Source organism: Halichoeres trimaculatus, unplaced genomic scaffold (genome assembly GCF_033239565.1).
Source record: "Halichoeres trimaculatus isolate MK-OKI-2021-1 unplaced genomic scaffold, fHalTri1.1 fHalTri1_scaffold_8, whole genome shotgun sequence".
In the NCBI taxonomy this organism is placed as follows: Eukaryota; Metazoa; Chordata; class Actinopteri; order Labriformes; family Labridae; genus Halichoeres; species Halichoeres trimaculatus.
Genome location: NW_027437186.1, coordinates 24,579,366 through 24,723,544, shown reverse-complemented (window position 1 = coordinate 24,723,544; position 144,179 = coordinate 24,579,366). Strand labels below are relative to the sequence as shown.

The 144,179-nt window shown below is 42.1% G+C and overlaps 6 protein-coding genes across 14 annotated transcripts in view; 3 read left to right on the top strand and 3 right to left on the bottom strand.

Annotated features, from left to right (window-relative positions):
- smndc1 (survival motor neuron domain containing 1) overlaps positions 1-2,177 on the bottom strand; it is a 4,425-nt gene extending 2,248 nt beyond the window's left edge. Inside the window, exons 1-4 of the mRNA XM_074675926.1 lie at positions 2,018-2,177; positions 1,553-1,672; positions 972-1,114; positions 1-124 (exon numbers count right to left, since the gene is read on the bottom strand). The exon at positions 1-124 is cut by the window's left edge and continues 38 nt beyond it. Of these exons, the coding sequence (XP_074532027.1) occupies positions 1-124; positions 972-1,114; positions 1,553-1,672 (387 nt within the window). The 5' untranslated portion in view covers positions 2,018-2,177. The remainder of the gene's footprint in view (positions 125-971; positions 1,115-1,552; positions 1,673-2,017) is intronic.
- A 1,000-nt stretch (positions 2,178-3,177) lies between these two features.
- LOC141795317 (alpha-2A adrenergic receptor-like) lies at positions 3,178-4,844 on the top strand. Its single transcript, XM_074676151.1, has 2 exons — positions 3,178-3,252; positions 3,432-4,844. The coding sequence occupies exon 2, from the start codon at positions 3,593-3,595 to the stop codon at positions 4,751-4,753; it is 1,161 nt and encodes a 386-aa protein (XP_074532252.1). The 5' UTR covers positions 3,178-3,252; positions 3,432-3,592; the 3' UTR covers positions 4,754-4,844.
- Positions 4,845-12,256: 7,412 nt separating this feature from the next.
- Positions 12,257-15,139, top strand: bnip4 (BCL2 interacting protein 4). Its single transcript, XM_074675587.1, has 6 exons — positions 12,257-12,424; positions 12,773-12,944; positions 13,060-13,120; positions 13,278-13,384; positions 13,767-13,916; positions 14,546-15,139. The coding sequence occupies exons 1-6, from the start codon at positions 12,382-12,384 to the stop codon at positions 14,586-14,588; spliced, it is 576 nt and encodes a 191-aa protein (XP_074531688.1). The 5' UTR covers positions 12,257-12,381; the 3' UTR covers positions 14,589-15,139.
- A 45-nt stretch (positions 15,140-15,184) lies between these two features.
- On the bottom strand, positions 15,185-20,273 carry LOC141794932 (serine/threonine-protein phosphatase 2A 55 kDa regulatory subunit B delta isoform). Its single transcript, XM_074675586.1, has 10 exons — positions 20,092-20,273; positions 19,816-19,890; positions 19,272-19,369; positions 18,986-19,151; positions 18,753-18,865; positions 18,461-18,638; positions 18,173-18,337; positions 17,659-17,828; positions 17,010-17,101; positions 15,185-16,861 (listed from the first exon to the last, which is right to left on the bottom strand). The coding sequence occupies exons 1-10, from the start codon at positions 20,096-20,098 to the stop codon at positions 16,582-16,584; spliced, it is 1,344 nt and encodes a 447-aa protein (XP_074531687.1). The 5' UTR covers positions 20,099-20,273; the 3' UTR covers positions 15,185-16,581.
- A 12,152-nt stretch (positions 20,274-32,425) lies between these two features.
- LOC141794916 (transcription factor COE3) lies at positions 32,426-101,186 on the top strand. 6 transcript variants are annotated; one of them, XM_074675549.1, is made up of 16 exons: positions 32,426-33,151; positions 33,444-33,600; positions 33,875-33,938; positions 34,207-34,262; positions 36,139-36,212; positions 38,003-38,071; positions 71,888-71,969; positions 74,111-74,228; positions 78,830-78,960; positions 79,748-79,874; positions 90,905-90,993; positions 95,971-96,036; positions 96,251-96,422; positions 96,795-96,980; positions 97,424-97,591; positions 98,887-101,186. In XM_074675549.1, the coding sequence occupies exons 1-16, from the start codon at positions 33,021-33,023 to the stop codon at positions 98,916-98,918; spliced, it is 1,722 nt and encodes a 573-aa protein (XP_074531650.1). In that variant the 5' UTR covers positions 32,426-33,020; the 3' UTR covers positions 98,919-101,186. The 6 variants fall into 6 exon arrangements, with proteins under 6 accessions (XP_074531650.1, XP_074531649.1, XP_074531648.1 ...); XM_074675548.1 differs by having other exon boundaries at positions 78,827-78,960; XM_074675547.1 differs by having other exon boundaries at positions 74,111-74,252; positions 78,827-78,960.
- Positions 101,187-108,756: 7,570 nt separating this feature from the next.
- On the bottom strand, positions 108,757-128,394 carry LOC141794694 (methylated-DNA--protein-cysteine methyltransferase-like). 4 transcript variants are annotated; one of them, XM_074675111.1, is made up of 5 exons: positions 128,337-128,394; positions 125,652-125,800; positions 116,833-116,993; positions 112,380-112,519; positions 108,757-109,595 (listed from the first exon to the last, which is right to left on the bottom strand). In XM_074675111.1, exons 2-5 carry the CDS (start codon positions 125,786-125,788, stop codon positions 109,467-109,469), a joined length of 567 nt encoding a protein of 188 aa, XP_074531212.1. In that variant the 5' UTR covers positions 125,789-125,800; positions 128,337-128,394; the 3' UTR covers positions 108,757-109,466. The 4 variants fall into 4 exon arrangements, with proteins under 4 accessions (XP_074531212.1, XP_074531213.1, XP_074531215.1 ...); XM_074675112.1 differs by having other exon boundaries at positions 125,652-125,797; positions 128,337-128,386; XM_074675114.1 differs by lacking the exon at positions 128,337-128,394 and adding an exon at positions 128,195-128,330 and having other exon boundaries at positions 125,652-125,797.
- Positions 128,395-144,179: the final 15,785 nt, after the last annotated feature.

Sequence of the window (144,179 nt, the reverse complement as noted above, 5' to 3'; positions counted from 1 at the left end):
CCTCCCCTCTTCCACTGCTTTGAGATTCTGAAGAGGAATCACTTCAGCATTCCCATATTCAGCGAAGGTAACAGCTGCGGTGCCATTCTCCCGGTCTATCTCTTCAATCTCGGCCTCATACACCCTGCCAAAGAATCACGTCTGTAAGCAGGTGAGTATGAGCCAAAGACTCAAGCTCTACAAAGCTCTAATACCAAAACAAACTTCTGTTGTTCTTAAGGTAAAAGCATACATTAAACAGATGATACTGGCTTGTCTGTCCAAGGTCAAAACACACAAATTAACCTTCTAGATGAACACACAAGTGCATATCAAAAATAAAACATCCTTGAAAAGTTAGTTTCCAGACTCTGACTTCTGGAGTCAACACAGGCATTATAGAGAGGTTTTAAGAGCACTTCATGCTTTCTTCTGCTGACAAGCTTATGTGGATGCTAGTGTCATTTTCCAGCAGGACTTGAACCCTGTCTACGCTGCCAAAGTACCAAAGGCTGGTTAAAGACTATGAGATTTCTGTGTTTGACTGGCCAGCAAACTCATTGACCCTGAACTCCATAGAGGTATTTACAAAGCGAGATGAAAGACTCCAGACCCAGTAACACAAATGAGCTGCAGGCTGCTATTAAAGTTGCCTGGGCTTCTGCAACACCTAAGCAGTGTCACAGAAGAAGGCACAGGTTTGAAATATCTCACTCTGTGTGTACTGAATCGGAATAATAAATGGGCTTCACTTTTAGAATTGAAGGACTGACGTTAACTGTTGCGGGATATTGTAATTTATTTAGATGCATCCATTTACTTTTCAGAAAATGCTTTTTACGAAGTGACATATCTTGTTTTTTTTCTTAGGGAACTGGAGTCAATTGTGAAAAAAACACCAGAAACTTAATGTAATTTTAGCAAATTCTGAATACAGAGCTCAACTTGCATTAAATAACATCTTTTGAGGACAAGAGGCTGATGATACTCACTGTCCATCATGACTCCAGGCTGCCATACACCTGTCTCCCACTTTCCAGCCATGCTTTACAGGAACGGGCTCTGTGCCATTAGTGCTGGAAGTACTTTCAGTGGGTTGATTGGTCAGGAGATCTTTTGTTAAGTCTATAACTTCCTATAAAAGAAACACAGTGAAGAGGAATGCCACCATGAAACATGTCTATGAAGCAGTGTGTTACAGTTAAAAGAGAAAGACTGGAATGTTTTGTCTCTGGAAATAAAATCAAACATATGTGTATTAGTGGGACAACAAAATGTATCCATTTTCTCAGAAGTGACATATCCTAAAAAGTCACTACACGAACTATTTCAAATCAAAGTTGCCAGTTCCTTTAAACGGGCAAACACCTCAGTGTTAACTGGTTTTAAGTGTCTCAAAAACAAATGATGGAAGATATGGATCCTAAATCGTGTTCACATCAAACACATCTAATGATGCATCGTATCAAGACCAGAATCAGCTTTACTGGGTACACATACAGGAAGCTTTACTCTTGTTAACCTCTTATATCTTCGTACCAAGATGAAAAGGAGTTCACATAGAGGCACAAACCTGTAAATCTTTTTGGAGTTTGAGTAGATCTTCATTGTCCGGGTCAGTAGACAAAGCAACTTCAACTTGCTGTAGTTGGGCTTTGTAGTTGCTCAACTGTTTGACCAAGTCGTCCGACATCTGTGGGTTTTCGATAAAGAACACATCAAAGTTGGCTAGCTGAATTATAACGTTAGCTAAGCTAACAGTTAACATCTTGCATCATTTAAGTAACTTGGATATGAATAGTCTCGTTAAAAATACCCAAGCTGCGTCCAAGCTTATATCTGATATAACCGAAGCCGTGTCTGCTCGAAATGAAATGAAAAACATTGGATGTGCAACAACATTCATATTAGCTTCGGCTAGCATAGTTAGCAAGGCCCTCCTGCGTCGACGTTAATGTAACAGTCAACGCGTAGGGGCGACTATTATCCATAAATGGCTGAAAGAAAAGCCAGAAGAAAACGTTGCTGTTGATCTTACCTTCGTATAAATGTTCTTTCTCAACAAATACCGTCAGAAAAAATGACTAAATTTGACGAAATGACTGACCGAAAGAACAACGGTGCGCTTCCCTGCCTCGAGTACACAAACAGTACACCGGAAGCCACTTGATGACTTTCTCGCGAGAACTCACAGAAACTGCGAAGTACGGCGAGGAGCTGCTCGTGAGATGTGAATTTGTCTTTCTTCCTGTTATTTAGCTTGTAAATTCAACACATAACAATATAATGAATTCAGCATTTTGAAATATGTGTTTTAAGTAACAAAAATACATTATTTCAGCACAGGAATGGTTAAAAAAAAGAGGTAGCAAACAATTTAATTAAGAGGGAATAGAATAGAATAGAATAGAATAGAAAAGACTTTATTTATCCCCGAGGGGAAATTCAGGAGTCACCGCAGCATTTAAGAAAACAAAAGTAAGAAAGAGTATAGAAAGTGCAAAAAGGTCCATAAGAAATTAGATGACGACATCCCGTCCACCACTCGTCCACCAGTCGTCCACCAGTCTCCAGCCCAGCCAGTCTCCACCTCCACATAATACTCATCAATTAAGCATTTTTCCAGGCATGCTGTCAGCAGCATCACACACAACCAAAGTGAAAATTGTGTTATCTGTATCACACCGAGTTTTCTCCATTCATATGATAAGCATTGCTTAATAATGTAATCGAGCAACATGTGGAGAGTGGTAGCAGACTACAGTGTTATTTCAGAAAGCCAAGGTAATATCAAACAGAGTTAGTGGTCTAGTGGAAATTTTTATTCCTCAAAATAAAATGCTTTCACTGTGTCCTTGCACTATGACTGATTCATCTCACCAGTAGCAGGCTTAGATTTTCTGTACATCCAGACGTTATTTCAAGCAATTAGTCTTTCAGGATGTACTGAACATCAGGCTCATAAAGAGGAGCAGAAAAAAACATATAGAGTGTACTTGTAATTCATTGTAATTGAATAAAACTACCACTGATATTACTTCAATAAATCTAGAGATATTGTTAAAGTCATAATCAGACAATGGTCTCAGGAACTGGGAGGAACAGAAAATGCTTTTAATCCGCAGCAGCAGATGAACTCCGCCCATTCCCATTCTCACTGAAGTGAAGCCAGCATCACAGACCCTCAGCGTCAGATCAAGCTCATATAAAAAGACACAGCCTCTAGTTCAGCCACAACAGTTGACAAGATCTGCTACCAGGACTGTCAGCAATGTAAGTCTGTTTTGTGAAATGTCTTTAAAGGGAGTTAACTGTAAGTTGTTACTTTTTTAAAAATCTTTATGGATGAAGAATACTTTCAGAACGAACAGACCTCTTTTCCATTTCCTGTGTTGTGAAGTATGGGGCAAAATCTTTGTCATTTATTTCTGTTTTTAACATTTTCACATCAGGAGAGATTTTTCACCTTTTTCTGAGTTGATGCTTGTCTTCTGACTGACAGTAAGTATTCCAGTGAACAATGGAGAAGCTGATTCCTCTGATGCAGGGGTCTTGAATGGATATTTTTGACTGAACACATCAGCTGGCATAACGGACACCACAGCTCATCCTGATGGGTTGTCTGAACTTCACTAGCAGAAATGAGACTTTGCATGGCTGGCATCCTTATACTGTGCAGATTTCGGTGCTTGTAACAATCCTTGTGGCTATCCTCTTCTTCTGCATTATATTTGGAAACGTCATGGTGGTGAATGCTGTTATGACAAGCAGAGCCCTGAGAGCACCTCAGAACTTGTTTTTGGTGTCTCTGGCATGTGCAGATATCCTTGTGGCCACCTTAGTGATGCCATTCTCTTTGGCAAACGAACTACTGGGTTACTGGTACTTTGGGAAAGTGTGGTGTGAAATCTACCTGGCGCTGGATGTCCTTTTCTGCACCTCATCCATCGTTCACCTGTGTGCTATCAGCCTGGACAGATACTGGTCTGTCACTCAAGCTATTGAGTACAACCTGAGAAGGACGCCATGCCGGATTAAATGTAAGATTGTCATAGTTTGGGTGCTGGCAGCTATCATTTCATTCCCTCCACTGATCACGATGAAAAAAGACGAAGGTAGAAAGGAAAGCCCTGAATGCAAAATTAACGAGGAAAAGTGGTACATCATATTCTCCAGCACTGCCTCTTTCTTTGCACCTTGTGTCATCATGATTATGGTTTATGCCAGAATCTACCAGATTGCTAAAAGACGAACAAGAACCCTACCAGGTGAAAGATACAACAAATATGGCAACTCAGTCAACACGGAGAGAAAAGATGAAGAGGATGAGGTCAATGAGCAAGACGTGGAGGACGAACAATCCTCATCTGATGGCAATGAAACAATGCTATGTTCCATGAAGAAGAAGAAGGGAATCAGGACAACTAAAACGGCTCAGGTCAAGCCGGGACAAGCTTCTCCAAAGCCTGAGGCTCTACAGTGTGTGAAAAAAGCAAGCAAGTGGAAAGGGAGGCAGTACAGAGAGAGGCGCTTCACCTTTGTTCTGGCTGTGGTCATGGGAGTATTTGTTCTCTGCTGGTTCCCCTTTTTCTTCACATACACACTCATCGCTGTGTGTGACACCTGCTGTGTGCCAGAGACTCTCTTTAAAATGTTTTTCTGGTTTGGCTACTGCAATAGCTCACTAAACCCTGTAATATATACTGTGTTTAACAATGACTTCAGGAGGTCCTTTAAAAAGATACTCTGTAAAAGGGAAAGAAGAGTTAAATAAAAGAGGTTTAGCCGTATGTTTCCAAAAAGCATATTTAGTCATGTTTAGTGAGACCTTTATCAGTATAAATATTTATGTATGGGTATGAAAATGTGAATGTGTCTTTATGAAATTCGAAGAAAGAAAAAAAAAACAAATATAAAAATGTTTGTTTTACCACTGTGACTTAGTGCTTTTACACTGTGCAAGTATGGCAGCTTGGATAACTCAATTTCTAAGTGTATTTCTTTTGTAACTGTTTGATGTAACACATTCTGTCATTTACCTTTCAAATTAAGACTCCAGATTGTACCAGAGGAGTATTTCTCTTTTTGTTGAACATGCTTTACAAAGTGTTATCTGTTAAAATGTCAATAGATTTGGTTAACATGGCTGACAGTTATCTTGTGACTGAGTGATGATTCACATTGTAATGATTCATCATGATTCAAATCATGCAATCATAGCCTCTCTACAATTACCAACACGAAAAGATGAAAGCAAATTAAAATATATATATATATATATATATATATATATATATATATATATATATATATATATATATATATATATATATATATATGACAGTGAAAAGTAACAGCGAGGCCAAATGACAGGAAAACTGTCCTCAAAAAATATGTTAGTACACACAACAAACAATTTGCTTCTCTCATAACAGGCATGAGAACAAGACAATTATGTGGAAAGAAAATTACACCTGGGAGAAGCGGCAAGCACCACAATATTGAATGCAGTTTATCATGAATTATAGCCCTTCATATCAGGCTATCATTAAATCATCCCCTGGAGTCCAACAGAAATCATGCAGCGAGAGAAATATGAGTGTCTGCTCCAAATTACACTAGGGGGTTAATATCCACACAAGCTTTTCAATGAGATGTGTGCTTGTGTTTGTACGGATATGTCTGCCTCTGCTCCTTTAAAAGCACAATCACCTTCCTTTAGTTCAGCTTTCATCAAACAACAACACAACCATCCATCTGTGAACTGAAGTAAATACAACATCCATGCTGAAAACATGTCCACCAATCAGCTCTCTTATTTACACACCAGTTCATTTACAGTTCAGCAAAGTGTTTCCCATGACTTTGCTCTCTGGGACTGTGGTGTCTTGAAATTCCTGTGGTAAACATGTTTGGGTTTAAACCATGTATCGAAGTCTTAAAATATAACATCCCTCACTTACCGCAAATAGTACACTACAGAGCTACTGTATTACTGATTAAGTTCTCACGAGTGTACTGACATGAGAATTTTCGGATAAAACTGGTATGTGAGGAGTTAGAGGAATTTAAGTGAGACAAAGTATCAATATGTTTCAGCTGTACAGTAGCCTTTGACAGATCAGGACATGAAGAGCCACTGAGTATTAGTAAAAAGGTCCTAAAACATTTCCTCCAGGCTCAAATCCATGAAAAATCAATTTTAAGTGTGAAAGATTGCAGTGCAATCATTGAAATCTAAATGCTTTCTTTCATTAAAATGAAAACTAAAACTAAGTTTGGTGCTATGCTTGAGCAGCAGGATGCACATAGTGCATTTTAAAGCACACTTTCATCAACCTATATGGGATTTTTGGTATTATACGTACTGTCCAAAACATTAAAAATGACAAGATTTCAGCCAGAGTTGACCACAAACACATGGCTGACAAGCTGGGTTTATCTGTGCAAAGGATTTTTCAAAGCCTGTTATGTTTGAGTAAGATTTAGTTTTCTACTATGCCTCACTTCATCATGTCACAGTAAATTATAGTCGGTTACAAATTGTAAACAGTTGGTTGCTGCTGCTATTCTCAGTGTGCATGCACACACGTCCACTTTCGCTCTCTGCTGAGACAATGATTTATTTCGCCCCTCTAAATGCCACTTCAGACAGTCACGATTTATGCTCGTGACACCACGGCTGATAAAACTATGCCTTATAAACTGCTCCTGGCAGAAGTTCCCACAACTTTCACACAGCCCCCCAGTCACGTCTCTCCATTTCCGCTGAACTTCTCTGTCTATAGCTCCAAGACAGCTCTCTAAAGCTGCTGGTTGTGTATAACAAAGACCTTGTGGAACTTTGAGAGGCAATTAAAGACCCAAGTGAACAGACACACACACATGCCATAAAGGCAGGGGCACTCAGACATCCAGCACACACACACACAAACACACACCCCCGATAAATCAAAGGTTCATGATGAATAGAGTGATTTTAATTGAATGTTGGGTCATTCATTATGAATTGAGCAGAAAGCATCACACACTAGGACGTATGATACTTCCTCCCTCCTGAATTGATAAGGATGTGAGATAATCAAATTACATTCTGAGGGATGGAAACAGCAGGGAGAGACTGTTTAATTTGCCTCATACAGACTCTGATATGTTATCTACTCCTACTGCTTGCAAATACATCTCAGACATCTTTAATCAGCAACAGTCTGGTCTCAATTACAGAGAAATGTAACTTTTAACTCCTAATCTTTTATGCGATTGATGTATCAATAAAATCTTTGGCTATCTTAAGTGTGTATAGGAAATTTGTATTTTTCCAACACATTTTTACCAACCATTTCAGCTGGAAACATAAAACATTTGATTTTTAGAATGTCTTACAAAAGTTGATTTTTTTCATCCTGCCAAGACTGGGCTTAAAAGTGCCCGTTTTTATCTTCACTGCTTCAGAGAGGGATTCTTGTGATTAAAATTTCTTCATTTAATCTTCTGGTAAGCTTTCGAACTTTCTTTGCTTTGAAAAAAAAAAAAGCCACAACATACTGAGTTCAAGAAGGCCCGAGAGGAAGAAGAACCGCAGAGGGAATTGAAAAAGCCAAAACACATGGAGGATGTGGGATTCACTGAATTTAAGAAATGTATCAACAAATGGAAATTTATTCTCTGGGAAAGGCAGTGTTTGCTCCAAACAGTCATAAAAATAAAAGGACAGGAGTGTGTTTTACAATGCGTTTCTAAGCACTGGCCAAGCTTCATACTGTTTGAATGATAAAAATGATCATTCAGCAATACTTATATGACAATTTCCGCAAAAAAATAAAATTAAAATAAGGCAAAAAATACATTGGTAACAATCTTGCATTGCAACAATTCACATTTCCTAAGTGAAGGTTTACAATGTCGTTACTCTTTTTGTACTTCTTCAGTATCTTAAGCCACGAGTAACCAGTTTCAATTTGAAGCATATTAAAAAATAAAGTCTGATCATTTAATTAAGATATTAAGATATTCTGTTTTATTACATACTCTGAACTTATCTGACTTCTTCTTTACCCATGGCCTTAAAAACCAAAGTTAATGTTTGATGACAACATCAATATCAACAGTAGAGCTTCATCTACATCAGTCATTTCACCCCATTTCCAGCTACTAACAGCTTAATGCTCCCTCAGCTATCTTTTCCTGTCCATGCTATAGTAGGTATCCAATTACACTGTGACCCTGTTTCAACTTCATACACAAGTGTCTGCACATGATTTAAAATGACATCAGCTACACAAACAGACCTGGAGCAAATACTTACTCCAGATAAAGGTGACCATAATTACCTTTTATCTGTCCTCAGCAGCCAGATGCTGTGGATAACAATCGTATCTCATTATGCTGTTTGTTAAAACACACACTCAGGAAGGGAAGTCTCCAACACAACACAGCATTAGCAGCAATCTCCTCATGGTCTTTCCCTTTTCCTAGCCCCAATAAGACTCTTGACATCATTTTGTCTAACTATTTCGACACAATCACAAACACAGGGGACGAGGCCAAAAAATGACAAGCACAACATTTAGAAAATCGGGTGGTATCAATATCTAAAGTTATCAGTTATCAGTTATTGTTATTTTCAGTTGAATTCTTTTAAAGTGATGTAAGCTACAATTGCAAGTTGTCTTTTGTAATAACTATATAAAAGATGAGCAAAAATAACCACCCTTCATGTGCCTATTACCAATCCACTAAGGATACTATGCTTATGGTTTCACCTCCAGTATATATAACTAGTACAGTTCTGATGGGTATTGGACAGTTTTATAAGAGTGAAACATAACAGTTGTCTTCTGAATACACCAGTCTCTAACCATTTTTAAGATCATGATTATTATGAGCATTTTCATTTGTGAAATCACAGGGAGTAATTTGTTGCTCTTACCTGGTCAGCAGATGGCGTTTCATATGATCTTCATCTGGGTAATGTGAATTGAGTGGTTCCGCTTTCTGAAAATACAAAAAGCACATTTGAAGAACCTTTGTCTCCTTAAAAACAAACCCTTGTTTTGAAGTGTATTTGGCACCTTCGTTTGATAGTCTCCATGATCCAAACTGGTTTGAGTTTATTGAACTAAAACTTCGATGACTTGGCAGTTAGTAGTTGTTTTGATCAAGCACGCGGAGAACGTAAGTCTCACAGCGGAGCACAGTCTCGCGTTGTTGTGCCTTTACGTCAATGTTTTTAAGTGGCAGAACGCCGCCTAGTGGACAGAAAAAAAGTCGTAATGACTCCGATACTTGTAAAATAATTAATTAAATATGATAAGTACAAGAACCCAGTAAAAGATACCTACATTAAAGGAGTTGCCAGTCACTAACATTCAATAGCTCTGGCAAACATTAGCTTCTTTATATCCTAGCTCACATTAGCTACCTACGGTTAGAAAATATAGTAGCCGGAAGTGACATATCGCGTTTTTTTTTTTTGGTATGCGGATGCAAAAAAGAAGCGCGAAAGTATGGGGCGTTCACATGTAAATCAGTTTACCTTAGATGGTGTTTACTAGTTTTATACAGGTTTGGTTAATTACTGGGTTAACCCTGTTTTATACAGTCTATGGTGTTTACACGCAAAGCTGAAAGAGAAACAAGGGAGCAACAAACTTAAGAAATCAAGTTACTTAGGTTCATAAGTGACAAGTTTGAAAGAATATGGCAGTGCTTCCACCAGGGGCTGAACTATCTGGAACATTGAGTTAAAGGAACTGCAATGTGTCCAAGAAGGTAAGAAGAAGGTAAGTTTTGTGAAACAAGCTGTGGTTAATATTTAATGCCCAGTGAAAATGAACGTTCACGACTTTTACTGCACCTGTGCAACATTTTAATGTTACAATCGCTCTGCTCGTACTGAAGGCAATGTGTCACCTGAAAACAATTCCCATCGAGATATGATATGCACTGTAATATAACCTGTGTCCAGTATTTCCAAATGAAAGAGTAATACCTCAATTATGAGACAACCATTTAAATATGGTTCAATTTTCTAGTCATGGCTTGTATTTTATAGCACGAATCTCAAGCAAAGGGCTGTTGCTTTTTGTGCAAATGACTAGCAAAGTCCTCTGAAAAATGCTCTGCTCTTTAAGATGGAGTTTTCTTTTTGTTTGTGTTCTTGGTGGATCAAATGCAAAGAATGTCTTTGTATTGCTGTCCTTGATGTTTTCTATTTCATCTTAATTGCATTTAGTTTAAATGTTGAAGGGCAGAAAGAGACCCTTCTTTGTCTTTAGAGATTTTTGTTGTTGCTGGAAAGGTTACATCATCCCTAATTTCTCTTTATTGGATTGAATTGGATGGATACAGTTTCCCTTTAAATATGTTAGCTGCCTTTAGGACTGACTTTTTGCTCTTGAACTGACGTCTTGCTGACATTGCAGGATGTGAATGTTCTCTTCGTATCCATTTGAAGGATGTTTAAGGTTTGAACTCAGTGCTGCTAGCTAGGTCAGTAAAAGCAATGTTGTGTCTTTCTATTAATTAACTATTTCATTTATTTGCCTTTTACAAATACATCAGTTTAAATATTGTACTTTTAGTTTTAAACAAAAGAATGAAAAGCCGCACAGCTTTATCTTGCAGTGGAAGGTTCTAATAATACAGTGCTGTTCTATGCATCTGTTTTGATACATCTGCCATCTGTTGGGAGCATTTTTATTGTGAAGGCTGACAGAGGAAAGCAACACTCATAATACTTAACAAAATTACAGCCATTATTGCCTCCATCAGAAATTCTGACAGCACAACGGAGAAGTATGACATTTAATGTTATCCAAGTTATTACTAAGAAGGGTTCTTGGTTGCACATGCTCTCATAAATGTTTATTTGTTTTTTATTGAGCGCTATAGGTGTCTGTATTGTTTATTTAACAAGCACTGATATTTCATCATATTTTACAACACTGTAGTGTTGAAAACAGTATTCAACAATAATGCCATCAGAGAGATAGACAAACATAAACCACACTCTAGGATATACCTACAGCTTATGAAAAGTAGTTTAGAGAGAATAAGAATGAAAGAAAAAATGGTTGGATGAATGAATGATTAATTGCTGTATTTCATTTCTGTACAACAAAATTAGTAGTCCATGTTAACCGTGGTCTGCCAGGAAGCAGAACACACCCCAGAATAATAAGACCCCTCAATTGTAGAAATAATTGAATTATGACAAAGCAATCAGACAGGCAAATCTAAATGGAAGAAAAGATAATTACATTTGCCTGCCTCAAATCTGGAATCGCCTTTACAAGAAATCATAAACATAAAAACATGTTCCAGCTGTTGGGAGAATTAGATCAAAAAGAAGTCATGAGAAACTAAGTTTTTCTGTGGTAATATCCTATATCAAGTTCCAATTGAACTATGTAAAAAAAAAAGAATAGGCTATCTGATACACTCATTACACACTGTAGAGTTTCCCAGAAGAAAGCAGTAAGCTTCCGTTTGTTAAACCTTTCATAATGTCAGTGTGAAAAGGTGACTTGATGTTTTAAAATATATCTACACAATGTGCCTTTCTTTAAGCCATGTAACTTGTTTAACATACACTTTATTTTGAAATGTAGACTGGAATACATGTGTTATTAACAAAAAGAACAACTAAGAGATTTAGTGAATAAAAACAATTTATAAATTATTAAAAAAGTTTTTTCCAGTTCTCTGTCAGGCATCAGCTTTGTAATATGTGAAATATTATGATTTATATTAATATTAATATAACTTGACGTAAAATACTTGGTGCAATGCTGGTATATTATTAATATTATATCAGGAAGTTGTTTAATTATGTAATTTAAACTTGGGACTTTATGCAGGGTAGGATGTCCAGGCTCCACACACATTTGCTTAATTGTACAGCATTTACATTTCAAATTCAGTTTTTTAAACGAAATATTTTCACAATATTTGATATCAATACTGTATGGCTGTATTGCTTTGACATACGGTAAGTGAGTAGAGGCTGATTTATGATCTGTGACTGCCATCTGCAGACACTGGTTTGGAACTGCTTTAATAAAGAATAGGTAAGGCTCAGACAAAATATGGAACAGGTTGACAGAGAGGGAAGTTATCTTTTAGTAACAGAAGCAATGTCTTGACAAAGATCTGAGTCTTGGCACTCGTGTTTATTTGGGTATTTCAGGAAGCGAATGCGAGCATGCGCGTTCCTCAGTCCGCGCGAGGTGCGTGGTTGTGTCTCAGAGCCAATCACGTTTGAGGAAAACACAATGTTGCGTCATTGTTATTGTGGTAGTTGGAGCTCCAGCTGCACACTGTGATTTCGCCACCGTTTCGGCTATATTAAGGCCCCCAAAACAGTACTGACAAGTTTCCCCGCAAGACTCTACCTGCACAATGTCTCTTCAAAAGGAAGTTTCTTCGGACGAGAGTTTGCAAGGTAACGTATAAACAACAAAACCGCGAATAGCTCACAAATGTAAAGGCTTACATTAGCTGATGGTAATGTAAACATTGGAGAACTGACGTCACATTGCTAAACATTTAAAGCTCAGTCTGGAAAAGTCTTACAGCTTGCTTCACCGAACCACTGTCATGATGTTTTAGACGTGAGCAGGCCGTAAAGAGGACAGCTGCTCGACCTACTTTATGAGGCTCATTTACAGTGTTGCGAAATCAAAAGTCTCCCTTCCAAAATTGGTCTGACTGCTTATTGTAGTCCTTTTGTCCTATCACATATACTGGATCCCCGTCAGACCGTATATTTAAACTGTACATTTGATCCAAGGTTCCTGGGTCGAGCTGCACTTCAGTGGCACTAGCTCTCGAAATACCAGTCATCACGGAAGCCAGGAGCAGATCCCAACGACCAGTCAGGAGTGTGACGTGGAGAAAATGTTGCTAGAGGCACAGCGCGAGTCAGGAAGAAACAGCTCTAGAGGAAGCTCTCAGTGCAACAGGTTTGAGGAAGCTGTTCATGTGTTCATTGTGCTGTGGTGTAATACAGATTGTCAACAAGCTGGTTTCATCATAAGTCCCTTTCTGAAAGTCTCCCATGGGTGTTCTTTTCAATAGCCCACTACGATCACAGACCCCTCTTCTCCTGTGGAGAGGCTCAGAGGGAAACAGCTCACAGGTATGTATGTTTAAACCACTAAGTGACATTAAAATCAAAACCATATTCAGTTACACAGATGTTTAAAGATGCTTGTTTGGGTTTTAAGATGTCAGTGATGGTGGAGTTGTTGCTGGATACTTTCAGGAGAATATGATTCCAAAATTTCTGTGTTTAGTCAGATGAAGACTTCCAAGAAAGAAGACGAGAAGTTGAGAACATGATGAAGAAAAATGCTGACTGGATCTGGGACTGGTCTAGCCGACCTGAAAACAGTCCCCCAAAGTACGTTTTATATTAGAAAGCTCTCCCGTTGATAGCAATACTAGAAGTAATGGCAAAAAAGACCAAAACATGTTAATTCAAATAGGATTCATAATTGATCATTTTCGTATATCTTGCATTAGTTTTGAAATTAACTTAATATGACTTTATATGTGGGTTGTACCTCAATGATCCCTCAAGTATAAATAGATGAGTGAATGATTGAAGAAATCTCTACCAGTAGGGGAAAAAAGATAGCCTAATTTTATTTGTCCTGTTACTGAATTTGTACTGATCCTAATAATATAGCCTGTGTGAGTAGAAGTGTCAGTGTGACATTAAACAAGCACTCATTTGTTTTAATGTATTCACCACAGTGAAAAATTAATGTGCTCCTCTGTAGGGAGTTCCTGCTGAAGTACCCTAAGCGCACGACCTCTCTCAGCATCAGGAACACCAGCGTCATGAAGAAGGGGGGCGTTCTCTCTGCTGACTTTCTCAAGATTTTCCTTCCCTCGTTAATCATTTCTCACATACTCGCTGTTGGACTTGGGTAAGCAAAATCATCTCAATTCTCTCCAGCAAAAATGTAGTTCACAATCACAAATAATGAATGCAATACAACTCTTGAAAAATGTAAAAAACAACAACAACAACTTGTTTTTAATTACACACAGATGATGTTTGTAATTTTAAAGAAAAAGAATTTGACATAAAGAACAAAAGCATTTTGTCATTCTTAAACAGCCACAGAGGGAAAATGTGTTCTGATTTTCTTCTACTTCGTAATACCACTGGTGCAAACAGACCTTTAATTGCACCAACAAAGCATGAATAATTAAGTGGTTTTCTCTGTGTACTAGCCACCTGTCAATCAATTTGAGAAGGCTAGATTCCAGTCTTGTGTTCTAGTTCTGAGTGTTGGGACAACAGTTTACCCTTATATATATTATGTTTTTACTGTGCCTTTCATAAACATAAAGTTTATTTTCATAAATCTTTAGATGCAATTGAATACCATCTCAAAATACACTGTTCCTTACATCTTATCAAGTGTCTCAATGATATAATATATGTAGCAGTGTATACAAATTCAGAGCTTTGGTTTACTTTTTTATATGTTTTGAAGATTTTTATTTTACTTTGCTGACTTTATTTTTTCATTTCTCTCTCAACCTGTAGGATATACATTGGTAAGCGCCTAACCTCCCACAACACCTATTGATTGGAAGCAAGTATAACTCTACACCTAGCCACCATTGTGTGACCATCTCAGCATGCCTTAAAACGGGACCTTCTGCATATCACGGGAGAAGTGGCAATGTGACACTGTTTTATTTTGATTGCGTGCCCCACCCCGCCTACACCAGCTTGGACAGTTTAGGATCCGTCACAGCTGTTTCCCTCTGAACAGAAGAGTGACCTATCCTCTGCTCCTTGCTTTGTCCCCAGATGACTGTTTTGCTGCTTCCTGCTTAAATCTGCACATAAGGGAAATGATAAGCATACTGTTTGTTTTGAATTTTTGAAACGAATGATCACTTTTGATTTAAAATACTATGCTGTCATTTGTTTGTTTTTTTTAATAACAGCTATTGATAAGAAAACTGGTTGACTTTTTTCTTTTCCAAAAGGGATCACAAGCCTAGTAATTACCGTTTGTGTACATGCATATTGGCACTTTAAGAACATCTAATAGCTTGATAAGTACTGATATGGTCCATTTTGTTCATCAAACACAAAATAAAATGAAATAAAAAAAAGTATATAAAAATATTGTGGAACAATGGTTTTTAGAAAAAACATTCACATGCAGATGAACACAATTAAAATTTTATTGAACTTTGGTCAAAATAATAAACAAGTGATACATTGCCACCATGTTAGGGTTCAATGGACAAAGACAATGCATTATTATGTGTTTTAATGTCATCAGTATATTTTTGTGTAGTCCACCTTCATTTCTGCATTCACAACTACAGAGATAAGATCCACATTTGCATTACGCGGTTCAAATTGGGTTGAGATCCCTAACAAATGAATAAGGGCACATGTATGAGGCCTGTCTGAATTTCCTATTTATTACATTATTCGGAGGCACTCTATCACATAGACTGTATGGTGTGCAATTTTCCTCCTTAGTGATTTTCATAGACAGCCACATGTAGCAGCAGTATATGAGGACATAACTCTATAAAATAGGATTTACAAATAATGCACATGAGGTTTGTAAAACGTTTGGGGACATAACTTGTAGCTGTCACTGATAGAAGTAGGTATTAAGGCTGCAGATTCCCTTTGTCCTGGGCCCCATCTTGTGCCATGTAGTATCCAGCCTGCACCCTAAAACATGGTCAAAAACTTTGAAAGTAATCTCTTGACACAAACACATGGTCGGTTGTCTCCAACAGTGACTCTGACACTGGTAGCCCCAAATAGTATTTCCATAACAAGTTAGCTTGAGATCTGCTCAAAGACAGTGGTGTGACTGGACATTTTCCACCTCTCTACAACATAAAAACATGCAAAGCAATAAACATGTTTTAATACATACTTCTAAATTTAAAAACACATCTGTAGTTTTAGTTTCTTTTATTATGTGGATGACAAGGTGTACTTGAGTAGATACAGTCAGTGAAATTATGTCACCGTATTGACTGGGGAAAAGTAAGAGGAGGGAAGGGGAGAAAAGAAAACAGGTCCACTTTCCAAATTCATGGCCTCTTCCACCAGTAGTTTGGCCTGAATACATGGCCAACGGGGGAATGTTACAGTTAGGCTCATTGGCCATTAATCCGTGCTTCAGAGGGCCCAGAATCTTTAAGATGATGTTACAACTTTGACAAGACGTCATTTTGAGGGCTTCCAACAGTTCTGTCATTAAATCATGAAATGAAGGCTTAAAATGTCAACACAAACACCAACGTTCGAGAGTTTGACCTCTAGGGAGTGCCATTCCATCAATTAGACCCGAATTGGGCTTTCTGGGTCAGGGGGCATGTTGATTGCCCTGGTGCCAAAGGCAAAAACAACCTAAGCTCAGACTCAAAATAAAACAGGCCTATGGATCAACCTCCTGTGGCAAAAAAAGTAGACACGTGCTTTCGAATTCTTCACCAGGAGGACAACGAGGCTGTTTCTTCTTATACAGATAGACAAGTAGTAGGCTTAACTACACGGGTACGGTAAAAGCCCTATCCTCTGGAGCCCCAAATCTTCTAGTTGATTTTGTCCTGGAAAATGTACAAGTTGTTGGTGGCTGCCACAGCTATCACGTTATCTTTGGGGTGCCAGGCAGTGTGGAGGATCTTCTTGTTGAAGTCCAGGCTGTCCACGCTGATCTCATCCTTCTTCCTCTTGCCGCCAGTGGACACTTTGCGTGGTTTGAGCGTGGCTCGCGGTTTGCTGCTCTCCCGGGACGCCTCCAGTGTGATGTCCCGCCTGGTGTTGCGGTCAAACATTCGGAAGAAGTTGTTGTAGGAGCCTGTCATGATGGCACTGGAGGGGATAGAAATTCCAAATGAAGATTTTATGTTTATTGGACAAATCTTGAATACAAGGTCATAAAACAAATACACAACAAAAAGAAAGAAATTAATTATAGAGCAGGTGCAAATACAGTGTTGGTCTACCAAAGGACACTCACCTGTCACTGCCATTCCAGCAGCACTCAAACTTGTCAAAGATGCAGTCATTTTCATACAAGGAGCAGAGCTTACTGCGAAGGTATTCATGGACCTGAAACAAAACATGCACTTTAGCCTTCATGTTCATGTAAGCCTCACATCTTTATCTTTATGAGCATAATGTAGATTTCTGGGTTAATCCAGCAAAAACTTTTCTTTGCGTAAGTAAGCCTGCCCCCTTAAAGTCTATGCTCAGCTCAGAACCAGCCTCAGCTTGTACGGCCCACCATAAACACCCCTGAGGCTGCTTACAAGTACTGTAGCTACACTGCATACCAATCACACATTTCATAACCGGCATAGACAAGATATTTTTGCCAGAATTATGCCTTCAACAGATTTACACAAAATTTAAAACTGGGGACAATGTGTTCCTTTAAAGGTGACACATAAGCACAAAATGCCTACAGTTAGAGTTCATAGGGAAGATCTGATATCTTGACATTCACAATGTTAGAAGCCCTGATCACAGAAAGACAATTTGGTGCTTTTTGTCTTCCCTTGTCTCCCATGTATCATTTACATTTGACAACACTGACATACCTTTAATTTGCAGACACAAATAAAATGTCAGGCTTTATTAAAATTTAAATGATAAAGTCTAAGCACCTGATACGTCTCCACTGGCCTGTTCTCCATGTTGAGGTCCCAAACTTTGACGGAGAGGTAGTCACGTGTCATCATGTAGCGTCCGCTGTGACTGAACTTCACGTCCGAGATGGAGGAGATAATCTCAGAGAAAAAGGATCTGCTGCTGGGATCCTCAGGCTCCTCAAAGACTGAAAAACACAAAGAAATATCTTTATTTTTATTTTTAATATATAAACCAAAATGCTGTCAGTTCAATAACTCTTAAAGGAAAAACAGGTTGCAGCGACAAATACACCTTTTTAAAATAAAAATATATGTATGATCAATTGGCATATGATATAAAATAAAAACCTGCAAATATCTTTAATCATATGTATTCCGGCCATTACTACAGGAACTACACAGTATCGCTTTTTCTAATAAATAAAGTTGTACTGTTACAACTACCAAACTCACAAATCTGAAGAAATGTAAAATTATATTTAATGACTTTGTTGAGTTAACTTTGCAGCACCTCAGTGGGTGTACTTACACTTTGAGTGCCTATCGCAGAGTGCTGCTGCTCGCATGTCACACAGGCGTATAGTGCCTTTGCTACTGCTGTACACAAATACATTGCATTGGTGTGGATGGCACTCTGCAGCTGTGATTACTTCTGTCAGTTCCTCCATGTTGGCGGGCTTGATGTCTACAATATCTGGGAACACAGTGTTAAAGAACTTGGCAGTCTTTTGTTTCATAGTTTTCATAGTTCAAGATTACAGAGACTATTGGACTACATGCCTCTCACGAAAGATTGTGCAATGAAGACAAAGGATACTAAAACTTCTGTCTGTGATTTCCAAGTGCCATAGATTTATTCTTAGGTCATCTGCGGAGAGGTACGTTTCATGATCACTATTTACAGAAATGGAATTAATGTGATAGGTGTGCGCATTTGCAAAGATCCTCCTTGGGCTTGCTTCTACCATGAGATCCATTGGCATCAGTACTGGTACCTGAAACATAAGCAAACATGTTGGAGATAAAATTTTTAAAAAGTTTTTTTTTTATAATATTCCTTCAACTTTTAACCTCAATGATTAAAAAAAGATACACATGATTAAACATACCCGTAATGAGGTGATTCTAAAGGGGTCTCGGAGCCTTCCATCTTCATCTTTCAGGTTGTAACCTTCTGCTCGTTTATCTCTTTCGCTTATTTTCCACAATTTGATAGTTTTATCTAAATAAAATCACACATTTATGTCATATGATTATAAGTAGGGCATTTGTCTGGATAAGAAGTCCGAGTTACATGTCCTTAAATCACTACATAATCAAAGCATATTAAAAAAAGTCTTACCATTTGTTGAAAGTAGAAAGTGAGCAGCATTTTGTTGGGGTAGCCATCTAATCTTATTAATTTTTTCTTCAATTTCTAAACTTTTCAAATAGTCAAATTCTGGCTCATGACTCTGAAAAGTGCTATAGACGTTGTACTCCCCGCGCAGATGTGGACGATTCTTGGACTGCAAACAAAAATTGTAGCAGTTACTTACACACTTCGTAAACATCAACATAACAGTGCAGCAAATAACTACTCATATAGTATGTTTATGAAATATTATGCCCGTACATGTGATTCTTACCTCCTGCTCATGTTGAAAAATCACTACTCTGCCTCCTTTATCTCCAGTTGCAAGCAATTCACCAGAATAGTTGAACTCAACTGTTGAGATTATGTCAGCTGAAACATGTCAGAACAAATGAAACCAAATGGGTTAGCTTTCGAGTACAACATCAGTCACCAGCCAAAGTAAAGCTGCTGCAATATCAACAGAGACTCTTTAATATCCAGCATGAATGAATAAATGAATGAATGAAAACAAGCATGATGTCACTTGACAATTTATGGACGCAGCACATTGACGTCATGGACACGGTCGCTCCCCTTTAATAGCCTAGCCACCACCTAGCATACAGCTAGCTAGCGACAAACTGTCATTTAAAGAATATAGGGCATTGGTTTAGTTAATCTACAAACAGACATAAACCACACATAAGATCTATCTGATATTAAAACTCGTCAAATCATCTAGCTATTGTGCATCTCATATAAAGCATCCACAGCATCAGCATCAGAACATCTAGCACCGCTGTAGCCTAGCCGTAAAGCTAACGTTAGCCACATACCTTCCGCAACATCTTCATCTATCGCGCCTTTCACTTGAGAGAAACACCACTGAAAATCATTTCCTCCTGCAACTCCTGTAGAAAAAACAGAGGGTTAGTCTGAATTTCACTGGCGTTCTGTCTCAAGACAAAATGACCTGACAGTGACAGTTTGACAACTTAGCTTACCAGCGCTAACGTTGGCTCGCTAAGTTGCAGATTGAGGCCATCATACACACACACACATACACACTCAGAGTGAGGTGGGTCCTTTTCCTCCCTTTAAAAGTAGCTTACCCGCCATTGCTTCATGTAGCAGCTCTTGCTGTGCAAAGCTTCCAATAGCTTATCAACCAATGCGGCTTGCTCGGGGAAATAGATAGCATCCACAATCAGTGTGAAGACTCGGGTCCAGATCTGTCAAGACCACGGAAATTATCCGTGATTTTTTTTTCTTCCAAAATGGCGCACAGTACATGGAGAAATGACGTCATGCACACATGCCACATCCTGGCTCCATCCATCCTCCAGAGCGTCATACCATTGAATGCATCAATTCTTTATTTTTTTCTGAAATCAACTCTATTTTAATGCAGTGCGTATCAGCATCTGCTGATTTATCCTTTTTATTTAAATTCAGATGTTCCCTGATGGCGTTGATCTTAAATATACACCCCATCTAAATGAAGGTATTGTGATAAAAGTTGTCAAAAGCAGAGAAGACTGAAAAATGGAATAAACTATTCCCCCTAACTTGAGTTTAATTGCACTTCCAATTTATACATGATTTCTGCATTATGAGTAATTGCTAAAACTTTTGCAGTGCTCACCCAAACAAAACTTCACTTTTAAAATTTTGTAATAATCAATCTCTGTTTTTCTTTCTTTTTTTCTGATTCACTAGGTTGCTGATGATGTTGGATCTAAAGACTCTCAACCCAAAAATTGCATGACACCAATCGGGACTAGCACCTTGGGTTGTATTGTATGGTCAGTGTGTGACATCTAGTGGTGAAATGATGAAACTCCAGGTAAATATTGGTACTACACTGTGAATCTCTAATAGACTGCAATGTAAAGTCTATGTTTGTAATTTAGTATTATGCACTGTTACGATTAAGGCTGTAAAACTTGGTTCATAAAACAAGAGGCACACATTCATAAGAAGGAATGAGTGGCTGTATAGACTATCTGCTCACTACTACATATTGTTTTTTTTTTGTTTTTTTTTTTGTTTTGTTTTTTACCTTAGAGTCTGCAATCCTGACAAAAAGGATCCCTTTACATATGATGAGTTAGCATGATTGAATCTATCTATCTATCTATCTATCTATCTATCTATCTATCTATCTATCTATCTATCTATCTATCTATCTATCTATCTATCTATCTATCTACAAATGCAATGTATTACATATGGGATAAAAAAAAAACCTGTTCAAATCCAGCTGAACATCCCTATTTTTTGTGCAGTGCCTAGAATAAATATTGCGAAGAAACAATATATTATACATAATATATGTTATAAAATTAGATGTTGGAACAGTGGAGGATGCTTTGAGTGTTCTGCTTATTTTTCGGCAAACAGCTCTCTCTGTAGGGTTGGGGTTGTCAAGAGTTGTGTGGAAAGGGATCGCCCACAGGGGCTGATTGTGCACTAAAAAAGTTGCAATCCGAAATAATACAAATGAGGCAAATGCTGATAAAGAGTAAGAGTATTAAATATCTGGGTCACATTTTGTTGGATAAAATAGAATAACCAGAGATGTGCTCTTTTACACAGAAATCACATTATTCAAATATATACAGACACAAATATTGCTGAATGGTGAAATAAGGCTAAAAACTAAAATATCTTTGTTGACAGAACTAACTTGAAAAACTGCTTCTTTAAACTTAGTATCTAAAATCACATTTGTTCATGCTGTTCATCTGCAGTGGCTTTCAGTGACTAATTTTGGGCACAAAGTGACAGTATTAAACTTTCTGCTTGCTAGAGCTGCAAGTTGTCCTGGAGGGGGGCAGTGAAGAAAGAGATGCACCCAGAAAGACCTGGACTGAACCTCACAAGACCCCTCTCTCCGGTACATCCTGAGCTCCACATCCCTCTCATCACTCACGCAGAGTCCCACAGGGAGCAGCAGAGCAGGGGCCTGGAGGTGGGAGCATACAGTACTCACAAATACACACGCACACACACACACACACACACACACACACACACACACACACACACACACACACACACACACATATACAAAGCCTATATTTATAAACAAAGGTGGACTATCTCGTACCTGCTGTGTCAAAGAGCGCAAAACTGTTCACAGAAATGAGGATATGGTTGTATATGTGAGATTATACAACTTTAGAGGACATTTTGAATTGTGATATTGTGTTTGATTGTACATTTTCAGATGTAATGTTGTGAAATCCTGCTGAATGGAGTCTGTGAACAGGCAGTAACCTCAGCTTTAACACCAACTTGTTTCCCATTTGTTGGTAGTAGATACAGGAATTATTGCTTTTAATTAAAACAGATTCTTCACCAGTGTTTTATAAAGCCATCACTGATATAAGGAGCACTTGAATCACTTAAACACCAAAAACTTCTTCATGGCCATCTTTGGTTCTACAAAGCACAAAATGGGTGAGTAGTTTTGGGGGAAATGAGCGGTGAAGCCATCTGATAGAGTGTGCAGTATCTATTGAATACAGGAAGTACATACACTTCTTGATTTTGAAGGCTTAGATAGCGTTGGTACACATTTGGCACAATTTAAAATGAAGGATACTAATGTTGTCTTTAGTTGTAGCAAATGATCAAAACAGGTGTTTTTAGATTTCAGTCATTTTACAATGTCTTGTGCTATGTGCTATTGTATTGTGCTGAAACAGACTCCATTATTAGTGGGCTACTATAAAAAAACATTACAACTGTTTGTATTCAAAGCCTCAGTGTAGAGGGGAAAATATTTAACTCAAGCCCAATTTGGGATTCAACAAACCGTACACCTTAATTGCTGTGTACATTACATTTTTTAAACATTTTTACTTGTTCAGTGCTGTAGCTGTGACTGTGTGTGTGTGCGTGTTTGAGTGCGTGTGTGTGTGCTGCCGTGCCGTTGCTTCATCAGGTATAAGGAGAGGTGTTGACTTTATTCCGAGCCTCCAGTAACACCACTGACTCTGATAGTTCCCCATCCCTGTGGGAATTCATTATAAGACAGCTAGAGGCTGCTTGTGGATGGTTACTGTGCTGCCCGTATGTTAACTTGTCGCTATCGCGCAAGGCAAACATGTGGTGCAGCTGCTTTCTCTGGCTGTGGGCAACCTGGAGAGATTGATTGGTGAGCCTTCTGTTTTATCCAGGATCAGGGCCACATTCAGTAGACATGGTGCCTCCGGAGAAGCAGCCATTTTCCCCAGAAAATATGGCTCATTACCAGCACAGACAAAATGAAGGTATATTGACTTTTTAACATCTTACACTGTTACCTACTCCTGAGCCGTTTACCAACACACATTTGTTATCCTGGAAATCTTTACTTTGTTTTATTCCTGTGTACCTGAATACAAAACAGTGCTGGTTTTAACATGAGCTCATCATGTTTATGCCTCTTTTGAGAAAATTAAATATGCCTATTTCAGTTTGAATTTACACACAGGGGCACACACTTAAATACCCATACATGTGTGTTTACACCCCGCACACACAAACATACCCTTCCCCCCCATCAGACAGTTTTTAACACAAACCATTGGCCAGTGGATGTGTCTGCTCTGCTCAGGGGCATAAGCTCTGTCCAGACCCTCAGTCTTAACTCTCTCTCTCTTTCTCTCACACACACACACACACACACACACACACACACACACACACACACACACACACACACACACACACACACACACACACACACACACACACAAACAGCAAAGACAAACACAATCAATTATTCAACACTCTTGTTTTGGCTCATGTGTGTTTTTTTTTTTTCTTCTTTTTCTTATTATTTCTGTTCTGTTATTTCTATAGCATCCTCTGGCAACCTCGCAGCCAGGAGGCCCTGATGAGTGAGCTATGAGGCCTGATGACTTGAGGTCTGTGTATGTTCTTTGTAATTTAGATGGCACAGTAATAATTTGCATGCACAGCCTTCAACATCGTCTCATTGTCTGAAAGAGATTATCCTTGCGGCTTTTTTTTTCCACAACTGAGGCTTGTCAAAGACCTGGCTTGGAAGACAAACCTTTGTCTCCGTGTTTATTTCCCCCATGAGTGGAAATTTTCAGTGCGGTCATTCGGTGTAGTTAAAGCTCACACTTGAGCACACAAACCATGAGTGCAAATAGTGCTCTCTCCTTGTCTTTGCAGTATTTCTCTACTAGTTGTGCCACTTCCATGGGGTTTTGTTTCTACATATGTATGTGAGGTGTATATTAAACATACAGTCACTGTCATTTTTCAGTGTGCTAATCTGTGCACTAGATGGCACTATGGCACTTATTATTCAAGGCCAATAGATTATTTCCATTTTGGAGGATAAGTGCTTGCTGCTGACAAAAGTGATGATCACAAAGTGCATGTTTTTCCGAGCTGATGTTGATATCATCAAGACACATCCACTCACATTTATTTATTATCTGCTTTGACCTTTAAGCATAAAGAAATAGTTCTGTTTCCTGCATTAAATTCATTAAAAATCTGATGACAATCCTGAATTGGAGCTATATAGATAAGTAAAGTTTAGAAGTCTGCTCCTACTTGGAAGATTTGGGATTTCCTTTTTTTAAGGCTCAGGTGAACATCAAACACATCTCCCTCGAATCAATGAGAACAAAAAGGAATCGCATTGTGGGGATATATTAAATGTGAATCCTTGTAGCGATGATGTCCTTGTAACAGATCATATTGTAAATAGGATGGGTTAAATTGCACTTGTAGCTTCCCTTCAAACAGTCAGGGTTATCCTCTCGGGGGCGACGAGAGAGTGCTGCAGACTCTTCCTCTAATAACGCAAGACAATGAGATCCCAGCTCATAACGTAGGCCTCCACTATATAGAACAAGTATTGGGGGCTTAGCAGCTAATAAAGTGGCAAGTCTTCAAATCCATGTCAGAAGAGCAGAGTGCCACAGGGACCTTTCATAACACTTGTATGTGCAGGTTCAACTGCAGTGGAAAGGTTACACATCCACATTGCACTGATCTAACCTGATGAGTTGCCTTAAGCCTCACAAATTTCAAGGCTGCTTTTTTTATTCAAAGAAGCAGAAGTGAATAATTCTCCCACTCTCTACAATTTGACAGGAGAGTAGATGGGATGTTTTAGATGCAGCATCAGGTCTTCTGTGTATAATAGTGCATGGAGTGGTGACAAAATGTAAAACTCTTTTTTTTTCTATCCATTACATTTTCATTTTGTATCATGTGTGTTAGTTTAGCACACCTTTTACTAGCAGTGTATTTTTTCAAAATGAGCTAAAATTGTAACACAAATCAATTAAGTTAATTGAATCACGCTGCCCTTTGAGTTCACAAAACACAGCCTCAGTAATTAGCCTTGATTGCCTGGTCTGCGTTTCATAAATGGTCTCTCCCGCTTTCTCTCCAGTGAACCTGTCCTTCACTCGAGCAACAGACACTCCTCCAGCATTTCCACCCACTTTGTTTGTGAGGCTTTGATCCACACTATTCCAGTTAAAGTTACACCCATGTGCTGCAAGTTGAAACTTTCAGCATTGTTGCTCAGGGGAACCTTATACCCGTGGCGCCTTCTGCTTTTGTCCTTCCCTTTAGCAACAGAACTCTCCTATGGTCCCGGACAAAAGACTACTCACGACACCATTTTATGATCTCTGTGATGATACCGTTTCCCTTCTCCTGCTTGCATGTTACCTCTGTCTGCTCATCTAGTCCTAAATGTTAATGTCAAAAAGCATCATTAAGGGCTCTCCCTGGAGAAGACTGTTGATTTGGAGCAGAGGATAATGCAAGAAAAGGACATTCTTCATCTTGAGATTGCAGCCTTGGAACAAGAAAACCAATTTAAATCAATGCTTTTTCTTTATGCTGCAGAATGACATAAAATTGTATGAACAGCTGCAACCAAATTATCATAAAACTGAGACTCTATTATTTTTCTCTTTCAATTAAATCCACTTGCACAATCAGGTGGACTTCACTCATAATGCTTATTACATACTGGGGATATTTGTGCACTCATTTGCATATCTTGCAAATAAATTAACATGTTTGTTAGCATGTTTACTAGCATAACACACACATGTTAAACCTAATTGATGCAAGAATTAAAACCATTTTCTACAACAGCAATATGAAGCACTTAAAAGCACCAAAACAAATCGAGTATATTAAAGTAGAGTGTAAAGTGCTGCAGTGTCTTTCCTCTCAGTCTGACTAATCACTATGTGAGTGAAACATTCATGGTACACTAGATCAGTTCAATATTTAATTTCTCAACAAAGACTACATGATGGAACAGATGCTCGAACTTTGTATGTTTCTCAGGAGAGCAAAACTCACTTTCATGGAAGCTATTGAGCACAGACATTGTGACTGTGTACAAGCTTTTTTGTTTGTGTTGACTTCTTTGGGCTCTTCACCTATGCACTAAACGTACAGTGGTGGATAAAAAAGATGTGCAAACATACTAAGTGTGCTGAGTGAGTCAGTGTTCAAACCATGGACTGAATACATCAATTGTTTACATCCAGGGGCACTGAAAACTCATGTGTAGAAGCACATTAGTGATGCACCAAGGTTGGCCTTTGCCTCCATGTCACTTTTCAAGTGAAAATTTGACTTGGCATGTTTACATAGGATTTCTTCATCTCCCTTTTAAACCCCTATGGGCAGGCTGAAGGTGAGGGGAACTAAGATTATTATCCCCCCGTTTCTCTGAGGAGCTTTTCTTTATGCACACCCTCACAGATGTCGACATTTGGTTAGGCGGTGTACATAGAAGCCCCAGATTATCTAGTGCTTCAGGAAGTCTGTTTAGCTAAAGTTAGGAGTGGTTACTTTGCTGCACCTTCCTAATTTACCCTTGTGTTTAATAAAAGCTGGAGACCCTGCGTGCTTAGTTAAACATCTGTGTTAAAGGGAGTGTCAGAGGAATATATTGGTGATTGAATACTCCTGTCCTCTGGAAACCATAGGTCTTAGCTGTAATGATGTTCACATCAATAGGCTGGGCTCGTGCAGGCGTAGATCTAGTAACAGGAAGCGTAACAGATGGTGTACTATATGTCATAATGCTATAAAATCCAACAGGAATTGACAATTGAAATCCCACCCTGGAGTTTGCCTCTTTTAGCTTTGGCATAATCTTCTCAGGATTTCAATTGCAAAGTCAAAGAGAATAGTCTAGCACATGGGGACTAGTTATCTGGGGCAAATGCGGTCTAAGGTTGACAATGCAAAGGCTATGTTTATGTGCATCACACTTGCTATACTGAATGTTTCCCAGAGTGCAAGAACATCCTCCCCTGAATTCTATTCCTCTTCCCACGTCCCAGCAGTGCTGCCGTGGAAAGTAGGCCAAGTGAGCACCAGGGCGTTGCTTTTTTAAGATGATCAGTTTGTCAGTGTGTTTTTGTGTGCACTCAGGACGGCTATTCATGTGGCTTGACTCTGTAGAACAAAGAGCGGCATTATACAATTTGCAGCACTTCCAATAGCAAAGGGGAAAGGGAGAGGTTGGAAAAAATGGGGGACAGGACAAGTGCGGATGAAACAAAGACAAAATCTGGCTTGTACTCTAATTCATTTACTTCCTCTTTTCCACCTCTTTGTTGCAGCAAAAAGGTCCCTTGCCAGTAACACTCCTCTGCAGGATCGTACTGTACTCTAGCTGGCGTGGATTATTTTTAGCTATTGCTGTGCAGCTTTCACCTTGACTCCCTCCATCTTGACATCATAATTAACATTTCTGTTAATAGTAACAAAGTTCAATATTAATAAGGATCTCTGACAGAAATCAAAATTCAGCAGTGGAGCAGGAAGGAATTGTGTTGCATGGCTCACATAAGAGACACCTTGCCAATCAGTATCAAATCTGAATCTCCTTAATGATGCTAATCCCTGTTGAAGGATATTAGAGGCGCTGATGCAACATGTAGAAAATATACGTTTTGATGTGAGTGTCTGGAGGATTGTCGGACTCCTGCAGGTTCTTTTTACTAGTATCACTATAAGTTGGCAAAAGCTCCATCACAGGGGTCAACAGGCAAATTAAAGTTCTCCTGAGGACTGAGGGAAAGGCTGCTGCCTGTGTGGTCATGCACATGCGCTCTTTAAGAAAAAAAACAAGGTTAAAGCTGATGTCTCCTGTTTTGGAGGCCATCATGAACAGTGCAAAATGTGCTAATATTCTACTTATTGACACGATTTTTGAATGACCTTCAGTGTCATATTTTTTAAGCAGTTTTTTTTTTCTGAGTGGCACTTCATATTAAAGCACCTTACACATTTTGTTTAAGGCTGAGTAGTCACATTTACATGTGGCCCATCAATGCCACATTGAGTGATTACTTTTTTTAAATAAAGATTTGTGAAAAGGCCAACAAACCCCAGTGATGGACACATTGAAGATGTTGCCATGGCATAAGAGCGAAGGTATGCTGGATATTTGGTCATGTGTATTTCGGTCTAAATTTCCAGGGGATATTTTAGATGTTAATAGCCCTGAAGTGGTCCCGGTTTCTTATTTAATTTCTCTCGCCTTCTTTTAAATGTAATTCGCCCACAGACTGCGCCGCGAGGCTCTAAACCGCGCACAAACTCTCTCTCATCATTTCCACAGCAGAATGGAAATGCAAATTGTGCGCGCGGGCAATGCCCTTGACAGAACTCACCACTGCACACAATTAACACGCGCACTCTGACAGAAGTTAGTGACGAAATGTGAGGTCACAGCGGCCGCGTGGCACATTACGCGAATGCATTTATTTTACACAATAAAAGCATAAAAAAGACATTGACAAAAACGTTACAACTGATATTTTTCAAACATTATCAGACAAGTTTTAAAGTTCTGTTGTAATAACTCAAGTCATGTTCACGCGAAAATTATTTAAAAAGTTTAGCTCTGTGAAAACGTTTATTTCAATTTATATTTGATTTAGATTCTTTTTAAGCAATTTTAACCATTTTTAAAAAATCCGATTATTATTATTATTATTATTATTATTATTATTATTATTATTATTATTATTATTTTATTTTTCCAGAGCCAAAAGCAACCATTTTTAATGTTCGCTCGAGGGTCTTGTAAGGGGGTGTGTTAGATAAACCCATGTTGAGATTTAACCATGTTGTCGGTGCAGAACACAGCTGCCTCATATCGACACAATGATCTCAAGTATAACCAACGAGGGGCGCTGTCCGTCTATCAGCTCTAAATACTTGACACGGATAGCCTCCATGATTGATCTCATCACTCTGGGCCATTTGTGTTTTTCCCCTCTTATAATTAAAAATAATGTGTATTTTAATATTATTAATTTGTTATTTGGATATGTCATATCGAATTTTAGACGAGCATTTATCAGGCCTGGTACGGTAATAAATGCGAAGAGGAAAGTTTGAAGGAGACTATTGTTGTAATTAGAAAAATATTATTATTATTGCTTTTTTCTTCTTTTTTTAACGAAAAGATTATTCTTAATAAAAATACTTATTTTGAATACTTAAGAAAAATAGCTCACCGCTGAAAAAATGTATTCTAAAACAGAATAAAAAAGAAAAGGTAAAAAGGAAAGCTTAATTTTCTTTCTGAGCACATATCACGCTCACATCATTAAAAAAAAAAAAAAAAAAAAAAAAAAAAAAAAAGTTTAACTGCACGTTGAAAATATGTCCAGACCAAAGAATAAACAATGTCAGGTGTAAACAAGTGGGCTCCCTGCCTTTTTCCTCCATATGGAAATGTGAATGATGCCTGACTGCGGGCGTAATAGATAAATATTTAATGGCTAAAGGATCACTTTAAAACAGCCTCTGTGATAAAGCCGTGAGCGAACTTGCTTGGTGGCTGCTAATAGCATTTCTTCCCCCCCCCCCCTTTTCCCCACCAATCAATTCATTAGGAAACAATGCAGGTGAGCAGAATGAAAGTGTTGTCCCAATAAAGTGCATCGATGGACAGCTGGGCAGCGGCCGGCTGATTGACTTTGCCTTGACATCTGGGAGGCCCGCTGGCCCCTGGCACGCGCGCAGGCTGATGTCGCCATTTACATGCAAATTTAAGGAGATCATGAGGGCCTCGCCCCGTAAATTCACACAAAAAAAGAAGACGTCACCCTCAATACGGAGGAGGCTCGTCCCGGCGAGACGGGAGGTCTTCGGAGTCACCGTGGACATTTTTATTGGGGAGCCACGCGCTCCGAGTAGTTTGGTTTTTCTATCAATGGTCAGGCCGAATCTGTGGGGGTTCATTCATCGTGACCATTGAATAGAAGAATGAGATAACAGCCAGCCGTGTCATCAAGCGGTCATTTAAATGATGCACAGATAATTTGCACTTGTTTTCACCCATCACTTACCTCCGGCGTGCAGAGCTCTCACAAACAGCCTTTTATTTTGTAAGGTGAGAAACGAGAAAACCTGATCCTCTAATTCCACGCCAAAGTTTTCATGCACACAAGCTGCAGGAAAAAACAAAGGAGGATCAACATTTTCCTTTATTTTGATGCTATAACATTTTCACCTAATGATGGAGAGCGCATTTTCCACGGTGTAAGCCCACCACGCAGATGATCCCACAGAATGAGCTGAGACTGATTCAGGCTCCGCGCCTCAGTGTGCGCAGCAGCTGACTCCCTCTCTCCACGTCCAGATGGCTCCTGCTCACAGATTTGCATTCATTTTCCTCTAATATCTTCTGAAATAGCGGGGGCAGCTGCATTTGTTGTCAAATACGGTTTAAAAGTCCCTTTCAGGACAGCATCGTTACCTACGTGACGGGTGTGGAGATCCATTTTCCCTCTCCAGTCAACAGTATCAGATCTAAGAGGATTTGTCTCAAAGTCTCCTAATTTGATAATCAGATTTAAATCGCCTTGGTGCGTGTAATCAGGGGTTAAGTTCTAATAAGCGACTTGAAAATGTGCAGGAAGAAAGCCGGAGTTCTGTGCAAAAAAGATATTTGCAATCTTGGTTGAACAGACAAAACATTTGCAACACGCGTCTCGGTTTGTTTCATCTGAAAGAATCAAAAGATTTTTTCTTTTTCCTTTTTTGCAAAGGCCTCTGAGTTTTTCCTTCCCAAAATTAAAACTTTATTTTCTCCTAAATGATAAAAAGTAAAAAAGACACTCCACACCCTCATTTTGTGACTGCGCAATTTGGCAATAGATTGTGTGGAGGTGAAAGCAACAGCTTATAATTCACTTATCTTTGGCAGCAGCTATTAACCCTCAGCACCAGCTAGATAGATTGCTCAGGATACAGCACACATCTCTCTTCCTCCTTGCTCCCTCCCTCCCTCCCTGCCTCCTCGCTCCCTCCATCCTCTCCTCCTTTTCACCGCTAATGAACCGGATTGCCTGCTTGCCCCTCTCGGACAGAGTCGGACATGGAGGCAGTTGGCTCTTTAGAAAAATGATTAAGATGTTTCTGATTATAAGCCACTGCTTTTACAGCACGTGCGTGAAATAAAAGAAGACACAGACGCGTGGATGTTCCCCAAGTTTGGTTTAATGTCATAACAGTGTGGCTCTGATTTCTTTTTAAAGAGGTCAGAAGATTTGACATTAAGCTGTGTAAATGGCAAAGTGATGGGATTGATTTGTTTTCACACTTATAATGTGGCTGCTGAAAAACAGATTATTCATATTTTATGCTCTACACAATAATAAAAAAAAGAAATTCTCGTGCTCTAACATGCAAAAGAAAACAAACAGTCCATCTTTAAAAAAAAATATATATATATATTACAAAGTTAATGCAAATAACATTTCTGTATAACGTGACTCTAAAATGAGCGCCATATCTAAATACATTTCCGATATTAAAATAATTAAAGTAAAACTTAAAATATGCATGTTAAAATTAAATAAAGAAACAAGATCTGCCCCTATTAAAATATGATTTATAGCCCCTATTCCCGCAGCTATTCTGATACATCCGATGCAAAAAGTGAACTAGCCATCTTATCAAGTCAGTTTGCAAAAATATCGCAAATTTAATCGGACAAATATGTCGAATACAATTACGTTAAATAAAATGTAATAAAACTTATAACGGAAATTACTTTTTAAGGCCATTTAGAAAATAGAAGCGTTGAATGCTGAATAACGACTTATTAATGTGTGTCATTTTTTATTTTTTTCCTCGTTATGTGTGATGGTAACACCCGCTTACATTTTCCATATCATGAAAAAAATCAAACTCACCACATATAGGGCCTAAGCAAGAGGATAAAGTGGAGCGAGTGAGTGTTTCTCAGGCTGCTGCACTACAGGGCTCTACCCGTACAGTTGGAGCGCCGCTGCCTGACAGGAACCGTCACTGCTCCATATATGGTCAAAGCCCCGCCCATTCAGCGTCATATTCTGACAGCGCCTCTCCCGTGGGTTTAGAGTTTTGGCTCCCGGGAAAGATTTCAGTCCTCGGGGAAAGAGGGCTTAGTTTTGCATGTTCCCATCCATCGTGCACGACGCGAAAGGGCCCCTTATCCACCTCTCCTGTGTACAAGGAACACCTCCACTGGTGATCAGCCTTTGCCTGTGTTTGTCTTGTGGAGAAGCAGCAGCACCTTTTCAGGAGTGGGTTTTTTATTCAACAAGAAGTCCTGAAGGTTTTGGATGCGGTGCTTCAGGGATGTGGGCACTTTGAGAGCAGCATCACCCACAAACACAAACAACTGCCATCGATTTTTCTGTGAATAGCACAAAAAAAGAAAAAAAAAACAAAGAGGAACAATAGCAACACAAAAAATCTTGTCTATTGAACAATTCACTTTTCCAGTCTGTGGATACCGCTCTAACTAAGTACAGCACTTTGAGAATTGTTCACATCGGACGGACTGAAGAGGGAGGCAAGACCTGTGGACCGGGTTTTCCCTCGCAAGTCTGAATCGGCTCGCGCTACTTATCCCGAGAAGAAAAAAACAGCAACCCTAAAGGATAACACGCTTTGGACGTTTTATTTCCCTAATTTCGCAGGAGGCTCTTTTTTTCCACGCAAATTGTCCTAAATGTTTGGGATTCAGGAAACTATACCGCGGGGTGGGACGACGATGAAGGAGGAACCGCTGGGTGGACTGAACTCGGTCCGCTCCTGGATGCACACAGCTGGGGTGGTGGATGCAAACACAGCCGCCCAAAGGTACGCATGCCAAAAGCATCTGATTTTTCTCACGCATTCCCTCCTCATCATATCGACCCCTCAATCCCCTGAATACTCTGTATCAATTACGGTCTCCCAATAAATGCCCCCCCTTCGGCTTTCCCCTTCTTTCATTACATCAGATTAGCCATTATTGTGACAAATCAAGAAATCTCCCCCGTAGACTCAAAGCGTGCGTCTGCATCTCCAATGTTTCCATCAGCTTCTCCATCATCTAGCATCCCCGGTGTCCGGTGCTTAACCGACATGGTCTCTTGTTTTCTCCCCGCAGCGGTGTCGGCTTGGCACGGGCACATTATGAAAAGCAGCCCCCTTCCAACCTCAGAAAATCCAATTTTTTCCATTTCGTCCTGGCGCTGTATGACAGACAGGGTCAGCCGGTGGAGATCGAAAGGACAGCTTTTGTGGACTTTGTGGAGAAAGAAAAAGTAAGCGGTGTATTTTTTTTAGAAACACACTCACTCGCTCCCCTGCACATAATCAGCACATGTATCGAAATTATGTTCTCTGAAATGGCACTGGGTTACTAAAGGGTTGTCACGTGTAATATTGATTTCTTTAAAAACTCAATTGGTTGATGACAGAGAGTCGTTTTAAGGCTGTTTCTCTTCTTTTGCACAGAAATATTTGTCACTGCACACAGACATGATTTGCAGTTAAACTGTGTTGATGGTGATTTTCACAAACTGTTGTCTCCTGCAGGAACCAACCAGTGAAAAAACTAACAATGGGATACATTACAAACTACAGTTATTGTACAGCAATGGTGAGTTTAAGTGTCACTTATATTTTGCAAACACGTGCAAATATATCAAGTAGTAGTTAGTCTGTCTGCAGAATTGCACGTTTAAGAATATTAATTAAAGTGGCAATAATAGAAGCAATCCAAAAATATCAACTCAGTCAAAGTCTGCACACTTTATTTTTATTATTTTTATTGCATGGACCACTTTTATTTTGAAGGGCTTTCTTCTTTCGTGCACTGCCCAAAATTCCTCCAAAAATCTCAGCTGCTTTTCTTCTCCTCTCCCCAGGCGTCAGAACAGAACAGGATCTTTACATACGGTTAATCGATTCCATGACGAAGCAGGTAAGCTGCTGTTCCACTTGTTTTTACACACAGTGCAAAAAATACCGAACACATCCATGGTTCACCTGCGCATACATGACGAGAAAAGAGCAAAAATGAACCCAACCACGCCATGCAAATCATCACCCTTGAGATAAACATGAAGCACACCGTCGTTACAAAAAAAAAAATCTGCTTGCAAAATGCAGTTGTGGCACAAAATAAAATCAAATTACCGGCGTAACACGATGAGACAGCTTCCATTTTGGCTGTTTACGTTTGCTCATATCATATTGCACGACTCTAAAGTCAATTTCACCGTGCCAGAGTTCGGCTCTCTTTGCAGGCTCAACATTAAAATTTAAACACGACGTCTGCTCCATATGATCTGATTTGACTTTCCCAGGAAAGACTCCAAAGTGACGCTTGAAATGTGTTTAAAAATTTGCATCAGGTATTATATTTATAAAAATAAATATTTATATTTTTCCTGAGGTGCATTTGACTCATGTTGCTCACAGATATGTGTATGACTTTTCAGCAAACGCAGAAAATACACCTTAAATCATATGTTTAGCCAACGCAAAGATTTGTATGAGCATTTATAATTCTAGGAATAAATTCAGACATCTTTATTTTGAATCTGCAGTTGCGTTTTTGTTATTAAATCTGGGGTTTTAGTCGGGTCTTGTTGTGAATAGAGCCGTGAAGCCTGGACCACTGGTCTCAGACAACATTCCTGTGCGAATGATCCGAGTCAATGACGCAGAACAAGCAAATTATGGATTTCTGTTTCTTCAGCTGCAAACAGCGACATAAATCAAACCAATAGAGATAATCGTCTGCTTCCACAAAAAGGGAAACCGAAAAAAAATACATCAAGTCAAGTAGGTCAGATTAAAAAAAGAAAGAAAAAAGAAATGGAGTGATGCGACCTGGTTCAGATATGTCATATTGTCAAAGTTACATTTTTTTATTAGCCTATAACGCGCCAGTAAAAAAAAAAAATCAAAATTGTTAATTGCATGTGATAAAATGAAGGATTTATTTTTATTTTGTTTTATTTTACTTTACTTATTTTTTTAAACTATTTGGTGGATATGTATTTGTTTATTTGCTTGCGTTTCCACATGGTGCCGGTTTACTATACGAGGTAGTGAAGTGTCTATCCTTAGAAGAAGGAAGGAGGGAGGGATCGAGGGATCGAGGGAGGGAGAGAAGAGCGGCAGAACTGATAGCTCCACGCCATCTGTTTCAGCCAATGCTCAAAAATTACTCAACCGTACCGCCAGACACCGCTTTTTATCCACAGAAAGATCATTGTTAGCGGCTCAAAATAAACAACAGATTGCCCATTAACACTTTCCCCCAAATATCCCCAGATTATAAGCATATTGATGACACTTCTATTGGATCTCTCCTTATGAAAACCTCTCTGTGTCTCTCTCTCTTTCTCTGTCTGTCTCTCTGAGCCACAGGATATTATCCAGATTAATAAAAAAAAATACAATTTAAAATGATTCTTCTCATCATCAAAACCATTCACTTTACATTTTTCCTCTCAGAATTACTGCCTCCAGAAAAAAAAAATATTGTTGTAATTTTTTTGCTATTACCCACATTTATTTCAGTGTTATTTTATTTTGTTGGATGTCACTGATGTTTTTGTTAATTAATATAATTTTAAACACAGTAATGATCTTATCCATATTTATCACTGAGCCTTTGCACTCATGTAAAAATCCTCTCGTGCTGAAATCATGTACATGCATGCCCTGTTTCATTTTATGATGTGCAAACACAGCAGCTAATTATTTGTGAGTTTATGTGAATTAATATGTTTAACAGTTTAACTGTGTTCTCACTTTCTCTCCTTCCATCTCATTTCCTTTCAAAGGCCATAGTTTATGAGGGCCAAGACAAGAATCCAGAAATGTGCAGAGTTCTTCTTACTCATGAAATTATGTGCAGGTAAGCAGAATTTATTTTATTATTTTTATTTTATTTTACTTTATTTTATTTTGCTTCTGTCCTTTTTGTAAATCAGGCAAATACAAACCCCCCTTCACCCCCACCCCCCAACCCTTTCCCACCCACCACCCCTTCTCTTCGATAAGTTTTGACACTCATGATGTGATGCAGACTGTCCTGTGGTCCTTCAGCAACCACAGAGAGCGAGAGAGGGAGACAGTGAGAGTGAAAGAGAGAGAGAGAGAGAGAGAGAGAGCTGCTGTCATTTCTAACTTTGATATGATGTGATTCAACTTTGATAGGAGTAGGGAAATGACAGAGAAAATCAACTGACTGTCTTTTCCATTAAAGTAAAATTGGATGTATAATAAACAGTCAGTGACAAAGTTCTGTTTTTTAAGATGTAGTTTATTTACTTTTTATATTTTTAGAATTACATGTAAGCCTGCCAGAGACAGCGTGTTTCCTGTTTAGTTATGCACAGACGTTGCATGCTATGTATCCGTTTTTTTTTCTCTCTCCTCGCTCAGAGTCAGTTCTGGTTGATCCCACCTGTCAACAATGATCAGCGAGCCTTTTAGCGTCATTTAACCACATAAATCTCAAGCTCTCATATTGCGCCGCCATTCAGCGGTGTCATTGATACTAAAAGGAAAAACGCCTTTTGTTGTTATTGTCGAGCTCAGCATGAGCTTTGTGAACATTGAATTCGGATACTGTCGGTTAACCTCTCCTTTTGTTGCACCGCTGCATTGTTCAAGTTACTGCTGGAGAGCAAGTGCAGCATGAGAGCTGAGAATGATTTGTCTTTTTCCATGCATAAACTCATCACTCACGCTCAATTTATACAAGCATCCATCACTTATTTGTGACACGTTGAATATGCTCGTTCTCTGGAGGTAATATTTTTTTTAGTCAGGAAGGAGTGCTGCTGAATACAGGACTGCTTTAACTGCTGCCTATTATCAAATAAGAAGATGTGCATGATAAGCTCAGGTTTAATAAGAGTTATCCTGTGACATCTTATCTTATTTTTGTAATGCACTAAATTTTGAATTATATTAGTCCTGTGATACTTAAAAGTGCCTCAGCAATAAAACACCTCTTTATTATTGCAGCTGAAAGTCATGTAAATCACAGATATTTAAATAATGTGTGTTTGACTGACAGTTGCACAAAATCTCTGTTTTTCCTGCAGCACCATATGGCATAAATCAATCCTATTCACATATGTTTATATGTTTTCATTTCAAATCAAGTCTGGGATGATGTATTTGTTTATTTTTGCACTTTTGATTCAAGTCCCAATCAAAAGAAGTGAGAGGCAGAGAGCTATAGGCTCAGGGAGGAGAGGGCTGAAACATGTGCTGGAAGATAGATTAGTGCTTTTGAGGCCATAATTGATAAATGCCCCGCAGAAATATTGGTTGAGGGTGGCACCTTGCATCTCCCTCAGAAATAGCAGCTTGGCAATTAGAGGTAAACAAAAGCTGAAGCTGTGAAAAGTGACTCCCCTGCCTCCTGGCCCAATCCCCACTCCCCTCCCCTCCAACACTAAGCCAAACAACACAACATGTTGTTTTCACCAGTTTTATCAGCCATCAGCATCAATGCAATGGATGGGATTGAGTGCAGGAAATCTCATGGCTACTTTTTTTTCTCTGTCACTCCAAACCCCACTCCAAGTTGCTTAATAAATATATGTGGTTTTGTGTGCATTATTTATTTATTTTTATTTATTTAGAAAAGTGTTGCCTGCTCCTAAAACACACTGTCCTATGTCCCCACAGCCGATGCTGTGACAAGAAAAGCTGTGGAAACAGGAACGAGACTCCATCAGACCCTGTGATCATTGACAGGTAGGCCGTGTGCAGCTTTTCCTCTGTTTGTGAATGACTGAGTGAGAGTCTGAGTGTGCACATGGACTATGTAGTGAACAAATGATTCCCTTCCCCGGTGTGCCAGACGGGCCCAGTGGCTCTGACTTGCAGCCCTCAGTGTGGGAACCCGTGGGTGATCCTGTGTGAGTGGCTGAGGGGCGTCTTTCCCAGGTACCTGTGCACTGAGGGGCGGTCACCACCTGGATAGGGTTTGTTCAATCACAGGTGGCTCAATCACTAGAGGATCATGCTGGGAATACACCTAATTAGCTTAGGCAACTTCACATTTATTTGGCTGGCTTCCCCCTCTTTGTTTACGACAGTGATGCTAACATTGTCAATAGTTGTTTTTCATTGACTGTTTCCTTCTCTGCGACTTAGCTGAGAGCAAGAAGCCGTTAAAGTTTAGAAGGGATAAACATTTTATGTGTGCTGTTTTGTTCTGCACCTTCAGGGAAAAGTTACATCTGCCACATTTATATTCCCTTCATCACTTTCTAAAGAGGGAGAATAAATGGCCTTCTCTTTCAGGCATTGACATTTTTCTCACACTGTGAAACTATATGTCCCCGCTCAGCTCTGAATATGTTTATGTAGTTGTGTGTTTAAGTGTGTGTATGTGTGTGGAAGGTGGATATAGGGGTGAGGCAGGGGGTGTAGTCTGAGCGTCGATCTCAATGTAACTCTCACCACGTAGTAGGGAGAGACAGCAATGCTAATGTTTGACTAGCCGGAATCACTGTTTGCTTAGCGGAGAATGCCTGGTATCTGACAGAGGGGACAACTCTCTTATTAGTAATCAAATAGGGCTGAGCAGTTGTTGCTGCCACTCCACTCCAGCGGCTTCTCATGCATCAGGAAGTAGGAGCTGGCTGCCCTGGGAGCCTGGATGGATTACCAGAGCTACTGCTGTCTGAACCCAAACTCACGCACGGAGACACACACAGACAAGGGCACAAAACACGCAGACACAGAGACACCCACATACACATGAATGCATGCTGCTTGTGTGTTTATGTTCTACGCTTTACTGTCACTGCAAAGTTAAGCACTAAGTTGCTTCTGCTTCCAAGTGGACATCTTAATTTATAGGCAAAGTTGCATGTGTTGGTGAAGATACAAGAGCCACTGTGCGACATTTACATATAACTTGAGACGTCTACTTTGCCTAATTTCCGCTGCTTTCATGTTTGCTTTGTGTCGCTCTGCTGCCTTTTACTGCTCAGAGTTTCGCACACCATTGTTCTTCAATCTGTGGGACAAAACATGTAACATAAGTACAATAAGCAAAATGAATGCATGGAGAATTAAAGTCAAGAAGAGGGGTGGGAAAAAAAGAAACAGGGTAAAAAAGAAGCGGATGGATATTGTAAGCTCAACCGGCTCAGGGAGGGCTCGGATTTTCATTGTGACGAGTCTGAATAGGAGCAGAGTATCCCTTTCCTTGCACAATGAGCGGCTCTGTTGAAACACAAAAGCATATGTTCCTCATTAGACCCTCCCATTGTCTCCATGTCGTAACTATGAGCCCGTCAGCTCACCCTAACAGACCCACACAGGTTCCCAGTGACTGAGGGAGGCTCGTAGAGAGGGGTGCTTGTGAAAGGTTGCAGAGTTTAGAAAGAGTTACGGACATGACCAGAGCACACTGACTGTAGGCTCGTATACGTAAGATTATTTACAGCAATTACTCCACCATTCCCCTGCTGTGCATATGGGCAAGCTCTTAGTTAAAGCTTCCATGTTTTACAGCCATTCCTGTTACATCTGTCATTTTCTCATGCACATCATTACAGGCACCTGTGCTGCGGTCGCTGCTGGCAGAAACTGATTATTTCCAATTGAGTAGAACATAGTTGAGTGACATAAACCTAGAGGAGAGGTTTGATTGTTGAATCAGGCATGTCTCATCTGTCTACAATTACAGTATAAAAAAAACCCAGCTAGCACTGCCACATTTCCTAGAGAAACAGTAGCATGGCCGAAAACCTTAAGAAACAGATTTGGAGTGAATCATTGATGGCGTTCATTCGCTGTAACATTTTCCCAGATGGTAAGAGGGGAAAGCGCACACAGCTAGCTGGCATCTAGCGAGACATTAACTGGCGTTCCCATGGATCTGGCATATCCAACGGAGTTTGGGAAACTTATCATTCCAAATGTGTCCTATTTTCCTGCGGTCAAGCCAGACATCTGTTTACCCTATTTTCTCGCTGAGTTTTGATACAGATTTTCACTCAGATTTTTTGAAGAGGAAGGATTCTCTTAAAAAAAAGAGGAGTTGGTTAGATATAGGCCCAACAGCTGTCACAAAGTTTCAGCACTGCTTGGTCTTTTAAATATTTCAGCACTTACATTTGATGCCCTTGCATTATTCATACTCCTTTTTTGGATGAAGAAAGGGCCTATTTTTGTTGAATTTGGGTGAGTTTATGTGTGTTATGACTCAAATTTCAATATCTTTGGGGAAAATTGCTACATATTTTGCACTGGGAAAAAAAAACTCTATTATGTTTCTATTGCAAGAGCGCACTTCTTTTTTTGCTTTCAGCTGAGACAAGTTCTGTCTTTTACTGGTTATATTAAATAAGAGAAACGGTACATTTATCCAGGCACTAATTGTAGCGCTGCTGGTGCTGCTATGACCGGATCACTTTGCAGTTCGGTGTAATCATCTCTCCCCTTTATAAATCCAGCAGTGCTACAGATGTCACATTTATAAGTTAATGGTGCCTTAAAGTAAGTGGGGGTGTAGCTTTATTCAGTCGGTAATTTGAGTCTTTAGAATTATAGTGATGAGGTACCCAATATCTGATTAGATGGTTTTCCCATTTACAGTGCATATAGCCAAACATAACTCAATTTGCGATGACTCTCCTGCTCTGCTATCTGTCTTCACTCTCTTGTATATTGACTTTGTCTTCTCTTGTGTGAAAGATTAGATACATTGTTCAGGCTTACACATGGATTTTGTAATAAGACGGCGAATGTTGTTGAAAGAGGGGAGAAAATGACTCATTCTGCATGTCAGGGTTCAAAGGTCACGCTTTACTCCAGTGCAATTTATGCAGGAAGAACTGAGACGGACTCAGAGAGTGAGGGAGGATGTGTTATCAATGTGTGTGCTGCTCACATATGAGTTCTGAATTTAATGCATGTTCATACAGTTTAACATCCTGTGTCAATTTCGGCTGCCATTCACAAACTGAATTCTGGAGCAGACCTAAACATGTCAGCTCCGTTTATTCCAGCGGCCGCGGCGCTCCCTTTCACTTCCTGTCACAAAGGTCAAAGAGCGGCGACCTTTGGAGTGCAGCCCAGCCACTGAATAATTCATGACATTGACTTGTTTTTTCCCTTATTTTTTCCCCTTGTCTCTTTTTTTTGGTCAGCACACATGGTTGTGCTGTGGGAGGCTTTTATTCATTTAGCTCATTTATAAAGGCCTCACCGCACCTGTTCGTGTGTTAATGCAATTAAAATTTGGCCTAATGTAAATTTTGCTTAGCTCTCCGTTATGTCCCTCATTAGTGCGCCTGTATTTTCTAAATGACTTTGCGTTATCGTTCATTTGTGGAACACCTACGAGGTCATTTCCCAGAGTACACTTGACTTGTTGTCAAGTTGTTTACCAGAAACAAAAGACCCGCAGTCTTAGAGCGTCTCATGTGTGGTTCCCTCGGCCTTCTTAGAAACAAATCGGGAAATTTGTGTGCTCCCATCTGGTTTTTGCAAAACCGTGATTACCTCCAAAAGCTGAACAAATGCCAGTATTTATAAGGTCAGCCCTTTATGTGGAAATGTGATGTAAATGAGAATCAGCGAAAGGGGACATTAAACAAAATTAAATTCATTGTCTCCTTTAATGTCATTTACATTTTTGGCTAAGCCCCGGACTGTCAAAGAGGATTTCTAAAACCATTTTAATTGCACATCAGCATTGGAAAAGAGGGGTGTGTTTTCACTGAGCGCCTGTCGTGATAACCTGTGAAGAGAAGCCTGTTTATGAAGCACCTAAATGACATGTTTTCACTGCATCTGCAGAGGGGCAATTAAGATGGCACTCGGTAGGTAGTGTTAATCTAGCACTGAGTTCCCACCATCCATAATGAAAATGATGCAGGGGATTGGGTCACTGTTGTTGTGATTGAGAGTTGATTACTGCAGGTGTTCCTTCTGGATTTTTTACATTATAGCGCTGAGCTGTGGGACTTGCTTTTTTCAGTTCAACAGTGAGTCATTTAAAGCTGTTAATTTGTATAGGAAACACTCACTTACTATATTTACACACGCGTGCAAACACCTGCTCACACCTATTTCATATGTGGCTTAACAACACGTCCATCCCGGCGTTTAATTATATAAGGCTGCGTTTGGTGTAATTCCTGTGACAGATGTGAGCTTTTGACGCCCATTGAGAAATGGGAGAGTAATCTGGCCACCGCTGCCTGAGTCGACGTGATGTTTGAGTGAAGCCTGTCTCCTCTCCAGCCAGAGTAGGAAGAGCAGGAAGTGTTGAGAGCGAAAGCTGTACTTGGCAGCTCTCCTTTGGCTTGCACTTGCCGAAAAATGAAACCCAGACCCCTCTCTCTGCAACTCTCAGAGCCAGAACCTCCTTCCCCAGTGCTCCAACATCCAGGATTGGGTAATACTGTTCACTAAGCAAAACATTACCTCAAATTATTCTCGCCCTGTTTTCTATTCCCTCCTCCCTCATGTCGGTTTTTATCGCAGTTTGTAAATGTCAAGACACGTACAAAGACGCACAGTATAAATGATATTTTCCAAATTATGCTCACATGTTTGGGTTCACATGAGTGGCGGCTGAACGTAACGTGGTGCCTGACGCTCCCGAGGGAGACCCACCTCACTAGGGTAGGATTCCCCAGTGGCATCAGCTAATGGCAAGACTTGACAACAGCAGAGAAGCCGGGGGTGTTGTGTTTTACTAGCGCTGAGCAGGGGTGATGACTTTAACATGTGTGCAGAGAAAGACGGAGATGTTTGTGTGTGTGTGTGTGTGTGTGTGTGTGTGTGTGTGTGTGTGTGTGTGTGTGTGTGTGTGTGTGTGTGTGTGTGTGTGTGTGTGTGTGTGTGTGTGTTTGCTGTGCTAAAGAGAGAGGTGTGCAGTACGAAAAAGAGTGGCGCGGGCCAACAGAGCGACGGATTCGGCTCCAGCTTGACGGCAGTGAAAGACGAAACATGGTTCCACATGTGTTGAGAAAGAGCAGTCCATCTGTCCATGGAGACAACCCCTCCCCCTTCTCCACCCCCCACCCTTCTTCTCTCTCTCCCTCTTTACTTCTCTTCCTCCTCTCCTTTTCTCCCCCCCCACCTCCCCTCCCCTCCCCTTCACCCCACTCTTTTACTCCCCTGGTTCACTGCTGACAGAAACAAGGCCAGAGCTGGGGTGATGGGATGAATGCTGGGCCAAGAGCAACACTGGACCTTGTACACACACAGTTACACTCACACATGCACAGAAATAAGAAGAGGTTATCGAATATTTTTTTAGTGAATATGCTCTTAAAGTTTACTATCTTCAGCTGCATTCACTGGCTTGGTAAAGTGCTGCGTTAATGTGATTTAAATCCGACTGTGGAGCAACGCAAGAGATTTATTTTGATATTATGAAAGAAAACAATCGACAAAGATTTATTCACTTTTTTCCGACAACACTGCTGCAAGGAGCCACCACGGTGAAAATCTTACATTATTGAAATTAAAACCGGAGTGAATAAAACATGCCACTCTTTGTCAAATATTTAGCAGAGCTCCTTTATAATTAAACTTTGTAGCTGTTTTGAAGCTGTTGTTTGGTTTCTTAAAGCATTAATGACGCAAGAGCTTTGTCAAACAGCTCCTGATTCTGTGAATCACATTTAGGTCACTCAGGCCGCTATTTTTTCAGCCATTTTTTTTCATGTGAGAAAGGGTCTCCTTTCTTTCTCTTGGCATGTTCTCGCTCCCATTCAATCCTTATTAGGTTTCCCCTAATTGTCAAACAAACTGTTGGGTCAACCTCAGTCGTATCTGGCCGTAAAACAGCACATTAGGCCCCGGTGAGGGATATATGTGGTATTTCATCGGAGACGGAGTAATGCTGGGGTTTTATGGTTAAGTACCAGTTCACGCCCACGCCATTTGTTTCGCATTAGAGTGGAGGTTTTGTAAATCAGATCAATATGTTCGCTGAGATGTGATTCCTTGTCGGGATCTCCCGAGTCGTTCTTTCCTCAAGTATTTTTCTTAGGGGACTGGTTGTCGATGCACACTCCTCCTTCACCTCTACCTCCTCCTCCTCCTCCTCCCTTCCACATCCTTCCCCTTCTTCCCTTTACCTCTGTCAGTCCCTCCCTCCATCCTCCACCTCAATCTATTTCCATTTTCTGAATGTAGCAATTTGTAGTGTGACACCGGCTAGATTAGGATGGGAAGCAGTCTGAAGATTTCATCGGACATGGTCCTGCTCCTGCTGGTGTGAGGTCACAGGACAAAGATGGGGGGGGGATTCGAGGAGAGGGTCATCAGTTACCTCGGGGAAACGAGCTGGTCCGCTGGCTGCTCTGTTGGCCCCAGGGGTGCCTGGGATGTATCGGAGGAGAAGCCCCTGAGAAAGAGCCCTGAACCAGTGTCATTTATTAAAAGTGACAAGTTATTTCTAACTATAGCTCTGTTTTTATTGTTTTACAATGCTGTCATTTGGAACAGTGCCCCTCTCTCTTCAGGAACCACAAACAAGTGATGAATGAGCGATGCGACCTGCTTTTGAACGTACACACACTCTTTCCTGTTAAGTTATATTATTATGTGTTTTGTTGCCCACATTTAAATCAAACAAATGTGCAGGTTTAATAAAGATCGACTGAATGATAAGTGTAATGAAAATATTTCACCATTCACCAGTTTTTCTCCAGGACATTTGTTCTGCAAATTAATAACAGCTTACAGTATGAATCTCAGGCTGACCTCGGCATAATAAGAACCAGAAGTTCCACGGAACATGACCGCACTGTGTTGTGTGTGTGTATGTGTGTTTGAGTGTGTGTGTAAGTGTGTGTGCGTAAAGAGCACAGCTTCAGTGTCTATTTAGGTATGTGAGACTTTTATTAAAAAAACATTATATTCATGCTGATAATGACGTGTTTATTCAATGTTTGACCACAGCTCTTCATCAAGGGTCACTAAGGCACTCTGCTCCCCCCTTCTTTTTTTTACCGCCTGCCCCAACTGCGTTAATGATATATGACAGAAATTTCCTTGAGCTGGTTCAGTGGCAAGAAAGGTCCTGGCTAGTCTATATCAATCCATCTGACTTATGTTCCCATGTCTTGAATTACTGCTTGATGGAAACCTGCTGTGGGCTTCTCTTGCCAATTGAAATCAGATCTCCTCCACAGCCTGGTGTGATATTGATCCATATTCAACACCCAGGCAGCCCGATCGATCAGTATTGATTTACAATAAAAAACACTCCTCTGCTTGTTCAGCACCGCGATCGATAACTTTAAAGCAAAAGGGGGGAAAATATTTAAAAAGAAGAAAAACGGGATTGTGCCTTCGCAGAGAGGCGACCAGCTGGAATACATAAAAGTGTGAGGAGATGTTTCTTTTCATTACAGGAGTCTGACTTTAAGTGACCAAACCTTGACCACAGAGGCAAGCGGCAACCACGTCCATGGTGAACAATGATCCTCCACCGCCATGTGAGACACACCAATAAAAAATGGTTTAATGGGATGACACTTCTATAAGGACTCATTTATTGAAGGAGGTGTGTCTGTTTCTGAATTAGTGGCACATCTGCACTGCAACAGGGAGCGCTAAAACTGTCATATCAAATGTGTCTGGAAATTGAAATGGAATGCTGAAAGTGGTGGATCAAGCCCGAGCACTTTAGCTTGATTTCGGCGTGTTAACACGATGACATGACTTCCTGTGGTTTTTATATTAATTTCTGTCTCACCCACACACATATGCCGGGTCTGTGCCTCCCACAAGGCACATCATCAGAGCTCGGTTCAACGTCGAACACACTTCAGCAGACTAAGGCGACCGTTCAGCTACAATCCAGATCCACTTTTCCCCCCTGTCACATCTTAGTCCTAATCTCTCGGACTTCCTCTCCTCTGCCAAATAAGCGTTCCCATCCAGCAGGTCCCAGCATCGGGCTGGGCTGCAGACATCTGAAAGTTATTATCCCCAATCTCTGACATCCAGGAGTTTACAGTTATATAATGATGGGGAAAACCACATGTCCCCAGAGGCAGAGAACATTTTTGAGATGCCTCCCCATCTGTTTTTGGGGGAGCTGCCCATTTTGGGCCAAACTCAGAATGGCAGGCAGGCTGATTTTTTTTCTGTAATTTTTATTTTCTACCACTGGAGCAGGCCAGTCTGGGAGTCATTATATGGGGTGATAAAGCAAATCCAATTGGGTCAGGTTCCCCTCTGCACAGCGCTGGTGGCACCGGCTCTCCCCGCCTCGCTGCTCGTCCCTGACTGTGTAAGTGCTGGTTGTTTGTTTGTCCTAGAGAGGCTGGGCTGGGGGACTAATGCAAGCCCGGGGGCCAGCCAGGTCGGAGGCGACGGTAAACCCGAGCCGCCTGGCATAGCAGCGCTCCCTCGCTGCTGGCTCGGCCTTGTTTGGACTGCAGCTCCGGTTTGCTTTCTTAGAGGGAAGCTGAGCCTCCGTAATCATCGAGCCTTTCGCTCGGGCGGGGAGCACAGCCGGGACCAGAGGGAGTGATGACATAGGTCCGCAGAGGCCTGGCCCGGTCCACCCCTGCTGCTCTTAGGATATTTATTTTCTCTTCTCATTGTATGGTTTAAGTCACACCGTATTATGTTCGGACCTTATGCACGTGCACAGGCACTCAGATGTGATGAGGTGCATGGCGTAAAGCTGTAGGCTTTGTTTTTACTAATAACGTCGGGGATTAGTGACTTGCTGACCTCAGTGTAATCTTTATTAGTCTGTTAACCATATACTCTGATTATAGAGCAGCTCCAACTGATGTGAAAGCAGTGACACAGGCATGCATTTCAGGACAAAACAAATGGGGAAACTAACCAAATTACATGCTATTATTAAATCACTATGTTATGTTATGTGTAGGTGAATGTGTGTTTCTGCTTAAGCGTTCCAAAATTTTACAGATTTAGATGATTTAAGACCCCCATCATGCCCCCCAGGCTCTCCTCACAAATGTTTTATTCAACATCAACACTCAGTTCTGTTTTGTTACGTTATTGAAATGGGTTGTCGATTCGAATAGAGTCAACCTGGTGGGCCAATCTCATTGTAGCCAGTGGAGAGTGAAAGCCATCTCTGCAGCATAGGCTCACCAGAACACACACAGAGATTGGACGAGGGGGGCAGTGAGAGCGAGAGTGCCTTCTCCAGATGGAGATCCCAGATATGGGGGGAAATGTCCGGGCCATTTTCCAGGGTTTCCATAATGGGAATCAACCCCTTGCTTGCTTATTAAGTTGTGCACACAAGGAGGAGTGAGGGGAGAGATGGAGAGGAGAGGAGATAAGGGCAGGCGAGGCGAGAGATGGACAACCTGCGCGCCGTCACCTCTCCGTTGTAAGTGTCAAGCCGGCGCTGTCGGAGAAATCACAGGTCATGTGGATAGATGATTGTCAAAGCACCACATTGATATAAGGGCTCTCTGTTTTCCCCTTTGAGCCGAGGAGGGGCATGATAAGATTTGTTTTTGTTTTCTGTTGGAGAAAGAGAAAGTATGACGTTCGGATCAGGGAGGTCAGATCTAGGGGTCATGGGGTCACAGCCTTTTTGGTACCTGAGTAACCTCACATGGCTAAGCCATTTCTCAGGCTTCCTGAAATGATGGTGGGGGGGTTGGAGGAATGGAGGGGGGTGATCTATCAGCGGCAGCAGCAGACATGCAGACAGAATGGCAGCTACTGCAGCTAAACAGAGTGAGACAGATAGGCAGAAGTCTCTCATACGTAACACCAGGAGCTTTAAGAAGACAGCTCTGAGTGTTATGGATGCTTGACATTGACCTCTCATACAGATATGGCGTATTTATCAAGGTTGTAGGACAATGCTGTATTTGTTTTTGAATCATTTAGTTCACTGGGTGAGATGCTACTTTCCTCACATAACACTTGCCACTTTTGTAAGATAAATACAATCTCCCTCTTTTCTTGCTTTCGTGCGTCTTGTTAGATGTTTCCTACAAGGCTTGGAATCCAGGTGATCATATTTTGAACACTGTCAGTCCTATCAAGTTGAATCAACCTTAAAAAAAGCGGGGAGAGAAAAAAAGCTCTGAAGCTTACATTTTTCTGGAAGAGAAATATTTGTGTACAGATAGGCCTGTCATTCTGTGAAACAACATTCATGATTCTTTTATTGGTGCTCAGCCATCACCCCCCTCTCTTCCTCTGTGGAAAAAAGGGCTAGTCTACAAAGTGGCTTTTTGCCGTTTGAGAGAAGTAAACTTCATCAGGTCGACGGCGAGGTGTGCTTCACATGTCACTCAGTCGAGCTCTCTCCTAATGAAATGCTGCATACAGATTTCTGCCTGCGGGCTCGGGGGGATAAGACCGTGGTAACAGAATGAAACAAACCCCTTCCCATTCCCTTCACTCACACACTCACACACACACTCACACATACACACAAACACTCGCACACGCAAAACACACCCAGACAAACACATTCACGCAGCTGTACACACACCTACACACACTCTCTTGCTGGAGAGCATCCATGTGAGGAGATCCAAATCTGCAATTTATTCAAATATTGATATTTCTACTTGTCAGGAGAAAGGTGCCTTGAAATTTCCTCTGAGTACTCCTGTCAAAAAAATAGCAGGAAATATGTCAGATAATTCATAAATGGAGTTCAGCGCTGCAAAGTCAGTTGGGAACAGCAAAAAATATATATGCTTGTCAATGAAGAATAGGAGCAATATTACAGAGCCTGCTGCTCATTCTTCCATCATGTCAAGCAAACAGCTTTTGCAGGCCCATAAGTGTACGTTTCACAGCCTGTGTGTGTATTTGTGTATATGCATGTATATTTGTATATGTCCTCGTGTATGTACATGTCTGTGTATATTTATGCATGTGAATGTGTGTGTGCTTTGGCTATGTTGTGACTCCTACTTAGATGTGTTTGTTATCTTTTTCCATCAAGACACCCCATTTCCCATCCCAGAGCAGCCAATGGGAATGTGTCCTGCTTTTTTTTTCCGCAGAGGTCCGTAACCGGACGCTGGCCTCCATGTGGTTTGAATTAGGGCCCCTGAAACTGTGAAGGACGCCTTGAATGACGTGAGGCACTTGCAGACCAAATTCCATTCTGCTGAATGGTGGAGAAACAAGCTCTCCGGAATCCTCCGAGATTTTTTGGCTCAGGTCCTGCAGCGATTAAAACAGGGCGGAAACCAATAACTCAATGAATCATGGGGCAACGTCCCATGAAATCTCTCACTGCTCTGTCACACCCACATGCAAACTCGAATCAAGTCAAACTTTGCTGATTAGTCTTTTTTCCCAAAGTGGGGGAAAAAAAGAAGAAACAGGACAAAAGTCTTGTTCTCTACTCCTGTTAATTGAGCAGAACTTTCGCCACTCTCTCCCCACTTCCTCCTTCTTAGTTACCTCCACTATGACAGAGTGTGGGCCTCCTGATGATGCATCGCTTGACCATGTTGTGCCAAAGCGAGACAGAATAGGACTCCACATATCTCCTGTGGTCATGTGATGCCATAGTTCATAGCAGTTGATGAGATGCAGTTTGGCACAGCTTGGGACCCATCTGGGAGATGCAGATATGCAGACAGGAGAAGTATTTTACAGCAATGCATCTGCGCGCTTGAAGAGCTATTTAGCATATGCTGCTATACGAGAGAATGTGCTCTGCTGTTGCCAGCTGCAGATTAGTCTTCATTTCTCAAAAATCCGACAGAACAGCTGATCCATCGCTGCAGACGGCTAGCAGTGAGCAAAATATTGTTTTATGCTAATGCAGTATGTTATTTAATATTCAACTTCATTACTTTTAGATAAGCTGAGTGAAAATAATATAGAAAAGCAGTCTTTTTTTGTATCAACAATAACACTGTCAAGCAGAGCAGGGATGCTGCTGCCAGCACTGGCCGGTTTGTTTCTGTTAGCTCCAGCAGAAGTCAAAGCCCATGCTGCTGCTCTAACTCAAGTGGCTGATATGTTAGGCCATCTAGGGCATGGCAGGCGGTTGACAGTCCATGCAGCCTGTCTACCCACAGGACATCTCCACATAGTGTGTCCACAGCAGGGCCAGCGCTGTCATCTGGGCCCACTATGGACCAGTGCTCTGCTGACAGTGAGAGGGTAAACGTTTACCACCTCAATCCCCCATTAACTCGGTGAAGGCGCTTCGATCCTCTGTGAAAATAATGATATTGATTGGAGCTTGGCTCTACAAACGAAATGGTTGCAACTAAAAGAGGGATGGGCCCTTGCATTAGAATATGGGATTTTCGAGGATAAAAGAGTGTTTGGATCTTGTTATATTTTTCCTCTCCTCCATCTCCCTCCAGCTTTCCCCCACCTCCTTGTCTCCTATCCTTCTGCATTTTTATGTGTGTGCATGTAGTGTGAGAGCCGGCGTGTCTCCTAAGATTACCCTCCGCTATCCCCGCAATCAAACAACAAATGACAACATCATTGCTCAGGCCTTTCAAAATACGACACAAAAAAGTGTGTTGTAGCTACATTAACTTGCAACAACCCCCTAATAGACCCTTGTGGGTTTTGTATCTCTCTGCCTCTCCCTCCCTCTCTTTTTCTCTGCTAGGCTGTCACATATCCACCACCCTCCCAACCCTCCCACCCCCCCACCCCTCACAGTGCGAGCCTCCGAGCCTCGGTGGAGATCAGGAGCTCCCTGTCGGAGGTGCTTTGTCACGTAGCCCAGGGAGCGTGGAACTCACCCAGAGCTGTTGAACAAACACAAGCACAGAGGCTGTCAATAGCAGCTCCGCAAACTAATTGCCTGTCAAATGAACCACCCTCGTTAAGCTGCCCTCACACACATACACACGTGTGCGTGCACTGTGACATTCGTACGCACACACTCCCACACACGGAGCCGATTTGATTCAAAGAGTAGTGATACCTTGTTAGAAGAAAAGACACACGAGTGGCACTTCTCTGTTTGCTGTCTTGTTCCTGCAATCGTTACCGGCGTGTGTAGTGCAGTCACCGTGAGATTGCCATTTTGTTATTATTAAGGGGAACACAGCATTGTATAGAGTAGCTGATGTAATCCAAACAGATTCCACACAGCCTACAGTCTATCAGCTGGCGTAATATTTCACTTTTTTAAACCACTCATTAGATGGTAGCAGAGCTCCATACGCCAAATGGTATTGTTTTTGTGTTTGTTTTGCTGTTTTTTTTCTGTAGTCATTAGGCAGTAGCAGTGGAGTGCCCAGCGCCTTGTCTGGGTGCCTGTAACAGTGCTGTCGGATTGACACAGCTGGGGAGAGCAGCTTGAGGCTGCACGCTCAGGAATACACAGGGGTGTTCAAAGCCCCTCTCTGAATCCTGATCAGAGCGCTGCCCCGGCCAACTGATGGCCTATTAAATATACATGCGCAGAGGTCAGAGCTGGAGGTCCCGGCTTCCTCCCAGCCATGTGCACTTAAGCGGAAGGGCTGGGCAACAATAAAACCTCCTCTCGCTCCAGCGAGCTCTCCCCTGACACCCTCACCTCCAGTGTGTACGTCAAGTACAGTGCTCACCTAGTGCTATATTACAACCGCCTTTGTGAAAAGGCCAAATGATGCATTTTTTACATGGTTATTATATATTTATATTCAATAACACCAAGGACCACTCTTGTGTCTGTCTGTCTCCTGTTTTTTTTCTTTTGTCGCTGATAAATAGCTGTGCTCAACACAAGCGAACATAGAGTTTGAAGTGGGTCCACATCCCTGGGCTTTGTAGTTCAGCACAGACTGAGACAAGGAGGTAGAGGGAAGAGCCCCATAATGGCCAGTCATGATTAACATATTCAGAGTGACACTCTCTGTGTGTTCGTTCGTTAAGCCCGGTCTGTCTGACTAATGAAGTGGAGCGGCAGTTTATCAATTAACCCAGCACTGAGCCATTTGTGCTGGGGATAACGCTTGCACTGGGTGTCACAGTGATCCAGTTTGGCGCCCTTTAACCTCTGCGGGGTGTCCAACAAGGCAGGACCGCGTGACAATGACAGCCAAACACACAAGTCAACAACTGCAGATCCACCAAACAGGATTTGTGTCTGCTGCTTGTCGGCAGAGTGCAGAGAAAAGGGTGCGGATTGATTGGGTAATAGGATCATGAAAAAGATCTCCACAAACTAACATTGGGGGTTTTCAGCATTCTCAGACTTGGCATAGATCATAGCAAACAACTTAGTGCTGTCTCTATTAAAACAAGGCCTCCCTTGCCATTATCTTTCCCCCTACTGCTCCTTCCTCCATTTCACATTGTTTGTGTTCATTAAGACATGGGCGACCTGCCTTATCCACACATCAGACCCGGCTCTCAAGAGTAATTGCGATGGTCTCGCAGAGGATAATGTGGTTTAAACTCAGTATAGCCTGTCTATTAGGAGAGACATGATGGCAACCACAAATAATAAAGAACTATTTATTCCTCTCTCCGTGACGCTAACTAGGTAACATATCACGCCGGCTCCGCTAAGGGTCTCTCTTACTGTCAGATATGGCACCCTTCATCCATTCCCAATGGCCCTCGCCTCGACATCTCTGCTCTTCATTTTCTACATGAGCCTGGTCATAAATGCACACACACCTCATATATATTTGATAGTTAATATTTATCCTCGCTAGGGAAGTGCACTTTACATGTGGTAACATACGATTACCTGCAATTCTTATAGCAAAGAAACAAAATCGATATGGATATATAATTCATGACGGAGGGGCTATCAGTTTTTATGGCTCTCTATCCAGGCTCATTAAAGTTTTATCGTAATTGACTGCAAGCAAGAGTTTTTAAGGCATGTTTCTCCCTCACTTTCTACCTTTAATAATTAAGTAAAGTTTAATTGGTTGTATTTTGAAGCACCTATGTATGATAGGAGTCTCCCAAATTCAGATCCATGAATTATAGAGTGCTGTGTTATGCATTAACCTGTCAGTTTGTTCATTTGTTAAGGCAGAAAAGTATGGTCCCAACCCCCAAATCACATCCAGAAATGGAATAACCGGCCAGGCCCTTCAAAAAACGCTTTTTTATGTCTTTCATTGCTGTGTTAATGTAGTGACATGACGCTGTCACTCAGAGTGCTCCCATCAACCGTCGGCCCCGAATCGACTCCGCTGATTGGTGGTCAACTTGTTCTCTTGAAGGGAGATTGACAGACGGAAAATTGCACTCTCAGATTTCACCCTTCATTCGTTGCAGTTGTTCTTCCACTCGTCAACTCTCCGCCATGCCTGAGACAGACAGAGGCTTTATCCATTAGCTGCCGGCTTGGCGGGTGGGTGGGCAGATTGAGGCGGGATGGAGGAGGAGATGGGGGTAGGAAGACAATCCTACATTTGAGCACTCTGAGGGAAAATCAATCATGTCATCATAAGTGAGAAGTATGGATGAATTTCATCAGCTGGTTCCTGTCCTGTTCACGCCGCTGGCTTTCTGGCTGGCCTGTCCTCCTGATTGGCATCCTCAATGACCCTTAAATCCGAAAAGGGGGAGCCGATTTTGAAAACACTGTAATAAGAGAAATCGGACAGTGGTTTCAGGGTCACACTTTTCCCACTTCGCCTGCTGCTTCACTGTGGGAAACCTCCAGTGGTTTCTCTTGACAAAGTGGTAATAGATTTACCATCTGATTTTGTGCCAAACCAGCATTAGACCATTTTGTAAGAAAATGTTTCTCAACTATTTCCCGTCTACAGCAGATATGATGAAGTGTTATAAAGGGCAGCAGCACTCTGCCACTGAAAATTTATTTATAATTTTCCCCCATCATCTCACAAGGTCACCGATGAGCACTAAAAGCATCATAGGTATAGGGTGTGAAGCAATCAAAAATGGATGAAAGTGAAGACATGGAAATCACAGATGAGAAATTGACAGCCGTTTACAGCCTTGTTGTCGATGTGAGTGACAGAGCGAGGGAGAAAGTGAGAAGGGGGAAAAGGCAGAGTTAAAGTGGTGATAAATTTAATGGAAAAATCAAATACAAAACAAATTCATTCCTCTAAACTTGATGCTCCAGTCGTTCTTTTCTTGGCCTGTTGCTAAGCCTTAGAATAAACTGTCACTCCTTATCGATCGCATCTGAATTGTTACCGAGATTTCTGAAAAGTAGTCTTGACACACACCCTGCAGAATAGTAATCTTGGGAGATGAGAACATCCAGACTGAACAGCTAACACCCCTGACTTAAAATAAAAGAGGCTTTTCTTTTCTGCCTTTTTTTAAATCCCGGCTAATACACTTTGCTGAATTACAAATTCAGTGATAAATATGTTGTGGTGAAGGATGTGCCATTGCTGCTTTTTAATGACTTTGCCGCTTGCTGTGAATGGTTACTACTCTGTCATGAGGAATGCTTATCAACAGTGACTGAGCATGAAATGTCTGTACCCGATTTGTTTGCCATTTGTGATGGAGATGACATGATCAAAAAATCAATTCACTTCACGTTTGATTTCCAGCGAGCGCCTAAATGACTGCTGTCGACTTCCAGCGCCCACTGAAATTCATGTATCATGGTATGGTTCATTATATTCCGATGGTGTATTAATTATGGCTATAGATAGAGAGCTCTGCTGTGAGAGGTAGCCTGGCTGCTGTGTGCCAGAGGGAGCTAGCCTGAGGAGGAAAGCTCTGCTTGTATCCACTCATCCCTCAGCTGACAGGCCTGCTCCAGGAGAAAAGGATTTCTCCGGATTGAGTGCCATTTTCTCTTCTTTAACAAGGAAATTAGTGTGTAAAGGAGATCTGTCAGGATAAAGTGCAGCTTGACTGCTGCCGCCCTCCCCTCCTCTCTGTCTTTCTTTCCCGCCCTTCCCTCCCTTCCACGTCCTGTAACTCTCTCCACCTCTCTTTTGCTTTCTCTCCCTTTTTCTGCCTCCCTCTTTCTCCCCTACTCAATGGCTCCCTCAGGGGATCTTCCTTGAGCATTAGCAGAACACATCCAATGTCCCAGCTACATGATTTCATGATATGATTTGTACCGGGGATTTGCAATAATCCGCAAATAAAGTTGAAAGTGAATGACTCTCAATAAGAGACGCAGACAAGCAAAACTGAACCTTTTAAGATTTTCTTTATCTTTAATGGCATGAAAAATGAATTTGTTTTGTGCAAGATCACAACAATTTAGCAATGGCCTGAGTATGTTGTTTTGTCTTTGGCTTTTATGATCATGATTAATTCCTGCACAGGAACCTCGGTGATATACATAATGCATCATTGGCTCATTTAAATGTTCAGTTCCTCTGCAGTTGCAGAGAGCTTGGTAGCTCATTACACATTACCCATGTGCGCCTGCATGGGAGTTGGAGTGTGCACGCCATACTCACTTGTAGTCAAAGATACAGTATCTGCTGCTTTAGCAGGATGTCAGGAATTGACTATGCGATTAATCTCAGGTGTCTCCTCCACCTCTTCAGCTTCATTCACCTCATGTTAGTCCCTTTATTTTGTCTCAGTAACTTTTCACCTGCACTAGACAGACAGGCTGTAGCCCCACTGGCACATTTTTAATAAGTCTGCTTCAAAGGTGTAGGGCCAGGGAAAAAAAAGAATCAAAACATCCTGGGTTAATTTGAAATGTACTCTGCATCTGTGATGGGAAACAGCCTCACAGGTAAGTAAGGCAGACAATTAGGGAATATCCGTAAGTGCAGGAGCTGCATACTAAAAACGCAAATCACTGTTTCCCCATCTGGCCCCTACTGTGCTGAGAACTGCAGCTGAGGTCCGATTTCACCCGTCAATCACCACCGCCTCGCTGTGGGGTGTGTGTCCTGGTGAGAGAGCCTACCCCCAAGTCATTAGCACACACAGTCAAACTGTAGTGAGAAGTGCCCCGCGCCGCTCTGCTCTGCACCACGGTTTAAATATCCCCAGCCTGTGACAGGATCAGTTTAGCGATCTGTAGGATTGATCTCCTCTTTAAAGTTTTGCCTGAGGCGACTCTAATTGGGAACGAGGCTGCCTCCCACTCCCCTCACTCCCTTAACTGTCAGTCTTGGCTTTGTTTACTGAGGACATGCCCAAACCTATTTACTCAATAATGAGGAGACGTGGTGGGGATGCTGCTGATCACATCGAGGCCCCCAGCGGGACTTCTGCATGCTGGGAAGGGCGGGAACATCATTTTAGACTTTCTGAGCGGGTGAAAGTTAGCCTACGCCATCTTCGCTATAATGTAGCTGCTATTTTCCCTCCTTGCTTCCTTGATTTGAAGAGCACTTGTCTACCTCAGGGAATTTATTGTTTTTCCTCTGTCATAACACGCAGTTAGCTAAAATAGAACAACATTCAAAAGACGAAGCACATAAGTGGCATCATTTTACTCTTGTGCAGCACCCTTCATATGTCCTGTGAAGGATTGAAGCAGACTGAAAGCCCTCTCCAAACATGTGAGGTAGCGCCAAAGCCTTGTTGTGGAGTGGACTATTCATGACTGGAGTGCTTCGGCCTTTTAAGCCATTTCTTCAGATTCTCACTCTCATTTAGGTTTGTTTTTTATCCGCGCTGACTGACAAAGCCTTTGGTGTGGATAGCGAGGCAATGGAGTCCATTGATGCCCATTGGGATTATGAATGATGAAGTGGAGAAGCTGCTGCTATCAGAGGGACACAACACTGCTCTTAATAGAAAAGCATTTAGAAAAGGCAGCAGGGAGGAGGAGGGGGAGGTGGTGGTTGGGGCTCTCTGACACTCGACTGATAAGAGGCAGCTCTTCAGAGGTGGTTGTGTGTACAATGAAACACGCTGATGGGGATACAATGACACACATGTTGCGTCTGACAGGCAGTGATTTAGACGTGGTGTGAAAAAAATAAATAAAAAAAGCCTGGACCACACAACAGAGTGCCATGACGTGATACAGAATACTCCGGCTGTGTATGTTTCTACTTATTGGTTTGATTTGCAGGAGGAAAAAATGCATTGTCATTACTCATATCCGGCCTGGACAGATTGAAGAGGAGGGACGATGGAGAAGGAGTCGGTACAGTGCAGTGGCACAGGGAGTGAAAGAGAGATATGCAGAGAGGCAGAGCTGTCAGTTTGAGGAATGAGCCTGATAAGAGGAAGGGACTCGGCAGATGGGCAGAAGAAACCGGCAGCACACTTCTCAATTAAACATGTAAATACCAAAAGCAGGCAGGCAGCGAAGGAGATGAGGAAGTTAAATAAACACAGCAACCGTGCTGTGATTACAAGCTCAAAACACCACCACCTTTGCCACTTTTTTTTGCAGTTTCCTCAACTCCAAGGAAGTCTTTAATCCAGCTAAACCTCTGCTTTACCATGTAATAAATTTCTCCTTTCTCATCCTTTTGTTTTATCACTTCCTGTGGTTAAATTGATTCATGCAGAGTGAGATTCTTTGAGAAGTCAGACACCCACCAGGAACTCTTGAGATAGATCTAATTGAGCTATTCATCCATTCACTTTGTCCTTTGTTATCCGTTTTAATATATTTTTTCTAATAATTGTTGTCCATCATTTTTACATACAAGCCCCCCCAACACACCCCCTTCCTCCCACATGCACCCAGCTGTGAGCAACAGGGAGCATCTTAAATACTTCTGTAGGCAGTGTCCCTGACATTAATAACAATGAGCTTGGCATAACCACAGTACATTTCTTAGGCAAGATTCACAGTTTGACATTCAGCCCAGATGCTATCTGTGGAGCCTCGGCGTTTAAGACCGCAGAGAAGACAGACATCTGTCACTTGTTACCTTTGAAGTGAATAAGAGCGGGACGCAGAAAAACACAGCGGACAAAAGGCCATTCTGACCACAGACCCTCAGTGTTTACAAACGGAAAGAGAGAGTGACAGGAGAAACTCAAGATGAATGGATCGCCGCTGTTGATCTCCCCTCCTCATTCCATGTGCTAAGTTATTCCGTGGCTGCTACCCCAGTGGGGGGGCGAAGGGAAACAGGAAGTTGAGAGAGGCAAGCAGAACGCCTCAAGGACTCTGGAGGAGCAGAGCACTGCAGCCTGCACGGGGAAAAAAAACTTACTGTACACTTCTCTAACCTGAGGTACCAAACATTACAAATGTGAACATAATCCACATTTTAATGAGAAGATGATGCTATATTAAGGCAATATTTGCAATAGTGTTGTTGTCATGTTGAAATAGCAGACTCGATTGCATTAGCTGTTGTTGGAGAAGATTTAGGACCAGCGTAAAGAAGTGTATTTTGATATAGTTATTAGAACAATGGCTGTGTTCATTTATCTCCTGTCATGTCTCCTCAGACCTGCTTCTATTTCAGGTTGCACGTCAAGTGAGAGCAGCTATATCTGGCTGGCAATTAAGCTGGTCCTGCCTCCCCTTGATGCTTGATTAGTCCGATTGATGGAGGAGGCCATATGTGGCGGTGTCAAAACTTGGCAGCCAAGCTCCATCCTCTCAAATGAGAGGCAGGCAATAAAGAGGCAGGCTGCCCAGAGTGGGTGCACGTATGCAAGGCCTGCAGCGCCACAATTTTTGGGCCCCCCTCCTTCTCCTGATATGTAGCATTTTCTCTGGGGGTCTTCAGGGGGCACTGACCGCTCCAGCCAAGTTCTAGTCCGGGCAGAGGTGGCCACCAGCGAGGGGTGTCACTGTACCCAGCCCTCTGGGGCACCAGCTCCAGGCAAGGCGTTGGGTGTGTGTGCGTGGGGGTGTGTGTGTGTGTGGAGTGGTAGATGGGGGGTTGGGAGGTTTAGAAAGCTGAAAGATATGGCCCCCTTCCCAATCTCGCTCGGAGACAACAAAAAGGGAATGCTTGAGAAGGGGAAGCAGCGGGAGGAGAGCACAAAGACAAAGGCGCGGGCAAGGTCAGTCTAGCTAATGGGCCTGAGCCGTAGGCTGCCTGGGGCTAGGCACACTTCTGTTCTCTCTCACACACTGGGCCTTCAAAGACCCTTCAGTCCACCCCTCTCCTTCTCTCCTCTCTTCCTCCATCTCTTCCACTCCTCTCCCACTCTTTTCTCCCACTTTCACTGGTGACACTTCCTCCCTTCAAAAGGTGCGGCACAGGTGCCTTTAAAAACACATTAAAAACACTTTTCAATAACTCACTTTTGTCTGGGGGATCAACAATTGTGATTTGTCAGTCAACATTTTTCCAAACAGAAGCGGTTACAAAATGATGGAGAAGTAATTTTCCTAACTTCCGGTTTCTCAGCTGTTACGTGGCGTCATTAGGTCCAAGGTGGGTCCCTGGAAGTGCTAAGAGGAACTGTTGGAAATGAGGAGGAGGTGGAGTGTTGTTGTCAGGTTGGCTGGCTGGCGTTGCTTGGCTCCACTCGAGGGCTCCTTTAATGTGCAGCGGAGTAGAATAAGTGAGTGGCTGTGGGCACCAGCTGAGCTCACTCTCGTCTTCGCCTGGTAGCTGAGGGGTGAGCCGCTGCCACCTGACACTGGGCACACGGCTCAGGGCTCCTCTTGGCAACGTGGCACAGCACACATGTCCCCTCATTTGGATGGAGATTCAGACACAACACACAAAAGCTTTACCCCCCCCTCCATGGCCCTCCTCCTCCTGACTCACTCACTCACTCACTCACTCACTCAGTCTCTTTTTTTCCTCCCCTGTTTTTTCTCCCCTTCCTTTAGATTTTGACGGCATCATAATAATCTGGCTATCTTCTTGATCATGCCCCATGTTTTTTTTCTCCCTCTCTTTTCTTCCTCATCTTCTCGGAGACGAGTTTGAAATTGCCTGCGTCAGGACTTTGCTAATTAAAGTCATACTTTCAAAAATGCCATAATAACTGTTAATTAGCTTGATGCTATTTTCAGCATAATTTGCTAATTAGTGGAAAACCTGTACAGCGTTTCTCTCTAATTACAGTATGGCTCCGCACGGCGCATCTGTGCCTTGACTCCAAATGATACCATTACAAAGTCCCGTATTACGCATTCTCTCAAAACAGTTAATTGCCTCCACAGATAGTGAGATACTTCAGTCAGCTGATTTTTATGGTAATAAATGGACAGGCACAGACACAAACCTCCCTGCTTCATGTTTATGAAATATGAAAAAGGAAAAACAACCTCCTTATGAGATGCATGGAGTGAGTTTGGAATATAATCTGGCTGGCTCTGTGATGATTTTGTGTGCTCATGCGTTGAGTTGCCGAGACTTTTAATGAAGTTTGATTCATTCCGTGTTCTAACCTCATGAGCATGTGCGCCATAAATTGTAATTAAAGCAAAAGATGAAGACAGTAACCTTATAAAAAGGTAATGCTTAAATGAATCGCACTTTCAAAGGTGGTCGCCATGTAAATACAAGCAGCGACATAATGTGGCCGTGCAGCAGCTTATTACCGAGAATGTAACCACCATGTCGCCCTAACAGTTATTTTCATGTAGTCTAGAGAGGGGAGAGAGAATTACGGACATGACCATAGGTTGACCCTGCTACATGTGTACACTCGACACAAATTATGACTCATTAAGTGTGGTGAGGTGCGTGATTGGCATGACCTCCGACCCCAGGACGTCAGCTGTGCCCATCCTCCGCTTTGCCCCGCTTTTGACAGCCACCAGTCTGACAGGGCTAGCATCGGCGCCGGCTAATTAATGCACCACTTCAGAGACCCTTTCATTTATGGCTTCTGAAAGGCATTATTAAATTAATTAAACCACCAAGAGTTAGTCATTATGAAATCAGGAGGTTTACATGGATGACAGCGTTTATGAATTAAACATCCCCAAAGTTCCTCGCAGGAGATACCCCGAGCTGCGTGTGGGTACCTAGCACGACAGATGTTTGCCCCCCCCCTCCTTCTCCTCCTCATCCCCCCCTTCCCCAAGCTAACCTGTATTGCAAGCGATTTAGGTCTCATTTGGGGGTTTGAAAACTGAAAGCAGGAGAGAAAGAGGTTCAGGATAGCTAATGAGCAGAGAAAGAGAGGGGAAAAGGAGGTCACTCGCTCTGTTCATCTGTAGACAGTGCAGATGGTTCTGTTTTATACAATACAACAATGGCGTACATCAATTTGTTGATCGCTAATAGATAGCTACTCTCAGAAGACTTGCAGACTGGGATCAGTTGTCTGTGGGTTTTAGCTGAGAACTCCACATTTATAGCCTGGAAACATTTAGCGAGGCTGTGTGCTGTTTTTAACTCATCATGTGATGTGAAAACTACAAATGGTTCACGAGATAAATCCCATAAACTTGGGCTTAGCTGGAGAGCAGAGGGCAGAGATGAGTAGCTCACTCAGGAGCCTTGACGATAGACTCCTTTTCATCTGCGGACTGAGATTCACAGATTATCTCAAGAGGCTCTCTATCTCTGTCCTCGTCTCTATTTCTCTTTTTCTGTTTCTCCATCCTCCCTCTCTCGCCCCTCGATTCAGGAAGTTTGCCAGCTACTGTCTTTGTTTACAATGCCAAGGGAAAATGTCAGAGCCGTTGAGAAAAATATCCTTAGAATCTTTTTTTTCATCTTCTTAATCTAACAGTTTACTGAACTTGATAAGTGTCCTATCAACATGCTAATCAAATTACTTCGGAACCAAAATTGACAGTTTTCATTAATTATACAAGATTATTCTAATTGCAATTCAAATTTATTCATTCCGAACAGAAGGTATTCAGTAATATTTTACAAAATTTGCATATTAAATGGAGGGAGTTGTGCATTATGCATGGTAATGTATGCAGAGTTTCTTATTTTTAACTTCACGGCCATATGTGGTGTCGTTGTAGGAGCAGGTGAAAAGTCTAAGTGTGTTTAATTTGCTTGACAAACATTCGGCTGGAGCTTGTCAAGGGGAGTATTGTGAATGCCAATCTTTATTCCCTCTTTATTGATTACCCCAAACTCTAAACATCTGGAGGTAAATGGCACTGAGAGAGATGAAGTGAATCATGGGATTAGTACCTTCAATGACTGAATCACTATCAATTACTTCAATAGCATAATTCAAGTGCAGCACATAAAAGCTACAGCACCTTGGTTTGAGCCAGGATTAATATTGCAATTTAACGTAACAATGGAGGCATGGGAATGATATGGATGGCGTCCAAATTTTTCACATTGATGTCATACAGCTAATGCGGTTATCTAAATACTGAATGTATTTAATTCCTAATTTAGGCTTTGTTTGTAAAATGAAAAGGCTGAACGCATTAGGCACATGTTTTAAAAGGTAATGGATTCTGTGAGTAAAACAACCTTATTTATTCACTGAGACGCAAAACCCCCAATTTGCTCTTTGTTTTTATTTCCTAGAGCGGGCAGTGAAGTGCAAACAGCTTACTGGGAAGCTGTTTACTACTGTATATGACAAAGGCTGTGCGTGCGTGCATGCGCGCGTGTGTATAAGTGTGTGTGTGTATGTGTGTGTTTATAGGGAAGGGGGCTGCTCTTCCAGCTCCACAGGCAAGGTCTTGTGTTGTAATGTAAGCGTAATAATTATCAAACAGCATCAGGGGCTCTGGGTACGGGCTTTAACAGGGGGAGAGCATGTTTGATATGTAGAATCAGCCCATAGTGCATCCATAGAGGGTGACTAAATCGCACGGTTCATGGATCACATTAGTATTGCTCTGCATCCACACTCGCACTATAGGTGATTTCCATTTAGACACACATTTCCACATGAAGATAAATATGACTTGAATCGTAATTTCCCTGAAGTAAATATAATACAAATACAACATAATACAGTGTCAGGCCAGGCAGGCTAATAGATTACTAGCGTGTTTTCCATTTGTATGGTAAGTGGTGAACCTGGGTGGTGGTCTGGCGAGTAACAAATTGAATGTTTAATCCATCTCAGTGCAGATTGAGGGTATCAGAAAGATCGGTAGTCGTATGAGTTCTCTTGTGACTGCTAGTATATGAGATGTTTTTACTCTTCAGGGGTTTGAGGAATGTTGCTGGATTAACAAGAGGTGCAAAGTGGTAGATAAATGCAATTTCTTATCTTTTCTCAAGTCGGCTGTTATTTCTCAAATAGGTATTTGGATTTGACGCACAGTATTTCCAGTCGCTGAGTGGTGTAATATCTGATTTTCTATTACAATAACAACTTTTTCAGGTGGGTACTTAAGCAGATTTAAGCGTTGATTTTTATATTGTTTCAAAATAAATCATCAGAATACTGCAATGACTCTTTCTCCTGTAGATGCTTATTAGTTTCCTTTTTCTCTCAGACTTCACTCCTTTTTTTAAAAAACAAATACAAATTATTTAAGTAAGAGATCAATGTATAGGACCCATGACAAATCTGCAAAAGATATGCCTCCTTAATGGAACCAAACACTCTCTAAGTACATATTTAATACTTCAGTAAATGTTTACGCTCGCATTTTGTTGAAGCAAGATTAGCGTCAACTGCAAAGCATCTCATATAAAGTGTGACAAATTGATATTTTTATATAGCGTAATCTGTTTACTATGATGTTTATGCGAGGAATTATTACAAACTAATTAAAGAAATCACTTTGATATAATTAGTCAGATTTCAGGAAGCTCATTAGTAGTAATTTGCATGAAAAATAAGCCCTGTAGTGGTGCTCAGACCCAGCTATTCGATCTGTGTTTTATCTGGTTACACATCAACCCCCATTGTTTGTTGTTTGAGGCGCTCTGAAGTGGCCCACAATATTTTCAGTCGTTGCCCTGAGAAGCGGTGGGGTATCTTTCAACAGATTCCTCCCCTAAAGCAAGTCAACCTGTATGTGGAAGCAGACACACGCCTCTGTGTACATAAGGCAGGAGGAGTGAGAGGCAAAACACTGTCTATTTATCTGTCAGGTTCCTGACAAAGAACTGAGCTGACAAGTAAGGGTTTCCCTCCGCAGAGCAGGGGGGCTTTGTTCACCGTACTTACATGCCCAGTCTATGCCCAGAGACTCATGTTATTTGCAAATCACATTCTTTGAAAACTCACAAACGGGGCGAGACATGCCACGCTACGGGTTTGTCAGCTGCCTTCACAACAGCTAGCTGTATCGCTAACAGTGTGTGGTTCGGTAAGGAAGCAGCTTTCTCTTAGCATTTGCCGTGCTGTCACTTTTTCCAACACATGCGATGTGTGTCTTCATGCTTGGGGTCTCTCCTCCCTCAGAGGGTTGCCATCTTCCCTTTGGACTGACAAATAAAACGCCCACACTCCCGCTGAAAATAAAAAGAGGGGGGAAAAAAGACACTCCTGGAATTACATCATTCTCTGCTGAAGTAAATCTACCACAACTGGATGTACATGTATTATAATCCTGTCCTTAGATTGAAGGAATGTTTTAAATGGAAAACTTATTTCAAATTCTTATTTAACCCAATACCCCTGTCTTTGACTGAGGGGCTCTAGTACAAAAACAGGACCTGTTTATTCTCTATACCCTTTTCCCACCATGGACGAAATCCTTCCCTAAACATCCGGACAGAGGAGCACTTGTGTGGCGCTGATGTCACAGACCTACCTGGCCTCCCTCTCACAAAAGCTAAGGTATCATTAGCTAGGCCCACACAATGGCCATTCAACCAAGCCACTGCGCTCCTCAGGACTGGGGAACAATGTTATTTTTTGTCTCAGAATTATAAAGACAGAGTTTTGCAGGAAACCTGACAGACAAAACCCTTTAGAGGTAAATGCTCCAGGCGGCTTTTGGGTTTAATCTTTTCCCATTAGCATTTTGCCCCCCCTCCCCTCCCTCTTGCTCACACACAAAGACCATATTTACAGGGTCAAAAGTAAAGGCTTTGAGTCTCTGGAGGCTGCTTTTTGTGTAGATCTCTACAATGTATTGACAACACTTTGTGCTTTTCTACTTATCCTCTGCTTATATATTTAAGATGAGGCATCCTTAACTGAAACATTTGTCAAGGTTTCGACGCAAAGTAAACAATACCAACAAATCTAACATGCTTGTTCGCACTTCAGCATATTACAAGTTATTAACCCACAATGCACTGTTTTTTATAATATAAGAGTTACATTGTCAACAAAACAACTGCCATGCTAAGGGTTCATATGTGCTACCTTTGTGTGTGTGTGTGTGTGTGTGTGTGTGTGTGTGTGTGTGTGTGTGTGTGTGTGTGTGTGTGTGTGTGTGTGTGTGTGTGTGTTTGTGTGTATGTGTGTGTGTGTGTATGTGTATGTGTATGTGTGCGCTGCAGTATATGTGTGCTTACGTGTGTGCACACATTCACTTACCCTTGTGTGTGCATGTGTGTGTGTGTATGTGTATGTGTGTGTGACTCCATGTGTGTGATTCATTCCAGGGCAGTTTTAGTCCTTATAAAATATTCATTTTGGTTGTGCAGGGCCCTGTAATTGCCATCTCTCACCCTGAATTATTTATACCTCGCACAGACTGACAAAGCTTTGCCATACGGCCCCAGATGAATCAGAAAGCAGCCATCTCTGCTGCCAACAGCACTGGGCTTTCACACAAATATGGCAGCCACGTCTCTCTGCCTGGCCTCTCTTAATTTGACATTTTCTTTTTCCCCCTGCCTTTGTCCTAGGTGCACAGAAAGGTTACCTGTTAGCTTTAAGCACCGACCCGCTCTCTGTCTTTCTGTCTCTATCCCCCCTGCCTACATGACAGTCCACAGTGGGTGTTTTTTTTTCTTCTGAGGACACGCTAATGTGGCTAAGATGTCAAAGTGGCTGCCTCATGTTTTATGATGACTGACCAGTCCTGACAGCCACTTTAGATGTATGTATTATACATTAGTAATAATATGATGTAGGGATACACTCACACTCACTTGAGCATGCATGGACAGATACCAAATTCACTGACTCAACAACCAATATCCAGCACTGGACACACACACCAACACACACACATGCAAATAAGCCCCAGTGGCCCTGCAGGATCCAGCATGGCTGTCGGTAAATGGTCAAAGCCCCCCTGCTGGCCTCGCCTGTACAGCTGCGTTCCTCTGCCTGGGTCTGATCACTCCAAGGTGCCACAGGAGAGAGACGGCACTGTATGGCTCTCATTGTAGGCCAGCTCTGGAGCTCTCGTCCAACACCCTAAATACTACTATTCACCCAGGCCAGCTCCTCCAACATATGCTTATCTTCCATCTCACTGGAGCAGGAAGGTGCTGACTGGTATTTCCTCAAGGCCCCGAGCTCCGACGCTGACCAGTAATCAAAACTCAACATTTCTCCTCCTGCGCAAAAATAACCTGGAGATACCTCTGTGCTGTCCAGCTGGCAAGCTGAGTAAATACTCTTGCATTGTTGGTGATTATTTTTGAAAAGTCAGCAACCTCATGGCTGTCAGAATCATTATGAGTAATCAGCATCATACAGGTTTTTATGGTGATTCAATAATATGTGAGAATTCCTGTGTGGATTTAGATGATGTTGGCTCGGGAGCAGCAACCAGTGTTTGAGTCGTTCGCAAGACAAAACAACGCAGAATTATTTATGTGTTGCGTCTTATTATATTGTGTTCAAAGTCCTGGTAGAGAAAAGGGCGAATTCAGAGTAAAACAAAGAACAGCGTGCATCAGTACACAGCCTCAGCGGTATCTTGATGTGCAGGGCTGGGAGAGGCAGAGAGAAAGCTCGGGGCTAAACATGCAGTATGTGGCAGTGGTGGAGCTAAAAGCTGCATAAAGCACACAGCCTTAGTCCACTGTTAGCAAGTGATGGATAGTTAGCAGGAGCTCCGAGTCTTCGTCTAATCTGTTACAGTAAACCTGTGCCAAAGCCTGAAGGGAATCAGTGGGGGCCCCTGCTTGGAGTGGGTTTGACGTGAAACCATTTGTGAAGACGAGCGATTCTCTTAAGTAAGAAACTAACAGTGTCCAGAGAGAGGGAGGAGAGTGAGACAGGAGGTGAGAGTACCAGGGAGTGAGAGAAGGAGGAAGAGATACCATAATGAGTCCTGTAGCCATGGAGTAAATGAAGAGGGATTGACAGAGTGAGGGATCCTCAAGTGAAATAATGTCAATGCCACTCTGCCCATTAGAGAGAAAGAGGAGGAGGAGGAGTGGAGGAGGAAAGGGTAAAGAGGGATGAATGGAGGGAACACGGCTACATGTGAGGGTGCAGAGGAAGCACATAAATTATTTGTGACACCCACGCAACACACAGACACAGCACTAACAAAAATATGAAATATGAAACGACGAAATGAAGTGACAATAGCAGCTGGAAAAATAAAGAAATGAAAACAACAACAAAAAAAGAATAAAGGCTGTGGAAATACCCAATAAATTCTCCAAGACGTGAGCAATAATAATCACAGTGACATCTGCCTTGCTGCTCTCAGAGGAGATGGGCCGAAGCTGCGAGTGGAAGGGGTTAATCTCCCAAACCCAATAAGGTTGTATAGCGAGGCACTTGTTCCCTGATAAAGAAGTGATAGGATCTGTGGGTCCGGTCCCTCGGCGCTTGTACAGGGGTAGAGCAAATATTGTTAATGTGCTGTGGTTTACTTCAGCTAAGGCGAGAAAAACAGCTCGGCTTGACGAGGGAAGACAGCGGCGAACCAGGACACGACAGAAAACGGCCATGCTGCTTGGCGCGGCTCAGCTAGGCCTCCCGGGGACTTACCCAGCAAGTATATACTTCCCAGACCACTCAGTAGCATAAATAAGTGTTGGGCTGAGATTAAGATCTATAAGTGTCTCTATTTCTCATTTTACCTGCTCCGCCTTGTCACAACAGGGATCTGAATGCAGTTCAGTGGAGTGCCTAATAACTGGAGCAGTAGGTAGGGAAGGCAGGAGGCTTGACATTAAGACCCTGGCGTTTTGGAAATCCGATACGCTATTGACCCGTGTACTACTATCTCAGCGTAGAGATCTGGTGTCAGCAGATTGTAGTCTGGTGTTGGGAGCCGTTTTCTTACAGGGCTCCTGTAACAGGGGCCCATTGAGTCTGGGAGGCAGCTGGGGCCTGATGGGCTGGAGCTGGGTGGTGATCGATACTCACCGCCCCGCAACGGATGACCTCACTGTCATGGCTGCCGGCTGTGGACACTGCATGCTAGTCATTAGTGCTGGGGCACCAATCAGGAGCTTAGAGTTGTCAATACCTGACTCCAACAGATACTGTGGCCATCTGTCAGTGTATTGTGTAACAAATACAGGGAGGCTCTTTGCACAATAAGAACAAGGTGTACTATTGAAGGAAAAAACATACCATTTTTTTATCCTTTAAGGAACAAGTGAGATTAATAATTCACATTAGCTGAGGATGAGTTCAACATTTTCTACAGGTCATTAAAAAATAGAGCAAATCTGAAATGAATGGGAAAAAAGGCAATCCTTCCATCTTAATAATACAGCATTATCCTTATTTGCCCTCTTCACTCAAATCAAAGGGATGGACATTTATGCATGAGTGACATCAACCCTGCAATTAAGTTGGCCATTTAAATGAGAGAAGGCCTTCCTCACCTCGCCTGTTTGTTTTTTCCCCCTCTCTCTTCTCTTTTTTTTCCCTTATTCCCCTCTCTGTTTGATGATGGGAGAGGGTGAGCTAGAATTAGGGCGCTGGGTCTTCCTTTGAGTGTCAGCCTAAAATGATCAGAGTAAAGATAAGAGGGTCTAGCAGCCCTCAAATCAGTCAAAGTGCCAAAGTCGGCCTTTTTCTCCTCAATTACCGGGTCTGTGAAGCCAGGGAGTGGAAGGCGCCGAGCCTGCTGCATTACTAAAGAGACAATCTATTTCCCCTTTGACCAGAGGGAGAGAAATCATTATGGCATGATTAGTAGCTTCGGCAGTGGGCGAGCATGGAGGTACTACAGGAGAGTTGTATTAATTGCCTCAGACTGAGGCATGAGCGGGATTGTTTTAACGTTGATTTGTGGACCTGTATGACTGGCTGTCGGAGATAAAAGCCGATGTCAGGTCTTAGTTATACTGGCAGACTTCGGGCAGAGAGGGAGAAAGAGGGTTGATGTCAAAATGAGCTTCCACAGCCGCCCTGGAAGTCTTTCTCTATATTCCTGTCGATGTCTTCCTCTTTGTCTTTCTTCACACTTCATAGTTTTCCTTGACGCCTCCCACTATCCCTCCCTCTGCTCCCCCCTCTCTCCCCTCAGATGGACTCCACCCCACCCCTTCCCACATACACTCCCTTTCTCCCTCTCTCTCCTCCAACTGATAGCTGCCTCGGCCGATTATTTCATCCAGTGCGGTCCACTGAGAGCCTCCTCTCCCGGCTTTGGAAGAGCTTTAATTAGCCATGTTAATATCCCCTTCATTGGCCTTAATATCACTCAACACCTTCCTCCATCTCAGCGGCCACCAGGGTCCCCCTGTCCTGTCAGAACAGCTGATTATTGAGAAGGATAGCTTTAATCAAACCTAATTGCAGTTCATTCTTTCTCTCTATCCCCCTTTGCCCTCCATTGCCAACATCTAATGGCAGCGACGACTTGATATCCCATTAAAAAACAATTAAACAAGCTCCTTTTGTCTCCGTGCGTGCCAAAACACCAGCACAAACTTCTGTAGATATTTAAGAAGTAAAAGAGAGAGGGAGAGGGGCCTTGTCTTAATTGCTCCCCTTTTCACCAAGGACCAATTTGCGCTGCGCTCATGGAGAATCTTAACCAACTCAAATGTAATGGATGCTATAGCACTGCTTCTGCCGTGGACTATGAAAATTAAGCTTATCTTTTTAGCAGAGAAATTGTGCTTAATTGCCTTCATAACAGTAAACATAAAGGAGCTTCTTTATGATAGCGTGGGCACTCCATTCCTTGTGTTTATTGTTTCTTAACTTTTGCTTTTGCTGGAGTAGAAGCAGTATGTAAAAGCATTAAAGTACCCAAGAAAAGAGACAAGACTAACTCTGAGAGTAATGCGTTTCTTTTATGAAGTCAACGCATTGCTGAGGAAATGTATTCTATCTCTAGCTCCGACATAAATTCTCTACCAACGGGGGATGTGTGCACATGCACAGACATCCACACAGAGCGTGCAGAGGTGCGTGCACGTACTGCAAACACACACTTGCTTTACCCAATCTGTATGAGAGGCGACAGACAAATAAAAGTCGTATTTCAGGTCTGCTTTCCGCAGATGTCTGCTGCTCTACATTATGACTCTTTGGGGAAATAAAAACAGGGTCAGGGAATTAGAGTACATAATGGTCATTTTGATGATCAGCCAACAGATGCAACCCGAAAACACAGTGAACACAATCAAGGGAAATGCACTAATGACAAGTCAGGTTTTTTATGGCCTTGCCACACACCGACAGGCAATCAGCATTCTGGCATGGGTTAAAACGTCTTTTATTGATGTCCAAGCCAAAGCTCCTTGGATGTGGAGTGAAAATATTTTCTCACCTCTCCTCTCCCTCCTGGGCCCTCAGTGGAACACAAGGTACAGGAGTCTATCGAAGAACGCTTCTAAATGACCAGTGCATGTGTTAATGTGGCCAGGGTTAGAAGGGTCATTTCAGACTCTGATTTATGGCCTGGCCGGGATCCCACTGGGCGAGCGGGAAGTCTTAAGTGTTGTGAGAGCGTCCACGCAGGCCACACAAGCCACCGTATTTAGCTGAATGAAATGGCCGTGCAATCTATGGTGCAATCTATGGTAATCCGATGAGCCGCCGCGATTCTGTGAGCAGAGGTGGTATTACAATGGAAACCACAGTATTGCATATAGTAATGCCAGCGCAATGTGATGAAAAATAAATATCTCAGCACACTATTTATAATGAGTCGGGGAAAGCAAAAGGCGCAATCAGTCATGATTCTGTGGGGAGAATTTGCAAAAACAACAAGTCAATTTCATTGTTTATTCTGTGTGGTTGTGTTACATTTTACACAATAGGCAACATCTGATACAACTTTCCTTCCTGGCCTTGTTGTTAATCTCCCCCTCCTTTCTAGATCTTTTGTTGCGTATGATATCCAGCTCTCAATACGCAGCTTTGTCAATAAATTCTGCAAGATTCTTCCGAGGCAAAAAAAGCAGGAGGCTCACAAACTCACCAAGCCCAGATCTCACTCAGACGTGACATTTGTTCAGAGACGATTAGCCAGGTTGTAATTTGTGGCATAATTGCCTCACCCACCCACAAGTGCATGGGTGTGTGTATGCGTTATGCTTGTGTGTGTGTCTGTGTGTGTGTGTGTGTGTGTGGCATACGGTGGTCCCAGGAGTGTCCGCCTAATTGCCTGACAGGACTATAAGTTTTGTGGCGCGCTCTCACCTTGTTAGGTCCTTTATCCCTGATGCTCTTCAAACAAGACCTGGTCACAGGTGGGCCTCATTTGCTTCCCTATTGAACAGGAGAACTTTAATTGCACAGGGGGTGTCCTGGGATTAAAGAGGTGGGTGGAATATCAAGTGACTTCCTGTATGTTAGTGGCAGATGGGTGTTGGGAAAGACCCGTGAACTCAGGTGAGCAGAGGAGATGACAAAGAGACTGATTCTATTGATTTGAAGAGGAGAGATAACACAACGTTCTGTTTGCGTCTGGCTGTGTGCATGAATGGATCAGATGTTGCAATGTTTGATAATCCCATTTAAATAATCCACAACTCTGTCATTTAGCTTCAAAGGTCTGACTCATCCCTTTCTCTCCTGTTTTGTCCTCTCTTTCAGATTCTTCTTAAAGTTCTTTCTCAAGTGCAATCAGAACTGTCTGAAGAATGCAGGGAATCCACGAGACATGCGCAGATTCCAGGTGACTGAAAATCTATTTTACACATATTCTGTCTATTTCTGTCTCACACTGGCTTGCTTTCCTTTTTGCAGTCACACACACACAGGTGTTGCAAAAGCACAGCAACACAGCACTAAGTCACATCGACAGACTCTTACATATGAATACAATTCTATTATTGGCACTGAAGGAGGCAAAAACCAGAGAAAAGACAGAGAGATACAGAGAGTGAGAGGATTTTGTGTCCTGTGCACCCTGGACAGAATATTTATTAGGGAATACCATCTGACACAAATAAGGATAGAGGATTTAAGAGTGCCATCAATTGTGTTCCTGACAGCTTTCTGAGCCTCAGCGCAGAGGGGAGGACGATCCAACCACATGTAACAACAGTGTTAACTCAGGATCTGTCTGGCAGCGGAAACGCATACTTTCTTATACACGCATATGTGCAGACACACATACACAGACTCACACATTTGGATGCATGCCTATAAATGCTAGGAGTGCATATATTTGCTTTTTCTACATCCCTCTCCTGTTCTTACCCACATATGCATACACTTAAATTCACACACATGCAGCTCTCTGTTTGGCCAATGAAAACCATCTTAAGCCATCTGAAAACCATCATTACAGCGGGCTGACAAAGCGCTGGGATTTACACTAAAAGGACATGACCGTCAAGCACTTTTTTACTGCTTCTTTTAACCCTCTCACTTCTAATGTGTCAGCTAGTTGAGCCTTGAAATTATTGACCCCACACCCCCACCCACCTCACTGATCCATTTATCCGAGCATCCATCCATTCTACTCAGACGTTTTCGCCACAAGAAGCCCACCAGGTCAAGGTGAGAGTGAGAGTTTAGTGTGATTTGTCCGATCAGGATAGCAACAGACTGCAGGAGGGCAGCCGTCACTGACAAACTGCTTTGTGATAGACACACACATGCGCCGGCATCCTGCAGGAGGGAGCCTAGACATGAAACAGACAAGACAGGGTGTCCCCTCCTGATGTCACCACCATCAGACCTCCCCTGCCTCCTCAAATCTTCCCTCAGGGTGAATGTGGACTGATGCATGACAGCCACCGAGGGCTTTCACCTTTTACTCCTGTGCATCAAAAGAAATGCAAGAGCTAAGTTGCAGCGAAAGTAAAATGTACACATAAAGTTAAACACGACAGGATTTAGGGTATTTTATTGCTGGTGATCATCCCTTGTCTGTAGTCCAAATGTTTGCATGCCATTTCCCCCCTAAATAGTTTCCCCAGATGCTCCTGCATAGGTGTTTCTCTAGCCAAAGTTGTGTATTCTGCATGCCTTCCACTCCACTTATTACCCCCAAAAACCAGCTGGAGGCCAGAGAGGGCCCAATCCATCATCCTCAGCTTGGCCCAGCTCTGAACCTGCTTACAAGAATGGAGCTCTTTCACTTCCCTTCTCTCTTTTTCCCTGCTCCTCTCACCCCCCACCCTTCCCAAACCAACCCAAAAAAAAGCAGCCCCCTAAATTCCACTCCTGCACCGAGGTCACACACCGGCGAAAGCAAACCTGAGAGGGGCTCTCTGTTTCCGGCTCAGAAACACTTTGGCCCATTCACACACGTCTCACTGTTTGGAGATGTGGTAGTCAAAAAAAACAACAACAACAAAAATAAGCATTATAAAATATGGAGTGTGGCTTGGAATCTGATCCTGGTAAAATGTTTGCTGAGTGATGGGATAGAGCACGGTTCAGTTGCTAATGACTCCAGTAATATTTTAAAAGGGAGGCCTTCCACCCTCAAATAGATGGACAAGCTGATCAATAATTCTGTGCCGGGGCGATGATGACAGTCAGTGGAGTGAACGGAAATGGTATTTTAGTGATTGAAAAGTCAATTAGCTGTACACAAGTGCAAGATGATAAAACGCAAAAACAAAATGGCAGAGAAGCCGAGTTACTGTAACGTGATATGTCCAAAGAGAACAACAGCTTCAGGAGGTTTGACAATAGAAATCAATAGTGCACAGACATGTACCTGAACACAACAGAACATCTGAAGCATTCATGTATCTCCCGTAAACAAACCTCAGTGACTGTGTGTTTATAACTACTTTCTCATTTTCATCCTAATCTTACTTTTGACTATTCTTTATTTCTCTTTCACTCCTGCTGCAGGTTGTCGTATCGACGACAGTCAACGTGGACGGCCACGTCCTGGCTGTCTCCGACAACATGTTCGTACACAACAATTCCAAGCATGGGCGAAGGGCTCGCAGACTCGACCCTTCAGAAGGTACGCCTCCTTATCTGGAGAATGGTAGGCACATTTTTACATCTTATAATTTGCTACGCTCCCTTTTTTTCCTCATCCTCATAGTTTCTTCAAGACATCCTGCCATTTTTTTTAGTAAAAAACTGCACACGTAGTTGCTTGTAGTTTTCTTGGAAACGTTTTTTTCCTCCACCGCTTTCATTTACTTTTTTAGTTCCTTTTTTGCCTCGCTCATACCTGTTGTTGCTTTGACTGGAAATGATACCCATCAGATTCAGTCTCACAAAGATGGATGGTTTACACTTAGACTAAGCAATGATTTTTTTTTTTACGTTACACTACTTCCAGTCTCCTAATGCACCTACATTTGTCCTAAAAGCCAATGTGAAACATGATCAAATTGCTTAAGAATTTGGCTGTGAGGTCAATTTCCTGTCATTGGGTTCTGCAGATTTAGCTGTGAGAGAGCTGAAACAGGGAGAGGAAGGAGTGAGAGAAATAGAGAGAAAGGAGGGGGTGGGTTGATGGTGAGTGTGTGTGTGAGAGAGAGTGTGGAGGGGGGGGCGGCCTATGAGAAAAACAGAACTTACTGTTTTTCTTCCAACTGATTCCATATGATAGACTGATTGCCTGCACAGCCAAAAGAGAGAAAAGAAGGACCACCAAACCATGGGAAATTTCAAAAAGTAAAACGCACTAAACATAACCTCCTGACCCGCGTGGCCTCCACTGGCAGATGGGAGCACACACAGCTGAAAGATTGTAAGAAAAAAAGCCAACTGAACTGACTTGGGCCAGTTGTGCAAATTGCTTATCTTCAGATTTCAAGAGCCAATTATGGCTGGGCAAACAGTTTATATACACCACTGACTAAAACAAGCTCCTCTACACATTAATGGGCATTAATGGTTCTATCACCAAAAGCAAATGTAATGTTTAATACAACAACGACTAATAAAAAAAAGACCAGACAATTAATATATCTCTGTGCTCTCCAGTCCTAGTGGGGGAAAAAGCTAATCTATTTGTTTTTGTCTTTATTAATGACTCCTCTACTGGAGAACAAAATCAAATAATTAAAGTCCTGCCCGGAGCACCAAAGTCATTATGTTCGCTGACGTTCTGTTTGTGTGTTTCACGTTTATGACACGATAGGTGTGGATCGCCTAGCAACCAGTTTCTTAATGAGGGGAGCAATTAAAGAGGTTGAGCCCTCGCCTCCATGTTCCCCATCTCCCTTGGGACCCTCTGTGTTGTGTGTGTTGTGTGTGTGTATATATATATGTATGTGAGTGAGTGAGTGTGTATGTGTGTGTTCTTTACAGGTTGCCCCAGCCCATCCTTTTCTTCCTCTCATCACCACACTCTTCAAAGCAGCAGAGTGACGCCCCGTAAAGCAAGAAAAAGAAGCTATTGTCAACCGCCCAGTTGAACATGTCTTTGTCTAATAACTTTAATACACCTTCTCTCTGCTTAACCGCGTGCGCTGGAACAGAAGTTGAGATCTATTTTTTCCCTCCCCTCCCTCCCACCCTCCCTCGCAGGCTCAGCTCCATAACAAACTAATTTAACATGCATCAGCAGCGATCGCTTGCTTGGTTTGAGTCACCTTTAACAAACAGAGATATGACACGTAAGGAAAGGAAAAGCAGGTCGTAATGTGATGTAAAATGTAACCCAAGCCATGTCCTCCATTGTGCTCTGACAACTAGCAGGCAGACAGACAGCGTGCTTTAAATTAGCAACACATTCTTCTTCTCCTTGAGTTCAGCGGGCGAGAAGCCTCAGATATGTGACTGAAACAGAGAGCCATCCTTCTGCACTTGCACCGGCTGCCTTGCATTGATCAAGAGGTGCTGCCCCCTGTTGGCGCAAGCACGGGATAGCCTGTGGATGACAAGCTGAATCCCACCATGTGACATTTTTGTTCACTTGTGTGTACTGTCACACAACAAGCATATTATGCATTCAGACACGAACGTGCTTTGTGGCTGCCTGTCACTCAAACATGTATAGATTCAGGCTCAAAGGTGCATAAACATGCTCACAAATAGCCCGTCTTTCACACACACACACACACACAGCATCACCCCCCACACATGCAGACACACCAACAGCACAGAACCAACACACACACGTTCCTCAGCTCAGTTCCACCATTATAGAGCCCCAGACAATATAGGAGACTCAGCATAGAGCCTGCAGCGCCTGCCTCATTTGCATGCCAAGTGGCTGTAATGCTGTTAGGGTTTATGCAATAAAGACAAGTGAATCCAGACTGCTGGGCCTAAGAGGAAGAAAAAGGGAGAAAAAGAAGGAAAGGAGAGGAGGAGAGGAGAGAGCATGGGAGAGAGAGGTTAAGAGTGAGCGGAGGCAGAGGAGAGAGAAAGCGAGAGAGGGAGAGTCAAAGGGAACAGATGGCCCAGGGAGAGGTAAAAGGTATAATCCCATCAGCTGCACTATCAACCGACCATCTGGACATCCCACAGCACAATTACAACACATTTCAGCAGGCAGAACAAAGGACGGCTTCACGGGGCCACATCAGACCTGTTTGAGTGTCACAATACTAGAGCCGGGACCTCCTCTGCTCAGATCTTGGATCAGTTTTGACGTCGTTTACGGCTAACTCGCAGCAGAGAGGGAAAAGATTAGGGGACAGATCTCAGATCAGCCACAGGGGGGTCATTTCACAGCAAAGTAGATCTTGAAATAAACTCAAGCACAAAATCTAAAGAGATAAGGCACAAAAATACAAACCAAAACAAGCCACATATTCACATTGAAATTAAATATCCTCATCCGTTGGACAAAGTTTGCAAAGACTTAGTGATGCAACACTCAGAGCGGCAGGCCGGCTTTTTGCATCCTCATTCGTCCACTCCTCATGATGCCGATCATCTGCTGAGGGGGCATTGTGCGTGTCTGTCATCAGATCGCCTGCGCTGACTGTGTAATCCACTTCGCCACGGTCCCCATTCAGCACATGCTCCCCTCTCTGTCTGTGCATTGAGACATATGCAAATTTTTTAGGCAGAAGGGTGGACGGCTTAGGGCCTCAGTCGCTGCCTCTCCATGGGTCCTTCTGCGCGTGGGAGGGGGCGCTGGGATTTCCGAGGTGGTGCATGTGTGTGTGTGTTTGTGTGTGTGTTTGTGTGTGCCTGTCGTAGGTTTCAGGCTGCAGCTGCCCCCCAACAGTTGATTACCAACAGTCGCCGTCACTATCAGGCCCAATTCTTGCCTCCTCCTCCTCCTCTTTCCTGCTCCCCACCTCCTCCTCCTCCTCCTCCTCTCTCTCATCCCCAAAGTCAATTTGTTTACAGTAATTTTGAAGGGTGAATTATTTGCTGTAATCGTCCGCACTGATGAAGGTCAGGCCCTTAGAGGGGGCCCAGCATGCCCATGGAGGGTTGGTCCTCTTTCAGACGCTCCGCTTCGCAATTAAGGAAAGCAAATGTCACTCCTCCAGGCCTCACAAATGAAAATCTGTACGAGGTGATTAGCATGAAGTCAACAGCGCCTGTTAAAGTCAGATTCCCTGTAGTACCACCGTGTGTGTGTGTGCACTTTATGGGCAGCGAGAGAGAGCAAACATGACCTGAACAGACCCAACAGCAAAGCAAACAAAGGGAGATGTCTTGTCTGAGGTGATCCATACAACAATGGCTGCCTGTGATTTACTTACTGGATAGGAAGGATAATGGAGGTGCAGAACTGAGCTTGTAGAGAAAAAAAGGAAGTTGCTGAAATAGTTGCAGTAGGGAAAACATGCACGATTCATAGTGTATTAAAAGATATTGATGGAAATAGATTAAATTTGATATTGCAACTTTATGGCTAGCTGTCATGCTATTTCTGTTGTAAACATGGTGTTGTGCTGAAAACCATATTAAGGTAATGCATCAAATGACAGTGGATGTGAGGCACCAGATCACTCAAATTAGATTATAATAACAACCCAGACTGTTGATGAATGGCAGAGCGACATCGCAGAAGTCATGCCAGATGAAAAGCATTGTAATAAACAATATGAAATGGATTGAATCGATCACAAAAAGAAAGAAAAAAGCACAATCTGAATAATTCATGAGTGCATTTGGCGTTATGAAACCTGCAGTGTGGCTGCACTGTATTGCATATGCAGAACAAAGGTAATGAAATAACATGAACCAGCAAAGCTTTAGCTTGTCATTTCCACTTTAACAGCCTGTATTCTTGACTCATTTAAGATGTGTTCAACTTTGAAATTTTACTGTACATGCCGGCTGCATGCTTAATCAATTCTGATAGCTACATTTGCCCTGACACATAATTTGCTCCATCAAATCATTTTCCTGGCGAGCCCAGCGTTTAGCCTTTGTGAAGTGGACCATTTGAAGGGTCTGCTTAACTACACCACTCCAGCGCGCTGATAAATGATTTTGATTCTCATGCCTTAAAGGACAAATCCATCATTTTTTTTCCAGGGGGCAATTTCCATGATATGTCTTTGTGAGAGAGACATGCAGGGCTGAGCATAGTAGAGGTGATGCGGTGAAATGTCTGTGTGGGAAAAGAGACATGGGCTCGGGTGTTGAAGCTAAGGTGCTGAATTTGCTCCTCTCTTTGTCTTGGATAAGCAGCCACCCCGTGCATCAAGGCTATCAGCCCCAGCGAGGGATGGACCACTGGGGGAGCCACTGTCATCATCATAGGGGACAACTTCTTTGATGGCCTACAAGTCGTATTCGGCACCATGCTCGTATGGAGTGAGGTATGATGAGAATTTGACTTAAACAAGTTTTATAGAGAAATGCTTTGATTGTTAGTGGAAAAATAGTATAGTGGTTATTCTTTTCTTTATCATATTATAATTTACCTTAAACCAACTGATGGGCTTGAACAGTTATTGTTTGGCTGTGTGCATGGTGCTCCAGTCCCAAAACATTATCAACACCAGTTTACAGATAATGGTACCAATGTATCATTAAATTTATGAAGCATTCCAGCTCTTTGGTGTGTGGTAGATCAACTTATTTTCTGTCCAGTTTGATGATTCCTGCCCTCAGCTTCACTTAGTGACGGGGACGAACAGTGCTGTGCACATGGTATCAACTTTTGGATAAGTTTATGTACCATTAAGTGATCTGGTTTGTCAATACTGGTTTAGGTATTGGGACATACCATTATTATCTATCAGTTTCCATGTTATTGGGATTTACTGTGTCATTCCTGTACCAACATCCAATGCTAATGGTATAGGGACATAACCAATCCATAACTAAAAGTGGTGTAAGCATTAAGACATACTTATATTATAATGCAATGTTGATATATGAATTGGGACATACCATTAGTTTTATCCAATTTCACAATAGATATTAAGACATATATTAGATTTTTCATGGTGTATTTGGCGTACTGATATGGGAAAAGAACATTTGAGTCAATTGTTGAATATGTTGATAAAATCTATTAAAACATATTTTCAGTCAGCAATGAGGAAAGCTTTTTCATTTTGAGGGTTTCATTATTATTATTATTTTTTTTCCATATCAAAGCTTATTACTCCCCACGCCATCCGCGTCCAGACTCCACCTCGACACATCCCAGGTGTTGTGGAAGTCACGCTGTCCTACAAGTCCAAGCAGTTCTGCAAAGGTGCCCCCGGGAGATTTGTCTACACTGGTGAGTCCAAACCCTTCTCTCCTTTACCTCCTCTCTTCCTACAGGCTTCTCCACTGAGCTCTTCCCCCTTCCACACCTCCTCCCCCTCAACCCCCAAGTCCAGGCACTAATAATGAACTAACCAGTGCTCTGCTTGCTGAATGTTAAAAATGTGTGAGATCTGCACTAGCTAGCGAAAAAAGGTGTTTCATGGAGGGGGCACCTAGGAGTGCAACTCGATCCCCCTCTGACCTGCCATCCTACAAGGGCGCTGCCAAGTTGTGTTAAACTCAAGCTGTCTGGATAACTCATTCTACCGGGTTTTTTATACCCACGCTTATGTGAGACGGATAATGCTGTCTGCTAATTTGCTGATTTTGTCAGGCAAAATGTGGTTTCATTTTTTATGAATCAGATTAGAAAGGCAATATCCAGGTTAAGTGCATGAGCGTGTCTGAAGTTGTTCTTGTGTGTGTATTCAGTATATGAATTCATAGGAGAGACATGAAGAGTGTATGTGTGAGAGAGAGGAAGGGTGTGTGTGTGACACTATAAGTAAGGGATCTGATTATCTTGGCTAACAGAAGGAAGTGGTGGTCTTATCTGTCATCATTGGTGAGGAGACAGAGGTTGCGGAGGTCAGAGCCTGTCTGACCTGGAAGCCTCTGTCTGTTCTAACTCTGATGGGCAGAATGAAACGAGGAGCAGGGGGTGTCAAAGCACTCCCCCCTTCCTTGAGCACCCTGAGGCCTCCAGAAGCACAGCCCTGGCCTTGAGCGCAGCAGAATTGCAAAGTGGGCCCCCCCTCTGCACCCAGACCCTTCCATCCTGGGGCAGCTGTTTCTCATCAAACCCCCCTCCCTCCTTCTTTTTCTCCCCAAAACACCACCTCCTTCGCTACCTACCCCCCCCTCCAACAGCCATCCGTCCCCTTCTCCTCCAACCGTGCAGTCTGGCCTGACTCTCCGGCATTTAACCTCCCTAGCAGGAGTGGAGCAGAGGCCAACAAGGCACAAGGATAATGAAACAGGAGTGTAGTGTGTGGCTGCGTAAATGTGTGTGTGTCTGTTTGTTAGAGAGTGTGAGAGCTAGGGAGAGGGAGGAAAGTGTGTGTGTGTACATGTGTTACTGCACAGCCCTGAGAAGGTGTATAAGTTAAGACATTAATGGCTTCTATAGCACCCTGGTGAAAGTGCCAGGTCCCTTAAGAACAGACCCCATTAGTCACAGAGGCTAAGCGGATTGGGATGATTACCATCAGGTTTTACTGGGGAAACGTGTCCCCCTCTCTCTATCTTTGTTGATTTCCTCCCCCCTATTCTTCCTCTCCGTCTTCCCTCGGTTCCTACTCACTTCCAGTTAGTATAAAGATACAATTACCCCTGGAGGCAACGGTGGTACAATTGATTAGTGCGCTGAATTAAAAGAGAAAGTCACCAATAGACAGGTCCGGCTCCTCTCGCTTGGCTATTCCCCGTGTGGCTCACCCCTGATTGTGCGAGGGGTTGACGCTCCAGAGAATGAAACCGTTAAAGAGAGCTGAATGCATAACGCCAGAATGAAGTATCACTGGCTCCATATGTACAGTAATTGCCAGGTGAAAGGATGTTAGCTACTTCTCTCAGACATTAAAAAGTGAATAGGGCTGATGCATTGAGAGCAATAGAGTGGATCATGTATTTAAGTGGAACAGCTCGTTTCCAACCGTGGCTTTTTCCTCCTCTTGAAAAAAGATTGCACTACATGAGGAAATAGGTTTGAAATGATCTGGAGTCACAGCAGCGATTACACACGCTGCGACGGGGCCGTGTTGTGACACAGGCACAGAATCTCCCAGTGTCACAGTGGTGAGCAACATGTGCATATCAAAGGTCTCACTATCAAAGCGAACGGCTTCAAGCATGACTTGAGAGGAGGAGTGCCTTTTTAGACTTTTTCATGTTGACTCTTCTTGCACCACCACCCTAATTGTGGAGATTTAACTCGCTCAATTTAAGAAATTATCACAAATTACCAAGAGTCAACACAGAGGAGACTGCAGCCAAGTCGAACAGCGGAGGGGACACGTCCTCACTCGGGTTAGTACCCTGGAACGGCTCCAAAACTCACAATCCATTCTCAAAGAGAGAAAGAGAGAAAGTACCCTGTAGTAGATGTCAAATAATCCTGTTGGCATTGACTATTGAATGTTTAAAACACTAATGAGACAAACAGACATACTATATAAAACTTTAGTGGGCTGTATTTACTGACTGCCTCAAGGAGCTTATACCTGTGTTTTAATTGGCACATTTTTAAAGGACTGACATGCTGCTTTTTCTGCTTCTTACAGTCTATACCTTTTCCCTCTAACAAAACATTGTCCCTTGGAGCTGGCCAGCTTGTCCTCTGTCTAATCCATGTATCGGTTATCCATTGGTCCAACTGTCAGCAAGGTTGTAGAAAATCAAAAGGAGAAAGTCCAGGCTGTACCTGAGGTCAATACTTTATTATACTTTCTACTTTATTAACCAGTGCAAACAGTACACTTTGCGTTAAACAGATAGAAAAATCTCAATTTTCAGCCTCATTTGCAGCACCTTAACCTTTTTACTGCGTGGTCTCAGCACTGTATGAAAGAGTAAATCATAAATAAAAACTTTGAGCGTACAATTTATCCAATTTAAGCTCCTAATTGCATCAGAGCTTTTGCTTTTCTATCTCAGCCAAGTTTCCACGAGAGCTCCCCTCCAGGGGCAGCCATGCAGGCCCTTGGTAATATGGTTCTGCAAGCAGTCCTAACACACTCAGCCACTATTTATCCTAATCAGTGACATCCACATAACCAGGATTGCTTAAAATGAACCCCTTCCGCGCCCCAGAAAACGCACATTTACCGGGACCCCATTTGTCATGGGTAAATTGAGGGTCAGTAAACTTCGCCTGTATCCTCCAGTGGGGATCCAGGACATGCATCATAACGTTAGGAGAGAATGATTGGCGAAGGCGAGCTGTCACACATTTGTCAGGGGGAAGGGAACATTATTTGCTAATTTCCCAAGCTGGGCACTGACAGGGTGCTTCGTCTTCAGACCTTTGGTGACCGGCATGGCTTCACAGCTATTAGTACAAGTCAAGTGTTTTTTTTCTTTCTCTTTTTTTTTTTTCTGCTCACTGTAAAGCGGCAGTAATAAGAGCCATCCGTTCGACCTCACAAGAGCGCAGCACACTGGGTGAAGGATTTTGGACAGAGAGGATGCCCCATACAGTGAAGCTGCTCTTGCCAGGCTGTAGTTGAGGGCCAGACAGCCTTGAGGGCTGATGGATCACAAACTTTCCTCGTCAAGGTGACGCTATCGACTCCACTGCACCAAAATCTGACAAAATGGGTATGAGGCAGTCATTCATCAACATAAGGACAAAGGGGTCATGTGTGCTTCACTCAATACTGGTGGAGATCAAGAAATGTCAGGCCTGTAAGGGATGAGATAGGAAGATGTTCATGGTGCAGAAAGGAGGTCTGTTATTAATTAAGCAACTATTGTTTCCTACTTTAATGATCTGAAGAATTATAGTGTCCAAGCTATTTTAACCTGCAACCTTTTGGTGCAGCGCATCAGAGATATAAATAGTGATATCCTCTCCTCATGTCCAAAATTAAACTTACTTCCACCTCCACTCCTGAAAAGAGGGACAAAATGTCATGCAGCCTTGAACCCTCCTCTCCTTCAAGAAAAAAAGTAACAAACAAACAGAGACGTCTTTATCGGTCCACATCAGACCAGACTCTGTGCTGCTCAGCTTGTGACTCGGGCCCATCCTGACGTCTCCTCTCCACCCTGCCGTCACTTTGAAGTCGCAGACTCAGAAGTTGATCAGATGGAGCGCTTCCTTTTCATTTCCCGTCCTGCAGGGTTGGGTTTGGTATTCGGTTGGTCAGCGATGGGGTGTGGCCTACAGCAAAGATATGCTATAATCAAAGGCATTCAAGGAGGTATGTAAACAGATTAGATTTGGAGGGAGACTTGGAAACAGGTTTATAAGGGTTTTACATTTTTCATAAGTTTTTTATTTTTAATTTTCTTTACTTTTTTTTCCCCCAAATACATTTTTTTCCAATATCAAATATTTTTTTTCATTTAAACATTTTATGCTAGCTTGTTTGTTCAATTAAGTTTTAGAATTGTTAAAAAAAAAACAAGTGTTAGATCATTATTTTATAACTGTCAGTGTTTATTTTGTTTTTATCTGTCAGGCGCTGGACTCATAAAAGTTTTTTTTTTTTTTTTTTCTAAATTATTGTGCAGTGAAAACTCAAAACATTTCATAAAGATTAACAACCACGATAGTTGTCACTGCTTGTCATCTGAAAAAAAAAAAAAAAGAAATTACAGAATTATTGTCAAAACTTACAGAACATTTTCACATTACTTTTACTCATTTTAAGTTTTGCAACACAAAAACAGTTCCAGTCATAATTCCTTTATAAAGCAAAGTTTTTATATTAATTTCAGTTCACAAAAATGTTAATGACAGTCTAGTCCTTGGTTATTTTGGTAGTTTTCATTGATGATGATGATGATGATGATGATAAAATCAGAGTATTAACTTTGAAGTGAAACATTTTTATCGACAAGCCAGTCCTTAATTTTTCTGCTGATGCACGAGAAAAATTTGCTCTGAAGTATGAGCTGCTGTAAGTTAGGATGAATCAGGCATTTATAAATGTCATCGCCACAGTCGAGTGGGCCGTAACCAGTTGGCACAACAGTTTTAGCATGTGTCAAAGCGTGTTATCCACTCGCCATATCCCGGTACCTGCCTGTCTCATTACAACCCTGGTATTTAGCACTAGCTCGGCAGGAAATGGAGCCGACACTGGTTGCCAAGTTAGACGGGCCCCGGTTTGAAGGCCTTGTGAGCTTTATGTGGAGCGCGACAAGGTTCCACGGAGGAAGGTCCTTGTGTCCAATTAGAGGGCTGACGTGACACGTGCTTGCACTCCCCCACTGTCAGGCAGCTTGTCAGGTAGGCTTTGAGAGGCACACTGTGGCATTATTCCACAGCGTGTTATCAGCAAGTGACCTGTGAAATTCAGCTCCAGGAAATTGATTGAAATGAGTACTTGCAGTTGAGCATGTATTTTCCCCCCATTACATCGCTCTGTGAAATGCATTGTGGGTATCTTTCAAGAGAAAAATGAAAGTATGGGTGTGTTTTTTCTCCCTCCCTGTAAGGATGGTATTCATTGATTTAATTTTAATTGGACCCACTTTTTGTCCCACAGTATCGTTAGAGGTCTGTTTTGTAATGGCTCTTAAAATGGATTGTCCTCAGCGAGTCACAGCATCAGTCCTCTGCCACAGGAAAGATAGACGGAGGGAGGCAAGGAGGGGGGGCTCTTGATAGACGAGGATCTTTCCCTCCTCCTCTTTTCTCTGCCTCCTCTTCTTGCCCCATTTTCACTATGATCCACACCCAACGGGCTTTAAAAGAACTCCACCCGCCCTCCCTCCTCCTCCTCCTCCTCCTCCTCCTCCTCCTCCTTCACTGCTGCATTTTGATTGAAATTCATCGGCAAGTTTATTGAGAAATGAATGAGGGAGGCAGCAGGGTATTGACTTTGAGAGGAAAACACAACTCATCTTGAATGAGGGGGAAAACGCGGCCGTAATTTAGCCGTCATCGATCTGTGCCCCGTCCATGTATTGATCTTCATTTTACAATATTAATTTGCGCTTGCAATCAGCTGTGAAGGGAACCCATTTGATTTCTGTTGGCCGGTAATGTGTGAAAGTCCACCGGCGTCCTTAGAGAAGTGGCACACATACTTTAGATGTCATCTAAGAGGATTGAACAGGTGTCTGTGGCCCTTTCTCATAATACAGCCGATATGAAGGCTGCCTGGAATTATGGATGTGCAATCTGTAACATTGCTCCCTCTTAACCGTGTTAATTACATTTTATCTGTTGCAGGAGCAATATCTGCTGGAGACTGTAACTGTCGAGGCTTTTTTTTTCATCTGTATTGGCTCAAAGTTCATGAAATTTCAATGAACATTGATCTGTCTCCATTGATTTATCCTAACTGCAGATCTTTGAAATTTTAATTTCCTGTTCATCTTGAGACTGCTGGAGATGGAATCACTCAGTGATAACTGGCTGCAGTGGATGGAGATGATATGGTCAGTGTTAAAACAGATGAGGTTTGCTTTGCGTGGGTTTGCTGTGAAAATTCCAATTTGGCTTGGTTTGGGTTTTTTTTTTTTTTTCAAGATCTGGTCTCTACATCTGCATGTGTGTTTTCTACTCTCTGAAACAAACCTCTTCGACTGGAGCAGGAGCATGACTTCTTCAAATCTCACACTCCTGTACGCACAGTTTTAACTCCTTCAGAAGATCTGCAGGCTCTCTCTGGCAGAGCCCACCAGACGAGGTCATTACGTGTTTTAAAGCTGCTCTGACTTGCATCTATCTAACAGACTCCAGGTGCCTAGAAGGCTTCAGTTTGACAAGTCACAAATGCAATAACACTTGAATGAACTTCTGCCTGCGCTGTTTATCTGTCTCCCCCTTTTTCCAACTCCCACTCCACCTCTAATTTGTGTTAAGGGGAAAGAAAAAAATAACTGCTCAATGGTGTAGGAGGAGTGGAGATAAGCTCGAAGCAGTTAAGTATAATTAGCGAAAGTAATAGCTGGCAAATGGCAACAAGGCTAGGTTTTTATCTCCTGGAAAGATAGAGTTATCGTAATAAGCTGTAATGGCTGGCAGGAATGCTAGTACTCTGAGCGAGCTTCCATTCAGGCTCACGGACTTAACAAGGAACAATTTCCCTTAAATTTACTGCTTTGCTCAAACATTTCCCCATGTTTATACTCCCATACTGTAAGTCAATACATGTGTTCAATCCACTTCCATATAGACCGAGGGCAAACTGTGCCATATTGCCATGTAAGCACTTTAGGCTGCCAACGTCGGCCATGTTACACTGTTCCTGTGGAGCGTTTACTCGTGTCCTATTTCCAGAGAACATGGAGAAGGAGCAGCAGACCACACTCAGATGCCATGTAACACTTCATCCACTCTACATTTTAAGTGAAGTGGCTAGCCAAGGAGCTCTCAGGAAAGAAGAAAAAAGTGTCTGTAGCATGAAAGGACGAGGCAGATTAAGGCGTCAGATCAAAATGAGATTGGGGAAGTGCACATTCCAGGCAGAGGAATTTCCACTGAAGGCCTGCCATGGACGCTCGTGCGCATGCGTGATATTCAAAATTGGAAATGATATGGTCACAGCTGCACACCGAGTCATGCATTCCATTTGTTCATATTCTGAAACATGATCATTCGGTCTCTGGAGTGAGAAAAATTACTGAATATTTGTGAACACCTCCACAAGGAAGAAATCTGTTCCTTCTCGTTCAATATGGCAACGATTCTTTGAGTCTGTCAAAGTTGATATTTTCTTTCGTTAAGTTTTAATCATCTTTGAAATGAAACCATGGAAACAAATCTATAAACAATTATATTTCTGTATGTGCAGCACAAGCAAGGAAAACGATATAAGCGTTGCAATCGTACAAAACGTGCATCTTGTCTAAATCTGAGCAGAAAATAAGAGAAAATGAAAATTCTATTAGTCCATAATGTTCGCCCACTCCTCCCCTCCCCATGTGCTCTTCATCGCTCCTGCAAAGTATTCAAATGCAAACCCTGCCTTACCTCCCCGTGTCTCTTTTTCTCTAATTATCCATGAGGTCAGTAAGCAAAATGGGGAAGAAGCCAGGAGATCAATACAAATTATCCCTGAGCAAACCAGTGCTGACAGTTTGAATTGCAGCATATGTTTACCCAAAATCAGGCAATTTATCTTAATATCAGGCGAGTAATGCAGCAGGGGTGAGAGGTCACACAATCTCTCCACCTCATAATTACCCGCCTCTAAAACAGGAAAGTGGTATTGATTGGCCGCGAGCCGGGAAGCGGGCGTGACTGGAACGTGCCAGCGACCCCTCCACCCCCCACCCCACACTCACCAGCCCCTATCATACCTCCTCCCCACCTTCTTCAGGTCCCTCCTCCCCTTCAGCTAGACTCCCCACCCAGAGCAGGATTTATGGGATGTGTGTGGAGGGTTTCATGTTTCCTTGCTGAATCCCTACAGAAAGGGTTGGGGGGGTAAAGATGTCAGGGGTGCGTGCTCCTTCCACACCCTAAGCCCCCCCTCTATCTCTCTTTCACCATATTATGTTGGAAGCAGGAGGAGGGCCAAACTCATTTTGGCATGCATGGAGTCATGCAAGGGCACAGCAGATTTACCAGTTATATCTTTGGGAGAGAGTAAAGTTTACGACAGAGTGTGAAGTTAGAACATAATGATGTGCCAAGGATTAAAAGACACGTGGGGTGAAGAGGTGGGAGTGAAAGGAAAAGGGGGTAAGGCTGCTGTCAGTGTGTGTGGTGGGAGAAAAAGTCAGAAGAGCAGCCTCAACGACTCCTGTAAAAGCTCCACAGATGAAAGGAAATCTTTGCTGTGGAGACAAAATGTGTGGAGCCACACAATGAACGCACACATAACACATTTATTGTCCAGATTGAATATAAGTGCTCAGTATATATCATCAGCAGCTCTTACAGGATTATTGACATTGTCTGTGTCTGTCTGCACCCAGTGTACATGCTATGACTACAAAACTGTCAACTCATCAACTGACAGCACCGTTTAGCGCTAATGCAAGTCTCCATCAGCTGTCAAAAGCATTTGCATGAAATCAATAGCAGATGGCGGTCTGTGTCACCAATTTCATTACGCCGGGGTTGTTACAAAGATCATCTCCATGATAGATGAGATGGCGACATGTCGACATGTGGAGATCATGCCTGGCGCTTGGACTGCTGCTGCTGCACAACACGGAGCCATGTGTTAACACTGAACTGAGAGGACTTTAAATGGAAGTTTGGTTCTGTTTGACACATTTAAAATTCTCTCTACTTTTAACTTCCCTTTTAAGAGTACCCTCCAAATCACATTCAACATATATCCTCGTCTGCATTTGCAGCAGGGCATCATTATCATTGGGAAACCACATCAAACAGAACACCTCTCCCAACCTTAGGTCTCGTCCTGTACTGTACGTCTCTTTCCGGCTGTGTTCCCAGCATGCCTGGCGGGTTGTGCAGGCCCCAGCTGAGGCAGAGGACAGGAGAGCGTGATGTATCACCCTGAGAGAGCCCACTGACAGCCTCTGATGATGGATGGCCTGATTATGGAGTGCTTTTTACACATACACAATTTACATCACACTGAGCAGCGAGGTCTGGCAGGGCTGCCGTGCACACACACTTTCTCCCAGCTGGGCACATGCACTCACACACACACATTCTGACACATATGCATGCTCCTGTGTGTACACATGTACACATGTATGGGACTGCCAGAGTGCATAGATAAGAAAGGGGGTGGAAATAACAAAAGAAAAGGGGCAAATTCCTGGCCACAGCCCTGTCATGTAAGATCAATACGGCAGATCAATCCTTTATTAAGGAGAAGATGGTGTTCCCCCACATAGCCATGCAGACCTTTGTCATTTGGGGGACGCATGATGACATGTCAAATCAGATTTCCTGAAGTGTATGTTTGTGTGGCGTGGGGTTTATTCAGGTGTGCCCATTGCCACAGGATTTGCAAGCTAGATCCTTGCTATCGATTAGCACCCTGCATTGTCCATGCTTGAACACATAATTGCTCCATCGGATCACGCTCGAGCTGGCAATTACTGTATTCAGGTTTTGGCAGAAGTGGTGCATGTGTCAGTACATGGCTGCTGTGTGTATGCGTGAGTAGGTACAGTACGCAAGTGTGTGTGTGTGAGAAGGAGAGAAAGAGCATGCTTGCATGTGTATCAAAGAAGAGAGAGAACAAAAGAGAAGAAACATAAATGTTTCGTTTTCCTGCCGTGACTACAAGGTGTGTGCTTCAGTGGGCCTGCCGCCCGCTTGCCTGCCTGCCTGCCTGCGTGTGTGTGTTTTTAAGGGGGGGTGACGCTCACTTGCATTCACATTCTGTGGTGTTCGGCAGGTTCAGCGAGCTGTGCGGTGTTAATGCTGAAATTACATGCTGAGTAATGAGTGATGGGCCAAATTACAGGCTGAACAATGAATAGAGGCAGGCAGCTCTTATTAGTCTCCATAGAAAGCCATTGATTTATGAAGCGCCTTGCTCGCCGGAGTTACTCTCCTGAAAATGATATCTACATTGAGAAGTGATGTTCTCTATTAAGTCGTTCCTTCCCCCTTTACACTGCTCTCCACCCTTCCTCCCCTCCTCCTCCTCCTCCTCCTCTGCCCTCCCTCCCTCCCTCCCTTTTTCCTTGTCCTGCCTGTGAGTGTACACATGATTGTTTAGAATCAGGCGGAGCTGTAAGGAAGCCTTCAATTACCCATTAGGACTGTCAGACATAAAACGGCCCTGCTCTCACCAAAGTCTGGGTTATGATTCATTTACTTTGTGCCTCTGATTCATCGCCCAATATGCCTCATGCCCCAGATTACTATTTGAGGGGTGGGAGAGATTAATGGCTCCATGGGATCTGCTGCCGTATTTCACAGGCCCAGTGTTGCAGTACAGTTGGTGCAGAAGGGGTGAAATGACAGCAACTTACACTAGATCAATGTGTGGACAGCCTTTCACAGATTATTAAGGCTCTGTTAGATTAAAAGACCCCCGCTATGTAGTTTGCTGTAGTCAATATTCTCGTGCAGATAAAAAGGGGGAGGGTCCCTGTGAAGGATTCTCCGGCTGATGTAGGTCATCACGGCTGTTAATGGAATAACACTCGGTGACACAAGTGTCAGAGGAGCCCGTGTCATTTTCCATCTCGTGCCCCCTCCGTGGAGTCGATGATGTTTCATAAAACATTGTCTCACCCCTGAGGTTTCTTTGAAATTAGGCATTCTGAAATGACTTTGGCTCTGTAAATTCCAACAGATTTCTCAATTAAATTCTTCCTGTCTTTGGGAAAACCAGCCAAGAAATGCTTCTAACTTCCCTCATCCCTTTATTTTTGTTTCAGCCCTGAATGAGCCAACCATCGACTATGGTTTCCAGAGGCTTCAGAAGGTCATCCCCAGACACCCCGGCGACCCTGAGAGGTTACCAAAGGTCAGTAAAGAGTCCCTACAGTGAAGTAACAAGCAGACGGAGCAGCAATGAGTCGCAGTTGTCTGTGTTTTAATGCCTTAATGCTCCGAATGTGACGAATAAACAAAACATTAGCATCAAGGCAGCGCACTGTGACCCCAAACCGTGACAGCTTTGCTTCACATATGTGGCTTACCCTCTAACCAGCGTGGTAATGGTATTGGTTTTGTGTGTGGAGAGAGGCGTAAACTCTCTGTGTGGTAAAATAGCTCAATCAGGCGTTTTCCTCTCCAGTAGTCTGTGGAGATGGTAATCTGGTCAGAAACGACGTCTGCACCCTCATTACCCCACTCATGTTTTCCTTTCATTTTCTGCAGCTCGATTTGGTTTAATCTTTTGTTTACAGAACCCTGTGCCGTAAACCCCCTAGTCTTACTGCTGCTAATAGACAAAGACCGCATGTTATTATGCTTTGGCTTTCTTATTGTTTTCTTTTGAACCTGGGTGAAGGAATTGAAAGCCACATCAGTTTTAGTCACACTGGTGTGACACATGAATAGGCTGCCATATTGAAAACTAAGCTTCGTTTTTTATTTTCCTCTCCCTGCAGAAACTCTTTGATTCTTTTACTCTTTTCATTCCCTTTGATTCTTTTATTCTTCCCATTTCCTATTGATAAAATCTATCTGTGTGTTTTCACTAATTGCTACCCTGCCAGTAACAATTTTGGTGAGTGACGTTCCAGATGTGTCAGGTGTAATAATATGACTGATTAGTCCATTCAAAAGCCCTCGGCAAGCAGTAAAGTGGTGGCCACCTTGGAGTTTTAATAATACTGTAAAACCTTTAAAGACCTTATCTATTAAATCCCAGCATGCAACACAGCAATATCATTAACGTCCAACGGACAATTTAATAAAGAACAGACTGTGTGGTGGCTACAGACGTTTGACCAAGGCAATGTGGAGAAATGGAACATCACAGCTAGTCCCTGCTTCGGTATATGAAGTGTTTCAATTAGACCTGGTCCCTGTGGAGACAGGAAACAACACCTAGACATGAAATGTTGCTCTAATTTCAACTGTAAACGTGGACCAAAAGGTAAAGTACACTTACCTTTAATATCCACATGGCTTTCTCTTTCTCCGCAGGCATCACTGGCCAAAGCGGCTGCACTGTTTCAATTTTATAAAGTCACATTGTCTTTGTGAAATCCACAGCTTTTTGAACACAGAGCCTGGCGATGTTAAACACAGCTTTATTACACAGAAACTCTGCTTCTTTCCTTGAATACAAAGCCCTGTTTGGTTGTGAGACACATTTTGACACTGAACCCCAGATTAGTTTCCTGGCTGTGCGTATACTTAATATAGCACACTCTCCCGGCCCTTTGCATGAAACAATCACAGAGTGAGATGAAACCCTGCACTTCCAATAAACAACATAAATATTTGATTTGCTCTCTAATGGACCCAAATATGGGGTTCAGGGGGCATGTAAATGATCCCACCAAGTGATTCGTCATTGTTAAGCTTGCCATCTGAGGGTCAGCTCTCGGGGTCAAAAGCACATTCCCAATAAAACAGCCGGCGGCGGGCTGCGGCTGGCATGTACATTTGGAATGAGAACAAAAAAACGGCATATAGAGAACAGCCATTACAGGGTGCAGGTGAGGGTAGGGAGACTCTATAAAAAGAAGATAAAGCTGGAGGACGCACGGTGTGCATTAGCAGAAAGGCAAATCGACACCAGGCCCACTCACCGCCTCTATACCCCCCCCCCATGACTTCACCCTCCAGTTGATAATATTACTGCGCTATATTGATTTCCACCAGCCTTCTCCCTGGGACCAGTAAGACACGTGGTAATTGTAAGGAGACAGAAAGCCAATATGGGAGTGCTCATGGATAGCAAGGGATGCACGCTAATATTGTTGCTACACAGAGAAAAAAGGGGGGAAGCTGCCTCTGATTGAAGTTTACCTCGTAATTCTAAGACAACATCGTAGATGACAGTCTGACCCTGTGGGAGGAGTGGAGATATAAAAATTCAATGCAAAGTCCAGGGTGAATATGAAAGTAATAAGTGTGAGCAGTCAAGTGATGAGAAAGGAGATTGGTTTGCGGGCATCGCGTTAAGTGAACAGAGACTTTGGAATTCACCCTCCTTTTTAAGATCTTGTTATAAAACAATTTTCTATTCATAATATAAAAAAGACAATTTATAATACCATTTTGTGCCCTCTGGCAGTAATGGACAAATAGACTGGATATCACATTATATCACACTCAATTTCTCTCTTCTGTAACAAATTAGATTCATTATGAAATTAAAAGTGGAAACTCAATATTGTTTTATTATTAAGCTGATTGCTTTTGATTCTTTTCTTTCCTCCCAAAATGAGCATAAGCCCATTCTTTTCCAATTCTTTGTGTAATCCACAAGGAGAAAATATTACAAATGTGTTCATGTCAAGCAATTACCCATGTATTTAAATGAATCTCTCTTCCTGTGCTCTTTGAAGTACCTTCATCTAATGGCCCTATGCTTCTAAATGCATTCATTACCTCAGGCTAGAGCTAACAGAGTAATTGCCTTACAGTTTTATAATGGCATTAGCACTCCAAGCTACATAACCTAGGCCCTCTTTTATTAACTGTGATAATATAAATACAACATCCATGTTAATCTAGTGCTTGAAGAATCACATTTGGGCTGTTTGAGAGCACGTCTGCTCGTTGTTAGATATTTTTTATAACACATCATTTGTTATGGCTTCCTCTCATTTTTCTCAGCGATGACTCAAAACAGCGTCTGAATCTTTGGTGATCTGTCATCAGAGCGGCCCCGTTTAAACAGTTGTTGAACACGAGACCTTTATGCAAAGCGAGGCGAACAATAGCAGAAATCCGTCACGCGTTTGTCACAGAACAACAGAAATCATTTGAGGCCTTTAATTGTTTCAATTTAACATGGCGTGTTCTGATATGTCTCCATGACAAGAAAGCCAATTACACTTATGCTGGAGTAGTATTGAGATTTACATGGAAATGCCCTCGGAACACTATTCCGTGTTAATCGTATTCACAGCGTGAGCTGATACGCATGAAAGCGTCTCGTCAGAAGAAAACAAACTTCTTCCTTGATTGGGTGCAGCACTTCTCATCATCCGCCGATATGACTAGGTTGCCACTTAAGCATAGCCTTGCGAGTCGGCTCGGTTAGTTAAGACACCACGCGGTAAACGACAGATTAAGGATGAGAGGCAATATCGTTTCCTCTCCTCCTTTTTCCAAGCTGTCCTTATGTCACTGCTGCAAAGTACCATATGGACAAGGAGGGAGAGGACATTTTACAGAGAATGAAACATGGCTCGTGAACGCGACAGTCTTAATTGCTTTAATTGTTGTTTAAAATTGAGAGCCATGTAGGAGATCTTGAAATATGATAGAATAGATTATTGGTAATTATTAACTGCAGACAAAAAGAAAGAAAACCACTTTATCTCACTCAGCGAGAGAGAGAGAAATCTGTTCTGCCTGATGAGAACACATCAAGACAGCTGGTCCTCTCATTTAGTCTACCTGCCTCACGACAACCATAATTCTTTATTTGTATGCAAACTAGATGCATGCAACGTTGAGCATACACACCAATTTCAGAGGTAAATGCCCATTCTAAGAGCCACCCATCCGGTAACTTGGGGTGGATTAAGCGATATGTTTCTATAAGAGAGCATGGCACACGCTGGAAGTGGCTTCTACAGTGATTCATCTTGATAAATCAAGGACTGTGCAAGATATGCTCCTCTGGATGAAAGGGCCCATACACACATTCCGTACACACTACATACGCTGTGCCTTGGAAATGCAGGCCAAGTCTTGGAGGCCGCTGTTTGAAGGCGCGAAGGCTGTGTTTACATTCATTTACGGCAGCTGCCGTCTTAATCCCACACTGCTATTGCCAAGTGATGGAACACTTCAGACAAATTACCGAGGCCCGCAAAAGAAAACACAGCGAATGTGGGAAGAAAACAAGCGCCATCTGAGATGTTTCTGGTGACAGATTTGCATTGCTTTTAACCAGGGTTCTAACAGCACAGTCGACAAATCTCTGCTCTACAGCAGGTGACAACAAGCGAGCATTTTAAAAACACACGCAGCAGCCATGTCTGCAACTTGCCTTTGTCAGATTAGATGCACTCTAAAAGGAGAAGAGGGTTTTCATAGAGCATATTGCCTTCTGTATTATAGAAAACAAAGAGAGCAGCCTGGTTGCTTGAGAGGGATTTAATTGTAAGTGCTGAATTCAAAGAGCAGATAAAGACACACAAACGGGCCAAACCCCACCTTGCTCAAAGCCCCAAACAGAGTGGGGGGAAACAGGATCTGGGGCCAACTCATTTTCAGTGTTAAGAGCCAAAGCAACACAGCTAATCCGCATTGTCAAGCGGGGGCAAGCATGCAGACATGGATAAGACCACATCCTGAGCATCCGTGTCCCCAAGGCACAAGCACCCAGCTCTTGCTGGATGGGAAGTCATTTGTGAAGTCCTTTGCAACAGCCAGTCAAAGAGGTTAATTGAAAAATTCCTTAATGTCATTACAACAGAACTAGATTAACCCAGAGCTAATTCACTTTATTGTTCTGAAGAGAGGGGACGCAGCGCTGAACTCCAGAGCAAACGTGGAGCCCAGAATCAGGGGTGAGGTGTTGTTTTTAAAGGACTATGCCAGTTTAATTAAGATAGGGAACATTATTCACTGCTCTGCATGGTTGGAAGGAGCAAAGTGGTGGTGCTGTATAAAAGCAGCACCGGTGCCTCTTAAATCAGGACGGTTTTTATTTAGCGCTTGAATATGTAAACATTTCCAAAGCTCTGCGCGAGCCTGCTGGGTAATGGTGTTTTGGATATTGTTTGTTACAGTGAGGACCACTGGGGTCTCAAGCATAATCTGTTTGGGTCTTAACATTTACTCTTCCTGTTTTCCTCATCAGGAGGTGCTACTGAAGAGGGCGGCTGATCTCGTTGAAGCCCTGTATGGAATGCCCCACAACAATCAGGTCTGTATGCTGACAGCTGCTTAAATAAGAAAAGCATTGAAATTTTTTTACTGATAGAATCACCAAAGGGTATTTTCAACCACTATATGTGGAGCTATGTAGGCTACGTGCCTTCACCATATAGCCATGAACCATGCATCAAAGCAAATAAAAAACAACAGAGCTATAAAAGAACCATAAATAACAAAACCTCTGCCTTCTCCGCGCTTCTCAGGAGATCATTCTGAAGAGGGCAGCTGACATCGCCGAAGCCCTGTACAGCGTTCCCCGCAACCACAACCAGATCCCCTCGCTCGCTAACACAGCCTCCCACGGCATGATGGGAGTCAACTCCTTCAGCAGCCAGCTAGCAGTCAATGTGTCTGAGTCACAAGGAAATGACCAAGGTATGTGATTCAGGTTACGGCACCGTAGCTCGGTGGTAAAGTGGAAAAAAGTGGGGTCCAGGGGTCCAACGTGGTGAGGGATTCCAGGGGGTTTGCAGCAACATTAGAAAAAGTTGAATCACTGTTTTCTACTGAAAAAGTGTTTTCAAACCTCCCAGATACAGATAATATAAGCAGTTACAGCGCTAATTAAGCGTTAAATTCTTTCTTATTAAACTAGCATGAGCAGTATGCGTTTATTTATAAATGTTTCTTTGCAGCATCATTTACTGTAATCAGAAAACATCAGTCATACCATTCCAAAGGCGAGAATGAATGAGTTCCCCTTTCCTTTCCTTTCCCCTTCCCCGTCTCCAAACCTGTGTTTTTTAGTGGGTTACAGCCGGAACACCAGCAGCGTGTCCCCCCGGGGCTACATTTCCAGCAGCACCCCGCAGCAGTCGAGCTACAACACCGTCAGCAACAGCATGAATGGCTACGGCAACGCCGGTATGAACCTGGGAGTGCCAAGCTCCCCTGGGTTCCTCAACGGATCCTCTGCCAACTCCCCATATGGAAGTGAGTAGCTTGCCACTATCGCTGCGCCGTAGTAGCACTAAGCTGCTGCTGATTTAATTCCAGCTCCCACATTCGTTTTCACTTCTATGAATCACCTCTGACAGGGTTATAACATTATTGATGGTGATAATATATTACTATTCATTCACAGGGAGCTTGTTTGGGTTTTTAGTACTTTGGAGAACACACACGTGTAGCTCAGAGTAGCAGAAATATTCATTTTTATGTGTGTTTTTTCACCGTGTGCCACCTGTATTTGTTCAACCGGACAAGATGTTGATGGTAGGGGCCTGTGAGTGCTGATCGTGTATCCCCCCTGGCAGTAATACTATCCTCGCCTTACCTTAACTGCCCTCTCCCTCTCGAGCACTACTCACAGCACGTTCTCACTCTCTCCCTCCCTCCTTTTTCCTTCCCTTCTCCCTCCCTTATCGTCTCCGCAGTTAAACAAAAGAGCGCCTTCGCCCCTGTGGTCCGACCCCAGGCCTCCCCACCCCCCTCCTGCACCAGCGCCAACGGCAACGGACTGCAAGGTGAGCCCCCCTCACCCCCTCATCCCTTCCCTACGGACTACTGGTCAGATACCGCTGCTCAGGCCTCTGTCCGGTTTGGTGAGGGATTAATCATTACAAATATATGCATTTTGACAGGCCAATTTACACCTTTCAGTTCACACACACTCACACATACACACACACACACAGACATCACATCACATCAGCAAACTCGCACATCCAAGTACAGTATAGGATCATGCAAACGCTCATCCTCGTTGCCCTTTCATACAAATGATCCCCTCCGATGTCGCAGGAAAAGACCCTTCCCAGAATTGTTTTAGTAATTATGTTTATTAGGTTTTGTGCGTGTGTCATGACCAACATGATTGCTTTGAAAACAAGCTTAGCCGTAGTGTGTGCCCCAAGATTAATAACATTGGGCTTAATGAAGTGGGAAATTAAAGTTCATCTTGCTACACGTTCATACTTATTAATACATGTTGTGCAGAAATTAATGAGCAATGCCTTGCCATCATCTGTGCTGGCAAACTTAAAAGCATTTCAAGCATGACTCTACAAATATACTCAGAGCAATATAATAATATATCATCCCAGCACTTCACTAGTTGCCTAATTGTTAAAACGTGTGAAAATACTGAATATATAAACTCGGAGGGTGAGGTACAGTTGCTAATGATATCCTAAGCAGATGGTCTTGGTAAAATAACGGAGGCTACCTTTGATCTCGCCTAATCTCTCTCAGATAATGACACAGAGGCACGACTTGGGGAAATGTAGGACTAGTGCGCGCTGGAGGAGAAAGAGACGAGGGGAGGATAGGAGGAGGAGATAGAAGCGATCAGAGGGAGGGAGTCTGAAGAGTGTCTTGTACTGTAGCATTGTGGCATTGTGGGAAGTGACCGTGTTGTTGCTCTGCCGTCACCACGGCCGCGTCTCGGGGGAGTCTGGGCCGCTGTTTGCCATTACCCCAACGCCAGGAGAAATATCACACATAGTGAGACTGGCATGCTGGGGGCTGAAATGTCAGAGCAGGAGGGAGGTTTTCAAACTCTCTCCCACCCTCCCCTCCCTCTCCTCCCTGTTAGCAGGAAGGACGTGCAGCAGCAGGCCGGTGGACACGGCAAACACTCACAGGCACATACGCAAACAGGCACATTAAGGCTTACATTCACGCACTTGTGCAGTGTCAGATGGCTGGGCTCACTCATGCACACACACACACACAACCACACACATACATACACACACCAGCACACACACATGCACACACACATGCATGCACAATCGTCAAATTACAAAGTATTCACAATTTTTCAGATTAATATCCATTCTTGTTTCAGACAAACAAACTAATCCCCTCTTTCTTCTTCTGTGTTTCTTCTCTGCAGCCATGTCCGGCCTGGTCGTCCCTCCAATGTAAATGCACTTTCATCATCTCAAGCACCAGTCTACACACTACTACCACTTCACAGGACAAGCCCCCCCTCCTCCTCCCCTCCTCCTCCACCAGCGCACAGCCAAACGCTGGTGTAATGTATAGTACCGCTCGTTCTGTTTTTAAACATGAAGAAAAAAAGAAAAGAGTTTTTTTTTTCTTTTTCTTTAAAGTGACTTTTAAAAAACCTGCAGAAAACAAAGGATTTCATGCGGAACAATCTTTGTTTTTCTGTGGGAGTTTTTTTGGTTTTCGGTTTGTTTATGCACCCTCTCTCTCCCCCCACACAAACACACACACATGCACTCAAACACACATTTTGCCACCCTGGAAGAGGACACGGGATGATGAAGGGTTTATTTTGTATACCTGTCTGGTTGTGCATCTTGGACGTGTCCAATCAACCACACATTCAATACTGGAAGGGACTCTGTGGACTCAGCATCTGGTTGTAAAGTAAAAACACTGATGTACAGTACATTTGCCAATGAACTCCAGAAATCGTTTTTTCTGTTTCAACTCTCTTTTAATAGATCCACAACAGTTGTGTGTCTTTATAATGTGACTTTTTTGTATTTTTATGTGTGAGAAAAATTACACAGGGGCCAAGACAATTTCAACTGGAAAATATATGAGATATATAAATGTAGAAAAATTGAGCATAAAAGTACAACAAATAGGAGTTAAAAAAGGGGCGGGGCTGGGCGGGTAAGGTTGTATCATGTTTCATTCCTGCATTTTAACTTAAATTTTGTAATTTATTGTAGCTAGAAATCATCTTCAAAAGTGAAAAAAAATCCTCTTTGATTCAACAAGCACACTGACGTGTACAAAACACTGCTCTGTTGATGAATATGATGTACTTCCATGTCTAGAGCTTCCTTTTAAGCAAGTGTGTTTTGCCATGTTTTTCAACTTTTTTGCTAGCACTGTATATTAATGCATTCCTAGGCTACTGTGAAGTCTGTTTCTTGTTGATGAGGAGCAGTCTCCCCCTTCTAGCTCCAACTCCCTTCTGTGTTTTCTATGTGGTTAAAAAAATTGTAGACTATTGTGATATTGCCAAACTTGTGCTAAATATTTATACATCTGTCTTTTTCATGTTCTTTTAGATCAACAAAAAATGAGAAAAACGTAAAAAAAAAAATCAAAAACAAAACTCATTGAGAATGTAGGAGTAAAGTAGTTCATCGTCATCTTTCTGTTCAAACACACACTTGCGCTCACTGAGGGAAATTTTGTAACATATCAACTATAAATAATGTATTTATCTCTGAAATTTTGTATATTGCTTTTCATTATGTATGTATTAATCGTCATGCCCTTAATATAGTGATGCAGCACAGATAATTCAGCCAAGAACTGTTGCCTTCATTTGTTTTCTTTTTGTATTTGATGAAATGCAATGTGCATATATTTCATGTGTATCCTCAAAAATTTGTGTTACTCCGTCAAGACTCTCTGTCCATTTTTTTAAAGGGGAAGTCAAACTTCATTGTTTATTTTTATATTGATTTTAAATTATCTATACAGACCATTTTTGGAGAAAACTTTGTTGGTTGTATTGTCAAATAAATTGTTTGTGACCCATATGATAGTTGTTAAGATCCAATAGAGACTAATGTGCATGAGGGACAACCTTGGAGCTAAAAAAAACACTCCATTTGTGGTTGTATTTTTTTCTGTTTTGTAGAATGTATAGAAGTCATTTTTACTCACCACTTACGACTCTGCCACATAGCTTACATGTGTTTACAGGGAAGAAAAATTTAAAAATGTCAACATTTGGAATGGAAACAGAAATGAATAAGTGATGTTTTATTAAAATTTTCAGTAAAAACACAATAGCTCCTCAACTGTGGACTTCCTTCGGTTTAAAAGTGCAGTTTGGCTGGCAGACAAACTGACCATCAGGACACAGAAAGAGACAGTAGACACTCCTGAGGACAAACCTGTGATACGTCTGTAAGTTGTAGTGTTTAGACTTTGCCATAGAGATAACTGTTTGAAACCTGTGGAAAAGTGTAACATCCATAAAAGATGAAAACTGCTCTTTCTACTCATATTCTTTCAGCACAGCACTCTGACATTGTGACATATTCCTACTGGTCTCTGTATCAGCGTATCCTGCATCTGTGGTGCTTCAAAGGTTCATTGTAGTCATTCATAAACAGTGCAAGCTTTTTATTCAAAGCAGCCCAAATGGGGCTCATTCAAATCCCTCATTTCATTGCATTAAGCCACCTAGTTAATAAAGAATCAATACATTGAAAGAGCAAGGTTATCCTTTGTCTATAAGGGCTGGTATCGTTTTGAACCTCTCATAGTTTGAGCGCTGAAAGGGGGGCCGCTGTGAAATCTATACTCATCAAGTGGGTCAAACAGGGGGATAGAAGTGTTTGAGGGAAGAATAGTGGCTCTCCTTAAAAACAACGGAGCATCTTATCTGGCATCCAGAGTGGTCGCCGAGAGCGGGTCACAAAATGTCAATTTCTCATCAAGGCAACATTGTCCGAGGCCACCTCTCCTTTAATGCACAATTAAAACGCCGGCGAACCTGAGCGGCAATCAGCATATCACAGCTTATTATGTCAGCCCGGCATGCACGGGTTGGAGGATCTGACGAGAGGCAGGAGAGATAGTCCAGGAGCTGCTGATAGCGCAAAGGACAGATACACTCAAAAGAGCGATTTAATTTTCAGCTGCGATCGCCTTGTGCTTCAAATCGTTCCCTCGATAATCCAATGCGTCTGATAACAATGGCCACACATCTGATCTGCCTCCTTCCTGACATTGCACTATCTGCTTCAGATACACAGGTTTGGATCTATCGCCGTGCTCACACCTTTGACCATTTGAAGGCTAAACTCTGCCAAAGCTGTTTTTGTTTTACTGTTTACTGCCTCACAACAAAACAAGGAAACCATCTCTTATTGCAAAAACAATGACCTAGAGAAAAGGAAGGAAAAAAAGCAGAAAAAGAACAATTCTGAGGGTAAAAGTACAATCAAAAATGACAAATGAAGTTTGCTCAGTTGTTGCCAGTTTTAAGAGCGCTGAAGCCTGGCAGGCAGGCAGGCTGGAGGAACACTAGATTGTCTCAGCAGGTTTCCCTGTACCCAACGAGCAGCTCCCAGCTCTGCCACACCACTCAATCATCGTGAGAGCCTCTTTTATTGGAGAACTCTAATGGCCACCCTCCACCATGATCTTAATGTGTGCATTAAATATTTATAAATCCTGGGTCAATAATGCCCCATAACCAGAGCCTGACAGACCCCCACCCGTACCATGTGGCTGCCTCTCCTCTCAAACACAGGCAGAGGTCACGGGGTCACACAATCAAAAGGGAGCGAGCCTCGCCACATCCATATGTTGCCACTCTTATCAAGACTTTCCTCAGTACTGGTTATCTGTCAAAGGAAAGAAATATTGAAAGCAATATCGATCTTAACTAGCCTTGTGTTGCCGAGGGCCACGCTTCAAACATCTGCTCGTGCATTGTTGGATTCAGAAAAAAAACTCCTTTCAATAATATAAGCCTGAGTGGTAATATTGAACATCTCTGTGTGACGCATGCTGACGAGTAACCGATTTATTAACAAGCCGTGCTGGAGGTTTTTTTAGACGTTCATATTTGAGTATTTCTTAATTAGCGCTGGGTTAATTGTTCAGCCTTGGCATCTGCGTGGGTGACTCAGTAGCTTTTATACGTGACCATATCCGGGCTGCGCTCCTGAGCTGTTCAGGTGAAAGATTGTGCTCCGGTGATAGCGCCGCACAAAAGAGCAGTCGGACAATGAGCCAGTCAATGGAGAGCTCCCAGTTGAAAGAGCCACAATGGCCGTGCATGCTGGGAATTGGGGCTGGATGATATAAAGGAATGAAACCTTCATTGAGGCCATGGAGGACAAGCATTCAGAGAAGAGGAGTTTTTTGTTTGCTCTTTATCAATCTGCAGTTTCCCATGAGAAAAAACAATTGAAACTGACCTTAAAAAGAGAATATTACCTTACGCATACACTCCCTATGTAACTCTTCTGCATCCACTTTTAATGGAGGTTTGCCTGATAATGCTTTAGTGCAAATATGTGTACACAGGCCATAAAACTTGAAGGTGGACGTTGTTTATCTCCACTCGATGGGCAGTGCTGAGATGCACATTTTAAGGATTTGCTCTCGGACGGACGGGATTTGTGTAACGCTGAGCGATGTGTTTTTGTGACTCTTGTGAAGTTTAAACACGAGGCAGATGCAGCTCCTGCTCCTGCTGTGACTCATAAAAACTGCTCAGCTACACATCCTGACTCGGTGATGACAATGAATCAAAAAAAAAAAAAAGAAAAAAAAAAAAAGAGAGAAGAGCGCCTGACCTTTTTTTGAACAATTCAATGTTTGAATCAAAAACAGGGAAAATCTGACCTCCTTTTTTTTTTTTTTTTTTTTTAACAGTCCCACATTAACACAGCCTCCTGTCAGTGAATCGGCACATCAGATAAGACACTGCTCCCCTGCTACTATACACAGGGAGGCAGCTTTGCAAGGAAAACTCTAGATCCTCGCACAAGATTTCCACTTCACTCACTGCAGTCAAGGAGGATGAGCAAAGTATCCCACTGCTTCAAAATCCATTAAACTTGTATTTGGGTGTCATTTGATACTTCATCAATGTTTCAGTGCATTTCAAACCCACAAATGCAGGAAGAAATACAGTGTTCGCTATATTTTTTCTCTCCTATGAACTTCACTTTGTCCAAAGAATTAGGCAGTAAAGACTGCCTGGTCAGGCAGCGCGAGGCTGTGGTGATAAAATAATATCACTTGAACTGTATTTTCTGCCACAGTCTCCAGCACATAGAGCTCCTTTCATAGCGCCCCTCTGTAGTGCTTTGTCCAGTAGTTCTGGATATGATATCATCTATTAATAATGTATTGGCAATGGATTACATAAAAAGGGACCAGAAATAACATCCAATATTCATGCCCCCTGAGCTTGACTGTGTCCAATCCGTTTGGCCCATAAAACCTTAGCCCCATTTCCATATCCGCTGTGGGTCACGACAGGTCTGCCTCACAAAGGCTCACAGAACAGCTCGACTCAGGAAAAGGGCAGTAAAAAATCGGGTGGATTTCTGAGCCCCTTATGAAACAGCCCCCCTCTGGAAAAAAAAAAGAGTGAAAAGCCCTTTTCCGATTTCAGCGCCTGTGAAAAACCTGGTACTGTATTTCCCTCTTTAATTGTGCCACTTGAGAAATTGACGTGCCTCTGAAACATGGCATGAATCTCACAGTTATTGCAGTCCCCTTGGCAGGGAATGTTGATACAACATCTGCATGCTATAGAAAGTAATGGAAGTAGCAGAGGTGGCAGCTGCAACTCTACAGGAAGTGTGCCATTTTCAGGCAGTGCTGCTGTGAGAACCACTAACTGCCAGCCTGGTCTTGCAGGCGGCTCTGATTGCCAGGACACTATGACAAACACGCAGGGGCTGGGAGTGTTGCATCCTGGGGGATGACAGCTTCTGTTTGATTGTCAATAAGGCTCATTAGCAGAAAAAATGGAGAATGCGAAAAGAGATTAAATGGCTTGAGACTGGGTCCCCCTCATGTTTCATTACAGGGGATTTATCAGCGCCTTTATTTCATCAATTCCGCACAGAAAAAAAGGAAAAGTCACCTATTGCTTTGCCCTAAAAAGTAAAGATTTCTCTTTATTAAATTCAGGTATTCAAAGTCTGGATAATGACTCACAAGCTCCTCCATCCAAACAGAGCCAACAAGTGCTAATCAAGCCCTCTAAACACCTTCCACACCTTACATAAAGCTCTCGCCTCACGCTCCCAGCCACTCTCATCTTAAGAACAGTGGCGGATGTTTCCCTCCATCTTAGGGAGGAACGGCCAACAAAGCAGCGTGTAAGGGCCTTTCCCTGAAGAGTCCTTGTCACGCCGCGCCAAACCTCTGTGATTATCGTTGTTTTTGCAGAGAGTGTCCATGCCTGCCAATACCGCTGTTCCATAAATGAATTTGGCCCCTCGTCAACGAATTACCTAACACGCAGAACTGTGTATGTGTCACATCCAATTCCAACTCACCGGCTTTGCTGGTGTGTGTCAGCTGGAGGACTTAATCATCAATCGTCAATCATAATAAGCGAAGCACATTGATAGGGCTCCCTCTTTTTTTTTTTTTCCTTCTCTCTCCTGCTCCTGTTAAATAAAGTGTAAAGGGAGAAGTTAAAGCTGACCTTGTTAAATTGGGACCACAATTTATATTTCTAATTTAGTGTATGGATTAATTAGTCTTGTGTGTGTGTATCAGTTTTCAGAGTTATAACCACTTGATCAAATCATCGCAGGGCCTCATAAAGAAAGCTCTGGAAAGAAATCTGTCAGTCTAATCTTGAGTTTTTTTTTTCCTCAGAACTGCCTTTGCATGTTTTTAGCTGCATACTTTTAATTAATGCTTAATTGGACAATCTTTAGAGAGGATTTTTCCAACATTAGCTGCTAATCAATAACTGCTATCTCACATCATACAAAATTAATCAGTGGGACCTGTTATCAGGCCTTAATGCAACCACATACACACACACACACACACACACACACACACACACACACACACACACACACACACACACACACACACACACACACACACACACACACACACACACTCACATGTAACATGCTAACTGGCAAAGCATGCATTTTGCACAAGGCAGAGGAATCTGGCTCATATTTTCCCTCGCCCTGATCCAATCCACTCCTCACTCCCGTCATATAGATCGGAGTCTGCGGGGGCCAGAGGCGCTGACAGAGCCCAGATGCTCCCAGTCTGTCTGGGGGGACTGGGGAGACTGGTGCCATGGGGTCCTGGAGCCTCTGAAGTGCCGCCCCTCCGTCAACATGACCAAGGCTAGACCTGCACTTTCTCCAGGCTGAGACACTCTCCTTACCACGCTGACAAGCCGCACTGCATAGTCACAGATTGATACACGCAGGGATACACGCTCACAGGAGCCCCGCTCTCACGTTATGCATGGCCGTTCATCAGCCGGTCCTAATTAGGGACCCCCAGACCAGCACTCGAGTTCAGGAGGTTACAATGACACACTGATACAAGGTTACCAATGTGCACACGCTCTCATGCTGATACCTCTCAGGGTTTCTTTTACTTTCTCATTTAATCCTGCTTCGTCTCATCATCGTTGTCCTAAACTCACTCATGTAGAGGGGGGTCTCTTTGTTCTTAAAAAACAAAACAAAAAGAAAAAGGCACCATATGAATCCTCCATCCTCCCTCGTTCTCTCTCAAAACACAAAGATCATTACAAGAGCATCAAAGTGTGCCATGTTTGAGATGATACTTGTCTTTGTAGTCGTGGCGTAGCGTGGAGTGTGTTGGTATTAGATGCTGCTGTGGCAGCTGTCGTGGCTGGCTGCGCGGTGCCTCAGTGTCAGGGCCTCCGAGGCCCCGGCTGTCCCGGCAGACAGACAGAGGGGGAGGAAACCTGATAGCGCAGCCAAGCCCAGTCTAATGTCTGTCTATCCAGCTATCTATCCCTGTGCCTATCTGTCTGACTGACTGACTGTTGGATGCTGCCTATCTGCATGCCGGATACTCCTCTGGCTTCCCAGCAGCAGCAGCAGAGCTCTGCTTGCACTTAATATCATCCAAAAACTTTCTTCAATCTTTTTAGGCGTGGAAACTTTTAAGAAGAATAAAAGCATCTATTTATGAATCACTGATGTGTCTGCAGGATTAACTTCTGCAGGGTCCCCTCTAAGCTCACGACCTGTACCAGGGGGTTGCAGGCTGTGATAACATTTGAATTATGAGCCAACATGTATGAAAAGAAAGAGATAGAAGCACAGAGTGTGTTTGTATTTGATGTGGGGGAAGAAATTGTTCTATAATGAGGAGGGGTGCCAGGATATGAGATGGGAAGTGGGGATTTGGAGACAGGATATAAGTTATGAGAGGGAAATGCAGAAGTTGCTCTTGTTGATGTTTAAGTTCAAATGTATCTGCAAACTATCTTCTAAGATGAATACAGCCCAGCCAGGTCAAAACCCTTGCAATGAAAACACTCCGATGGCCACCAAGTATACCCTGACTCTTTCTGGGGGCTCAGATGAGTGTGTGTCGTATGTGAGGGGAGTGTGTGTGTGTATGTGTGTGAGGGGGTTAATAAATGTTGAATCAAACGCCGCACGAGACACTCACACTCCTTAAGGGTTGCCCATTAGCGGTGTGTGGGTGCATGGGGAGTTTATCAGTGTCTGGGTGATTTATGAAGTCAGACTCAATATCATCCACTTCACCCACACACATATGGACATACACATGTGCACACACCAACACGCATGGCCACATGCTCTCACACACGCACACACAAAAAGGCACACACGAGCATGCAGCACATGCACTCATGCAGTTTCCTCTCCCTCCCTCTCAGAAATGGAGGCAGATATTAGGCCAAAATTAAAGGTTTCACAGAGATTAACAGTGCGGATGATGAGATCGTCTCAGCCTCTTTTTAATCGAATTCCTTTTTATCTTGGAGCCAGCATGATACGGAAGTGGTACACATGAAGCTCAAAATAATACAGACATAATAATAACACTGGTGCTAATGCTGATAACTACTAAAAAGGCATGAAAATGGAGGAAATATGGAGGAAATAAAAAGGTGTGAATTATTTTAAAGGGGTTCCAGTGGTACCTAAGCAATTACATGGCCAATTACTGGCAGCATGTCTGCAGCTTTGATGCCGGACTTGTTTTTTAACATCAAGCACAGAACTCTGCAGACATCAGTATCTCTGGTTTCTAAATTCATAGCATTCCTCAGAATTTACTTAGCCACAAGCAAAAAAAAGGAGGGTGCTTACAGTGCACTTCAGAGTGCGCCGGGCTTAAATGGGACCCCTTGTGGCTGTGTCACAGCTCCCTTCGTTAGGGGGCTGACTGTAGCCTGTAGTCACCACAGGCATCATTAGCCCTCTGTGAAACCACAGACTGAGTCTCATTCTTCATCTGCCTGTCTGCTGCCTCAACATCTCCGCTGCCACGGTGCTCCTCCAAAACGGCAGAGGAAGTGAGTCCAGCAGCAGCAGCAGCACGGTGAGACAGCCACACGGAGCCGGATCCGATATAAGAAATTCAAAAATGCGGCAAAGTTCAAATGTATTCAGTAAGCAGGCCACTTGATCGGTTCTGAAAAGGTTACAGTGGAGGTTATTTTTGGAGGTTGGATTATTAGGCTACCTGGGCTGCACAGAAGAGGAATAACTACGGGCCAGTAAGGGTCACTCTGGAGCTGCACTGGATGGTTGGAGAATGAAGAATTTAGCAGCAAAAAAGACTGAAGTGTCAATGCAGCAGACTATCATTGAGAGGAAATGTGTGAAAGAAAAGTAAAGGACATATTCAATTAAAGCAACTTCTTTTTCTAAACACACGCCACCACTGCTGCCCTCTCCATATGGTCTTTTTAAAGAAAAAATAATTCATCCCTGAGGGATTAGAGAAGGATGTGATAAAAATAAAATAACACATAAACATTTAAGTTACAGATTAAATGTGCAGGATGAATTCAAGGTTGAAATGTTGATTCCTGTTTCCCGTTCTGTACTGCCCTCTAATGGAAAACACTCCTCAGAAATATAAAAAGCAGCTCTGACATGCAGAGAGCTTCAGCGAGGAGAGAAGACATACAGCATAATTAATTATGAGCTGAACTGAGTGAACGCTACATGAAATCAATTTAAAAATTAAATACAATTAAAATGATGAAAAGGCAGGATTTGTCAGTTTGAGATGTATTTATTTAAACACGTCGAACGTCACTAAAGTGCAGTATATAATGCATAAGACACGTCAGCTCGAGGTGGATTGTAAGGCAAGAGCAAACAATGAGATCTAAATGAAGACAAAACAAATGCTCACTACAAAGCTTTGTAGCAGTAAAATTCAGAGCCTTTATCACTGGATGTTGAACAAAGCATTCACTTGGCAGGAAATTAAAAAACCAACGAGAGGTACAAAGACTAATTCTGCTCAGGAAAAAAAAACAACAACAACAACAATGCGAGAGACATATTTTTAAGGGAATAATAATTCTTTAGAAAAACCATTCCAAGCACTATCTGGCAAACGCAACAGGGACCCACGGGAGCATATGTTTGTAATTCCTACTGTTCTCTGTTTAAGTTATTTTTGTACATTCTAATTCTGCAGCAACTCTGTATCACATTAACTATGCAGCATCTCTATTCTTAGATTTAAAAAAGGGAGTTTAAACTCAATATCTACAATAGCTCCAGTTGTTCCACAGAGTGTGCCAAGCTCACTAAACTTTATGGCCCTGTTTTTGTGTTTTCAAAAAACACTGTCCTTGTCTCTGTGTGGGTCTGTTTGTGTGTGTGTGTGTGTTTGTGTATATAAATATATATACGTATATAAGTGTGTGTGAGCGTGTTGTTTGTGTGCACTGACTGAAGGACAGTTGGCCTCTGTCATGCTTTAGCCTTCCCCTCTCTGCCTCTCATGGGTGAGCAGCCATTGTTTGAGATGGTCGCCCTTGCCGCTCATGTACGGCCCACTCTGTCCACTGCTCGAAATGACTCGGTGGCAGGGGATGAGGAGAGGAACCTGGCACACAAAAACACACAGAGAAAAAATATTAAACTGTGAGGGAATAAACATGTTTGAATTTTGAAAAAAAAATAACATGCAGGAGCATTTTTCCGTGAACATGTAGACGCTTTAAAAATGTTTTCCTTTTTTAAAAAATATAAACTCTCTTGAAGGTAGCAAAAAGCACAAATTTAAATCACACTTCTAACATAAAACTGTATTTAAAAACAGTACGCTTTCATAAAATTATGATGTGTTCTTGAGAAACTAAAATTTAACTGAGAAAGAGATACTTGTTTTTTTTTCCTCAGGTAACATTTATTGTCAGAGCTACACAACAGTTGGAGGAGTTGATATTAGATATGTATTATGCATTAAAGAGTCTCTGATTTCCAGCATAAACAGTGTGACTTAAAAGTAACCTACGTGCAAAAAATATGAATCTGCACTTTCCTTTTTTTTTTTTTTTGCTTTGAATGTTCGTGCACTGCATGAAAAAACAAAGTGCCACACCACAAGTGTCGAGTTTGATCCTGCACAATTCCACATCCAGGGTGATGGCTCAGTCTTTGGGTATAAATGTTTTTTACTCTTTAATAGTGTAAAGCAAAGAAGCAATCAAAAATTAATGGGCAAAAACACCAGCAGGATGAATATTCAATCGAGAGGGTGTCAACATTAAGATCTGATAACCCTGTGATCATTAAAAAGAGGAAGTCGGTGGAGCGTTTACTCTTGTTGCAGACGACTGCCAGGGGGGTCCCGAGTTCTTTGTAAACTAAATGGCTGGAGAAAGATTAAACAAGCAAGCCTAAAACACTTCGATCATTGTGAATTCAGAACAAGAAGAGAGGCAACGGTTGGAGTGAATCGCAGCAATTATTTCTTTTAGAATATTCTTAATGCTGCCCTCATTCTCTGCTTCCTACACTAAATAGGAAAACACCACATCTGCTGCTTTGTGACTGGTTTTCTCCAATTTAACCAAGTTATCCTGACACCTCCAGCCTTTTATATAAAAGTTGGACATGCACTGTGTGTTTGGTTCAAATCTATCATTAAACCCGCTCCCATATCAACAGCAATAAAACTTTCCGAGCCCCAGATTAACCTTGCAGAGAGAGAAATACTGCTCGAGTATTCGGATCAATACTGTTCCCCGGGTTTGGAGGGAGAGCAGGGTACCCTCAAGGCCTTCGGATCTGCTTCTTCACTTGGGGGGAAAAGAGCACTACACCAGGCTTATCAATACTCAAATCCTGGTGAAGAAGAAGTGGCACAGAGAGGCGAGGATCGATTGAGCACACTGAGCTTTTCGCAGCTGAAGCCTGAGTGGAGCAGCGCTACTGACAAGTAATTGACACTGACAATCTGACTCTGGATCTGTATCAGGAGCTGAGGGCTCAGGCTCCCAGCCTGCCTGACGAAAGCGGAGAAATGTCTGTAAAACATGAGACTGAGAGGTATTATACAGCCATCCAGGAGCAATGCCATTGGCTAATGTAGCTTATCAGTAAAAAAAAGTGGATGGTGAATGCATTTAAAAACACACTGGTGATATTTTAATGGTCAATCCTGTGTTTGAGATCACTTTTTGAAAATCATGAATGACTTCTCTGCCAGTTTAATGACAAAACTATGTGAGAGGAAAAACAAAGCACTAAAATGAGGATGTACACAAGCTATTTCACAGCACATAAGAGAAAGAATATCTCACTGGCTGTACAAGAAGTGCTCTCTGCCTCACAGAGCACACCGGTGGTGCCCACAGCACTACATGGGCAGAGCTAAACGGGCTTTGATCAAAGGGTTTGATCAAAAGAAGACACACCACTTGCCCTCTAGCCCTCCATTTTGTACACAGTGGATTCATGGGCAAAAACGATGCGGGCCAGGTTTCCGACAAGAAGCGGAGATTTGCAGTGAACATCTACAGTAAAGACTTGGGAGGACGGGAACAAAAGGTGTGGGCTTAAAATTGTGCTGTAGGTAGACTTTCACGTCTCAGCTGCTCTCACAGGGAGGCGTTTGTTTCACACGTTGCACATATTCCAACACACCTACGGTTTAGATAACACATCCTCCAAGGAAAATTATTTTACAAGAAAAATCAAGTGAAGTGTTATGTAGCAGATCCTGCCTCCTCAAGAATCGTAAACAGTTTGATTAATCATTTAATTTGCTCTCTGTCAGTGAGCAAAAAGTTTAAATAAGTTCATCCACAAACTTGTTTCTATTTTTAATCTTTCATTCATTTATTTTCAACTTAATTTGAAAGTTTTTAATACTTACAGACACATTTTAATTACTACATCCTTTAACATGTTTTCTTCACATAATAGGTGTTAAATAGAAAACAAAATGACTTTTATTTTCATGGTTTATTTGTGGGTGGTTTCTGGATTGGTCTTTGAAACATTAAAGAAAAGTAAAAATACAGTTTCCATAGCGACTGTTTTAAGTGTTTTGTTTGTAAAATCTAAAACTAAAAGCATTTAACAGAGGGAATGAGGGATTTTTATGTAAAAGTGTCTAAAACAATAACAGGTGAATAAAATAGAAGTTCATTGGAAAATCCTGTGATTTCAGCTGAATCATTTGTCATTTTCTCAAGTTATTAAAATCCTTATTGAGCACCCTCAAAGATAACTCACTTTCCTGTTTGTTCCAACATGATATGTAAATTAGCTACAAAAGTGATCAAAATCTAATATAAGACATAAAAAGCAGTGACTTTAACTCTCTGACTGATAAAGTAAGTAAGAGAGAAACCTGTCAATCAATGTCAGCCACACTCACCGGATTCCTCCTCATAGCCCCTCCCACCGCCCGCACCGCTCTGGGGTTTCCTGCCATCTCAGCAAGGCGTTTGTACGACACCGTCTCTCCAAACTTCACGTCCCTCAGAAGTACTTGCAGCACGTGGCTGGTGAACGCATCTTCCCCCCCACACACACACGGCGGAGGACGGAGAGGTAGCAGGAAAGAGACAGAAGGAGAGAACAGAGAAAGAGGTCCTCATTTAATCCATCAAACAGACATCTGACTGACGCTAATGAAACAAACAACAGTTTATCACAGCCTTGATAGTGGTTGAATCTTGGACATTCTGATCCACTTCATAGTTTTTCATAGAGTCCAATTCTTCTTTAAATGACCCTGAACAAGTCCTACTTCTTCCTTTTAATACTCATTAAACAACTGAATACATAAAAGTGCCTCCATTTGACCTTAGAACTAGTATCAACATGCTACAGAAGCGGATGGGAGAAAATTATTTCTCTGGCAGAAAAATCTAGGTTATGCTTTGAAAGGTCACAGCTAAAATTAAAAAAGTTCGCTCCTTCATTTAAAAGGATTAAGAGAGGCCAAAAAGACTGCAAATCTGCTCCAGATTTTTAATAATAATAATTTGAATGTTGCATACCATTTGTGGCAGTGGGATGACTTTGAGGTTAATCAGACCAATTTGTCCTTTTAATTGCTTTCTATTCAGAGTAGATTCATTATATCATCTTCACTTAAATGGCGGAATTCTTCAAATCATCCGCAGCTTAACCGACCACATTAACGGCTTTGATTTCATTAGCACTTTAGCAGTAGCATTATCTTTTTTTTCTGGATTACCAGGCAGTGACTGAGCGGCATGTTTGTCTAGCTCTGAAGAAAAAGGAGGGAAAAAGTATTTGAAGCAACTCGAAAACCTTGAGACTTTGACGCACTGAGCTTGTGTCTTGAGTGAACAACACTTTTCTTTTTAGCACAGAGAACAAGACGGGGAACAATAGTCTCGTTATCAAGAGGGGGTGACATTCTTCTAGTATATACATGTACTCAGTCATGAAAATTCAATTAGTGATCTTCCATTCTCTCTCATTTATATGGTCTAAGAGAGCACATGACAAGTGATCTATGAGAAATCCCTCTAAATTGGCATTGTGTGAAAACATGTCACACCCCTGTCTCTCTTCTACAGAGTGAACATCCTTTGCTCCCCAGGCTCCCTCGCTACCTTATAGTCACTCTCCGCTACACAAAGCCACGCGAACAAGGCAATTTGCCTAAACTGGGGGGAATAAGTGTAAAACCTAAAGGGGATATATTTGATTGATGCGCACCCATGTGAGTTCTTTGTCTTGAACAAGGCCCGTAGGTACTGTTTAATAATTTTTCAGGTAATAATCACGCTGTCAACGAGATGACGGGCTCTTACGCAGACAGACTTAATGTTATGAGGAGATAAGATACACCCCTGAAATTTCTTTTATGCATTATTCTCCCTAATAAAGCTCAGATTTGGCCACATGACATGCGTGGTATCACTTTGTCAAAAGTAGATAGATGACAAGTTGCCCAGACGACGGCTATGACAAATCCCTGTTGACGCAAATGTTATTGACAAACAACCAAAGTCGGTGTCACGCCAGCAGACGTCGAAGAGCAGTCTCGCCCACAAGCAGACCGAGCAACAAGCTACAGGGCTGTTTACACCTCTTTTAGGAATCCTGAAGAGCTGTTTCTCATCTCTCTGGAAGGTTTCTCATCTCCAACAGTTCAGAACAAAAAAACAAGTGTCTGTGCTTCTTTCTGCCGTACAGAGGTTAAAGAACTTTGCCCTCATCAGTGTTAGTGACAGAGACTTCATGTGGGTCACTCGAGGTGACCAGCAATGATTTGGAGAGCGGTCCCCCAGCCCCATACTTCATAAAGAGCCTAATACGCTGTGTCTGGGGTCAGGACCCTCTTTAGATGGGGTGCAGTGATGTCAATTGTTTAAATAAAAGTTGAGAGGAACCACTTACATGTTTACAGACATCCCATAATTATGTCACAGGTCATTACCTAGCATGAGGCCAGGTGATCGGGCTACTGCAGAGGCAGCGGCAAGGACAGATTGAGCCAGAGGAAAATCGAAGAGATCCAGTGATGATGAACGTATTGACATGTGTGATTTATTTGCTCATAATTTTATATTAGAGAGCAATTTTAAGGAATAAAAACAATAAACCAAACTCCGTCAGCTGTGTTAATGATAGATTAGGAGTGATGACTTCCAGCTGACAGTCACCTCATTCATGGCTGTGACAATAAAAAGACAATAGTGGAAATACAGCTCCCTCATTATCCTTTGTGTCTAATGGGAGGGAAGACTTTGACTCCCAGTCAAAGTGTCTCTTGAGTCTTGAGGGATCCTTACTTTTGAAGGCTGACGGGGTGCTGATGATTCTCTGATTATTCGATATTCTGAAAACGTTCATTTCCCTAATTCCTCTCCACATCACAGGGGCGAGTCCTGGTGAGTGTCTCATCTCGCCCTGCGCTGTGCACAGGGGGAGGTTCAGGCTCCTGCAGGAACACAGTCATTTGGGCTTTGAAGAGCGCCCTTCCCCCCCTTTGCCTGGCCCCCTCCCCGCATATTCCCCGTGCCGCTTACCGAGACTAAGATCCTCTCGTCTGTTACATATGGATGTATAATTAATGAGATAAGAATATGCATCGTTTTAAGAACTCATGATGGTGTCTGTGTTTCTTCCAGAGCAACGTGTGCACGCACACACACATGCACTTTTTTAACAGGACACACGCACGCACTCGCCATCCCTCTATCTCTGACGACCAAACTTGCGTGTGATGCTGCCGTGACAATCAGTCAGACGGTATAGAAACACAGCACCCCGCGTCTCCTTTCATGTCACCTCTGTTGCTCAGGTATGTCGTGACAGCTAATATGAAAAGTGGCTTGTTTTGTCAGAAATGTGTAAATAAACATGGCAACACTTCAAGTGAAGGTCACAACTCAATATTACATGACAAGTGCAGCGAGAGCGCTGTCGCGTTCAGGTTCTCCCACAAGATAACTGAGCAAACAAAAGTTGGTTGTCACAGATTGTAATGACCTGATTAAACTTGTATTTTTTTTTTTCCCAGGCAGGCAGCCGCTCCAGGACGAGATCGAGTAGGAATTTGTACGGCACTAAAGCAGAAACTAATCCTTAATATTTCTGAATCAACAAGCAGAAAAAAAGGAAACCTTCTATTTTCCTCCCTCAAAAGACAAATACTCTTGATGCTCACATTTAACATTTTTATACTGGCATGGCCTATGGTTCTGACTACTGAGAGCAATCCAAGCCTAAACCCTGTATTTACTGAGCCCCAAAACAACAGGCGAGGGAGAGAGGTGGAACACAGCACAATCACCTATTCAGATCAGGTACTAATGAAGAATTCCATCTATCCTGAAATTTAATTAAAACCCCAAAGACTTCAGATGAGATGCGATTTGAAAGAGCCTGGGGCTGGTACACAAGCACTTGGTGGCGAAGGGAATCACACTGAAAGTTGATATCGTAATTGGTCCTGATGTATTTCTGCATTGCCTTTGCGGGAGCGTGGGACTCATAGCTGTATACAGGGTCTCGATGGAGTACCTGCTCATTGAAAATGCCATCACTCAAGCACTGCAGATCTGCATGAAATTAGAGAGCAACTAAGGCCTGATTGCAGGGGAAGAGAGGCACAATTGTTAAATGCATATATTAAGAGTTATTTTTTTCCCTGTGTAGGTGTGCTTCTGGGTGTAAATGAGCGCTTAAAGTTAAAATGCAATGAGCATCTCAGTGTAACAAAGAAATGGGCTGTAATTGTTTTGGAAAGCAGGATAAGTTTATGGTTAGAAAAAAAATGAGTTGTCAGGCTGCAAGTGTTGCCTGTTTCCTCGAAACACAAACGCCAAGAATAATTAATCCCTCATTTCTGCTCCTTGGCATCCTCCATCGTTCACTCCAGAGCACCTACTACTAGATGAAAGGACACTAATTGTCCATTTTTGGGGTGCTTTCATTTTACGCGCCCTAGGTGACTGGTCAAGCCAACAATAAGCTCATTCAAACTTCAGCACCATTCACATGTTGTCATTGAAGAAAAAAAGCTTCCTGTCTGAAAATGTCAAGAGTGGAATTCGATCAGTTTCAAAGAATGTGCCAAGAATCATGGAAAAGCTTGCCAAGACTAACACGCGTGGTAAGAGCTGCCACAGATTACTGAACCAAGTTACAGCTCTGTGTTCTGTTCTCTCTCCTCGCGCTCACCCACTCCCTCGCCTCTCGCTCCCACTCTCCCCCTCTCTCTCTCAGCCATAAAATACTTCATTATAGCACAGTGAGCCAGTGAGTGTAAGTGATGTAACTGACAATTAAGAGTGAAAGCCTGATCCCAGTCATGGCTCTGCAAATATTTATCCGTGACAGACCTCCTTGCAGGGCGGGGTGGTGAAAGGCAGGGAGCGGGAGACTCCCAGTGGTCTGCGGCTCACTGAAGTACGCCTGGAGCCATTCGATGCAGCGCTGCAACTCGGGGCTCGTTTCTGCCGGGCTATCGTTGACCACACAGCTCAGGGGGGCCGCGCTGCTCCTGTGAGGGATATAAGGCAGGATGGGGAGTTGAGGTGGGGATCAGAGGAGCAATCATAATACCCTATTCTTGGTTGAACTGTGCTAAAATATGGCACAAGAGTGTAATAACATGCCACAAGTGACACAGATGCAAGATGACATAATTTGAAGAGAGAGGCTAAAGTTGCTTATCAAGACGTGCTCAAAGTTTTGCACTTTGGCGCCGCTCCTGTTGCTGGCCTGTGACAAAAATCAGAACCATGAAAGAAAATATTAAGAGTATAATCCAGACTTTTAGTATGAAAGAAAACATTGTCGGTTTCATGAGGAGCAGTGTGAACAGTTTATTTCAAACAACTTTAAGGAAGCAGAACCAGCTTTGGAAAGGAATAAAAAAACAGTTTTCAAAAGTCTACCAGCTGTTAAAGGAAAAAAAAAAGTTCAGATTTAACAACAGCTTTAACCCTGCTTGGGTCTAGTTTAGAGTTCATGACAAGAATAAATGGATTTTTTGGCCAGAGCAGCGCTGGCCAGCAGAGCGCTGCACTTGGACGTGCATCTTAGCATGAGTAGATGCTTGGAGGAATTTGCCGATGGTTGAGTTGGCATCACTTAACAGCTGAATTTCTCTCCGCTGCTGACCACCCCCCAGGTCAATGCAAGAAGACTGACCCATATTTGACACTTAAAGACCCTACTGGGAAGGTCCTCTCTTAGCATGTGCATTACTGCAAAGTGGACCCCAAGCTGTGTTGTGGATCTAAAGCTGGCCGCCAATTCCATTAACTGGTGTACAGGACTTATAAATAAATAATATCACCATTTAAGTGCCCCCTTTTCAAAATTGGCTTATCCTGTATAGTATTAATAATAGACATTTACTTTGTTAAACACACAGACCGTCTCTCTCCAGGCCGCCGTACCAACACGGCCCTAAAGTGTTTTTACACTTCTGCAGGTCACAGTTTGAGCAGGGTTTTTATATTGGACATGTGAAGCTGAGGTTTACTGGAGTGTTATGACTGAGCAGGTCACTTTTTCAGGGAAAATGCTCTGCCTGCTAGTTCGTGGCTGTGTGATGAAAATCTCCAGGGTGCCGTTTAACAGTGGGTGTAAATACAGTAAAATGTGTAAATACTCTCATTTCTAAATAAACCGCACAGCAGTTTATAGTTGAGTGGTGAAAACTCGGAAACCCACCGGCGGGTCCTGTGCTGAGACCCACTCAAACAATGGCCATGGCTCATGGCAATCTCTGTCGGCATGGGTGAGTGCCCAGCCAGCCCCTACTTGTCATTGTCTCTCCTTTCTATCCCTCCCCTTCCTCCCCCTCAGCTCTCCCTCCTCATTTCCCCCCCTCTCTATTTCTCTATCCTCCCACTCCAGCTCTTTTGGCTCCCCACCACCTACACCCCCGACACCCACCCACCATCCCCCCACCTCTCTTTCTCTCGGCAAGGATCTTCAGGCCACTGTTCCCTCTCTGCACCCCCTCGCCCCCTCCAACCCGCCTCCTCCCTCCAACACCACCACCTCTACCCCTCCACAGCCTCTCTTTCTCTCTGAGAGGATGTTCCAGCCGCTGCACACTGACAGCTCGGGGATATTGTGTGTGGAAATGTTCCTGTTGGACCCGCAGGCCCTTACAATCTACCGGACAAAGGCTAGAGCACCTTTGCTTAAGGCTCGGCACCTTTGACCTCCAGCTCACACTTCAGACTTGTCACCGTGGCTAATTTTTCCTCTCCCCTCAGCCCTCCGCAGCGGATGTGCCAGCTTTAAAGGTGCTCTGACTGATACAACATTGACAGTAGTAAAAGTTAATGCAATGCAGTACATGTTATGGCCAGTAAACAACACCAAAATAAATAAATAAAGGTGGAACAACATCAGTCGGGCTGAAGTCTGTCACCTCTAGGTGCAATGGGGGATTGTTTTTAAAGAGCATGTGGGCAGTGGAGATGTAGCTTCTGTACTTGGCAACATTTCCAGCCGCTTCAATGAATCACAAATCAAGCGGCATCATATGATCTTTACAGAGTCCAGACTGGCACTTCACAAACTCTGCCCTTCAAATGAAAGATTAGAGATGTGTGATAAATGTCGGGCTGATTATGGAGAAACTCTCAGAGGATGAGACATCTTTCTATTGTTTTAAAGTAACTGCCATCCCTTTCTATGAAAAAGCAGGAACCATAATTTAAAGTCTTTACAGACAGCGTTTTAACGACTGTGCTCATTTAATTTGAGTAAACAGTTTAAATACGGTTAAATAAAACTCGTTTTTCATAGCCTTCGTCTGGAATCCTCTTTCTTTAGTGTCCTTCAGTCTATGACTTTTTCATCACAGGTAAGAAAATAAGAAACTAATTCCAAACTAGCCAGGATCTGCTGCACTAAAAAGAATATTTCCCCTGATACAAGATTGTGATTTGAGAAAATTTCTAATATTGTGCTCCTGTCACAATCAATTTCCAATTACCATAAATCATTGCAGCGTAAAGTGGGAGTCATTTGGAGTTCTACCTCTTTTCCAGCTCTAATATAAGGAATGAATTGAGCATTTATATAATGCTGGAGGTTATTTCATTCATCCTGGAAGAAACAATCAAAGAAGACAAAGGATTGAAAAAAATATGTGGCATCGAATTTGTCAATTTCCTCCAGCATATTCTATATCTCTACTTGCACAAGACTTCAGTGAGACTTTTTCTATCAGCGGCAGGCGTAAGAATGAAACAGGTTAACCACAGGATCTAATTGAAAGGAATCTGGCGAAGGGTGTAATGGTATATTGCACAAAAAGGGGGAAAAACTCTGAACTCATGCCTCCCTCCTGTGAAGCGTGATGGCGCTCATCCTGACTCGATCGGCTGTCACTTTTGACACAGCCTGCCAGAGTTCTCCTTCACCGATCATGGGTAACATGGCGGGTCAGAGGATGAAATAGAAAAGGCCAAGAGCAGTCCAATATTTTCCTCAGCTTTATAGCAGCAGATACTTAACTCAGAGACGTCAAAGACTCAAGAGAGCATGAAAAAAGCCTAAAATGACTGTCTAAAAAGGGAAAAAAATACAGCATGTCTCTATGAATGTCAAGATCCTGATGGTCTCTGAGCCAAAGGCTGTGATACAATTGTAAGCCACTTGCTCAATGCAGCTCGTTCAACCGTTTGAAGATCATTCAGATGCCTATCTAGCTACTGCAGCACTAAAGTGAAGAGCTCTCGGAGTGGTTAGCTGTAAGGAATGCTTCCTAGTCTGTTGAGGGCCCAGCGTTTTGTGCTCCACTGTTTCAAAATAAAAACAACTCGGCCGGATAAACGGCTCTCTAGATATCCAACAACTCTTATTAGCGAATGTCCGCTGAAGAGGCCGCAACACTCCATCCAATACATAAAGGTGGTGGTGGTAAAATACTGCAGAGTAGGCAACAAAGCACACAACAATTAGGTCTTCTCCCAACTGGCTAGCCACAGGAGTCAGTGAAGGCATGTATTACCAGAGCCTTAACTCTTACTCCATTATGTAGTGTATCCACACCGAGGCGCAGCAATGTTTATCTACAACAGACTACTGAGCAGTTTCAAATAGTGTTTTTAGCCTCTATTCTCAAGTGCCACAGTAAGAGATTCCAATTACCCGAATGGTAAGGAGCCAGTGAGGGAGGCATAAAGTACATTAGGGATCCCCTGTAACTGCAGGGACCTTTTAGAGCCTCAACTGAAGAGGGCCGGGAGACTGGGGGGACAGTGACCCTGCATGGATAGCCTCTGTCAAAATTTGACCACGTCAAGCTCAAAGGCATTATGGGAATCCAGTGTCACCAAGTCCTAATTACTGTCTGTGTTCAGAGCAAATTACTGCCTTGTTCCTCTGATTAGCGAGGAGGCTAATCTTCACCTGTGTACGCCAGCACTGCTGAGGGCCCTTGAGTGTTAGCGCTTCGTCTTCTGTAATTTATTTTTAAATCAGTGCCCGCTCCCAGGAGTTTTGAGTGTTTTGTTGTGAACCGCTTACCATGATCCCCACCACCGCCCCCTCACCCCTAAATCCTTGACTAAATCCTTGTTTGGTGCCGCAGGAAGATAAGCAAGAACAACACTTGGGCATAATTGACTCGTACTCCTCTCCAAGATGTCAGAGCGGAATCATCTCTCTGCATATTGCCTTAGTATGTCACACACTGTACACTTCTGCATGTTGCAGATATAGAATCCAATCAAGTTCTAAAACAAACTAGCGCAACCCCGTGCCGGAGAAACTTCCTGGTCGACAGCAGGGAGAGAAGAAAAAAACAGCAGGAGCTGCTTTTAGCTGCATCTCCTCACTGAAGGGTAACTCTCGCTCAGCTCCCGTCCTCACCCTGGAGGTTCTGCTTTAGAAACCACAACATTTGCAGATTTTCATCCGAGTGAATGTCAGTGTCTCGTCTGCGTGGGGCGGTTTACAGGTAGTGTGTTACACAGGTGTTGGTTTACACAGGAAATGGCACATGCAGCCTGATTGGGACGGTCCCGAGAGAGGGAGGCATAAACATAGAGCACAGATGGGTCCAAGGGCCAGTGGGAGCAGCACCTTAATGAATACGCAGCTGAGTACTACACTTCACAACATGCAAAACAATATTCTAAGGCCGCAGTAAAAAATAGAACAAAAATCATCTGAATATCATTACACCATGAATTATTCATACCATTTCTAAAGGGACCACGTCAAAAAGTCTCCCCTCTGCTTTACTGATGATTTCATTCAATAACAGATCAGCAGATCACTGTTTGTGTGACAAAGCATTTTAGTTACCCATGTAAGCAGATTATTTAGCACAAAGTTGTTAATATACCTCAAACAAAATAAGAATTTGAACAGATCAAAATTTGGTGTTAGACTAAAAGTAATCCAGGGAAAGAAAAAGACAGAGAGGAAATCGGGGAGAGGAATAATAGGGAGGAAAAAATAAGTTGTTGATATGGTTCTCAGTGTGTGAGCACATCATGTAAACAGGCCCCAAACAGGGAACACATTTACCATACCGCTATTCAGTGTGAACCGGGACATTGATTCACAACACTACACGAGTGTGAGAAAAACGATAAATGCATCACCTCAGATATTTCACACTAGCGCTGGTAGTGTGTAAAAGCTGTTGTGACAGCTTGGGTATTAGAGTTAGATAGATGGAAAATGTCTGGCTGCTTATGAATGCCAATGTGACCCGGGTGACGGCTTTGACACAAAAACACTCCACCTCAGAACAATTAGGCTGTTCTCAGGCCCCATCCAGTGTTGTCAGTGATAATGGAAAGCTGTGAGGATAACTGGTGATAAATAGACTTTAACACCCTCCTCCTTAAGACCAATGCAGTCCTGCAGTCCTCTCATATGCTTAACTAATCATGACCATGGCCAGCAAATTCATACAAAAGACTAATTACTGTTGTACTTCACTTCAGTCTCAAAGGCCTCTTATATAAGGACTTGGGGGTTCTCTTGCCTCTTTTCTCCTCTTGATGGGTATTTTTTTTACAAGTAGGCCTCGTGCTAGACAAAAGCGTTTAAAAATTGGTGATTGCTTTCATCCGCTTTAATTACATTCAGAAATGGCATTTCTGCCACATAATACACCCCTATTGTTTCAGAATTATCTGGCTTGGGGAGTAAAATCTACAATATTTGACGATGCTCCTGAGCTAAATCGCCTCTTGAAATTGAAATATGCAGCCGAAATACAAAATAAAAAGCCAGCCTTTGCTGCTGATATACTGGAAGCTCCTTGGCTTTCTGCAGAATGCTATTATTATGCATATCCAGGTAGAAAGTTAATTAACCCAAAGCTTAAGCTAATTATGGTAGCAGAATGCTATCAACCAAACGCTTTCAGTCAGACAGCTGTCCAGAATTTCATTTGCTAATCATTTGTCTTTTGCAGGAGCATATGGTACATTTCCCCACTATCACAGCAACAACAAACAGATGAAAATCATTAACTAAAAACAATGTGCAATGTGAAAAATCAGACACAGATTTATTCGGCTTTGTGTCGAAGAAAAAAGGCGGATTTATGGCCTTGGAAATATAAAGATAATTTGGGGATTTTTTCCCACTTAGGATTTTAGGCAGAGCACGTGACCCATGTGTGCTGGGAATTCAGATGCACAAATATATTGTTTATATCTATATGCAAATGAGATGGAATGTTTATCCGTGTAAAGTTAATTACAATTTTTCTATAGGAGTGTATGCAAAAAGCTTGTTCTTAGCAATTTTTAGCTTCTAGCACATTTTGTGCCTGTTTTTTCAAACACAACATTTTTATGTTGTTAAAAGTAGAAATCCCTCAGCTCAGAATTAAATCAATTATTTTCCAAGAAATACTTCATGCATTATTTTCTCTTTCTTTTCATAAAAACACATCATAGTGGCTGTTAAGGGGTGATTGATATCAGCATTGCCTCGCGACATTATCAGGCAATAAAGGCTACTCAGGTTCTAATGCAACATGTCATACACAGGCTCCTGTAGTACATTTCTATTGAGGACCTCACAAGCTAAATTGCTTTTTTCCTGCTCCCCCACATCTCAGCCAGCTTGACAGACAAATTGATCAAAGCATTGTAAAATAATATGCTCACAAAATGTCTCGGGGCAGGAGTCCAGCCCTTTTTTCATTTTTCACCCTAATAAAAAAGTACTCTATGATTTCCTCGGTATTATGTGTCTGTGCTCTGTGTGAAAAAGGCAAGAAGCATCATATTTCAGATAATAGTAATCTCCTGTAAACAAAATGCGGATCATTTTTCTGTGAACGCAGAGGCCATGCTAAAAACTAACAGGGCTGGAAAAGCTGGTTAACAGGGAGGCTGGTGCGTAGGGCCCCAACAGGGGTTGTTGAGATGTAATGAATTTGTTCATCTGATGGTGCCTTCAGGGCTGTCGTTAGACTGGCAGAGGAGGTTGATTTTAGGAAATGTTGCAAAGATCAGTTAGGAAGCAAAAGGGGCTTGAGACGTTTCTATTAGAAAGAGCTGACGGTCATGGTGTGTAAGCAATACTTCACGGACGTTTATATAGCTATAATGGCATTTATCAATAACTATCTATCAATGCCACGAATGCTTTTGTTGCTGCTGCTCTGGCTGTTCAACACAAACCAACAGTGAAGAAACACAGACAGCAAATAAGCTGTGACTTGCCCGCAAATATCTGCTGTAGGTCTCTTTTTTTCTGTTATGCATGGGCCTTATCTATTTCCCTTATCCAAAATATGCTCTTAGAGATCATTTATCACCCTGACTACCTAAGCCTGTGCCACACCACAGCCAAAGCTGGAAAGAACCTTGTTTAGTATGTCATAAATAAATCAATGGAAATGGCTGATTTGAACTATTACTGCTACAGGCAGGCTTTTGTGAGATCTACATGTAAAGCCGCTTGCAAAGATAAGCCTATATTTTGTCACTTTATCTCGCCTTCCTTAATGCCTGTTTACATCGTGTTACTCCATATATCTGAGGTGGCTCTAGTCTCTCTGTCCTATGACAATAACATCCCATTCAACTGGTTGTGATAAAATCTAAACATTTTGTTTAATGATTTCCTGCTCACACCTTTGAGAACATACAGACAGCGATGTGATCAGAGCCTCACTTATGACCGACATAGCAAATGATATTAAACTGAGAAATGATCTAGTGATGCGAATCATTAAATTCATTTGCATATTCCTACTGAACCTGAACACACAAATTAAACCCTGTTCACAAGGAGACGGAGAAAGGTGCTTGCGCATGGTTACAGGACATCTTCCATAATCAAAATTCCATATTATTAATTTTCTCACTCCAACTCATTAACAACAAGTGGAATGTTTTTACTGCTTGATGAATTTTAGGAAATAGCAGACAGTTGAGAAGGAAACACATGTTTTGGTATAATATACAAGGTCATTAATGGGTTTCCATAAATTAGAATTTGAACATACATTTTCAAAAGGATAGCTTGCTATCTGGCTGCATTTGGAAATGGTTTAATTTCCCAAACCATTCAAGTTTATCAAATGTGAATCTGTGATACATGGATATTTAATTTCAATCTAATCAAAACTAATCTGGGATGTAGGATGTGGACCTGTAAAAATAAGGAATAAGTGCTTATTAACGCCGACTTTAATCAGTTTCAGTCGCTTCAGTAAGACTGTCAACATTCTAACAATTTTGAGGGATGGGCAGGGCATGAAATGCAATTACATATTACATTTCAGAGTGTCGCTTGACACTCAGAGCCACTGCATACAACTTGGAGGAAACATAAATAAACAGGAGCGAACAGACCGTGCTCCCCATGGCCTCTGCTGACCCTACAGACATCAGCTCTAATCAACTCCCCTGTGGGTAATAAACAAGTTATTTTTCTGAAATTTCAAATATACTGCGAGAAGAATCACAACCACATGCCATCAGAAATCTAATTTCAAGCCCAACTGTATTCTAGTGCCCCTCATATTTCTAGTGCCGGCTCATATTTGCCCAACTTTCTCCAGGATATTTCTTGTGGGATCTACAAAAATGCCCTGCTTCCAATGAGGAATGGTGGCACTCCATCACAGGAGTGGATTCTGTCCGCCTGTAAATTTCACACCTTTGTTTATCACGTCACCATCCCGGCTGTTGTACAGTACCTTTCAGCAGGTGCGACATCCATTAGGATCTGGATGGTGTGCACACCATTCTCACATCCACTGACTTGGATGGTCCCCAGGGGGCTCAGCAATGAGATGGTCTTCTGAGTACACTGGCTCTCCTTCTGCTTCTTCATCGTGCTGCCCTGCTAAGGAAGCACAAATTACACTCTGTTCATTGACATATTCATGTGGTAACTTTCACAATTTCTCACTCGTATTTGCATTGAATGATCTATTGAAAACCTAGCGGGCCACCAACGGATGATGACTTACATATTTGAACACCTAGCCTCCAAACAATGTCATGATGCGACTTGATCCCCCACATTACTATCCAATATTTCTTTTGTGCATGGAAAAGAATACGCCTATCTAACCAATAAATCGCCCATTTTTTCCCCTCTTTCTGTTCTATATATCACATAAATGAGAAAAACAATGCAGTCTGTTCCCTTGTCTGGTGGGGGATTCCCAAGATAGCTCGACATTATTTTCAATCCGTCATTTTTGGTTGATGGTCGGGATGTTTTTCTAGCATTAAATTTGTTCCTTAGGGTGCAACTCCGATGGGATTCTGGTTTCCAGCCCTTAACAACAGCAAAAACGTGCAGCTTTTCTGACGACTGAGATGGATACTGGCAATAACCAGACAGCAGTTCCTTTTTTATTTTTACTTTGAGGGGAGGAGAGATGATTGACTACGTTATATGTGAGTTTTTGAGAGATGGGGGTTATAATAAATAAAGGTCACATTGATTGTGAGAGTTTCAACGAAGGGAACCTTTCCTTCCAGGAACCTTGATGTGAAAAGTGTCTAAAGGGTACAAACACAATATCTATCTCTTTGTCCTTTTTTAATAGAAAGGTCTTTTTACAGTATCATTTTTCATTAATTTGTATGTACAAAAATTTTCAGGTATATAAAGCTGAGACTGAAGAATATTTTCACAACTAATAATACCACTGATTATTTTATCATCAGAAAAAGTTTAATCAATAAAATGTCATCATAGTCTCTCAGAGTCTTGGGTGAGTTTTAGGCGATATTTTTGTCCAAACACCAGCCCAAAGCAGGAGCTTTGTTTTTAAGGATATTAAGTAAATCTTTAAATTTAAGAAGCTGTGTCCAGAATATAAATGTGGTTCAAATAACATTAGTGCCCCATGTTGATAATGCACTATCAAACAGTAGTTGTTTTCTGCATCTACAACAGGAACAACATACCAAACACTTTGTCAACAAATTTTCCCTTCAGTTTTGACATATGTCATTAACTATTTTGATTTATCAACTAGTCCAGATAATCAACAAGAGAAAAATAAAAAAACTTTTCCAGAAATTTGATTAATCATGTTATTTATTTTATTTGAGAAAAAGTAAGCATTTTCTAGTTCATGCCTCTCAAATGTGAACATTTGAGGGTTTCCATTGTATTAAGTGAAAGTGACATACTTCTAAGGGAAGCTCTGGACTAGTCTTAAGATCAAAACTTGTGTATTTAAAGGTGCTGGAATGGACACTTTAAACCATTCAGTTTATGTATCAAGCAATGGTTAAAATATAAATCTTAAATAAATTGTTCTTTTAATGGATAGCTTAATGTGGTTTGTCCATTTAGCAAACTAATGGTTGATTATTTTTGATTAAATAAAGGTGATGTGATGAAAAGTAGTCATGCATTTACAGTATTTCATTTAGACTCAGTTGCACCCCTCCCTCTTCTCTCTCTCTCTCTCACACACACACACACACACACACACACACACACACACACACACACACACACACACACACACACACACACACACACACACACACACACACACACACACACACACACACCAGCACATCTGTCATGGTATGCGATCACAAATGCGTCTGCTTCAACTTTCTTGTTTCTACTCTTGCAGCTCTCACTGTATTCATCTGGGGTTTGCCTGAACTGACAATAAAGGCGAGAAATTTCTGAGCCAAACAATGGTACAGTGCACTTTGGATAAGCGCTGCACACACTGCCTGCCATTTAGCAAGCTGGTAATAGACTCATAGATAGAATAATGGACTTTGGCGATAATGGCCCTGGCTAATAGTCTCCCACTGATTAAAAATAATGCTCTCATGTTTACTTTGTGCCGTTTTCGGTGCAGTAAACTAGTCTTAGTGACTACTTGAAGGTTTGGTTGTTTACCCAGCTTTTCACGGTGAGAAACAACAAACAATAAGCAGCTTGTGTTGTTAGAAATTCACTGGCAGCATCCTCATGCTCGTCAATCATTTGACTCGTTTCTCATTAGAGTAGTTCCTGGTCAAACCTGCGTGATTAATTGGGTAGAAAGCGCACCGAGACTGCGCAGGTGTGAAAATGCAACATGTGTCCATATTGTGCCATTTCACACCGAGGACAGTCATGCTGAAATGTAAATACAACCTGTCGACGTTCTTGGAGAATGTGAGTATCATAAAACCTGTGTAACACATTTTCACTTGTAAATCGTGTAGCTAAAATGTGGAAAGTATCAAGAAGGCTAGGCTAAATTACCCTTGTCCTCCGTCAACTCCGCGTTGGCAGATTTTTTTAACAGCATTCAACAGAAGGCTTTAAAAGACGTCAATTAGCACAGTAGCCTACTTTAAAACCATCAACAGGCATGCGGTGCCTTTGCAAAGTCCACTTTACCCACCTCTGCAAAACACACACGACAGAAAAGTCTCTTCCTGTTCCTCCAGACTGCGTGGGCGAACCAGCCAATCAAAAGAGACAAAAGTCCGCTCCTTCCACATAATTGGCCGATACGGGTCTCCGCTCCTCCCCCTGCAGGGACAGACACAGAAGGATTCTCTAATGGGTCTCAAGTTGGGATTTGGGGTTCTTCAGGGGGTACCCTGCACAAGACGAGAAATTATGGTGATTTAGATATTGGATTGGATTTATATTTTTTTAGAGCGAAAAAACACAGTAAAGTGTATTTTGAGAGTTATTTTTACTCCTTATAGCTGAGACATTTATCCAGTACTGTCTCTTGTGAGCCTTTTAGTTAAGTCTTCAGAGTCCTGGCATAATGTTTGAGGGTAAAATCACCTACATGACTTCGAGAAGCAGGTATCTTGTGTATGAGCTAATAAAGTCAGCATGTTATTATGAACAACACCTAAGCCATGCACAATCCTTTTATCAGAGTTTGTGCTGTTTATGAGAGGGAGATGCCTTATGTTGCCTGGAGAAGTCAAATATTTAACTGAAAGCACATTATATTTCGGTCATTACGACAAAGACGTGTGGCATCAGTCATGTATTGTTTAAAGGCGTCTGTTGTCCTCTGCAGCTTTATTTTTTTTTATTTCTTTGGTGCCTTCAGCTCTCTGCATGCCTCCGTTTGGAGTGTGTAGGCCGGCGTGGGCCTGTGGCCCACACCCCGTCTCAGCGGTGAGGGTGGGAGCGGGGGAGAAAACGCCACCCCTGCAGAGACCATTTTGAAATCTGTGAGGATTTCCGTGCCATCTGGACCCGCTGCCAGTCTGCCCCAGATAGTAAGGGTTGGCAACGGTACCCGACGGTGCAATATGGCTCTCTCTTTAATGAACTACTAACTGTCCCCCGTTTTAATTGATGTGACATTTGAGCCATTTATCTCTGACATTTCAATGAAGGATGATTCTCAGCCTTGCCATTTACTTTTTTTGTGCTATTTTCTAAGAGTCATTTGCATTTTTCTGCTCTAAACCTGCTTTTTGTCTCTCATTAGCTAATTAGAGAGCAACATGCACAATTAATAAAAATGAACATAACCTAGTTTGATATAGGCTGATGAGGATAATCAGAAAATCAATGTTTCCTAAATATTCATCAAAAATGATGTGAAGGGCTACCTGTGGTAAAAGGTGACTTCCATAAAGCCTCGTAACCTTTACCCACATACCAACATGTAGCCTACAGTGTGGGACAACTTATGTTCGCAGCATGGGGAGAATCAAGCTCAATTAATCAGCATATGATTGCAGTAAGCAGCCCCCTCTGCTGGATCTTCTGAGCCATACTGTTTGAAATCATTTTAATGCTGCATTCAATGGCCAAACAATTATCATATGTGGCAGTCACAGCGGATGTTTTTGCATTTGCTTTATTACATTAAGAGAGAAAAAAAAGTTGAATGTTAATTTTAAAATTTTAAAGACAAACTCTGCTTTTTGTCATCCTGTATTTATTGTATTTTGATTTTAATTACTGCTGGCACATCAAAGCTGTTTTGCACCTTTTATATTTTGTTTGTCCAGTCATATATATTTAGTCTGATGAATGCAAATAATTTATCATAAAAACAGGAAAGAGTCCAACCATGTTATGTTAAAATAAACAGCCTGATGTGCGTGTGAGTGACACAACAACCTGGCATTTTAAAGGCTCCGGACTCAATTGTTTTCCATAATGACACATATTTTCAATCTTTTTAAGATATCCTTTAAAAACACGGCTGCACAGATGACGACTGTTCCTTTGATTGTGAGCGGCATCAGTGCCAAGGTGTGGTGCCCTGTCTGTGTTGGCAGCCGGGCTGATATCTTTTGTTTGAGACTCAAAGAGCTCTTTTTCCTGTTCAGTTTCCCTCACTATTTTTGTTTGTGCGAGGTGTTGATAGACTTACACGCAGCACAGCTTCCTTTTAGTGTACAGCACCAGATGTTTGTGAGAATAACAGCTCAAAGCTTTTTGTCATAATGACAGAAATTGTTTATTAGCAGTTTTGTCCATCCGGTGATGTTTGATCGTCAGAGCTCAGTCATATACACTGCATGCCTGTGTCTTGCTCCCTTTTCCTGTGTTCGCAATATCTCTCTCTCATGTTGGCGTGGGAGGAGTTGAAGTCATTTATGATATCAGATATTCTCTAGGAGAGCAGGAAAGTCCTGACAGACTGAACAACCAGCATCCTCTCACACAGCGGTGTGTGTGAGTGTGCATTTTAATCAGGAGAAATGGCTCTGTGGGCCTCACATTGCTCATCGAGGAGGTCTGAGTGTTCTCATTGTGTATACCCAGAGTACAGTAGATGTTATGTCTGTTTCTCTAAATCAAACCATGAAACAGGTATGCAAGAAGAAGCCTGATATTTTGTTCTTTTTACTTTTACACTTTGTTATTCCTCTCCTCTCAGAAGAATTAGCCTGATCATCATATAAGAAATGCTGCAACCACAAAGACGTGACAAATGTCTCTGTACCCTCCAGTGCCCACTTATTTAGTGCCTGTGTGCCTGTGTCCCTCCATCTCTGATATGATGTGGCTCCTCTATTTTACTGTTGACACAGTGCTATGAATGTCTGAGCACTTTGCAAATGAAGAGGCTTGAACTCCTGACAGGCAGTGTCGTCGGCACCATGACACACTGGCCCGCACATGCTGTGCGGCATAATGATGACATTAGGATCCAGTGATAATATCAGGACGCACTTCAGATAAATGACTGATAAACCAGGGGTTGTGCCTCTCGTATTACACGCTTGACAGAGCAGCTAATCAGTGTCCAAGTGACTGCTATTACATAAATCATGAGCTCGACTTTGATGCATATTCCATCAGTGTTCCCTATTCATCACGTCATCTGGGGGAGACTCTCTGGATGACTGGCTGCTGGGCCAACACACATTTTAAGAGCACATTATGTTTTCATTAGAATTTGATATGATCCATTCCAGTGTTGATTTGATTTTACGTGCTCGGGTCATTTGAGAGGAAACTACCAGAGAGAGGGAGAGGGAGTGTATTGTTACACTGTGTGAGCTGTGTAGGGTGTCATTTCACTCTCAGTGGCCACATTTACAGTAAAGATGCTTGATGATAAAGGTGTATCTTAATATTAACATTTGTGTTATAAAATTATCAAATGTATGCATTTTTTTTTAACCAAATTAAATTCAATCCATTGTTTTTGCTCAAACAAGGGAAAATGCAGACTTCAGCAGAAAGAAACTGAGCTGTGTATTAATGCTACATTCAGACATAAAATCAGATCAATTCATAGATGAAGTTGGGACATCTGCAGATGTGGGGTGTTGAAGTGAGTCACCATGTATGTTTTATTCTCTAGTATTGGGGTCAGAGGATGTGAAGGTGGGGGTGTTAATTTAATCCCCATTCTTACCCAGAGCATGGCCACACTCTCTAAGGAGCTTTATCTCTGACAACTGTGTCAAATTAGAGAGGCCACGAGCCCCTCATAAAGAATATGTCTGTCAGACTACATTGTTCCTGGCCTCTGAAATATACGGCCGAGAGAGACAAAAATAGAAGATAACACCGTAGTCCCACTGTTGGACTTGAACATGATGAAATAATTTTCAAGCCATGTGATCCTGTCAGCGAGACAAACCCCTAATAAAACTGACGTCCAGGAATTATTTTGTACCGCTGGAGCTTTGCTATTCATAGATTTCAATAAGTATTGTTGTATTGAAAAAGCCTTCCTCTTCTGTAATTATTGCTTATATTTCTGTGGTTAACTTTTTTATCTTTCCTGCCGATAAAATGCTTGAAGAGGATTATTTTAAAAACTTTATTGGGCATTTATTCATTGTAAAGCCTGGCTGAGTGTAATTGATGGGTGTGTTACATTCCATTAGCCATGCTACATAACTCCAGGTCAGTCCAGTCTGATAAGTGCCCATCATTTATCTCCCTGGTATCATCGCTGTCCCACAGTCAAACATGTAAAACAACTCTTAATGTTCTCCCCAGTCCCCTATGGGTGTTTCTCCCTGTTATCATCGTTGCCTCTATTCTAGGGGGACTTCCTCTGGAGACAACATTTTCATAGACCTTTGACCTAAACCATATTTTCCATTTGAATGCTCTGACTGGTGAATATTTACAAGCATGTTTAATGTATAATAGATCTCATCTGTGTGTATCAGGAGCCATTTTCTGCTCAGTCAGGTTCTGGCGTTGGCCTTGGCCCCTTTGCTTGAGGTAATATTGACCCCTCTTAAAAAACAAAATGACCTGTGCCTCATTTAGACCAAGTAGTATGCATGCGTATTGTACAAGTCCTGAGGGCATACATGTTTATAACAAGGAAAGCTGGCGGTCTCGAATGTAAACATCTTAGCACTGTAATATTATTGTATCAGTAAAGTCCCAGAAGGTGGTAGATTTAATAATGTGGGTGGATTATATAAGAGAGAGAAATAAAGCAGTAATTTGAAATTGTTTGGGGACCTTTTGTGTCAATGGTTATGGAGGCTAAGGGACAATTCCATTCCCTCAGGCCACTGTTAAAAAGGCAATGACTTTTCTTGTACATGCACAGCATTTTGGAATCTACATGCGTTACTAGCACCACAGGGTTTTATCATGTGATTAGTAATACATAATACATTTGATTCTATTATCATGCATAGAGGAAAAAAAATGAATGAAGGTGGTACAACACGTTGATGATGAATAACGTCTCCAGTCAAGTGCTTGAATATACATTTAATAGTGAAACAGATCCTGGTTTGCTTCTCGGGTGCTTATACAAGCACAAGCTTTTTAATCTCTTTCTTGCCGATGAAAGTCCCAGTAATTGCTATATTTCCCTTTTTGTTTCAAGGACCTTTGATGATCCCTTGGCTTGCATCAGAGGGCAAAGTCATTAGTGGAGAAATGAGCTCAAGTGAAGAGAAAGAGATTGCGGGGCTCCCAGCATGATTGGAAACTTTGCCTCACATCGCATCCTAATTTGAATTCAATTTTCAATGTATATGTGAGAGATAAGGACAATTAGAAAATATGTACTTAGTAAAATTGGTGACTTCAACATCCCCCCATTTATTTACAGGAAGTATATAACAGTGCAATAAATGGTTAATAACAGACTTTAATGGAGATGCGAGCAAATACATAGATATGTAATAACTTTCAGTATTTATTGTCTATAATACTAAGTGTTTACACATTTTCATTATCATCTCATACAAGAAGATTTACTTTAAGGTACCAATGAATATATCTGTTAATACTGTTACAAACAGCAAAAATGCAGTACTTTTTATTTTATCAGTGCTATGGATAAATATTTTTTTTCCTCTCATTTGCTCAGATAAGTGGAGGCTGGTTCTTTCACAGATCATGATTGACAACAACAACAACAACAACAAATAATAATAATAATAATAATAATAATAATAATAATAATAATAATAATAATAGCAACAATAATAATAATAAAATCTTTTAAAGTACAATATTTCAAAGTGTTTTTTTAATTTACACTAAAAAATGTCATTATGTATTTTAAACTGTGTTGTGTTCATACCACAACTGAAACCTAAGTGTCCCAGAATATTATAAAAGTAATACCTTTTCCCCATTCAACTGCATAATAGGACACTATTAACCATTAATAGATACTAATAGATATTAATAGATAGATATTAATAGATATTAATAGATGCTTACTATATGAAGTCTGCATATATGGCTTTGAATCTCTATAGGCAGCCATAGACACTGATGATTTGATATATAGTTCTCACATTGAAAAAGACATCTTCACATAAGAAGCTGTAATTGTTGACGTTAAATGTGCACTGATAAACAGTTAACATGTAAACTATTTTTAAAAGGAGAATGTTCAAAGAATCTAAAATAAATATTTTACAAACAAATTCCATTACCCATGCTTTTAATCACACTATGGTGTGCTATATTGTGTTTTATGTAGTTACCGCACAATTGTAATAAGTTCTTGTTTTAAGTTTACCTTCATACCCACAAAAAAATAAATATTTTGCTATAGTGTGCTGTGCAAAATTCATTAAGCTTTTGTAAAACAGCTTAATGTTGTCTAACATAGACTGTTAGTCTCATGTGGTTACATTGAGGAAAAGCTGACTCATATGCAAACATTGGCTGACAACACTGTGTTGGTAGATCTTGAAAAGTAGAAGTCTATATCCAAAGTGTTAACTTGTAAAAACTCTAATTTATCTTCTATCTGCCAACAAATGTGTTATTGTGGATATATTGTGATTGTATGATCATAAATTATTGACTACTTCATTTATACAACTTATCCTGGGCGTGATATTTATCAAACACTAAAAATGTTCTTGTACGACTCTACAGTGTGTAATACATTTATTAATAACACAGTTTCCCCTGCAAAAATAATGTATTATGATTGACTAAACTTTTTCTTTTTTTTCCTTTTTAAATCTTTTCATTTATCTTTTAAATACTAGGTCTGACAATGAGGATAACATCCCTTAAGGCAGTCATAGGATCAGGCTTGTAACTGACACATTATAACTGACAGCATTGTTATAACACAGAACAGGTCCTCAAGGAAGAAATTTTGACAATACGAACATTATTATAATCCTTGAATGTACTTATATGTCCTCAAAACTACATTATTTTAAATCACAACATGATTTTCACGTAACTGAACAACAATGTTGTCATTCATAAACTGCCATAGGTCTCTATTAACACTAAAATTAATTAATTTATCTGCAAATTTTTGCACTTTAGTGAAAGAGTTGGCAGTTATTTATAAATTTATTCAACCCTGGAGTGAAGCAAATAGCACATATACAGCATGTTAAAATGTCCATGGCTCCTTAAGGCAGCCATACACAGATGCTGGTGCAAAATTGGTCTTAAAGAGTCAATTATTTTTTTGACAAGTAGCCTGTAATAATGATAATAATAATAATAAAACATTTAAAATGCACTCATGAAACTATACAGGGTTGTGTGTTGCTTGTTTAATGTTGTTAAAGTTTTTAAGTATGCTAAATAAAAAGGGTGAGAGTAAGTTGCTACAAGAAAATGCTTTTTTTGTATGTGTTTTCATGCACCATTTTTTGCATACATCACATGTCAGGGTGTACTTCTTTGTTAAATGCTTATATGCTTATTCAGAATCTACACTTACAGTTAATTATAATTCATGTGAAATGGTGCAACAGATATAAACTTCCACCATTGCACGCTAAATCCAGAGGAGCTAGATTTCACAGTAGCTAAACAGACAATATGTTCTGTGTTATAATGCTGCAATCATCATCAAGTTGTTGAGGGAGGGAGTGGGGGGTGTGAGGACATGTGAAATATGAAATCCTGTCAATCAAACCGCGGTATACAACACACTGTTGCGGTTGGGTGACAGTGGTTCTTTTATGTAAATCACAGACATTAGAAATAAAAGACAGGCCTGTTGACTTGTTTCATGCTGGGAATCGGTGGCCCAGCATGTGTTGCTCTGTCTGTGCTTCACTCTCCTGTGGAACTGCTGTCCCCTGGGTCCTAGCACTGCTCCCTGGGGTGCACTGCATATAATTACCCACAATCCACCCTGAAACAGCTCTCATTTACAGTAATCAACAGTCTGCACTTCAAAGGATTCATGTGGCATCAGATACCGAGAGTCAGTGTGTGTTATTACAAATTGTTATTATTGCCTCAGTTACCTTTATGTACCGAAGCTATTAACTAAGGAGACTGTGATAGTTCTGCATGTTATAATTATTTTCTTTATTATTTGGCCCATTAAGGGCTGATGAGGGCAAAGATTGTTCTCTATATGCTGTACTTCAAAAGCAGCCATGGTTCAATTTAAGGTCTGAACAACAGCAGCACAAGCATCAGACATCTAATATTATACAGAAGAAACGGGGGGTAGGCTTCATCAAGGGCTTAAATTTACATGAGTAACGAATTCAGACTGCAAGTAAGAAATGCAAGATCATTTGATCATTTGGCAGACATGATGGTGGTCTGTGTGATAATGGTCATTATCATAAACCGGAGCCATCATTAGGCTTGATTTCAGATAATGGTCAGTGCAGAAACCATTTTATACAAAGAAAAGCCTCTCCCCATTAAAGACATATTAAGTGAATTAACTCACATCATGAGTGGGGAACAACTGTGTGGTATTGCCCGGAACATAATGTGCTTATAATGTGAAGTGATTTCTCCTGACTGGAGACAAGTCAGCCAGTTTGTGCATTCATAATAATTTGCTTTAACCCTGCACCATTCAGCTCTTTGCTTTACACAAAAAGCTGCGCTGTTTTACACTGTTGTAGAATTTCACATCACACCAAATTCTCTCATATTGTGTATGGCAACAGAGAAAGAATTTACCCATATTTTTAAAAAGGCGTGTAAAATTGTTCATAAACATTTTAAATGTTTCTGTAATGTTTTATATTTCATTGAAATTGCTTGGTGAAGTTCACATATAGAATTTTTTTTTTCTTTTGCTTACATCGCTATAATGCAACACAGAATAGAAATCTTCTCATAGGAGCAGACTTGGAAAAAAGTAATATACATTTTATTTATTAGTATGAAATTGGTAGATGAATGAAAACACTCTAAATTGCACACACTGAAATGTTATAAAAGTGCTAATTTCAAAGGTACAGTATTCTTACAAATTTAGTTTTCATATAGATATAGGTTGTTTGTGCACCTGTAAATATGCAAACCATACCTCAGTGATTCAGTCATTTTGAAACGCGTCTCCCATTTAGCTTTTGGCAAACTGGCTGCTCTGCATCCAGAGAGACCACCTTCAGACATGACATCCTCTGCTCTCCAGTGGGAAGAGCAGCGTCCTCCACAGAAGCTGCCTCTGACCCTCTGGCACTGCTGGGCCTCATCATTGCCGGTCCATTAGGGATGCTGGAGCAGGTCTCCAAACGGGCACTGCTGCACCACATTACTCCTACCTCTCACTGCTGGCAGGCCCCCTAGGGGCCGGGTCATGTCATGGCATGGGTGCCCTGTGAGTGAGCTTGTACCAGGTCTGCCCTTGACATGCCCCCCTTACTCCTCCTCCGCTTTCTCCTCCATGGAGAAGGGAGAGCAGATCGTCCGGATGGGGCACTGGGGGTGCCAGCTGGTGCCAGCTGCGAGGGGAGATATCCAAGGTGGCGGACACCTGTCCTAACTCGCGCCCCCCAGCTCCCACAATGCATCTGGTGCGGCCCCGCAGACCCATCGTGGGGAAATGAGGCGCTAACCTTGAGGAGAAATGCTCCCAGCGTCGCATTAAGAGAGGCCCTAATTGCTGAGCGCTAGCACTGCCAAATGACATTAGGAAGTGCTGTCGTTTACTTTAACATAATGGCTCAGCGTGTTTTTTGGCTAAACTTCCTTTGCTTCTCTGAGGTGTTTCACCACGGTGGCCATTTTGGCCCTGTCATGACCAATCAGTGAAGGACTTGAGGATGATAGCGATTCTTGAGGACAATAATTCTAAAGACATTTGAGAGTTGGGCATTCACATGTAAAATTTAGCTCCATAGTGGGACAGAAACACTGCAGGGGCCTGCAGGGCTGCTCTATGCCATGAACTCACTATACCATGTAAATGACTGCCATTTGTGAAATAGCAAGTGCATTAACTGTACAAGGCGGGTGAGCGATTGTATTATTTATTTCCTTTTTTATCAAACCACATGCTTGTATGGCTTTGTCGTTTCAAAGAAATACTAACACAGTCCACTCAGTGTGATTAAATTAAACAAGTGCGCTCATTACATTATGCATACTGTAATAAGAATAGCCCTGACCGGTCTGTAGCAGTATAGCAGGCTCCACTGAGAATGATCACATGTTCTGCTGCTGTACTAGATTTTTGGGGCACCCATTAGCAGAACAAAAATCACCTTTGATTTAATGAAAGGTCCTCATTTGCTTACCGGCTCTCCTCACTTATGGGCACATGGTTAAATTAAGCAGCCCCACCGCCCCACCCCCCCATCTTCTCCATACGAAGGAGACACCGTCCCCTCTCCTGTACTATAATGCTGTGATGATTCTATGATCTGGTGTTTCAAGTCTGCGGGAGTGTCAGAAATCCACTGCAAGGTGCTTCTAATTGCAGATACACCTCAGCACTTGAAAGTAATGAATGTGAGCATGGTGAAACCTCCAAGGATCAAACGCTAGTAATACATCATCAGTTCTGAAAAGGGTAATTCGTTTCCCTTCGCCAAGCAAAATATTAGAAGTTCAGATAGGGGGTTTTTATTATTAATTTATTCTTCCCCCAATACATGATTTTGTAATTGAAGTGCTATGAATAAAGTAACCCATATATCTTAGCGAGCCACTATGCATCCGTTGACTAGACGTGGGATTTGAGTGTGTAAATATTGTCTGTAGCAAGTCCCAACAAGGATGATTCTTCCTCAAACACACTTTGGTGATATGTTTGATTGGATTTTGAGCCATGTATTTCCCAAGACCATAACAAATCAAACTTTATTGTGTCTCATCTTAGATCTATAGTGTTATTTACTGTACTTCCAGCAAGCTTAACTCTGTGATTTTGTTTGAAGTTTTGTTCAGATAAAGCCTCACACTGTTGGCAAGTCTTTTTTAATTGTTTAAGTCTTAAATTGAACAGACATTTTTCAGATCAAGGAGACATTTGTAGCATTTCCCATTCCCATACGCTCAGTAATGTGCATACACACAATCCAAATGTTATGTCTAAACTTTGCTTCACCTGATCCCTCTGAAGAGCATCACCTCCAGTCACCATGGGGTAATGGTGCCACAGGGACTCCGTCAACACAAGTCCAGCAGTTCACTAGAAGACGGCCTCTTACTGCTGGTTGTCCCTTGCGGCCACCAAGCTGTTGACCCCAGGAACACAGGGGTAAGAAGTTCAAAGCCCAGCTGTCCGTGCGTGATCTTTCCGTCTAGGCCACGGTCGTGCGCCACGGGGCCACTTCCCCCCTGCTGCATGAAAACCGGTCTTCACTCAAACAAAATCAGGATATGCTTTGCTCCTTTCAATGATGCTCTGAACTGCTGGAACTCAGTTGAGCGCAGAATGTTTGTGTGTTCGCGGGATGTAATTTACAGCCTCGTGCTGAATGCAAGCTACCAGGCTTGTGCAGGGAGCTGCGTTTCGGCTGCTCGTGGCATCTGCTCAGACGGCCACTGAGGAACGAGCATAACAATGTGCCATTCACGGGCCAGATGATGTCCGACTGCGAAGAAGAGGTTGGACAGGAAGGGTAGGAGAAGGGCAAAAGAGACAGGGGAGGTTGATTGACTTTACAAGAAAACTAAAAAAAAATTAGAGACTTAATTACCAACCCCCAAAAAAGGAAAAGAAATCCTGGGAGCAATTCATTTCATGGAATATCTACCACATATTTCCTGCTGCACAGCCTGTCACTGAGTTTCTTACATAATCAATTCCTTGTTATTTCAACAGAGAGACAAATCAGAGTTGTGGTGTGCAGTTAAAGCCAGGTCTCAGCGCCCTGTCATCTGCGGTGTACAGTTAGGAGGTGGCTAACCCCAGGGGGAGGAGAGAAAGTGCTGGGGGGTCTGAGGTGTAAAAACCCAGGAATTTCAGGCTCTGATAAATGAGGCTCTTCCTAACTGCATATGGTATGTGTTTTAAACTGACTCCCCCTCGGCCCTCCTCGTAGCCAGCCATCCTTCATGAGGAGTTCAGGGGCCCTCTGCCGTACACGGGGGCCCCTGTTTTGTTGCCAAGACAGGCCCCCTGCATAGGCTGCATATGGGACTGTGTGACGTCTGGCCTGGCCGGCTTTTCATAGATTGTTATGGTGGTGTTATGGAGGCTTCACGTTGGGTCATTGTTAATTTACACTGACTTTGGAAGCTATTAGTTTTACAAAGAAAGCGGTTTGTCACTCAGGATATACACCTGCTACCTGAGAATAACAGAAGTCAAATTACAATGCTTCAAAATGGAGAAACAGCCAAAAGGTATTAAAATTAAATGACATCTGTCTGACAGTTTCTTAATGTGTTCTTGAGGTAAGTCGAGACATGAAAACAGCTTTAACAACACCTCCTCGAATAGTCTCCACATATCTTGCATGAGGCTGGCTGTGTTCAAAGGGCAGTAATTGTATGACACTATTTTGTTTTTCAACATCTTGTAAATTTTATTTAGTGACAATATCATGACCTTTTGGTGCAATGAGCACTTAGTATTGGTCATTTTCACACATTATAGCTGACTATTGGCCACAGTGGTTGCTCATAGTCGTCTTTTAACCAGCCAGCCGGACACATATGCCCTCCGGTTATTCCACCGGACCTTTTACCTCCTCTCTTATAATAGCAGCCCACTCTCCCAGTCTTTTCAATGTATTCTACTCATTGTTTACTGTACATGCGGGTCCAGAGTAATAATAAATAAGGAGCGTGTGTGCCGTGCCAACATGATTGATTACGACAGGGAGGCAAGGTCAGGATGGAGGAACAGGCTAGGGCTGTCCGACTCATTGAGTTAACACTGTATCCGTATTGTATGAATGTCACCAGCGATCCTGTGATTTATTACTACAGCCACTGCTCAATTCTCCTTTTCTACCTCCCCCCTTCTTTAGGTACCTGACCGAGATACAGGATATGAACACAAGTGTAGACAAAATTCAGCATGTCAGTGAGCGGGTTACGTCTGTATCAGAATATTTTAGTATTTTATATTTAGATAATCTGTACAACTAAGCAGAACATTTGCGCCAGAAGCCACCACATTTGATTTCACCTGTTAATATGTTTGCTTATTTATATTCTCACACTTTTTTATCCGAAGGATTTTTATTTTGTCAGTAAACTTAATCTGCCTTTCATATAAGCCCTGATCAAAACAAGAGATATACTCCCACTCAGACACACACACACCTACATAATACCTGCACTCCATGTCTCTGCACAATAACAACAACAAGAGGAGAAAAAAAAATCTGAAAGGCCTGACTGAATTGTTTATTTGCTTGAATAACACACCAAAAAAACGTCATTGTCACTTCCAACAATATATACTGAAGTAGTCTTTCCTTTCAGAGGATCTAACCTTTCGTCTCGGACTGAATACACAATGCCCCTCTGGACCTCTGGACTGCTCACTCTTTAGTGCATGTCAAGAAGACACCAGTCTGGACTATTTCCTCTGGGAGGTGGGTAAGCAAGCGCCACGCTCTGTCAGTTAGCGTAAAATGTTTCAGACTGAAGATGGATGGAGACGACGTGTCACTATGGCTCAACCGGGCTTTCACTGCTGCCATGGCCATGTCCTGGTCACATCAACCCAAGCGACCGCATCGCTAGGACCTGTCCTTCCTTTTGAGTTAGCATATACACTACATGACAGAGCTTGTGGCCTTCACTCACTCAGGGCAGCAACAAAAGAAAGAAAAAATGTCCTTTTGGTATGTTAGGCTGTCCGGATGAAACAGAGGAACACATTTTGCTGCTTAAAAGAAAAAAAAAGTCTTGAAAGTCAAAAGATGTCATTTAAATATCAAGATTTATAATAAGAGAGGTGCAGCACAGAGCGGTATGACTGATATTTCTGCACGGCTTGATTTCCAATCACAGAACAGGACAATTAAAGCAAACCTTGCAGAACTAGAAAAACTTAACACTAGAAGTCCCAGGGTTTTCTTACCCCTGCTGCCATGCCCAGAGGACAGCCAAATGGCTGCTCAGTTAGAATGTACAACTGAACGGCCTTCAATTAGCCACCACTGTTTTGCAAATGCAGCCCTTACCTGACAGATTGGCAGTCCACAGATGTGATACATGATCAGGGGGGAGGGGTGTGCCTGAAAAGAGCCTCGAAGCTTCCAACATCTACTGAAACTTTTTGCATCGGGCTGATGGGAGTGTGAGGCAAGTGTAGCTGTAAATATCTCTGATATAATTAGAAAAAATATTTCTTCCATAACCTGTATTAGAGTGCCCTTGTCCAAAACAGCTGTTGACTGTTTAGTTTAAGTTTACTATATTTATTTTGAAGTTTTTTTTATAGCTATACTATCTCTATATATTTCTTGATAGAACTTTGTTTATGTGCATGCAGCCTTTTGTGCGACTGTTAACACTGTAAGCTGCTACATAAAAGAAACCTAAACTGAACTGACTGCCTCTGTCACAAGCTCCTGTCAGGTCCACTGTTTGAATGGCTGCTATTTTTTTTTTGACAATATATCTGCTTGTATAACTGTTGGTTCACATTTCACAAATGCACAAACACACACACACACACACACACACACACACACACACACACACACACACACTGGTGCCACCCAAAGATCTAACTTTGGAGACGTGCATGTTAAAAGAAAAAGATCCAGTGTTTTTTTCACTATAATAGAGTGTTGAGTCTCGAGCATGCAAAGTTGACATGGGGTGCTTTGAGTAGCCTGGATAAAGTTTATCTTCATCTACCCATATTTGACATTTACTCCTGAGAAACACAGAAAATCCTGGTAAAAACAATAGAATAAGAAAAGAAATAGTTAGAAAGATGGATGGAAAATGTAAAAGCAGGCCAGCTGGATGTAAGGTGGAAGGGTGGGTGTGGCTGTGACCGATGGCTAAACTAGGGACCCGAGGTTGATAAAAAAGCTCACTCTCGGCCCATGATAGTTCATTTACTCAACCTGTGCATCAGCAATAAATCTCAGCAAGAAATAAAAATCATAAACTGTGTTGACCTCATACTGAGAAGGGAGAAATAACTTTCTGTCGTGATCACAAAAGTGGACTAATTATAGCTTGTTGAACATAAAATGAAGTCATAAACATTTTATACTAGTTCTAAACCTCTACCTCTCTCTCATAACATTACAACACATTGGTTTATTCAGGTAAAGGCATAGCAACATCTTTTCCTTTTTCAGTAGTTTAGGAGAAGTAATTGCCTCATTTACAAAACAATGGTGATCAGATGGCTGTTCACACCTAAAGTAGAGATGTTGATTCCAGACTAATCCAGCCACTTGGCTGCCCCTTGGGCATGGAAGGTAGAAAAGCCAAATGGCTGGGCTGTGGGACTTCTAGTGTTAAAGGCTCTGACAGGAGAAGACCTTGACATGGAAAGTCTTGGAGTGCTGACCTCTGCGTTTGACCTCCCCAAGTATGTTTCCACAGGCAATTCCATAACTCTCCAGCCAACATTTAAATGCTTCCTGTTTGACAGGAAGTTCCACATCACTCTGTGGGACCAGGGGCGAGCGCTCAACTGTGCGAAACGGCAGCGCGCGGAACCCCGAGTTAATTTATATCATGTCTCATCACCTTTTTGTGGAAGAGTGCACCCACACATGTACACAATCGGGCAGAGACAAGCATTTGAGCACTGGGCTTTTTTTGGTCATGCATGCTTGTGTGCATGAACACACACACGCTCTCTGTGGACTGGTAATGTACCCCCCATTTGAGTCAAAGGTACAGTATGCACTGGCCGTGCACACTCGCAGAAGTAAAAGTCTCAGTATGACAAGATATTTTTCTCACACTTTTCCTCTCTCGCGCCCGTCCCTCTCGCTGTGTCTCTATCTCACTCACTCACTATTTCACAGTGTTGTTATTGGAATGTGTGTGTGTGCTGGTGCGGACTGTGAAACTGATGAATGACCAGCCATGGCAGATTCATAGTCCGGATCCTGGTGCAGCTGGAGAGGAAACTAATGGCAAGCTGGGACTATGGAGGTCTCAGAGCTAATACCTGTCTCTTCCA

Bases quoted from the DNA above. Each gene is read 5' to 3' on its own strand.
- LOC141795317 (XM_074676151.1), top strand. From the start codon at position 3,593: ATGGGTTGTCTGAACTTCACTAGCAGAAATGAGACTTTGCATGGCTGG.
- bnip4 (XM_074675587.1), top strand. From the start codon at position 12,382: ATGTCTCTTCAAAAGGAAGTTTCTTCGGACGAGAGTTTGCAAG. The intron at 12,945-13,059 runs GTTTGAGGAAGC...TCTTTTCAATAG, and splicing joins GGAAGCTCTCAGTGCAACAG to CCCACTACGATCACAGACCC. The intron at 13,385-13,766 runs GTACGTTTTATA...GCTCCTCTGTAG, and splicing joins CCTGAAAACAGTCCCCCAAA to GGAGTTCCTGCTGAAGTACC.
- LOC141794932 (XM_074675586.1), bottom strand. The intron at 18,866-18,985 runs GTAAGACTTTTT...GATTTTATTTAG, and splicing joins CTTTCTACTTTCAACAAATG to ATAAAACTATCAAATTGTGG. The intron at 17,102-17,658 runs GTGCTTAGACTT...GTTTTGTTTCAG, and splicing joins GGCCAGTGGAGACGTATCAG to GTCCATGAATACCTTCGCAG.
- LOC141794916 (XM_074675547.1), top strand. From the start codon at position 33,021: ATGTTTGGGATTCAGGAAACTATACCGCGGGGTGGGACGACGATGAAG. The intron at 38,072-71,887 runs GTAGGCCGTGTG...CCTCTCTTTCAG, and splicing joins GACCCTGTGATCATTGACAG to ATTCTTCTTAAAGTTCTTTC. The intron at 96,423-96,794 runs GTATGTGATTCA...TGTGTTTTTTAG, and splicing joins GTCACAAGGAAATGACCAAG to TGGGTTACAGCCGGAACACC.
- LOC141794694 (XM_074675111.1), bottom strand. From the start codon at position 125,788: ATGAAGAAGCAGAAGGAGAGCCAGTGTACTCAGAAGACCATCTCATTG. The intron at 112,520-116,832 runs GTCTGTCACGGA...GTGGGGGGGAAG, and splicing joins CCACCCCGCCCTGCAAGGAG to ATGCGTTCACCAGCCACGTG. The intron at 109,596-112,379 runs GTGAGTGTGGCT...TTTGTGTGCCAG, and splicing joins GGGCTATGAGGAGGAATCCG to GTTCCTCTCCTCATCCCCTG.